The 144,179-nt window shown below is 39.2% G+C and overlaps 1 protein-coding gene across 1 annotated transcript; it reads left to right on the top strand.

Moving 5' to 3' along the window:
- The first annotated feature begins 37,025 nt into the window (after positions 1-37,025).
- On the top strand, positions 37,026-140,138 carry thsd7aa (thrombospondin, type I, domain containing 7Aa). The gene is made up of 28 exons (XM_042435695.1): positions 37,026-37,075; positions 42,310-43,546; positions 50,274-50,522; positions 55,733-55,914; positions 61,694-61,849; positions 66,951-67,154; positions 82,845-83,039; positions 88,039-88,279; positions 92,220-92,335; positions 94,859-94,991; positions 95,376-95,479; positions 100,131-100,325; positions 100,600-100,866; positions 105,329-105,507; positions 105,713-105,718; positions 106,009-106,142; positions 107,699-107,852; positions 108,586-108,727; positions 108,847-108,962; positions 109,042-109,159; positions 116,832-116,977; positions 117,848-118,022; positions 120,763-120,936; positions 121,476-121,571; positions 125,592-125,674; positions 136,317-136,530; positions 138,517-138,604; positions 139,729-140,138. Exons 2-28 carry the CDS (start codon positions 42,327-42,329, stop codon positions 140,030-140,032), a joined length of 5,391 nt encoding a protein of 1,796 aa, XP_042291629.1. The 5' UTR covers positions 37,026-37,075; positions 42,310-42,326; the 3' UTR covers positions 140,033-140,138.
- The last annotated feature ends 4,041 nt before the right edge of the window (positions 140,139-144,179 follow it).

The raw sequence follows: 144,179 nt of genomic DNA, 5'->3' as shown, positions 1-144,179 counted from the left end.
TAGTGGCAGTGTTGTCCAAATACTTGCCAAGACATCAATTAAGGGATTTCAGGTGATGTAATGTGTCCCGTGGAGGATACTGTAGATGTCAGAGAACACAGCTGATAACAGCTGGGTGCATTTCTAAATGTGAATCCCAGTATGGTATATTATATATGGCTAACGTGTAAGCTGGTTTTAGCTGGGGATGGATAATTCAGTCACCCTGGTAGAACCTTGAGCAGCCTGATCATTTCCCTGTCACAGTTTGTTAACATGATGTATCAACTTAGGGAGGGGGGGGGGGGAATTTGGAATAATTCCATAAAAAATAATTTAAAAATCATTTTGTTTACCAGTAATCTATCAAATTTGTTTCTGTTTTTGTAGCCATGGTAACAAAATGGCTGGCAACCCCAGTGCAAAAGAAAATATTGATATTTTACAGAAACTTAAATTATGTTGGTTTATTTCTGCAATATGTGCATGGTAACCATGGTATGGTGAAGGTGTTGGTAAGGTTAAGGAAAGATGATTATAGCAAATAAACTATGGTTAAAGCTGCACTTAACAATGAACAGTGTATAATGTGAAAGGGATCACTCATGACAAAAACACAGAGAATTATCGCCAACTCTGCAGTTGCCTTCAGCTCTACAGAGCTTTTCAGCCTCTCATTGTTCTTGTTTTCTGCTCTCAAATTTACTGTTTTTGGCTGAATCTCACTTCCACACCCTCACCTTCTGCCTCACTACATGAAGGGCAGCATACCTCCCGCATCGGCACTGAACATTAAATTGAATGTTGCAGAATTGTCCAATAACCTAGGTTTTATTATATTTTGGCCGGTCTTATTGTACTCTGTAGACTTTATGACATTATACCATGCATATCTTTGTAAAGGGGAAGTTGCTTAAATGACCTGTATAAGTGGCTTTAATCAGTTGTTGTCCAGGTAGCCTGTGTTTTGCCCAGGGGTAAAATAAATATTCCATCAGAGGAAGTGGATCAACAAACAGTAGCTGCACTGGGAGTGCTGCTGGTTCCTTACAAACCACTCTACAGCATGATGGCTTCTTTTAATGGTAACTATGGTATGTTTAAACTACAGGTGAAAGAGAACAAAACTGCTGATGTGCACGGATACTGTGTTAATGCACTCATTACTGGATGGATGCCGTATATAATAACATTACCTGTTGAATCAGTGTTAAAGAGGTCACATGGGTTCTTCCTTCTCTGGCTAGTGTTGTCTTTTTTATTATATTGTAACACTGGTGTAAGTTAGCATTAACTATTACATTGGAAACGGATTATAGTGATCATGTCTGTCCGGGTCAAATTGATGATGATTATTATAACCAATTTTTTTCTTTTTCTTTATTTCTCATGCAGATTAAAGTCTAATTGATATCTGTATATTTATTAGGTGAATATAAAGTAATGAAACGGGCAGCTTCACTATTTACTGAACTTTACTGACTGTTTCAAAATAAAGTACAGCTATTTCAAATGCTTGTTTCGCTGCTGCATCTCGTTGGCTTGTTTTTGGCAGTTTGTCATAGGCTTCAAGGAGACTATGTTTTTCATTGAGAGACTTTCTTTTTCCCATCATCATTTCAATGTGCACTGCACCAGCCTCAGGTAACCAGCTGGAAGCAGACAGGTTGTGTGTTTAGGCTGCGTGGGTGGGGGCCACAGCGGCCTGCAGCAAGAAAGTTGAACCAGAATCAACTTTTGGAAAAACACAACCCGTAACGCTGCGGTGGCCAATCACAGCCAGCGATCAGACTGATTAGAGCTGTAACCCTGCCATGAGGGTAGACAAAAACATTACTAGGAAGAGGGGAGGACATTTCTCTTCATTTAATAACAGTAAAAGTAAAGTTAGGCTTTTCTGTCGTCTTCTTGACTCATTTTAAAAAAGACAGGACAAAAAGAGAGCGAGCGAGAGAGAGAGAAGCAGTGGTCGAGTGAGCTAGAGAGTGGATAAGGAGAAAGAGCAGTGGTAGCAAGAAAGCTGGTGAATGAGAGAAATAAAATTTATTTTGTGGTTGTTGCACGGCGGTTACAAATAAACACACTCTGCACCTCCACACAACCCTGTGGAGGTGCACCGCAATGCCTGACAATGGTGCCGCAGCCACTAATTGCATATTATACATGTATCATAGGAGTAAGGTTAAAAAAAAATTAGTAGTTTAAAAATTTTTTTCCATATGTTTTCATACTTATTTAGATACTGCTTGAAGCTAAATCTGGCACAGTGCATCATTTATGTTAAAAACTGTACACTGTCCCAATAAATAAATACAATACAATTACTATAACTGAATTATTTAAACTGCATTTGTATAGGAATGATTCTATCCCGAGCTTTTTGAGCCATATAAGCGGTTGATCACTGTAACCATGATCACTATAAGTGGTTTCCACTGTACTTTGATTAAACCTGATTTCCGGTTGTGGGTAAGTAAAAGCAGAGGGACAGTTTCATCACAGGAATGTGTGTATTTTAATGTCTGTTGCAACCAGTAGGACCACAGAACACCGGCAACAAAAATTATACATCACTTCACTATACAGCGTATCACTCCGCCCAGTCTATACTATCCTAAACACTCCAGACAAGACGCATAATGTTATAGTTTACAGTTTACAGTGCATAAAAATATGAACGATATATATAATTATCAAATCTTGAACCATTAATCAAACCATGTTAAACATCACACCAATACCAAAGTAAGATAATCTACAAAACAAATTTTCACAAAAATAAATCTCATCTTACAATATCAACTTTTTGGGTTCAAATCCTGTAAATGTCCTCTAAATGTTTGTTAAATATGCCACACAGGTAATGTTCTTTTATCATCTAGCACATAGTAGCACACATAGCTTCATTTCTAAAAGACTAGCAGCTAGGATTTGTCCATCTGGTTTTTCTTTGGACCTCTCAATGGAGGGTTCTATAAAAAAAACTCAAATTAATAATTCCTCTATGATCTGTCTATGTAGTGAAAGATTTTTGCTGGAATCTTTTATTAACTGGAATAGAAAAGAAACAAAAATAAACTATGAAAATAAGACCCAAGTTGTAATAAACAAGTATAATTCCTTTAATTTGGGCAAACTTGAACCAAATAAACTCATAAGAACCAGCAACTGAAATTAGTTCAGCCAGATTAACTCTTTGCGTTGTAGAAGTATGTGAATTGTTTTGTCAAGTACTGTAAAATATTAAAGCTGCACTAATCAATATTTTTATCTGAACAATGGATCAAATTACTATGTGTCAGCTCATTGTTTTGGTTTTACAGCATGAAAATACAGCCGTTTTCAGTGAAAACACTCTGCTAAACCCACTGTACACTGCCTGCCCAGCACCAAACAGGAGGCAGACACAATTAGAAACTAGCTGGTGAACATGGTGGAGAATTTGGCAGCTAAAGAGACAGAAATTTCTCTCAGTAGCTGGTGGAGACCAAACCAGAGCTAAGAGGAGAATGAATATTGGACTTAGATTCATCAGGTGGACACAAACATGAGTCCAAATGAATGAGTTAACCATAACAGTTCTCTAAGGTGATGCTAAAAAGTGTGGGATGTTCAGTGTGATCTGGAGGTGTGATTAATGCTGCTTTTTGGATGGGCAGCAATCAACAATCAAGAAGCTGTAGAAACTAATAAAAGATGATCAATTTATTACTAAACTGTTTTAAAATTTAGGCCAGCTTATTGTTTTTTACAGTGTACCACCCCACCAATGTATTCCAGGCAGAAGCTCCTACTGCCTGCTCTCCTGTGAGTTTTGCTTCTCCTCCTTCAAACCACACTCTACCATGTTGTCAAAAATTGATGAAAAACAGCTTTTAGAGACATGCTGCTGCACTGATGCTTGGCATCTGTTATTTTATCCATCATGTACTCTTCTTTTTCCCCTCATGACTTTTTAACGCCAGAATCACTGCAAGTGTATCAGTGGCTCCTTTCTACCAGAACTGAGTATGAATCAAGTCAAGTCAATTTTATTTATATAGCACCAAATCATAACTGAAGTTATCTCAGGGCACTTTTCACAAAGAACAGATCTAGGGGCTGACAATCACAGATCCAGATTCTACAGCTCTGGAGGCAGAAATACCTGCAGAAAGCAATAGGAGGAGAAAGAAGAGACACAAGAAAGCAAAAAAACAGATGCTGATGCTGAGTTAGTAACATGAAATAATGGTACATGAATGCATACATATAGAGAGGGGGAGGAGGAGAGAGGAGCTCAGTGCATCATGGAAAGTCCCCCAGTAGTCTAGGCCTATAGCAGCATAACTAGGGGCTGGTCCAAGGCAAGCCTGGGCTGGCCCTAACTATAAGCTTTATCAAAAAGGAAAATTTTAAGCCTACTCTTAAATATAGCAAGGGTGTCTGCCCCCCGTACCAAAACTGGAAGATGGTTCCACAGGAAAGGAGCCTGATAGCTGAAGGCTCTGCCTCCCATTCTACTTTTGGAGACTGTAGGAACCACAAGTAAGCCTGCATTCTGGGAGCACAGTGTACTATTGTGGTAATCAGTAGCTAAATCAGTATGGTAAACACTGCTGCACAGTGTGACTCATATTAAGTTGTGTTCCAATTAGCAGCATTTGTCCATTCTCTGAACATGTTTTGTCATTGAACATCATAAGCTTTTGTTTTCTAGAGGTATATTTCCTCCTCTCCTGTTCAGATGGCTGTTGTCAGCATCCATCCCCCCCCTCTCTGCTTCTACACCAAACTCCACCGTGCAGCTCTCCCAGGAGCACTTATGGGCACTGTGGGTAATTTCATGCCACCAACATAATTAAATTCAGTGCTGAAAACAGAGAAGTGGTTGTGGTTGTGAAATAAACGTGCAGTCCCTCTGAATACTAAACATGGGAAGCTGTGTGACTGCAGCAGCTAAATGGAACTTTTTCCTGGAGTCATGTTAATATCCCGACCACTCAGGCATGAACACCATTATTAGCCAATTAACCATTGTCCCTTATTGCTGTTTTCAAAATGGAGGACTTATATGGGATCCATGAGTTATCAAAGGCTGAGCTAAACACCACCTTGCACTGCTGTGCAAGAATAAAAGAACCAATTAGTTATATATACACATAGTAATTGAAAATGAAAATCCTCAAAGCTTAAAGCCTGACTTAAATTAATTTGCATGATTTTTCTGCTGTAGCATGCATATCTGCTTTATAAATCTCATGTCCTGTGTTCTCTTTTCAGTAAAAAATCTGTACCCAAAAGGGAGGGATTTATATTTTATGGTTTCTGGTTTCACGGCGGTGTTCCCTGTCTGTTAATAATAATCAGATTTATAATCAGATAATTGTTTCTCTGTCAAAGACAAAGAACTTCTGTACATATAGCCTATCACATGGTTTTCTTTTTAAACTGTGAAAAGCATTAACGGCTAAAAAGCGGCAACAAAGACAAAATGGCCTATTCGCTCCCTAGCTAGATTTATAGAAAGTTTTCTTACACCTCCTTTTTATCAAGCATGGACACACGTCTGATGTCAGCTTGTTGAATGAACTACAAACGAACATCCCCTTGGCTAATGTCAGGTTGCTTAGTAGCTAATTAATTAGCTAGTCAGCTGTAGCAAATTGAGCAGCTTTAAGTCCCAGTGAAACAGCAGTAAGAGCGTCTTTAGCTTCCATACGGTGATGTTGTTTTCCAGTGAAATGGAATATGCCGGCATTTTCACAGGCATTTTCAAATCAAAGATCAAATTATTTCATTGGACTGCTAAAACACAGTTGTGACTTAGTGAGCACCAGTCTCTATACATCTATACATCTTGTGTTAGGAGGAGGAGGGTGTCAGAGGAGATAAATTAGACTTAAACCAAAATCTTTTGGAAATGTAAACAAAGTTTTTTCCTAATTACATCCAAAAGTGCACCTCTGACTCATGATATCGCTCCGCTGGCTACTATGACCATGAGCTAAGGGTCAAGTGGAGTTTTATATGATTAGTGAGGATAGATGTTCATGCAAAGTCACATGTCTCCAAGTGTAGGTTGAGTCATCAGAAATACTTTAACACTTTGCGGTGAGCAAAGAGAGAAGGATCTGGACATTCTTGAAATATATTTGACAGATACCTAGAGACACAGGGGACACAGTATAAGAACTTGAACACTGTATTTTTTTTTATTTCACTGGGTTTAAAAACTTCAACTGCAAATGTCAGCACACATGCTGTGGTCCTCAAATCTCAACAACACACTTTCTGTCCTTAGCTTGTAAGCTCAGCTGTCAATCAAACACATACCCGCCCATCCACTCAGAGTATAAAGACATTTTTTTCTTTCTTATTACAATAAAAACATATTAATGATACATTTGAAACAATGTATTTGCATAAAGCATTAATGTCACTGTTATGGGCTTCGATGTGTTGATAGACACAAAATGTTCCACAGACTGAACCATGTTAGCTTTCTAGATTTCTAGCAGGCTCTCTTCAGCATGAATTTGATAAATCAGGATGATGTTTTGATTTCAGTTTAATGTTAAAGTCCCCTTCCAGTCAGTTGAATGTTTGAGCTTCACTGTGCAGAATGATGTATGTGCAGAGTTTGTTTTCACATTCATCTGCTGAAGGAAGAAGGTTTCTCTGTGCTCACCTTAAATCTCAGTTTAACACATACACATGTAAGCATGATTTGTGACATCACAACTAGTTTGGAGTCAATCATCCTCCAGTATGCAACTTACACAAGTGTGATGTGGAAACTTGAAGCCTCCGGTGCACAAACACTGAGAATTGACTTTACAGTGAAGGAGACATCTTGTGTCCAGCAGGAAAACTTTTGGAAATTGGAATTACTTGGAAATAAATTATAAATTATTTGGAAATAAATCGATTTTGGATTTTTCAATGAGAGGGAAGGAGGAGATGTAATTTTAGGATTTCAATGAGGTAATTGGACTTTTTTGTGGAAAAACCATATTAGACACATATTATTATTCCAAGCAGATGCCATATGAGGTGTCTGTTCATAACATCCCTTACATGCTGATAATGCTGCGTATGTTTTAATTGGCTGCCCTCGTGCTGCGCAGATAAAACAGTTCAGTCATACAGGTGTAACATGTGATACAGCCTGTTTTAGCAAATGTTTTGCTCTCTGCTGAAGAAACAAAAGGTTGCAATAGAGTTATACATCTCACAAAAAATAAAAGGCTGTAAAACAGAGAGCGACAGTCTCTTGCTGTGAAAAGCAATTGGCTTAGTGGGGTGTGCATGCGATTGTGATTGACTGAATCACTGTTTTATACCATGGGTTTATCAGTAATTCTGCAGATATATGTTTTCTTGTGCATTGTATTTGTGATTAGTGTTGTATGTGTGTGTGTGTTTTTATAGAGTAGCAGACTCAGTTAGGATTAAGACGAGCACTCCTCCATGCTTAGCTTTTTACACGGCTCCTCTACGAGTCCTCAGCTTTCCATTATGCTTAGCCAGGTGAATATCACTGCAGGGCAAGGCAATCATTCCCCAGCCAGTGCATGAAATGATACTTTAACATTAAATATTAATGCTAGCTATTGTCTGACAATGGTGCCCCCCCCCCATAAGACTGATGTACTTGTGGAACCCAGATTTGTCATTTTATATTCTAGTTGTCAGCAGCAGCCAAGAATTGAAAATACACAGTGTTCAGAGCAGAACCAACCCTAACCATTTTAAACAGACTGGAACTGTAGAGGAGAGGCGATGTATAATATATACTGAACTTTTTGTTTTTTATTAAATCTTCTCTTCATATTTGGTAATACGTGTTCATTATTAGGATGCGGTCTCTCTTTAAATGCTCCCTGGAATTACAATCTGTTTGCTATTATGTTTTATCTTGGTTTGTACACGTTGCTATTAAAGTACGCCTCCATTCAATTACTGCTGAAACAATTAGTCCATGCCTCAATTAGTCAGTCAATAGAAAACTAATTAATTTTAATCATTAAGTCATTTATGAAGCAGAAGTACAAAATATCCTCTAGTTCTTGTCAGTCAAGTGTGAGGATTTGCTGCGTTTTCTCAATTTTGTAAACCGAATATCTTTGGAGAAAACAACTCATTTGAACTTGGGCTTTATGGGAAAGTTGTGGATTGTTGTCACTTGTTTCTCTCCCAAAAATGTTACTTATATACTGCTAATTTGGATATTGGAAAACTCAACACTGACTTGAAACCTGAGACACAAGCATCTAAACCTAACCATGTGACCATGTAGGACACAGCACTCAAAATCTGGTCTCCAGTGTAAAAAATCCTACAACCCTCCATTCCAACCTCCTTCCTAGGATTTGTGTGCACTAGACTGGACAACACATTCCTAGTGAACGTAATTCAAGCAGCAATTATGTATCCTATGAAAACTATTGACAAAACCATTACGCACTATATAAACATAATGTTTAGCAGACGGCTTTGGTCTGTGCACATCTGAACTCTTTCCAGTGCTGCACTTGAGCACTGTTGTGAAAGTCTGATTAACATAAATGATATCACTTCCTGTACACCAAAGGAGCAATCAGACACCTGATACTTGAAAACTTTCTATTATTGGCTAGTTTTCCTCACAATTCTGTAATGTCAATAAAAACATTCATTAGTTTCCATCCCAGTATTTTGTCCCACAGTAGGATGATTTTTCTTATTTTACTTTTTACTGGAAGGCGGAGGACTGTAATGTCTTTTAATTTGGCAGAGCAGTGCTCATCATCCTGTTGCCTGAAGGTGGTTCATCCTCACGCTCAGTACCGTCCAGGAGGAGGCTCCATGGTGAACAACTGTCAGTCAGGGCCAGCTGTATGAAATAACCACAGTGTGTTTGTAGAGCCTTAAAGGACACATGTGCTGAGGGGTCTATTGTTTGTTGCGGGTGATAAACCCCTTTGCTATAGCTTCCAGATGACAGATTATAAAATGTCAAGGTGGAAGTGGCAGAATTGAGAGAGTGAGCACACTGTAGCTACCACTTCTCTGAACTAAAAAAATGGGTTCATATTAAATTGCTCTTCAAGTTTTGGTGTCCGTATTATACCTAAATAGGTAATAACAGAATGAATTCCTCTACAACAAAAGGAGTGACTATTGGGGATGTACATAGATAAGAAAATTACTTCTGTGGGGTGTCAATAAGTCTGCATCATTTAAAAATGAAAAATACTATCTGCAAATAAAAACAGCTCAACCTTTCTATGTATCACTCCTGAAACTATTGTTATCCATAATGACCTTTATAGCTACTGCCAGAGGCTCGGTTGACACTAAATAAATAAATAAATAAAAGGGATAACAGGCACCCCTGTTCCATTTGACTGTGCTGTAGCCTTTTGTCTATTACTATACTACTCAGGGGGTGTAATGCAAAAATACAATCTGTATCTCTTTATGTCACAAAAATATACATTATATTTGTGATTTTGGATGGGCAGCAATTGTGTCTATATTTATTAATATGTGATGCCTACAATGGAAGTTCTTAGAAATCATCTACACTTTCTGTGTTAAATTGTTTTCTACTGTCATTCATACTCTGCAAATACAAAAATAAAACAAAATTGTAATTAATTCATATTCATTCACATGATTACCATGAGGTGCTGGGATCCTAACTGCTGTGTGTCTGTTAGCATCACCTGCTCCCTGCTCAGCACATCCACCTGCATGGCGTCAGCCCTGCAGACATCCCTGCTAATTTTCCACCTTCATTAGTCCACGCGCAACTGTGCACATTAATATTTCAATGAAGCCATATGCTAATTTGAATATATTAATATACAATAGTCAGCATGGCTTATTTGAAGATGCTCACAAGCCGTGCATGAGATGGAGGAGTGGATACTAGAGTAAAATCAATTAAGGAATGTATTTGACACAGTTTGTACTCCGTAGGAGTCATCTCTACATCTACATCCCCCCACTTATGGAGAGATATATCTCATATATATCTGGTTTGAAGCAGAACATCATCTCATCTGCAGGTCCTATTCAAACAAATCCACATTGCTGCTTTCATCTAATAATACACAGTGCCTGAAGAGTTCAAGACTGTACGATTTAATTGAAATCCCTGTTTTCAGTGACAGCAGCGCAGATTGGATCCTCTGAAAGCTTTTATGCATGGTAGCTGGTTTGCATGGTGAACACAGGAAAATGGATTACATTCTATGTATTAATGTATTTCTTAAAAAGGGAGAAAAATGGATTAAGCATCAACTCTGTGGATTGTCAAATAGCGTGGCGGCAGGTTTGTGCCAACTGAATGCATTAAACCAACTGAGGAAACTATCCACATCCCCCTCCACACACACACCCCACCCTGTTTCTATATGTGAGAAACGCTCCTGACTGGGAGTGATGAAGCTAAATATATCACTGGCAACATGTCGACAGCCGAGATCTCGGTGAATCTATGGTGGGCTAATCAACACCTCCTCCATCCATCCATCCATCCGTCAACCCCCACCTTCACCTCCATAAAGCCCTCCCTTAGGTGCCACTGTACCCCATCTGCTCTGTTTACTGCAATTAGCCTGAGCAGGAGGAGATGGTGCAGAAGCAGGGGGTCACTCGCTTATTTTCCCAGAGTGCCTTTCTCATTCTCTTTCATATTGTCTTTTATATGTTGAGTAGTTCATAGGATGCCCCGGCCGTCTTTGTTTTGTTGTGCTACAAAAGACATGTTGTAGATAGATAGATAGATTTATTTGACAAAATTTAAATACATGACAGGCTGATCACAAAGGAGACTGTAGATAATGGATAGGTAGATTCATTTTTGAGCTAAGCTAACTGTTGCATGGCAAACAAAAGCACATATAGTGAATAGTTGATAGATTCTAGGGGTTGCGCTGAGCAAAACTCAGGAGACTCAGCAGCACAAATTTTCCCATTCTCTATTTCTCGGTTTAGCATCGTCAGGTTAGGCTAACACATTGTTTCTAACCCCTTTCACTTTTCCAGCAGTTGGGGAAACAGTAACTTTTCTTGAATCTTGAGAAGCTGCAGCATTTATTAACTGACACACTGTAGCCTGTACTGTACATTTACTGCCAGATTGACAACTTACTGCTAACCTTTTCCTCTGCTCCGCTAGCATCCACCGTCACTTTTCTGCTGCTCTCTCAGCACTGCCCTATTCCTTAAAGAGTTTGCACAGAGGCTCCCAAACGCTACTGATATCCTGGCGGGGGATCTCATTGGCCTGGCAGCCTGCCAGACCTGTACAATTATAGGGGAAACACTGAGGTGTGTTGCCAAAAAGGCAAAACAATATGAACAAAGAGGCCATCACACTGAATATAGAGAATGCTCCCAGAAAAGATTTATTGAATAAAACGATTTTGTTTCCATATCATGTCTTGTGACCAAGAAGGTCCATACACAGATTTTACTTGTTGGGATTCACAAGTAAAATCTGTGTATGGACCTTCTCTGTTGAGCCCTACCATCAATTATGTCAACAAATCAAATTACTTACAATGTTTAGATATCAGTCATAAGAGGGTGCAATCAAATATTCAAATTAAAAAGGAAGGGATGAGAGGGATTATGCCCTTTAATCTGGTGGAAACATGGTGCTATTTGCTTTACAGCAATAGAAAAAAAACAGCAAAGTTCCAGCAACTGAGCATTTTTATTCAATAATTTTTATCAGTAAAGGGAAATGTATAGCGGCAGAGTAGTGAGTACAAAATGATTTTACTGATGGAATTAGTGCTGTGGGAATGTACACTATATTAAATGGAATGACGGGGGAAGTGTATCAGCAGCAAATTAAAACAGGAGCAGAGCAAGAACCAGGGAGGCTTGCTACTGTAATATGATAACATATACTTATCAAATGGGATAATGGGAGACCCTAATATAGGTCTGTTTCAAATAAAGGCCTTGTTCTCAATGTATTTGAGGTAAATATATGAATTTATGGTGTGCTATATTAAGATAATGGAAACTCAGGTGTGCAGGTTTTTACTCACTAGGAAATCTTTGTTTTGAAGTTTTGCTGGAATATGCTCCTTCCATTTACTCTCTGTCAATTGTTATTGACTGAAAATGAGCCAAAAAAACCTCTCTGTCTTCTTCATACAGTAAAGCATATGATATCACACAAAAACACACATGCTGAGGCTTAACCATTGCAAAGGATAAATCTCTTTTGCTATGGTTATTAATTTTTCTACTGTATTCAGATCAGATTCTCCTGAGCTGCTGGCCAACACGTGGAGAGTAAATGTTTTTTTTTTGTTTTTATTGCTGGAGGATTATATATGTGTAAAGAATGTGTGTGAAGATTGAGGCTGTGTGGCTTTTCTGGCATATTATTTAATGTTTTCTCTATATGGCATGCTACCACCTACAGAAATAAGTGGCTTTTGACATTATATAGAGTGATTCGATTCAATGTGAATATCAAAAATATTTTTTAGATGCAGCTTTTAAAATGGTGTTAAACTCTGCAAATAAAACTCAAGCAACTTTAACAGTCTGCTGCTGTTAACATTTTACAGCAGCTATTTTATGCATTGTTGAATTGTGCTGCATGTGTGTTCCTACTGAGCCTGTGTGTGTGTGTGTGTGTGTGTGGACTCCCATCCCCCACTTGTCAGAATGTAGCTTCTATTGAAGAACATGCCCCACAGGCTGGCTGGCAGACACAGACAGGAGATGACAGCTCATCCCAAAGATTGTGACACATGGTGACCAGTAATGTTTGTTTTGGTCTTTGGTCATGTACTGCATTGTGTATATACAGTATGTGTATACAGCATATGAGAGTTGTGTATATAGGAAATTATAAAATCATATGAATAAAAATCTGGTGATTAATAAAGTATATATTAATTGACTGACAAATATTTTTAATCTATATTTTTCTTAGTATTGTAATCAACTTGAAGGTTATTTGTATCAAGAAAACCTGCAGTTCAAGTGATAATTGCTACATTACTGGGACAGTCAACTACCTCATTATTCTCAAAAACAATTTTTACCTTTACAAGTGTCAGTGTCATTATATGAAGACAGCTATGTAGTTTTTCATGTATGGTACCCACATTCTTAAATGATGTTGTTGCAGCTTCACTTTAGTTGCTGAGCTAACGCTATATTAGCTAACATGATAATTTCACAGACAGAAACAATCTGCTGCTCATTGCTGAATGCTGCAGGGAACCTGTTAGGGCGATGAGCTCAAAATATTGTTTAACTAAGGGATTCCATTTATTGTTTACTATCTGCTAGCATTAGCTTCCATGCAGAAATCTGGAAAACTGCTACCTAGCTAAAATGTACACAGCTACAAAATCACATGCACAGTCGGCTAGGTTGCTCAGACTCACCACTCTCTCATTGCCTTTTAAACAGTAAAATACATAACTTTTTAAATATCAAAATGATACAGAATGGTGATTCTATTTTTAACAAACCAATTTTCGCCGAGCTTATGACATCAGACAAAAGCCAGTAGCTACAGTACATTTTGTAGTTTGGCTACCTCACAGAATTAGACTAACCTTAAAGATCGCCTCCAGACGTGTTTTAAGATGTATGTAAAATATGTAACTTTGAATAATAATTTCTGTCTGATATGGTTTTTCCACTAAAAAAGTTAAATTATTGTGTTAAAATCCTTAAAGTTACATCTACTCCTTCTACCTCATTAAAAATTCCAGAATTTCTGAATATGCAAATATTTTTTTTAATTTCTAAAGTTTTTCCTGCTGGAAACAAGATGTCTCCTACTTCACTGTTAAATCCATTCTCAGTGTTTCTGCACTGGAGGCTTCAAGTTTCCACATCACACTTGTGTAAGTTGAGTATTAGACAGTGATTGGCTTCCAAACTATTTGTGATGTCACAAATCATGCTTGTAGGCTCACCCATTAAAACTGGAATTTCAGTGAGCACAGAGAAACCTTATATTTTCAGCAGATGAATGTGAAAATGGCCTTCTAGTGTCAAACTCTGCTTAGTAAACAACAAGCTCCAGAAATGAGAGGCTAGCTAACAGCGTTGATTCTGCCCTTGATTTCATGGAGAAATGTAGGTACACCAAGGTCACAGTGACAGGACATTTTCCCATTTCTAATGACGTGGGTAGACTAAATATTAGCAACATATCCAATATAACACAGTGTAATTCAACAGCAACATGACCTGCATCCTCAAAAATGACAGTAAAGTGGAATCAACACGTCTCTGAAACAGTTTCAAAACAAAATGAACATTAACCTTCATGAAGGAAGGATTATTACAAGGCTTTTGTGCTAGAATGTATTCATTTTTTTTTATTTTGATGGGCTGGTTCATACAGATATAGACAGACAAAGATGCTGCATTGTGATGAATTAATTGCAGCTTCTGCATCTCTTCAGAAATCTTCTTGTATTTATTGATGGAAATTCAAGCACTTCTCTCCCCAAGGCCATACAGTAGCATGGAGCAAGGAGAGGTGGTGGTGGTGGTGGTGGTGGTGGGGGTGGGTCATCACTAAGCCAAGTCAATATAGCCTAAGCTTTCGTTTCTTAGCATGCATATTAGCATGCATATGCATATGCATGCTGTGTGCTTTAAACACGCCACACCTAATCCCGCTTACATTTCCACAGCACACACTGTGGTTAAATGATTCCCAGGCTCTTTCAACTGATAACTTAAACACCAAGTGTCATATTGCATTTCATTTGTGTTTGCCACCATCCAGGAACAACACAGCCTGATCCCTGCTTTGAATAATTCATCAGTTACAGTATGCTGCCAGACATTGACTGGAACAGGAGACAATTTTAGAGCGGAGGGACTACGCTGGCAGTGGCTGGGGGAGATGGCAACCAGGTTTCATGTCTGTCACATTATACTTCAAGGTGCCTTCAAGGTAGCTGCTCTCCAGCTAGGAGAGATATCATCAGTGGCTTTAACACAAACTGTTAAAATTACATTATTCACTCTTATCAAGGTTGTTGATAAGTAGCAGTAGATAATTTTGTGTTTGAAAGTCTTGCACAAGGTGTTAGATTTAACTAGTACAGTAAAAATGATAAAACATATCACTTTGTACAACTGTGTAGCTGGTACATCAGCTGTGAAATGCATGGTACTGTAACTGACATTAGTAGACTGATTTATATGCCAGTGTGTTTGTGTGTGCCCACTGACACAGTGGCCCTGATCCGCTGAGCTAATGCTATGAGGCAAGGCTGTGTGTGTGTGTGTGTGTGTGTGTGTGTGTGTGTGTGTGTGGGTGCACTGTGCTAATTTCGCTCCTGTCAGAGTGGAAAAGCCTCTGAAACTGAATTTGACCCAAATGACACTAACCCTCCACTTAAACCCTGAGCAATAATACTGCTAATGATACTAATACTACACTACTGCTGCTACCACTAGCTGCTGCTAACAGGCATTCAGCAGCAGAGGCCCCGCAGTATGATATGATGTTATTACTCGACTATGATTAGGACACATGCTTTCTTTTTCTTTCACATCATAGGTGATGATCGAGAGTTTTACAGGTAAAATGTGAGACCTGACATGTGGGCTGTTATACAAGTTTGGTCTGGGACACCTGCTCTGCTGGTGTGCTGGACTGTGGTAAAATTGTGTGGACACCCAAAGTAGTATAGTACTTCTCATATTTATAGGTAACAGTATGAACAAAAATATTATAATGCTGGCTATTTCTAAAGCACATAAAGAAAAATAAAGAAGCTGCGACTCAAATGTGATTTGGGAACATTTGGGTACAGTCAAACTTTTGCATGACATCCATATTGTTTATTGTTTGTCCTCCTGATTTATTTTTCTTATAACATACTGTAGCTTACAAATGAAACGCTAGTAGCAGATATCAGCTATCAGATATTCATGACTGATGATATATCTTTACAAAACAATAAAGGCCTCTGCAAGTTAATTTACATATTGTGGTGAAAGAACTGGAAACTAATGGCTGCCTGGAAACTAAATCTGATCTACAAGCTTTGACAGTAATATAATATATAGGGTGTAAAACCTTTAACTCAAAGCAAACAAACAAATAAGTAGGACCAAAATCATAAAGTCTATAGCGGAGGTAAAAAAAAATATCAGCATAAATATGAATCAATCCAATCTTAGTGTATGCTAAACACACACAGAAGACAATATCTGAGAACTAATGGACTCTGCAGGCAGCTGTGAAGAGGAGAGATGTGGGTTCATAAACTAGTATAGTCTCTGCAATTCACAAGAGGAAAGAATCATTTTTTCAATCAAATTATTCACACGTACAGCAAAAACAGCCCGAGGGAGCACTCCACTTAAGCAGAATAGAAACGTAAAAAATGATTTGCCTCCTCTCTTGTAAGGCAATAACCGAGAGCTTGTCAAACACAAACAATGAAATATTCATCCTTCAGGGCCCCTCAGCGTTCACCTTTTTCACACTTTCACTAATCACTGCAGTTCAAATAGAGTTAAAGGCTCCATCGGAGAGAGTGGAGCCTTACAAATCCTTTCTCATATTTAGCTCACTGATAAACTCAGATATAGGCATGGAAATTTAAAGCCATACTGAGTTCCTGAACAGCACTTTTTTTAATCCAGAGATGCTCCACACTGAAGAAATAGCTGTTGTGTTTGTCATTTCAGAGCCCCTGGGTGCTGCTGGTGTCTCCACCCATGCAGGGAATCCCCTCATATCATCATATCCTCCCCGCTGTGCTCACCGAGCCAAGCAGCCCTCACCTCGACCTCACAGGCGGACGAGGCAGCTCTGATGAATATTCAGAGCTTTTTTTTGAAGGAGGGACTTAATGTTGATTCAGAGCAAAGAAGGCACAGCGAGCTCATTTTTGTGACCTTGTCGTACAATCGCCGATCATTAGTATGCAAAGCACAGGAGATGGTCAGCTCTATCTGCCTCATTCTTGTCAGTTATCCATTTTTTTTCATTTATTAACCAAATCTGTACTAATCACTCCTTTCTTAATGCAAAATAAATATAATTACTTTTCATTTTACTCTTTACTCGCAGCAATTACACTCCTTAAACTGAAGGTTTCATCTCTCGCCTTTGTATATCAGGACAAGTCTATTTTCTTTACTGTTAATTATCAGGAAGCCAAACAGTGTAAAATATGTCCATCGAGAGACTCTTCTAACCTTGCTCATCATAGCAGTGGAATTATTCAGTCTCACAGAAACTTGACTTTTCTACAATTCCTCATTAGTGGAATTATTTCCCTAAAGACAATCCATCAAGATAAAGTCATCGTCTGTTCATTTGCATCAAATTAAAGAGGTGTTTGACTAGAAATTAGCAAAACATTTTGGTTATAAAATAGTTTTTTGAAAGGTCCAATTTCAGTCTCAGTTACAAAAAGATTTTACTGTAAATTCTCATATACTGGCATTTATTTACCTCAACCAAGTATGGTTATATTATAGACAGGGCTTTATTTAAAATTTTCTGTTGCATAATATATATATTTTTTAATTTTAGGGAGACTCCAGGTTCCCTGTCATGTCCATTTTTGAATCTACTGTTAATGCTTCCTGCTGTTAATTCAAACTCAAAACTTATTGTGTACATTTCATCAATGTACATTTCCATGGCACTAATTCCATTTCGCCGTTTTTTATCACTGTTGAGCTGCTGTCTTTTATTCTTCTTCTTCTTATTGTCTTCTATTTGAGCTATTCTGCAGTTATTTGAATACTGGCATTTATTTGTAAATCCAGTTATCTGCATCGCTAATGGTTGTTGGCTTCTCGTACGTCATTTAAAATTTTAACTAATTTTGACGATGAGCCTGGAATTATTAGTATAAGATCTTCTCTCTATTCTAAAAAAGTCATTTAGATATATTTTTGAACATCGTCTTGGATCCAGCTCATCGCTTCGCATCATCTTTGTTCCTCTCATGTCTCCCCGTAGACAACAGAATACCACGTGTATTGAAGAAAAGGATTAGGATTTGTATATTTCCTTCCAAGAATTGCATTAGAGGCAACATTCCAGAGATTTCCTCAACCCCAGGGAATCCCTGATCCCGTTCTTATCTTGTAGTGAGCTGTAATGAGATCTGTACTCATGACCTCTCTCAGACCCCTGGCTCGAGAGATTCAGGAGGAACTCCCACTGCTCTCAATTCACGTCTTCTTTAACATGTCTGCTAGTTGAATATCACTGAAAGTCAAGGCTCTGATGAATGACCGTGTGATGAATAGAATACTTGACAGATTTTTTGATCATCTACTTCTTAGCGTGTAGTATCAGGAATCTAAGTGATAGACATGAGCAGATCAGTTGCACGCAAGCTTGGCAACTCAACAAGTCGGAGGGTTAAGAGTTGACGACTTTGACTTCATTTCAGACTCAGTCAGACAAAAAGTTTCAGCTGTGGTGTAAAAAAATCTTGCCAGCTGGCAGACAGAAGCCACTGTAACACTATTTGTCAAAAAGGCACCATATGCCCTCTTGACAAGAGGGTTCATCTTGTTGATGTAATCTCCATCTTAAAGTTTAATCCTCATCCACATCCGATGTAGCGGTGCATATTATTAATCTGCTGCTGCTGATCCTACTGTCCAAACTTGAGTCTTGTTATTGTTATGAATCAGTCTTCATTAGCTTGTCTTTAGGTTATAATCAGTCCTTAAAAGGACATTTTCACCCTACTCTAAAAGAACAATGGAGAGGCCAACTCATGGTCATCAACAGATTAGAGTCAACATCACCCAGATCTGATTTACACTGATGTATAAAGACGTCTCTGTGGATCTCATCTTCCCTGCCTTCTGTCTCCACATTTCTCTAGATTTCATCTCATCTGTTCATGCCCTGTCTGCACTATCCCTATTGCTGTCGGCTGGTGCTGATACTCTAAACGTGTTTGCGCATTATCATCTTCTTGTATTCTGACTGGCAGCAGCAGTCATTTCCTGGGTAATGTACCCTGTGAGGAAGGAGGTAAAACTGACGTACAGGAATTAGGTTGAAGAGGAGTCAGAATCTGATAAAAGATGATGTGAAACCTGAACCCTGTCCCTTATTTAGATGTAACTGTGTTTTATGTCTTAATGGGATAAAGAATAAAATAAGTATCACGTTCTAGTAAAAAATAGATCTGGATTATGTTCAAGGTCAAAGTCTTCAGAAGACCCTATGGTCAAAAAGTTGGATTAACATTAAGATTAAGTATTTTTTCATTTACACTACTGTGACAATGTGTGACTGATTGAAGACATGCCTGAGTTCTCTGGAATCTGGGTTTAGAACACAGTTGCACAATTTAATACAAAATGTTCCATCGCTGTCTGAAATCACTGTAACACAAGATTGACTCTTAAGAAGAATAGTTCAACTTTTTGAGAAATACGCTACGCTTTCTTTCAGAGAGAGATGAGTTGATTGATATCAGTCTTACAGTATGTCTGTGTTAAGTACAGAGCTGGAGTCAAGACATGGTTAACCTATCTTAGCAGAAACAGAAATTTAAAAATGACAATATGTAGTTGTAGGGGGATTTACTGGAGGGGGCAAGCTAGAACAATCTCTTGACAAACAACATCCATCTGCCTTGTACTTCTGTGCTTCATCTCCAGGTACGACTTGGGAGGCTAGATTTGAAACAATTTCAACTCCCATGAAAAAGTCTTTGTGTCTGTTCATGCTGTCCTGTGCTTAATCCGTATTTCCATTGACTTTGTATGTAATCACGCGTCTAAAATTCACTTTGCGTTGTGTCTGAACACATAGTTAGAGGTGTTTGTATGTGTACTTTTCAATTGAAGCCTCCAGCTCCGTACTTAACACACATGAGACATGCAACTGATATCAATCAATCTCAATCTCAGAAAGACAGCAAATAAACGTATTTTCCAAAATGTTGAACTACCTAGATTATGATTCTAGCTTTCAACTTTTTCTAAATCACTATCTTACAAAGCTCCCAAATTCCAGAAAGATGAAGATAAAACATTTGTGTATGTGGTCATATGTTATGATAAAGATAAAAAGATATATCATCTGTCAGGACTTCGGGGGCTCTGTACTATCTAGATTATCAATCAGAATGACTCATACACAATACAAAATGCTAAATCAAATGTGTGCATTTTTTGTAAAATGAATATTGTCGTTCACAATACTCAATTTCCTGCTGATTGGATAAAAAATCAGTTTCTGTTTTCCTGTGGTGCCTTAAGTTATGTGTCTCTTAGTAAGCAGAAGCCCCCCACCTACCCATTCCACCCTCCTCCTATCCTTTGTCTCATCTCACCTCACTCCCAGTGACATTTAAGCAACCTGCCCACCCCCACCCCTCACCACCACCCTCCCTGCCACCCTTTGTTCCCCACCCGTCTGCAGAAGATCCCTTTTTCACATTGCACCTCTGTCTCCTGCACCCTCTCTCATACAGCTTTATGTTCCCTCTTTATTATTTCGCATTCCTGAACATTTAAAACTGGATTTAATAATCTGCCAATTTCATAATATGCCAGTTTATGTGATCAATGAGCTTTTTATTAAGCTTTTATTAAATTCAAAAGATGGTGGCATTGGCCTCCATACACTGAACCCTGATATTAATATTTTAATAAAGTGGCCCCCACTGCTGACCTAGAGTGATCATCATATGAGGATGTCTAAAGAGGAAGAAAAGGTCTTTCAAAATCCCTTCACACTCACACACACTCTATTCTACACTCTATTAGTATTCTTTATCAGTATCCTACTAATTCTTTTAATTTGGTCTTCCCCTTCTACATGCCTTTTTTGTTCTCAACAGCAGGCTCAGAAAAGCTAATTAGTTGAGCATGCTGATGGCATACATAACATGTACATGGTGATTAAAAATGGTTGCACTGTAGTTTTTATTAATCTTGGTAGCTATTTGCCATGTGAACCTATACACGCATGACAGAGTCGTGTTCAGTACGACGCGCTCTTTCAGTTTGATGATTTTTTTGCAGCTTTTAGACAATTATTGGGTTCAGGACAATCTTTCTATTCTTTTGCACTTCCCAGAGAATTCACGTTGATGAAACAGTGGGTCCAGAGCTGTGACATCCTGTTTGGATTTTCTAGTGATGAAATTTGAGCTTCTGTAGGTATATACATCTAAAAGTATCTCAGCCACACACACACACATCTCTTTTGGACCAGGTCTCTTTTTGTTTAACTAACACTAACATTACCAGTTGTTTTGGTTAATATTAGGGAATTTTCAAACCTATATTTCATTTGCTCTGGTACACAATCAGAGGATGCGCTGTTGAACTTGTCAAGTTTCATACCTTGGTTCAATTTCTTTTCATACAGAAAGAAATTCAAGAAAATGCATCGTTAAAAGCCACATGCATTGTTCAGTCTGCTAATTACCTAGATGTTTCTGGGGCAGCAGTGAGAATGGAAACACAAGAAGAAGGTCCTGTGTTCTGGGTTACTGTATACTTCTGTGAGAGAGCATCTCTCTCCTGTAAGTACCATTTGACATGGCACTCCTTCAGCCATTTTGAACATTTCGGTATTTTCATGTTTTGTGTCATTTGTAGAAGCAAGCAGATGCAGTCATTTGCCCTAATATCAAGAAGCCAACGTACTCTGGTGCTACTCCAGGTCGGACCTTGGCTAGCTGCTAGCAACTGCTAATTTTGCTTATCCACATCCCAGGATGCAAAGCACACCTGGCTTCAGGAGCCATTAGGGTCAAACTAGTAAACCCAGTAGTTGGGTTGGATCATGTTCCCGCCACAAACGAACTGGTCCAAAATTACTTTGTGGCAGAACTGAGACTGCTTCCTTTAAAGGGTCTCAGTGCCTTTTCTTGTCCATACTAGAGTACAAATAATGTGTTCAGATCTCCCCAAATAAAATCATAATGATGAGTAAAACTAACCTGAGTCCCATTCAACTGGACTAAACAACATAGGTTTGAAAGTGCCCTTAACCACTAACATTAACGATGCCGTAGTTGCCATGCATTGGCGTTGAATGTAGTCTGTGGTTTTGCAGAACCGTCTAATATCAACATTCTTGTCTGATGAGTTTTGCTGGTGTCATTCGGCCTGAAATACATGCCTACATACAGCCCGGCACTGGTCCTGGAGGTTTTTTTTTATCACATCCTACCTGAACTCCATTTTATATTGAGCTGCACTATGGAGAGTGCTTTTTACATGCAATTTGTATTATCATCAGGTGGGAAAGAGCAGGTAGAGCAGGGCATGGTCTGAAGCCACCGTTGGCTGTTACCAAGCAGAGTCTCATTATCAGATCAGGACAAGTGGATTAGTGCCAATCCTGACCGCAAAGCTGGCGACTCCAGCCTCAGCAGGCTGCGGGCCACCAAGCTTCTCCCAGATAAACACCCCCTGGCTCAAACTCTCTTCTCCTGTCCATCGTTTTTTTTTCTCCACCCCCATCCTTTCTCCCTCTTCCTCAGGGACTGTATTTCCCCATGTTTCACAGCCAAATCCAATCATGTTAGCCTCTCCACTCCCTCGTCCTGGCTGACTAATGCCTTTTCATCTAAAGGGCAGATTTTCGCGAGAGTCACTCTGCTATCTCCTCTCTGATGCCATTCGTCCTCTCCCTCTCGACCCAGTCGCTATGTGTCTCCTCCTTCTCTTCCTCCCTCAGGGCTGCTATTTCTCACTGTAAAGCCTTTTCAGATCAGCCTCAGTGCAGCCAGGCCCTCAGGTGCCTTGATAAGGTCAGTGGCCACTCAAATCATGATGGTTCTTCATATTTTCTTGCTTCTTGGAGATCATTCAGCACTGCAACACAATTTTCTATTCGTTCATTTTTTTTTGCTCAAATGTACCTAAAAACTACATGCTGGGGAGGGGAGACCATTAACAAGCATGCATTTCACCTTGAGGATATTTTTTATCAGCAGCTATTGTCATTTTTAGATTTCAACAGCATGCAGACTAATTAATATTTCACACTTCCTTGGTGTTGTTTCACATCATTTATTTCGGCAAGTGGCGGTTAAAGTGGCAGGTGAAAAATGTAGGTTAATTTAATTTCAGAGGAGGAACTCTCTGATACATTTCCAAAGCTAATGGATGCTTTTATTCACCGCATATCTCTCGGTCACAGTGCCTGCGTTTTCTGTTAACATTGTGATGAGAACAAACAGTCCCTGCCCACCCGCTTCAGTTGCACAGTGGATGCTTGCTGAAGTCAAGAACAAAGGAGAAATTCTTAACATCTGGGGGCTGACGGTTTTTAGGCTGGGTGTCTGTATTGGGGGAAGAGAAGGGGCTGGGTGGGGGGTGGGCTGGCAGTTGCTGTCATTAGGGGAAACAAACAGGGAGTCATTGTTTCCAGTGAAGCTCAAGCTGTCACAGCAGGCATGGTCGGTTGGTGTGTTAATGGTGAGCAGGGCTGCAGAGTAGGGTTAGAGTGATAGTTGTAGCCAGTAATGGGATGTTATTACATGTACCTATCACTGTGTAGCTATGTTTGTGTCTGAAAGGCTTGGCTGAACCTGAACCACTTGACATTTCATCTTGTTGAGGTATGATCAACATCATGTTACTATACCAACCCTCTGTACCTGTTTAAGAATAGCTCAGTCAGTGACACTTATATCAAGACATTGACCATTTATCGCCTTTATGATCCCACAGTTAGACTCTGATCCCTGAAGGGAGCTCTCAAATAATATGACTCACAAACAAGGAGGAGGTTGGCATGGTGGAGAGAGCTGCAGCAATAAACAGCATTGTCATGAGCTCAAGAGTTACAGAGGCTAACTGTACACCTGCATGGAAATGATAAGACATCATTAGTAAGCTGGTAGCCAAGCAGCTAATGAATATGTCAGTGATAGTGAAGCATGAATGGCACTAGTACTAACAAACTTCTCCACTGGCTCTGATTACCTTTTTACAGTATAATGTGAGTTAAGGGGCCAGTATACTCTGTTAGAACTGCTTGTCAGACAGTCAAATAGCTTCCCCTCACACCTTTCCAATGTAGGATTAGGGGAGGCTGTGCCCAGCCATTTCTGTAACTTTACCAAACCAACAATCCAACATTCACACCCACTGCGGAGGTGAGAAAGGAGCCAAGGTTTGAACTTATTTCTCAGCTTTCTTTTTCTATTCTTGACAGTTTCTGTCACTTTTTATGTGAATTACCAAGTGCAACACTATGAAAGATTGTCTGAGTATATGCACCGTTAATTAACATGCACTACATATTTAAACAATATTACATCTACCCCATTTCTATGACAACTAACTTTTCACTCCGCTTTTGAGTTGCCGTTCAGAACAAATATAAACTCTTTTGATTTCCAACATGGTTAGACAACACAAAACAAACTAGTCCTGGTGTGCTGTAGAGGCCCATTGGGAGTATTCCACATCACTTCCCCTGACCTGAGATGTGCCATGTTTGTTGATAAGTCCATCAACCATGTACTTATTTTACATATTGAAATCCAATCACAATGTGGGCAGAATTCAGATAACAAGAATGCTTTTTAATTATCATACTGATTTAATGCACAGTTTTAGTGTCTGGTGTTCATCTGATTGCTACTTCACAAGCTTTTCCTCCTTGACAAGAATCAAATATTTATAGGAAGCAAAATATCCTTTGGTGCTTTGCAAAATATTGAGTGGCAGAAAAATCTGTGCAAAAATAGTTATTGTTGATCAATACTGGTTGAAGCGTTTGGTAACACTATTTGGAGCGTGTCTTCTGATTTTTTGTCCTACATGAACAATGAAGCAAAGCACTATATCTTGCAGCAGTAACAGCAGAATGGTTAGCATGGCACAGAGAGGCCTCCTCTTTGGATTTAGCCCTACACTAACCCAGTCTATAAAATAAACAAGTCTTTAACATTGCCTTCATGTAATAGTATATTTGATTGCTTGCTGCATGAATACCAAGTAGTAATTATAACAGTGGTATGTGTGTGTTTTCCTGTATTGCTGGGAGTGCTGTGAGTGGGTGGCAGTGTGTAATTAATCCTTTTGAAAACACTTGAGATAAATGCTCTTATCTCTCCCCAGTCACTCTGGCATATTTAGTCAGATAACTATCATCTGTTTTCTGCTTGAGTAGTGCAGTAGCCTAAAAAAGCCTTCATGTGTTGGGGTGTATGTGCGCGCCTCCTCCGATGTGTTTTGTTTTTGGCTGTATAGCTAGCATACTGATGAGTCACAGTGAGCTGGAGAACACATTGCCCTTTGCTCATGTGATAAGGTCAGGGAGGCGTTATATCAGCAGATAGAGGGAGTCATTTTAAACGAACCATTCTTAAACCTGCAGTGCGGAACTTTGACATATAAATGAATGTTCATCACATTCAAGCCCTTGCCAAACGAGTTCACACAATGCTGATTAAGGCTATCACTGCCAGGTAAATCTCTCTGTATTTCACAGTATACAGAGTTTTTAAATCTGGTGTCGGGTTTGACATTCCAGCGCTGGCCGGATGAATGCATACTGAGAGACTTCTGCCAGTTGAGCAGCTAACTTCCGGTTAGCTCTCTGCTAAAGTGAATAGGAATAAATTAGTTTAATTGTGCGGCTCCTCTAGACTTTCCAAATGTCATCGAACCAAATGAATCAAATTCTGATAGTGAAACAAGTCATTTCACAGGGGTTGTCTGACGCTCAAGACAATTTATCCACTCTTTTATAGCTGCAACAGTAGCAATGGAGTCAGCTACGGTGGAGCCTATGATATAAGCACGTCAACAGTGTTTTTGTAATTGCTTTCAATGCCAGAAGGGGGAGCCAAAAGTCCTGCCCAACAAGCTTTAAACATATGAGACCGTTACAATCAAATCCAACTAAGTTTGAGATTGCTGTCAAAGTTATTGGACAGGCCCAATGCTCAGCTATGTGTATTAAAGGAATAGTTAAATATCTTTGGAAAGAGATTAGATCAATCTCATGTCTGTTTTTTAAAAACAATGTCAGGATGTGGTTAGCCTGGCTTAACATAAACACCGGAGGCAGGGGGAAACAGCTAGCCTGGCTCTGTCCAAAAGTAAAAATACACCTACCAACACTGCTAAAGCTCATCAATTAAAATGTTGTATTTCATTTGTTTGTTATGTATACAGACAGAAAGGAGCTATTTCTTGAAAGTTTAGTTTATCCATTCACCCAGCACTTCTCAGAAGCATATCCAACTATGGAGAGCCAAAGTGAAACCAGAATTTATCCAAAAGCATTGAGGAAAGAGCAGCAGGTGCTCTTGACCCAGTGCTTGAAAACATTTCACCTCCCATCCAAAGGGCTTCTTCAGTTCTTCCAGAACTCAATGCTTTTGGAACTTAAATGACCTGGACTACTTATAATCCTCACAGAAATCATTCAAATTCCCATTGACATCTGTAACAACACTAAAAATCCAGCCTTTCTCAACAGTAAGTGGTGTGGCTTGCTTTATGTCTAAAAAAGAATCTAACATTGTTTATTTAATTGATATTTAATTTTTAATTACATAAAAATTACTTTACAAGAGAATTTTGTTGAGATTTATGGATATGGATGAAACCAAGTTGCAATGACGTAAGTAGCTGCACAGCTACACCTGTAAATTTTCATGGGAGCTATAGGTATAGGCTTTGTTTTTTTCAGAAAGAATATTGCATTGAGTTACAGAAGCTAGTGGAACAGAGGCTAGCCCGGATGTGATGTCATGACTTTGACTCTCTATAATGCAGATTTACAGATCCATGAGCACAGGTTCTAGTACAGGTTTCTGTACAGACATAATTGGCGACAAGGTTGTTTATTGAGAAACTGATTTGGACGGACAGAGCCGCTATGTGCCATTAGTTTGGAAATTGTTCATGTTGTAGATAGAGGACAACAGTCATTCAACAAAAATAACACCAGTTACTTGTCAGCAAAATCAGCATGCAAGCAGTGAAAAATAAGAAATAGGCTACACAATTCATTTTTGTGACCTGTAAATTATATTTCAATGTATGTCAGTAGATAGCTGCAAATTTTCACTGTAATCAATTCAATAAAAATGACTATGTTGCCCAGTGAATAAATAACTCTCAGTGTTCCCTAAATTAATATTTATTTTTACAGAAGTATAGTCATTAGGCATAGAGTCTGACCATCGTTAGTGATACTACAGTATTATTTCTATAGCTGGTTGTATGTGTTTATTAGTAGCAAGACAACTTGCCCTTTACTCACATTAACAGAACCCCCCCCCCCCCCCCCCCCCCCCCCCCCCCGCCCCCCGCCCCCACTGAAATCGTTTGTTTATCAGTGTAGGGACCTATAAGCTACATATATCCAATTAAGGTATTGCACCAATCCCATGGAACACTGTAGCAGCAGGAGTTTAATTACTCCAGGGTCCATGCCAAGACAGCTTTTCTTCCATGACTGCATAAATGTTTGACTTTTCCAGGCTTGAAAACATCGATATATCAGTGCTCTATTGTGATTTATCATTGCAAAGCCAAAATTATCCTAGAGGTTTGTGCCACAGATGTAATTTTCAGTACATTTCAAGGCCCTATATGACTCCCATGCATGTTTCCATATACCTGCCTTGTGCTTTAAGTATTACCTATTTAATTACTCCCACAGTTCAACTTCCATCTCTCCTTCTTTCTCATTCATTATTACCAGTGCTCAAAGTGGGCTGGTACTCAACAGTACACAGTACTGGAACTTTTACATTTTATTCTTTGGTGTACTGTGACTTTTTCTTGTGCACACTTCTCACAAGCTGCCAGTACTCTTTTCTTTTTTTTAATAATGGCCCTAAATAAACAGCATTACCTAGGGGGCACTATGTGACGCACTAAGTAACGTTTCATTAACCTAACAATAATGTTTGCCTGGCTCCAAAAGGGCACAACGAGAACATGAACAGTCAGACAATGACACAACAGTGCTTTGAAAGTCAAATCCTACCCAACCACTATTAAATGCAGGCCAAGAGCAGCAAGCTAACGATAGCGCCACTCCTAGCAGCGAATAACCTGTTGATGTAATGTTTGCATCAGCAAAAACACCTGCAGCTACCGCCAACACAACCGCAGCCGGCTACTATGTTAACAATAACCTCAGTCATGATGAATGTCCTAACTGTTGGTCAAAGAATAAAATGATGTACTTTTGCTCCCAGAACAACTGGCTCATTGTCAAAGACAAAAAGCTTGGGTGCAAAGTATGTAGCAAAGTTACATCGCCTCCTGCTCAGAAAGAGCAGGGACTGAGGCTGTCAACTGAGTGGAGTGGGTGTTTAATTTCTGCCTTTGGTGCTGACAAGGCTAGACAACAACATTCATTGCGTAAGAAAATCAAGGAACACAGAGATTCCAGATCCCACTTAAAAGCAGCAGAGGTTGAAAAGATGGCATCACGCGATGAATTTCACAAGAAAATTCAAGACATGCACAGCGCTGAACATGATACAAGTTGCTGATACACACTTCAACATGTGAATAAGGGGAGTACTGGCACTTTTTTTCCACTCTAAGCATTGATTATTACTCTTTTTACCAATGACATTTTTAAAGGTCAGAGTATAAACCAATAAAGAATATAATCTTGGCAGGAAAAGGTGAAAAGGGACATAATAGGTGGGGTAGGATTACTTCTATGAGCTTCAATAACTTCTACGTTTATTTAAAACATATGGACACACTCAGGTGTGACACTAGTATTTTGCATGTAATGTTAAATTTCCAATTTTAGTTGTCATTTGCCGACAAACACATTAGCACAAAACAAAAAAGTATAGGGGACACTAAAACGGGTGGTCTGGGGTCCTCCCCAAGAAAAAAAATTTGCAATTTGAATCCAATTTCCTGCATTTCTACATATATTTAGGGACTACGGTAACCAATACAATATCTCAGAAATAATTAAGTTGGTCATCCTGCTAAAGTCTGCTAGAATAGTACTAAATATGTGTGAGAAAAAGCTGAGTTATTCAATTATGGATATACAGATTGGTGACAATTAAAGGAAAAACCAACATAAAGTGTCTTAGTAAGGTTTTGGGTCACCAAGTGCCACCAGAACAGCTTCAGTGCACCTTGGCATTGATTCTACAAGTCTCTGGAACTCTTCTGAAGGGATGAACACCATTCTTCCAAAAGATATTACCTCATTTGGGGGTTTGATGATGGTGGTGGAGAGCGCTGTCTAACATGACATTCCAAAATCTCCCATAGGTGTTCAATTGGGTTGAGATCTAGTGACTATGAAGGCCATAGCATATGATTCACATCATTTTCATACTCGTCTATTCAGTGACCCCTCGTGCCCTGTGAATTGGGCATTGTCATCCTGGAAGAGACCACTCCCATCAGGATAGAAATGTTGCATCATAGGATAAAGGTGATCACTCAGAACAATTTTATATTGATTTGCAGTGACCCCTCCCTCTAAGGGGACAAGTGGACCCAAACCATGTTAGCAAAATGCCCCCAAAAGCATAACAGAGCCACCAGATCCCCTCACTATAGGGGTTAAGCATTCAGACCTGCACCAGTTTTTCCTTTAATTTGTCAACCATCTGTTTATATTTTGAAGAATAGGACTGACAGATCTATGGTACATAATTGTGGCACTATCGATAGATAATAACTTCAGTCACAACAAACATACTAGCAAGAGTGTATCGATGTTGGCTCAGTCAACGTTAGCCTAACATCAACGGGTACACACAAAAAATATGATTATCCTGGGCTAAATTACTGAATAGCCTTCTAATCAACTAACTAACATTTCCTTTCTTTCTTTTCATCCCCCTCCAAAGAAAGACACTAAATTTAACTGCTGCTGTTGACATTTCATTTTTATGAACTAAAAAATTGCTCATTCAGTGAGCAATTTTTTTAAGTGCACAGGCGTGGAACACATCCACATCAGTTGCCAAAATGTACTATAGAACCATGCAGGCAGAATATCCGTGTCCACTACTCGTCGCTGGCAATTTTTTGGGGTATATCAGGGCTTTACGGGGGGGGGGGGGGGGGGGATGATTGAAATTACGCCCCAGAGACAAAGAAAAATTTGACCTAATAATGCCGCAAGATGAAAAGTGTCAAGAGACAACCAAAGGCAATACATCCTGAGTGCCATGAATGTTGGAAGAACATTTTATGGCAATCCACCCAATAGCTGATCCATCCTGACATAAAATTGAAGGAAACATTGAATACCTGCTTGGATCCATATGAATGTTTCCATAATAATTTATAAAATATATAAAAAGAGACGGCTGCTGGTTGTAAAAAATCCTTCTTGAAATTCTGACATGGGCAAATAAAAAAAAAAACAATCAAAAATGAATACAAGTCAGTACCATCTGTTCATGTTTTGCTTCAGGTCTGTGTTACAATATCCAGAGCCAAACACTGCATTTAACAAGCAGCACAGTCTGCTCTGTTCTGCTGTAGTGAAGCTGTTTTCCATGTAGCAGCACGACACCCCAAATGAGCCGTGTAATGTCCCTTCCTGAGAAGGGATGGCTTCGCTACTCTGACAAGCCTTATGAAAGATGCATGAACGCTGGTTTGTTTGAGCCTCTGGTATTTCTACATACCTTTATCTAATAAACCAGACAAATTATGCCTGTCTTATTATTCTCGCCATGCTCTTAAGGTTACAAACTAAACATTGTTGAAACACAGCGTATTGTCTTTGGATTAGTGTTCACTGCTTTTGTGGATACACTGTAATGCTTCTTATAGCCCTCACCATGTGAGGTCTGGGTCTTACAAATCGGCCAAATCCAGTCACATTGTGCAGCTGTGTTTGGACGACTAATACTGTGTGATCATGTAGAGACAGATCTATTTTCAAGCTATATCTTCCATCAAGCTGGCAGGGGGTCTTTGGTGACCCCGGGACAAACACAGACCACTGTCCTCTCATTTCCACACCAACTACTCTTTTGATCATGCTGTCTGCAGATCAAAGACCAGAGGCACTCAGCCAGAGTCGACCACAGCTAACCTGAAAGCAGTTCACCCTGAAACAAACAGGGAAGGTGGTGAAGATTGTAGCAGACAGACAATGAGCTGCTGTGAAATATGATGATTGGAAACACTGTTACATGCATGTCATGCCTGGTCTACAGTTAATGTACATACATTTAAAATAGTTTTCTGTTCTCATCTGTGTTTTCAGATGGATTTTTTAAAAGTTTGCTCCTCACTCTCACACTGAAACAACAGATAAAAGATCAAATATCTACTCCTTTTCTATTGTCCTGCAGCTATTTATTTTAATTGATTAACAGAAAATTGAGCTGGATTAGTCAATTAATGTATTAGTTGCCAACTATTGGCAGCTCCAACTTGTTAGAGTCATTCTTAAAGAAAAAAAACTCCAAATTCTCTGGTTCCAGTATCACAAATATGAAGCTTTTCTGGTTTCTATCATAGCAAACTGAATGTCTTTGGGTTGTGGACTATTGGTTGGGACAAAAGGAGATATTTGAGGACATCATCTTGGGCTCTCTGTCCTAATATCTCTCCTAATATCATGGGCTTGAGGGAAACAATGTTCGATAAAGGGAGCCAAAAACAGAATTACTAAATAAACAACCACAGTGCATCATGGTTTCATTCTAGTATCATTCCTCCAAGTTTTGTATTTTCATGGACATGTTGACATGTCTCAGTAGGAAAAGCACACAGGAGTAAATAAACTAAATGAAATATTTGAAAATGAAATGAATGACAGCTGAATTCCATTTAGCTGTTTCAGTTTTAGGGTCCCAGTATTGTGCATGCTGGTTAACTGTCATGGCGTACTGGGACACTTGAATAGAACAGAACCATTGTTAATGTTATTAGTAAGACCTGTGTTAATACCACAAGTCAAAATGTCTTCTGCCAAAAGGACCTATAGGTAGTGTATCTGTGATCAGTCAATGGACAACTTAAAACTTTTGTGCCTCTCTCTCACCAATCAGAGTAACAGATGCATTAAGATGCATCATCTCCCTGAGTTTCATCAAAATCAGATCAGCAGTGTCTGAGACACTGAGTCTGATGGACACAGTGAAACAGTGGTGATGAAATCAATAAAATGAGAGTGCAAGAAAAGTACAGCTGCACAAACATAAAGTTAAACTGAATGCATGAGAGTGGCAGAAAAAATGGTGAAGAATAACACAGAGACAGAGAGGCCAGAGAGAGATGATAAGTGAGTTAGCTAGTAAGTCTGCAGTGATATCAGTAATACATTGTTTTCCCTTGAGCCTGTGGGGCTTGGCAATTATAAAGTTGTGAAAGCTGCCAGGAAGAACTCTGTAATGCACACAGAGCATCACCACAGGCTGGTTTGAGACGATTTAGGAGCATTAGGGTCATTAGGTTGGTAAAGTCTGTGTTAGGAATCTGCTGCAGAATGGAGAGCCATGACCATGAGATGGTATAATCTGGATCTGTGCTGACATGGTGAATATGCCATGCTACATGTAGTGACATGACTAGTTTAACTACATATCCCCATGGCAACAATTTTCAGAATCATCTAACGTTTCTTATAGCACGATATTTTTTCCACCAAGTAGTGGGTTAGTTTGACCAAACGCTACATTGCTATATTTTATTTTCTATCCCTCAGAAGTGATTGCATTTGTTTATTATATTCTTGACAGTAGATATGCTCTGATATGAGATAGTTTCAATGTGTTAAGTTACTTCTTCTGAGTTGCTTGTTTCTACTTTCAAAAAAAGTATAGTGTTTCCATAGTCTACTTGAGATGAAGAGTACCTTGTAGCTTCACTAGTAACAGTTTTGAAATGGTTTCCCCAACATTGCTCACTATTGACTTTTATCAACATTCTATTGTGTATATATTATTATTTGAGAAATTTGTCTGTGAAACTACAAAGTCTTCACTTTGATGAAAACAGTGCAAAATTATGCATCAGTACTTACCTGAAGACGCTGACATTATTCTTATTCTTCTATGTGGTGTTTGAGTTACCAAACAACTTTTAGGTCATATTTTGAGGTTTAAAGTCTCAAAACTGTCCCTGCCATCAATATAATCTGTTTTGCTTTGTTAAATAAAAGTAACAAGAAATGCAATCATGCAATTATACTGTTTAGAATACACATTAGCTTCACCAGCTTCTGACATTTGCATTAGTCTTCACTGTGTCCCAGCTGTCCATCAGAACAATAGGCCACACTATGTTTGCTGTTGCCATTTGAAAAGTACGCTATGTTCATACTTATTCATATTTACAGCTTTTTTGTGTCTCTCAGTCAATAAAACCGCTGAGATTCTCCAGATTTATTAGAACGGCTCAGATGAGTCTACCAGCACTCCAAAATGATTCAGTTCTTTTAACCTGTAACCTCTTAGAATAGTAGATATTCTGCTCTGAACGTTGGTACTATGTAAAGACCTGGACTGAAACTGAGTAAGTAAACATAGGCTTATGATACAAAAATAGGAGAAAATTACCAAAAGAAGTACTTTATTTGTAATTTATTGTGATATAGGTGGAGAATTAGAAAAGAAAAGATGAAAACTCATTCTACATGTTATTGTGACAGACTTTCATGCAGTTTTGTAAATAAAAGATGCTATTTACATGTGTGATCCAAAGCAAGTTATTGGGTCAAGAACTCTATTGTACGAGGATTGTATGTAAATTAAACAAATTTTCAGTATAGGAAGACACCAGAAAATGGGAAAACATTACAACATGCATTCAGTCCTTTGTTGGCTGTTTATCTTTGTCGTAGTGCGTTATTATGGATTTAGAGGTGGAATAAGATTTCTTTATTTCACTGTGTTATGGAAATATTTGCACTGCACGAGGGCATCCAGTAGTTAATGGTAAATCCCTGACCTTTTCACAGTCCCTTTATCATAGACATGTGTTCAACATATGAATACAGATTGACTGCCTGCTGCTGCTCTCATTTTTCTTGCCTTTCTGTCCAAAAGCCACTGGTAGGATGCACATCTCACACTGGTTTCCATTATCCCAGTAAATGTCAATGCCAATCTTCTGTTTGGCACCATGGGAAAGTGGCAGGCAGACCAGGTGGGAGGTCTAGGTGTTGCAGGGTGCGGTGTGTCCAAAAAGAGCAATCCCATTATTGAGGATTTCACACAGATCTCAATTTTCTTGTGCTGGCCAGCTACAGAGGAGATAAGCCTGTTGAGAAACAACAAGGTAAGGCCTTTTCTCCTCCCCTGTGGCCTGACAGCTATTAAGTCGACTTATCTGAGAATAGTGGATATTAAAGATGTGTGTTGCAGGTTTGAAGACATCATTTACTTCCTTCAGAGATCGACCTTTTCTGCTCTATTGATTTATATTCATCTGCTGAGTGAAGAACTCAAATAAAATTAAAACCTTGAAAAAATAAATTGAATTTTTGTGTCAAAGTCAGGAGGTCAGTGTGTGAATTTTTATGACACGTAACTGTACAGGGCCTTTTTGGCGCTCCAACCATGATTTTATTTCAATCGAGATTGAGACACTTTTCTTGTCTTTTTTATAGCTAAAAACAAAAACACAAGACAAAAAGCTTAAGGAATGGACTAACCAATGTGTTTGTCTGCTCTAACATAAGCTGCAATCATTAGCATGCCTTCCTTATTACCATTCTACTTCTACCTACATTAGTAAGCTAGCAATGTTATTTTGTGGAGTTACAGGGTACATTAGAAAAAGCCATGTTTAAGGCTGACACGAGCTGTTTCCCCAAAAGTGTGGGAGCTGCACCTGGATACTACTGTATTAGATTTTAGCGGCTGTGTCCTGCTCTTTATTGAATTTGGGAAAGTTAACACTCCACTGAACTCCTAAACTATACCCTGTCCCTGTACCATATCCTTTACTATACCCTGTCCAAGCTACAGCCTTCCATTCTAAGAGCGCACAAATGCAGTGTACAATGATAATGGTGGCCAGTTTACCAAGCAAAATGTTTTGTCTATTTTTGGAGACAATGGATCCTTGATTTCAGGTGGAGGTAAGCAACATCTAATTTCTGAAATGCCAGCTGTCTCTAGCAGATTTTATTGGTTGTAGCTTGCTAGCTAATTAATGTTAGCTACCAGTTTTGTAAGTTGGTTGTCTGACTCACTCATTTTAAAACTAGAACCCTTTAAAGGGATCTTAAAATATGCATTTAATGGCTATACATGATATCATGCTAAAAGACTAATGCTAAAGCTGTTCACCAGGCAAAAAGTCAGCATCCTCAGCCTGAGCACTGGTAAAGAGTAAAGGGTCAATTGTCTAATCTGAGGAACCAACAACAAAAAAGTGGGCTTCAATTGAGGCAAGTGTGTAGTGGTGCCTGTACCAATCTCAGCAGAAGCCACTAGTACTTTAATGGTGTTGATGTTAGGAGGAGAGAAAAAGTCTATGGTTAGATGCTCACAATAGAGCCTTGGGGCTGAGGATCAGGACCAGTGGACTGTGAGTACAGGGCCAATTATGGGCCAGGCACAGGCCTTTCCCCCACCATATTCCCTTTTATCCGCACTGATCAACTCAGCCCATTCGTCTGCCTTCTGTCCCTCACTGTATGTTAACATCTTAGACTTTCATTCACCATTTGGGAAGTTACAGTTACTCTCATTGTTGATCCTCTCCTTTTCAAACACTGCTTGTTATCTGGAGTTTAATATTATATTCATATCCCACTTACACATACAATATGAATACAACTGGGAAAAAAAACTGTTAATGTCTGCCTCTATATGCTAATTAGGACAAATGGGTGTCTTTTTGTGGCCCTTCAGTGTGAATTTTACCAGATTTAATTAGTCATCACAGGGCATAGTACAAAAAAAATAGCAAATGAAGTTGTCACTCAGAAATAAGTATGTAACGGACGCGCTTCAGCTCTAGGCTTTCCTCAGCATGTCTGAGACATGTGGGCGTGACCCCTATTAAACAGCAGCCAGGGACCTTCAGGTGATTAACAACCAGCTGATGGAAATCATAAAAACAACAGCATCAAAAGACAAATACTAGTACAAAAAATAGTAGTACAAACAATAAGTCATGAGAAGAAATATATCACATTCTATTAGTGCAACAACCAGATAAGTGACCAATTGATTTACAGACTAACAATAAGGAAATGCGTGTATATACATAAACTCATCATGTGCAGAAACTCCATAGAAAATACAAATGCATAAACATCATAATACACATCTGTATTCATAAAAAACAAGACAACAAAAATTCGTCTTTTAAGCCCCCAGGATACTCAGTCTGTAAGTAATGTATCCAATAGGCCTCTCTTTGGAGAAGTTCTTTTCCCTGTCTCCTCCCTTCAACAGTAGCCTAACTGCCTCAATATCCATGAACAGTTGGTTAAAAGTGTTGTCAGAAAATGTTGGCATATTCTGTCTACTGACCCCATTGTTGACCAAGAGTTTGTTAACCCTCCCATATTTGTTACTACTAAGCGTAATTTGAGGAACAAGCTCATAAAGACAGATCTCTATGTCAGGCCTACACATTTTATTAGCTCTCTTTCCCCAGGAAATTTTCCTCGTTTGAACTGTGTGAATTGCAATGCCATGACAGTTTCCTTCTGCTATTGCAGACGGACTTCATTTGCTATTTTTGTGCCTTTTGGGTCAGCATTCATTACACTATGAAGACACTGAGTTGAGCACACGAGTTCTCTTGTTTACGTAGTACAAACAAACCCACTATAAACTTAAATGTCTGTCAGTCATTGTCAGTGAATGTATGTTAAAATGCTCCCTGAAAGTCAAAAGTCAGGGCATCAAACTGCTCTGAATGCCTTGTTTGCAAATTTACCTCTACTTCCTCCTTGTGATGATGTCTGATTGCTCGCACATGCCCACAAATGACCATTCATTCTGTAGTCTTTGTTGCTTAGGTTGTTCCACGGGTTGTTCACTTTGTCCATTCGCATATATTGGATCTGATTCAGGCTCAAAGATGTACTGATGTATTTAAAAATTTATAAAGAACAGGAAACAGAAATGATATCCTACTAATAGTCTACTGTTTGTTTATGTAGCCTCTGAAACGACCAAAATTCACGCCAAGGGTAAGCTTCCAGAAGGTACCTTGCCTGTAACCTAGCTCAGATTTGTGCACTAGTTGGGTTTTTCAATTAGTTTCCAATAGCAGTAATAGTCAGTAGCATGTTAGTAAAAATGTACCTATAGCCTGCTGGCTAGCTCACAAGCTAACAAAGCCAGGTTGATACCTGAGCTTACTGTTGTCCTCCTCAGAGCTAAAACTTTTCAGCTTAACCTTTATGGTACACTTAGCCTTTCCAAAATGCCAGCAGAATCATAAGAATGGGTGTACATTACTATGATTATTGATTATTATGATTGTTACCCCTGATGCTAGCCTTTTGGTCATATGAAATAAATAGCCTGAACTAGCTATTTTAGCTATAAATTTGTAGTGGTTAATTAACAAGTGAAATCAGATACAAACAAATACAAGCTCTTTTTTAATTGAATTGACTAAATTAGAGTTAATGTTGGATTTATATGCATGTAATTGCCTAAGATGGCGGCTTTGTATCACTTTAGCCACTGGATTGTTGACACGTCTTTAGTTGTTCTTGCCGAGTGAGAAATATTATCGCTGTTAGAATTTCTCCGACTCAGAATTACAACTGCAAAGCTGACTCAAGCGTTTTTTCCTACTCAGTTGTTCGTAATTACAGTCTTAAAGATATGATGTGAACATGGCATTAATCACCTCCATGAGATAACTAGATGTAGTGACTAGTGACTAGTTTTGTGACTAGGAAAAGCCTTTGTTCAAAAAACCAACATAACTAAAAAGGAAAAACCCAGCTCTTCATCATGTCTTTGTCTCTCATTGGTATAGTCGTGGTCAGACTGATGGGTGTTTGTAGTATAAGGATGAAGGGGGAGTGTGATTAGATGTGTGACATCCCTCCTGGAGTTGCAGTCTTGTTGGCACAGTGCCCTCCATGCCTCCTGGCTCTCAGTGGGTGATAGGAGATGTAAGCCAGCATGTGTACAGACACCCTCCTTTAGTTTTTACGCTCACCATTGGCCTGCAGATAACCGTGTCATTCAGTAGTATGTTCATAAATTATGGTGAACACCTGTGTGGAGCTGAGACAATGCTGCCTGCCAGGGAGCTAACACTTTATGGCTATGAACATGCTGGCCTCTTTAGAGGATTCACAATGTGGATGAAAACCTCAGCCCAGATGGCAATTTAGCCTGGCAGCATGTAGCCTTTTGTCTATATTCTTAATTACAAAATCAATTTACTGTTGTTTTTCATCAATGACCCCTGACACAGTATATGAAACATTAAATGGCTACATTAAATGAGCAGTGTGCCTCAGATATGCTATTCTTACTGTGGTGTATGTCTACATTTCCAGCCAAAAAGGATAATGGCAGCCAGTAAAAGATGCCAGATCTGTGACTGCAGCTGTCTCTTGTGTCTGGGGCAGTTTCTTGCTACCTCTATTGATTTGTATTGATCCCGACCATCTGCCTGCAGCTGTAGGCTAATTCAGCCTGCTGGTTCTTCTGTTGACATTTTCATTGCTGCATCTCAGCTTTATTGAGTGAAACCATAAAGCACTGTTTAATACAGCCTCTGACTACATACTCTGAGTACAATAAATTACTGTATTACTAAGTGATAGACAGTTGCAGATCAGACTTTTTTTCCATGGGTACTCTCACTGGGAGTTTTATGCAGACAGTCAGGTCATGAATCCTATTAATTCCTTGATTCATGATGAGGGTGACATTTTTTTGATTTTGAGGGAAATACCTAAACAGCCGTTGGATGGATTGCTATGAACTTTGGTACAGACATTCAAGATCTCCAAAGGCTGAATCCTAACGACTTTGGTCTTCCTTATATTTATTCTATTGCCTCCAGCGGGTCAAAACTTTCATTTATCCAGTGAAATATCTTGACATCTACTGCATGGATTTTCATAAAATTTGCTACATACATCCTGTCATGTCTGAATTGTGATGAATTGTAATAGTTGTGATGATCCCTTTAGTGTCCCTCTAGCGTCACCATCAGGTCAAAATTCCACTGAGCCCATTACTCTCCACCAAATACCTACAAAACTAATGTCATTCACATCACATATAATTATACCTTGCCTTTAGTGCTAACTCACTAAACTGAGATGATGAACATGGTAAACATTCTACCTGCTAAGTAGCAGCGTGTCAACATTGCCAATTGGAGGATATTAGCATGCTGACGTTAGCATTTAGCTCAAAGCACTGTTGTGCCTGATATCACATTCATGTCATATTGGAGTTACAGTAATAACTCATTTCCAACTTGTTTGTAGCCTTCAGAATTGTTAGGATCAAAAACCTGTCAGAACCATGAATGTCTTCAGGGTGGGGGATAGGGAGAGAGAGAGGTTATCACTGCAAAAAAACAGAACTCACCACTTGGTGAGAAATTGCACCCTGTTTCTTCACATCTAATCTTTCATACAGCAGAGCCGGGGGTGTTTCTTGTCTATAATAGATAACATCTTCAGGCAACACTGCATGAACTGGTTCCAGCTCTATCTGACATCATCATAGGCACACGAAATAGCACCAAATCAGCCCACAGTCATGATACATAGAAAACACCCTGCATATGTCCAGAGCAATCATATTATACTATATGCATTATTAACCGAAGATTAAGTTAGCTGCCAGCACACAATTAAACTACGGATGACGGGACATTTGAGTTAATTTTATTTTAGTTAGTTCTTGAAGGCTATCAGTTTTTCAAGACCACCCCAAACGTAGGGGAATTAAGATCTCTTTTAGGGACATAACATAATAACAAAAAAGTTGGCTTACATTCCAAATATATACAGTATGATCAACATTTTCTCCAGTTTTAAATGAATAAAAGTACAGTTCAGAAATCAGTTCTTTTCACTTTTATGATTTCATTGGCCATGAAAAAGGTAAAATTTCACTTCTTGGGTGTTGTGCAGTGCAGTCGAGGGTGAGGCTTAGAGTCAGTTCTCCAGAGCCCATGGTGTTTTCACTGCAAGGCCTGGTTGTTGCTGATGATGAAATGACCCATTTCTGCTCTGTGATGAGCATCCCTGCTATCAGCCAGGGTTTGCCTTTGCATACCACAGGCAGCGTGAAGAGCTTCACTATGGCTGACCCAGTGCAGCAACATGCTCTGTGTTTTTACCACAAGGCAATAGGCACAAACTTTCTTTCAACTTACTTTATGGGATGATTTGGAATTTCTTAAGTTTATGTGGCTAGAAATTACCAAATTTGTGTTATTGTACTGTTTTTTCTTTTCCTTTCTTTCATGATTTGTGTTTGATGCCTATTTCACTAGATTTTTCACTATTTTCACTAGACTGTGCCAGCAAATACTCTGATTTTGTCTTTAACTTTGTTTTTCAAACAGGATCATTGCTTGTTTTCTTCTTTTTATTGCGCAGACATTATTTTATAGTCTCAGTATAACAAGCTTTCCTTTCTCATGAACGTATAATACTTACAGTCGTTATTTTGTGATCACAGAAAAGCTAAGTTTGTTATATGGAGATCGCAACAAATTTGTTGCATGATCACAAGGATGCAAAGTATAAAAAATAGTTAATTCCAAGGCTTCCTCAAGTTTACATTTTCTGATGTTCAGATAACAACTGCTTATGTGTATTCTAAGCAAACATAAAAAACAAACTATTTGAGAAACCCATGTATTTTTCTTTGATAAACCTAGCAGATACTGGCTGTTTATAGCAGCAAGTGTAAAAAACAATCACCACTTTCAATCAAGCAATAGGTTGGAAGCAGCACGGTTTCATTTAGGGATAGAGAAAAAGAAAATTACAAAGCTGATATTACCTATTAGAGAGTTGTGAGTAATGCACACTTACATTTTTCAGTCTAACTTTAATTAAAATACCAATTAAATCTAATTCATAATTATACCTTTGACTATTAAAATAAAAATTCAGTTAAATTAGATTTTTTTGTCCTTTATCTAATTTAAAATCTCACAGGAATTTTTAACTTTTATTATCATCTCTGATCAGGCTTGTAAAAATTTCAGAGTGTGAGTGATGTTTTACTGAGTCTTGACCTGCGAAGGTTTCCAGCATTGTTGCACTATACAAAGTTAATGATATACAAGGCAGTGCCATTCCTCACATCAGCTATTTTTTATATTGCTGCTGTATTGATTGAGTTCTTCAGCTGCTCTGGTTCTGCATCTGCTGTGCTCCTAACAGGGGTTTTGTCCTGATGTCGAAATTTATCTAGACCAATAATTGCATTCTCATAAATCCAGTGGAAGTGCAATCACAGTATTGAAAGAGAGTGATTTAACAGTAAGTGTGTATTTGTCAGGACATTATTATTGCACTCGGAAGCACTTAGGTTTCAGATAGTCGGCATGTAAAGCCAAAAGTGTTGTCTGTAAGCACTTTAGGACCATAAATAATATCCTCTTTTGGTGGAATAATAAACCTTGTCTCTTTTTTGCCAACAACTGGTAATGACTGAGATTGAATAGTCTCCAGTGGAATGGTTAGTGAATACTTGACCATGAAACTTCAATATTTTTGAAAACTATTTCTTCATCAACACTTCAACATCATCAGACATGTTTTCAAATGCATCAACTCAAATTCAAATTTTCAGAAACACATTAGGAATGGTCAGAGAAGGTGCTCTTCTCAAAGGCTGCCAACAGTAGCATTGAAAAGAGAATTCTGGTTTATTACAAATTGGGTCCTATTTTTGAGGGTTTGGCCATTGTTTTCTAGAAGCTATGAGAACACTGCACTCACCAAAGTAGTTTCTTAAGTGGGAATATGACATTGGTAGTCAGATGATCAGACAGGTTTTAAACAAACAAACTGTTTATACAGTTTATCTAAACCACTTTATGTGGAGGTCAAACTGAGAGTGAGCTGTGGTGGATGTATACATGTGTGGCTAATGATTTTACTACTCCCCTTAGTTCTGGTGAAAACCTCTCTCATGGTCTGACTGCCCTTTTTTCTTGCCAATCAATCTGCTTTTTATTGATGTTGCTGTGTTCCCAGATCTCAGAAATTAACTTAATGAATAGAGTGTTGTTACTGTATTACTGATAGGAAGGATGGCCAAAACTGCATAAGTAAATCATTTGTGATAAACAGTAATTGAATCCTTTAAGAGAGGGTGAGAGCATTATTCTATTAATTCCCCCAATTGAAACTATTGTCATTGTGACTCTTCCCTGACCTCTGTTGTTCTCCATCTTTCTCCATCCTCACAGGTCCATGGGGTCGTTGTATGGGCAGTGAATGTGGTCCTGGTGGCAGCCAGAGCAGGGCAGTATGGTGCGCCCACTCTGACGGTTGGACTACCCTTCACACCAACTGTGACCAAGCAGAACGGCCGGACAACCAACAGAGCTGCTTCAGAGTGTGTGACTGGCACAAAGATCTGTACGACTGGCAGCTGGGCGCCTGGAACCAATGTGTCCCGGTGTCGATGCGCAGTGTTGGGGTGCAGCGCCCTGCTGTGTGCACCCGGGGGGAAGAGGGCATCCAGACACGAGAAGTGGGCTGTGTCCAGAAAGCGGATGGCGAGCCAGCAGAGGATGCAATCTGTGAATACTTTGAGCCTAAACCTCGCCTGGAGCAGGCATGTCTTATCCCCTGTCCTCGGGACTGTGTGGTGTCTGAGTTCACAGTGTGGACTCCTTGTTCTAAAACTTGTGGGATGGGCCTGCAGAACCGGATCCGCTTTGTTTTGGCTCCGCCACTGTTTGGCGGGGCAGCCTGCCCAAACCTAACCGAGTTTCAGACATGCCAACCAGGGCCCTGTGAGGGAGAGGAAAGCCTGTACAGCCTCAGGGTGGGACCCTGGGGACCCTGCTCTGTACCACTGCCAAGGCAAGCCAGACAAGCAGACAAACCACCCAGGGAGAGTGAGGGTGACAAACAGTCCAGAGAGGGCGAAAAACAGTCGAGGGAGGGGGGTGAAAAACAGTCCAGGGAGGGTGAAAAGCAGCCCAGAGAGGGTGACAAACAGTCCAGAGGGAGAGACAAGCAGTCGAGAGAAGGTGTCAAACAGTCTGGTGAGGGCGACAAACAGGCCAAAGGAGGGGACAAACAGACCAGAGAGGATGACAAACAACACAAAGAAGGAGACAAAAGGTCTAAAGAGGGTGATAAACCATCCAGAGATGGTGACAAACCATCCAGACCCAACAGAAAACTGGGCAGGCCAAACAGAAAACCTGACAGACCATCCCGACAGGCTGATAGACCCAAACGACAGAAAAAGGCTAAAAACAAAGAAAAAAGAGAGAAAATGAGGGAGAAGGTCAGGGAGAGGTTAAGGGAGAGGGGTAAGGTGAAGGATCCAGAGACCAGGGAACTCATCAAGAAGAAGAGGAACAGGAATCGTCAGAACCGCCCAGGAGGAAAGTTCTGGGACCTGCAAGTCGGTTACCAGACCAGAGAAGTGACCTGTGTCCATAAGAGTGGGGATGTTGAAGCTCTCAGGTAAGAATGACTCAAACAAATTTCTCATGTGTCAACTCACAGCATGTTCCTCGTTCCATCTGTAATGCTGTGTTAATACCTTTGTGTGTCTTTATGCTTTTGATTGTTTATTAATGTAAGCACCACTTAGATTTTTTGTAATTCTGGAGAGAACATTTTGAGTTACCTTCTGTCAGAGAAGCTAGTGTGGAAAATAATTTGATTTCAGCATTAAGACTAGAAAAGGCATTACATATACAGTATACCAAGATTAAGGGGTTTTAGCATTGGGACTTTTGGGTTTTGGGACAGCAACATCACTACAACAAACTCAGACAAACACAAGCAGTCAGATAATCAGACAAGCCAGCAGTTAATCCAGATTACTGAAACCACTTTCTTTGAAGGTTTAACCGAAAGTGAAGGGAAGATAACCAAAACTAAGAAAATAAGACCTAGTAAATCTGAACTACCCTTTCATTTAGCTACAGACACAGCAATACAACAGTATATGGGATGCACATGCTTGTGTTATGATTTACACATTGATACATTTGGGTGCATTTTATTGCCCATTAATTAGCTCTGTTGTTTAGCTTGTAGACATATTTTGACAAGGAGGAGTGTGGCTTGTTTGTTGTGCACTGTGAGAGTGATGCATGTTCCAACTGGATGCACTGACTATGGCTCTCAGTGACTTCAAGTGTCACAAGTCATAACACTCAGTCATACTTTATGGGTTGTGAATTCCTGCAAGCTTTCAGTTGTTTCTCTGTTGTCTCTGTTGTCTTGAATCTAATATTCAGTCCTAGCTAATTGGGAATATTTAAAATCATACATGAAGGCTTGTGTGCAATAAGTGACCATGTGTGGTTCTTTCATTGTCATAACATAATATAGACTTGTTAATGATATCTATGAATAATTTATAATGCCACAATGCGGGGCCTCAGTACTAATGCCAAAGGTTGTGAAGAAATTTGCTGTCTGTTTCAATTAGCGAATGTTCCACTTCATTTTTTTCAGTTCCACTTCTTCAGTGTACATATAGTAGCATAGCTGCTTCCCTCAATAACACCGGACACATTAGTTGAAGTTCCACTGTGAGAGCCATCCAAAGATGTACAGCCTCTATACATGTTTTTCTCCAGTGAGGTCAATATCCATGTGGTGTCTGAGAGCCATGTTCTTTGTTAGGAGATGAATGGCCTCATTCTGTCTCACTGTGCTCGCTCTGCTTTAATAGAGGCCACTGAGCAGCGTCCATTACATCCTGAGAAAATCAAGGCTCTTGTGATACATTTCCTTTTAATGCCTAAGAGAAGGTCAGAAGACATAAATCATTCAAACTTCAAGCAAATGCCACTTGTCATTTCCAGTGTTCGAGTAGAATATTATGTTTGCATGACATACAATTGGATTAATATTTACTTTGGAATATTTATCCAAAAGACAGGCACATATCCATACTCGTTTCTCAGCTACTCACTGAATGCACAGATGGCTGAAAGCTTCAAAGAGGCTTAGTTGATAGTGATGACCGTATTAATGCTGGCTGCAGCCCAGGATCAAGTTTATTTACAGTTGGAGCCATCCGTATGAATCTCTAATTTTATGTGTTGGCTTAAACTGCTAATTATCTCCAAGTGCACAGGCTTTAAAATGATGATGAACTACAAACTCCACTGGACCTTTATCAAGTGTTTAAAGGTGAAAAGAAAGACATGCTGTTTAAAATATTTTTCAATATATTTGCAGTAGAAAACATGAACAGTGAAACATTTTTATGTTAATATTGGAACAGCCAAACTCATTTCAGTGAACAAGTAGTTCAACACACTGCCAAGAGTATAACAATAACAATGTTTTTTATGAAAAAAATATGGAATAAAAGTCAGAGTCCTCATTTTGAAAGCTGAATTTTTGCTCTGCCAGGAGCATCTGTCCAACACTATGGTGGGATGCAAGATATCCTGACAGCTACAATACTAATCTCACAAGAAAAACAACAGCATTGGCCATTTCTTCAAACGCTTCAAATGCCCTACATGGTTTCCTGACATGGACGTCTTGTGGCCTTGTGGATTATGACTTGAGGGAGGAGGTCATGGTGGACAGTTGGGTCAACATAAAGTGTGACTTTGACATGGGAAATGTTTTCTACCAACAGTGCATGTTGGTTTTCATTAACGACCAGTCAGTGATTTTTCCTTAATCTTAACCAAATAATTTCATTTTAATTTTAGATAAAGAAGTTCTCATAAAAAAAACAACAAAATAACAGTAGTAAGTCAGGCGGTGCCCTTGAAAATGACTCAAGTTAGCATTCCAAAAATTATTCATGCAAACGTTTTCTGATCTACCTCCTTATGATTAAGGTTAAGTTTAGGCAACTAACTATTTGCTTAAAGTTAGGGAAACATGGTGGTCATGGTTACAGTAAACCAGCATTGACAGTTAGTTGGAGAGAAGATGTTTTGGGCACAAAACTCCTTCAAATTAAATGACGAAATATGCCATTGGTCCATGCCTTCCCGGCATGACATTCAGTATATAAGCATTTTCTGATCTGATGCCACTACCAACAGGGCCATTTTCTAACTGTACATTGCTCAGGTTGATGTTGGGTTCGTTTTTGGCACAGAACCAACTTAGGGTTAGGGAAAGATCATATTTTGTGTTAAATTACTACTTCCTTAAGGTTAGGGGAGCTTTGTCATCATGGTTACAATAATAACCACTTGGTTGTGGTAAAGGAACGACTGCAGCCATGGTTTAAAGAAACCAACCTTGACATTTTGTCGAACCATCCATCCACCCTGATATCCTCCTATTGCTTTGTGACTCGATAATAACGTCACACTACTTATTTCTTTGCTTACGACTTACAACAGTCATACTTACTATGGCTGACAGAGGGTCGCTGTCACTTGAGCGTAAACATGCCACTTTTGTGCGCTTGCTAAAATGACTGATATTCACGTTTTTCTAGTGAAGACAGTCAGGCTGCATCTGATTTGTTTTGTTACTGTGAAACCAACAATCCTACCTACCTTGCAGTGATTGGCTAGCTGTGTGGAGGTATAAAAGTAGGCAGGGTTTGTTGCTGTTGTTCATCTCTTTTTCAAACTATTACTTGTAAGTCTCAGGAGTATGATTTTTATTCTGCCCATGTTTACATATTGAGGGGTGTAGTCTCCACTGCAGCCTCTAGGGGCCACTATAGCAGTCTGCTTTGTAACCTTCTTTAACAGTAAATTTTTGCAGCTATCTGATAACTTTGTCTCAGCCTCTCTAGAGAAAATAATAGAAAAGATATGATGACAGCAACAGCTGGGGGAGAAATCTTTGTCAAAATTACATCAAAGTGCAAAGTGTTACATTCTGTATCTGTAAAGCTTCACATTGCCATACTCATGTCTAGACACATCTGTTCTGATGTTATCATAGCAGGGTGTTGAGAAAGAGCCTCAATGATACAAAGCTAAAAAACAAAAAAATAGACAGAAAAAAACCTAAAAGACCAGACAGTTCATACACAAAGCTGCAGAAAACCTCCAGAAGTTCATGGTAGTTGAGGAAAAATTAAACTGCTGAGACTAAAAGAGAAGAGAAGCAGTGTGTCATTATCCCAAATGGCCTATCAGCTTCCACAAAACACACAGAGGAAAACAAATGTCTTTCAACTCCACAGCAATCCCATCATCAAACAAAGCCATGGTGCTGTGAAGCAGACACTGAAAATATGGATAACAAATTGTTTGGGTTTGTAATGAACAACTTTCAAACCCAGTTTATCATACTGGCTGACAAAGAAAAGCTGTGGGATGAACAGCAGTATTTCACCACTCTTTTATATCTTTGTAATCCCTACACTCGCCTTATTTGCCTCTTACAAACCCTCTCTGTGAATAGAGAGGCATTTTAAGAAATATTGCTTTCTGTGGATCTAATAATGTCAAAGTGTCTTCTCAAAGGATGGCAGTGAATTCATATGTTTTAGTCATGTAATTTTCACAACTTTCATGCTTAATTTAGTTTTCTTGCTTTTTCTATTTCTGTTTAATATTCCCCATTGTTTTTTGTATATTTTCTAGGCTAAAATTGCATGATTTATAGGCATTCACAGTTATAAAGCTTAAGACTCTTACCATATAGAACCCAACTTTTGATACTTTTTATGTCCAGCATTATTTCAAGCTTTTATTGCCACTGGCAGAGCGGCCCTGTCCTGTATGGTATTCAAATGATGTGCCCATAAACAAGGGATTCACAGAAAGTGATGCATGTACGTACTGGACAAATGACAGCGAGTCCATGCATCACTGTGTCAGACAACAGTGCTTACTGTCTTCTTTTGTCTTCCTCAATAAAACAATGTAACACAATGAATCCTCTCAGCCCATCGTTTGTTGGGTTTCACTGTAAAAAGATAGTTGCTCTTCTTCTTCTTTTGCAATTCTGACAGAGTAGTTGCTCAAGGTGTGTTTGCTGACCCCAGTGGTAGATACAGGTGTCATTTTGTAACCCTCTTACCAGACAAAAATGCTGATACTGGACTATACAGCAAAACCACTTTTTAAAATCCCTTCTTTCCACAATATCTGTGCATGGCCAACAGTTTCTTGGGAGATTCAGGTGTGTTATGTTTCTGTCTTTCTAACTCTGCAGATTTTTTTTATTTTCACACTTATAGTCTTTAACCCTAACCAACACTGACTCAAGTGACATCGCTTGTCACACCTGGAAACTGGATGCTGATGTGTAAAATCAGTTCCCTTTTAAGATATGGTTCAGGTTTGCCTAACTAACTAAAACATTCGATTACAGTGCGGGAAAGGAACATTAATTGCAGGTCTGGGACAAAACGAGAACTTTGGTGTCCCACTTGAAATTGGGATGAAGTACTCACCCACACTATTTCTTGCATTACCACTAAACATTAGCATTTGGCTGGAATTGTTCAATAAACTCAGCTGCATTTTAAACTGAGCTCTGGGACCTGTATTATTAAAACGTAGGTCTGAATGTGTTGGAGTTCTCAAGTATTACAACACTGTATTTTAGATGTCCAACACTGTTCCTGTAACATCCTGCCAGGACTTTCTGTTGTGTTTGGACTCTGTGTTTTTGTTCTTTTGGGTTTTCTGTGTTACACTTCTGTTGCCTGGACATTTGGTTTAGATCATTTGTTATTTGACTTCTCTTTAAAAGACTTTCTGGCATTCTCAGTTAGACTGTAGTGATGTGTACTTGAGTTTTGTATTCTGGGACATTCTGACTTGGTGTTACTTTGGTTTTCTTTTATTGGCTGGTCTGTTCTCTGTCTTCCTAGTGTTTCCTCTGCCTCCCGTTCTGTGTGTGTGTGTGGTGTGTGCGTGCCTTTCCCTCCACACTTTCCTTTCTCACCTGCCCTGCATTACCCTCGTTAGCCCTGCCCTGCTCCTAGTATCTTCCCCAGTCTGCCCTTGTGTTGTGTCACCTGTTTCTTGTTGTTTGATCAATTTAGTCCCCGTTTTATTTTGAAATGTTTTCTCCTTGTGTTTTGTTACCTTTACTTCCTGTGTTTTCCCACCTTTGTTGATTGCCTCATGTGTTTCACTCACCTGTGTTCAGTTTGTAATCAGACCCTGTGTATTTATAGTCCAGTTTTCAGTTCAGTCTTGGTTGAGTTGTCTGTGTATCTGGTCAGTGTTCCTGTTCTCAGTGTCTCGTGTGTCTTTTGAGTATTCAATCAATAATTTCTGGATCTGATCCTGCCTGCAGTCTTCTGCGTTTGGGTCCATCTGCTGCATTCACTTCATGACAGTTCCATTCTTTAAAGACAGATCTTTCCATTTAAAATGTATAATATTGTTGCTGCTGTTTTGTATTAGCATTGGCTGCTTTTGGTGATAGTGTAGCCGGGGAAAGAGGTTCATTAAATGGCAACGCCACCTAAGAGAGAGCCTAGGACTCTTGTATGTCTGTCCTAACAGGGGTGAGCAGTAGAAATTACCCAAGACGGACTCGAATTGAATAATTTATTCACAAATTACTCAATAAATAAAGAATGCACAATGCAAGGTTATAAAACTATTACCCTAAAACCAAGGCATTGTGTAAAATGATAATAAAAAGATAGAAGTTCAATAGATATGGGATGAAAAGGAATTAAGTCTCTTATTAGTTATTAGTCTGTCATTAAGTGTTCAGTTTTACTGATGGCTATGGCCAAGTGGAAATTGAAACAAACCATACCCACTAAAATTCAAAACAATACATGCAAAAAAGTTAGAAAACCATAATAAACATATATAAATAATCATAACTAAACCCAAGACAAAATAAGCAAACATAGGTTATAATACATGCAACTCAAAACACATCAGCCCAAGTTATGACTGAAATAATAACAAATAAAGTCAATAACAGGCCACAACCTCACAATAGTATTTGCAATACTTAATCAGCATGGCACTGGTTGATTCTTCGGTATGAACAATAAACAACATACATTTAAAAAGTACATATCCAACTTAGATTAACACTCATATGCTCTGGTTAACTGTTTGTTTACTTATTATTGTGTGTTTTTTGTCTGTTTTTAACGGCTTTTCTGAGGCAAATTCCTGTCAACTGTGTTGACGTGGCAATAAAATATTGAATTGAACTCAATATTTTAATGCAAAATTGCAATAATAGTTAAAGAATCAACAGCTACTATATTAAATCTTCTGGTATTGTTTTTTGTCTTTATCATCTCCAGCCTGTGCTCTCAGGAGTCACTGCCTGTAACCTACCAGGCCTGCGTCATGACCAAAGACTGTGATGTGACTGACTGGTCTGAATGGTCGGCTTGCTCCAAGGAGTGCTACGATCCCAACGGGCCCAAGGGTGAGCGCACTCGCACCCGAAAAGTCAGCCAGTTCCCAATCAATGAAGGAGCAGAGTGTCCAGACCTGGAGGAGAAGGAGCCCTGCAGCCCCCAGGGAGACGCAGTGCCACCCTGCATTGTGTAAGTGTTGTTATCCATCTAATGTACACCTTTCCTTCAATATGTTTATCCTCTTCAGAAACAATGAACTGGTTACTCAGAATCCACACGCCAGGCTGTCAATAGCTATCACTAAGATATCTTTTCTACCAAGCAGAAGGATGTGATAAACGCTTGTTTCATTTAACTTTTCTAGGCATGATAATGACTGTATAACTGCAGCCTTGCTTTTATCACTGAACACGGAGCAAATGATATCCAACGCTGGGCTCACATGGATGATTTAGACATCTATGTTTGTGTCACTTTATGAGAAAACAAAATAAAGTAAAACGTTGATGTATTTTATCAGATGAGATATACAGCAAGTTAGTTAATTTATTGATGTAAATATCACTATACAAATATATAAAATAACTTTCCATGATCCAATCAAAAAATTAGGTGCAAACAATGTTTTAACAATTCTTTCATCACATTAATAAAAAATAAATAAAACACAACCTCAAACCTCCATTCCGGGTTGTCCTGCTCTCTTTGATCACACATGCTGTGTTTTAATTGAGCTGAATTCATATTATTCATATATTATTGTTCTCAAGTGCAAATTTTTCTGTGTCTGCTGTTAAGATATCTGGACAGTATGAAATCAAATTTCATACTGATCTGACAACAGTGACAGAAAAATAACTGACAACAACTATAATATGAATTGGGCTGGATTAAAACTCAAAATCACAGAGAGCAGGACTGGGTAGAAAGGAGGTTTAACAGGCTGCCTCAGCAGGTCAAAGTTGCTGTGTTTACTAATCTGTTCCCTCGGAATAGTAATCTGGTCACAGGGATTTCTGCACCAATATGGTTATTCTACCACATCTGTAGTTGACAGTAGAGAGATGACAGGAAGTGAGAGGGAAGGGACGAATGGGGAATGACATGCAACAGAGGTCTCTAGCTGGACTTAAACCAGGGATGTTGGAGGTCATGGTTGGTGCCTTAAAACCTTAAGTCCACCTGAGGGCCCCATGTTGACTAATATAGGAAACAATTGTTGAGCTTGTGTTGTTTGTCTTGTGAGTGGGAAATAAACAGCAATAACGCACAGACTGTATTTCCTATACAAATGGAGTTAACCACATGAGATGCGGTTGTAGGGCTGGATGTTTAGTAAATATAATTATGACAAATGTCACTGTGATTGTTAAATCAGCTTTTCATACTTCTAGTACCAAACCTGGAAGTTAAAGTTAAAGCTCTCTATGACCCATGTATATAATGCAAAAAGTCATCCTCATTTTATTGGTACGTTTTATGGGCAGAGTAAATCAGCCATAATGTGAAACAGTAAATCAATGCCCATCGACTGCTGCTGTCGTCTGTTTGACAGACAGCAGGAAGAGAGGCAGCAGCTCTGTCCATGGTGCTGAAGAATTGCTCTGTTTGAGTGTCCCCATCTGGGCAACTTAAAGCCCCAAGATGCAATGCTCTCCCAGGGGCCCCGTTGTCCCGCAGCAGTGCTGAGAGACAGAGAGACCTTGCTCATGAATATGGAGCCTTTCATTGGCGACCTCAAATGAATTCCATTATCAGCAGAGATGGAGGCAGGGTTTACATTTTCTGACCTCAGGGTGGGAACCACAATGCATTATTGCTGAAGCAGACTGCTGCCAATTCAGTAACCAGACACAAACCCTTCTATGAATAGCTGCTGCAATTAACAACCGCCTTTCAGCTTAAAAAATCTTGTCTTAGAGAGCTCTCGGTGGACACTCTGGTTAAATTGCAAATCCTGAGGCGTATTGTAAACAGAGTTCTAAGGTCAATAATGTAAAAGTCTTTCTAACAATGCTCGCCATCCCAGCTCAACCAGGCATAACCAATTTTTTTCATTGCCTGGAAAAAGCCATCCACACTGAGTTATGACAAAACATCGATAAAATGAGTTGTCTTTGGCTTCTCCATGACACAATCTCTTTTGGGATTATGTGTTTAATTATATTATAATTGACATAAAATATTGAAAAAAGATCAAGTCTTCTATACAAATACCCTTTAGTATAATTGGTCAATACAGAGCACAAGCTGGATGTGCTGTATTTGGTAAGTTATTCCTATTTATATCCAAGATGAGTCTAATAATGCAAACAGAAGCAAAGCAAATGACACATTTTTGAAGAGAAAATGTAGCTCAACAAAAGCGTCAGACTTCAAACTACAGAGAGAAGACAAATAAATAAGACAAGAAATACAGAGAGGAGAAAACAGACAGATTAATTGTCTAAGAGGATTTAGATGACAGATTGGTAGAATGACAAGGTGCAAAATGACACAGGAAAAAGACCACAAATAGAAGGTGGAGGTACAGGGATATGAGCATTGTGTGTAGAATTTATTAGCACAAGTGACAAATTTGTTGTATTTCCTCAGGCACCAGAAAGTCGAGGACATTGTTCAACTTTAACTGTGAAATGGGTCCTCTGGTGGCGAGGTCTGCTCAGAATGCCTCTGGTTATGCAAAATGAAGAGAATTATAAGCAGAGTTCCTTTCAGAATTGATTCTTGATTCAATAAAAAAGATGAGAGGACAGTATTTTAAGGCTTTACTCTACTGCACAGTGTGCTGAACCATTCAGTCATGTTTTTAGTCCAATGAGCAGTTAAGCTGACGGGTCCTGTAGTTAGCTTTTTTTTGAAAAAATGGAGCATAGTGTTAGTTCAGGCAGAGCCAATCATTTGAAAGCACACTGAAGTCGCGTTTGTTTCAGATGATTGGCATCAGCAGTGGAAGTAACTCAAGTACAGGACAATTTTGAGGTATTTGTACTTTACTTGAGTATTTCCATTGGATGCTACTTTCTTATTCATACTTTTGACAAAATGGATAATATAAGAAGCTTTTAAAATACATACTCATTGTTTCTAACCTTTTTGGCTTTTGACGTCTTACAAAAAGCAGTGTGTAGTCGGGGTCACACTTCAGATGTCTATGAGTTGTTAACAGCTCCACCAAATAGTGATCTTTCCCAATAAACTTCTCACATGCTTTCATTTCAATAAATGTTCAAATGATCCAATATTTCAGCAAAAATCAAAGATTAGAGAAAATGTCCAAAAACTGAAAACAGATTTTTGTATCAGAACTTTGTTTTTTCTCCTTTCCTCTCTCATTAATCATCTCATCTTGGAGGGGCCCGACCCCTTGGTTGGGAACCACTGGACAAAACTAGTTAACTGTATATAACGTAGTGTAAACTAGCTCCACCTCCAGCAGCTACAACAGTAACATGCTGCTCTAACACTGATGCTTCAATATTAATAATCTAATGATGTCATATATAATAATATATCAGTCAGAGGGACCAAACCATTAGTTTTACTGCAATACTTTAACTACATCAAGCTCATAATACTTTTACTAAGCTGGATTTTTCATGCAGGGCTTTTACTTGTAATGGTGTATTTTTTCATTGCTGTAATGGTACATTTACCTAAGTAAATGATCTGAGTACTTCTACCACCACTGGCCCCAGCTGTGTGGCTGGTAACATCCAATCATATCCATGCAGGTGTACAGGGCAGACATTTTAAGCTGACACTGTCACAGTTCACTCTACGGATTATGCTCCTGCCAGCGCAGTTTATTGCTGTAGCTCCCTCCAACACCCCGATTAACTAAGATTTTAACTAAGACTGAATGTTCATGCACGTTTATTAGGCGGATCAGCTCTCTAAGCTGAATACTTGTCACTGCTCAGATTCTTTGAGAGTTTCCTCAAATAGCAGAGCCTTTTCCACCAAATCTAACTGTGTAATCATTTGCCAGAAATGGTCAGTTCCTTGTCATAAGTGTCTCTGACTGAAATGCAATAATTTGGAAGCATGTTAGAATCTAATACTGTATGTATTGTTAAAAACTGGTCTGCATGTTCTGGAAAGAAAAAAAAAGTGTTCTGCTGTGCTGGTACTGATGCTATGTCCCTCACGGTTGAAAATACTGGACACTCTCCACTGCAACAGTACTGTGAAGGAATCCCATTGTTATCCACAACACTGTACAGCCACAGGTCTTACAATGAAACAGACCATGACCAAGTTATTTTCTACACCGATCTGAGTTGGCTGAAGTTCGGCAGTGTATGTGGCTAACTCATTGGTTACTGCTGGAGTGTTTGCTTTTGCCAGTGTTAGTCTCTGGGTGATGACATTTGAAATATTCATAAAATTATTTACCCTCCTCTTCCAAAGATAATTATTAAGTTATTAAATCTAAAATGCATCCAAACATTTCTTGCACCCTTCTTTAAAAAGATAATTCTAGTGTGTGTGTGGAATTCAGCCTCCTTAGTTCTGACAACATAATGTTATTAAAGATGGACAAAATATCAAGATGTTAATTGCAATTATTATCTGAATTAAGTCTTTGCTCTGCAAATGATAGCAGTACAACCTTACCTACACTTTTTTCATGATTTTGGTAATGTTTTATTATACTTTTTTCTCCATAGTTCCCTGGTAATTTCCTAGAAAGCAACTGATATGTAACTGTGCATTCTTAGGAAAATCCCTGGAAAGAACTATATAATTTGGTTTTACAAGGCAATAGCATTTCCCAACACTTGGTATAGTGAATTTTAACTTCTAACTAATTGCTAGTGTAACTTAGAGAGTTTTTTAGTCAGTGCACAGCAGGTCAGCTGAAAAAAAATGTAAAGTTTGTAAAGAGGGAAGCATACAATTCAACAAATATGGAGAGTTAAGCTTGCATTAATAAATGGATATTTACTTGAGTTTAAACAAACATCTGTCTGTTTAGCTAGTTATGACAATTTTAGCAGTTTTAAAGGAAATTCGTCTGGAAACATTGCCTCTGTTTTACTTATAATTAACACCAAATTACATAAAAAAAATTCTGTCATCATTTTGTGTTGGTAAAGCCAAATATACATGACATATATGGATGTTTGCCATCTAAAAGTAGCAAATCTGTCAAATGTAAATATATTTTTTGTTAAACTCATGGCATGTCCCAGGCAATGAAACTTAATAACCAGTGACCTTTCATCTGACTGCTCTAGCTTCATATTATACACCTGGTCAATATAAATAGAGTTTGGACCAGATCAATAGTCAATAGTCTGTATGGCAGCAACTCAACAGCACCTCAACAGCACAAAATGATAGATCTCCTTTCCTCTTAGACTAACTCTTCTTTTTTCCACCTCTGTCCTCAGTTACAGCTGGAAGACCACAGAGTGGACAGAGTGCAGGGTGGATGTGCTGCTCAGCCAGCAGGACCGTCGGCGTGGAAACCAAACAGGGTTGTGTGGAGGCGGGATTCAGACTCGGGAGGTTTACTGCGTCCAGACCAGCATGGATACACCATCCAACCTTGGCTCACTCAGGAGCAAAGAAGGTGACTTTCCCAGCATGCCTTTCTTCCATCTACTCTTCTCTTGTATTGCTATATTCCATCCAGTCTTCATCTGCCTTATGCACCATTTATTGGATTTTTAGTTTTACTTTGTCACTACTTTATCTACATACAAGTCATGTTAGACTCCACCAAGACTGACCTTTGTTGCCAGTTGTAACATCTAGTGACAAACATATGTACTATTAATCAGTACAGTATGGAGGTATTACAGGGACATTATAGGAGTTTTTGTTATGTTGCAAGTCCACAATATCAGCTATAATAATTAACTTTGTTCATTAACAACTTTTCTCAGAAGACTTAGATGCTGATTTCAAAACGCTTATATCATCTTTTGAAAAATGGGTTAGAAAAATATGCTCTATAGCTGTAGTATTATTATAGTTTAAAATACAAACAGTGATTCTGAGGCATTATTATGATTACTTTAAACAAAGACCTCAACCAAGAAGAGTGAACTATGAATGGATTTGGCAGGAAAACTGCTTTGCTCCACAAATATCGCTTTGTAGTAGAATACAGTTTTAAGGTAATCTGTGGCTAAATTCCAGTTCTGCAATAGAAACTGCAAAGTTTAATCTTCATGCAAGACAGAATTCATGCAGAGCTGTTATCAGCTCAAACACAAACAAACAAACAAATAAACACCAGGGAGGAGGAGGAGGAGGTGGAGGAGGAGGAGGAGGAGGAGGAGGAGGTGGTGAGTAGCAACATCTTCTTGGGTTTATGGAGGAAATTGACATTTTTAATAGCACGTTTTCAAACAGGATAGTTAAAAACAACCCCAAATCACATCTATAGCGGACAAAAAAAGTTGTTTATGAGCTTTTGAATCATCTGCTCAGGCTTGCATTTCACACACACACACACACACACACTAAAGTCATGTCATCTGTTCCAGCTCAGCACACAGTCACTGATATCCTCCCCTTGCTTTAGCAGCCACATGTGAACCAGAGAGGAGAATTAAAGCAGTTTCTCCTTCATATTAAATCTGGGACTGCGCTGTATGAATATGCTAATGTACGTGCAAAAGCCACACGCACGGAGAGGATGGGAGATGAAATATGAGCTTTCACCTAAATTGGTGGCATTACTGGATGCACAGAGGCTGGAATTGACCTGGTAGCACGCCCATGCTTATCCAGCACTGACACAATAAGTCTCAGTCCATCTGGCCAGGGAGGATGAACCGGCGTCTGCTGCTAGAAATTATTCAGATCAGCTGCTCACAACCAGCCACACACTTTCATCACTCAGTGTCGAGATTCCACAGTGCCAATTTTGTTAACAGCAGTGAGTCTCACACTTTCTACTATTTGCCTTTACTGTACATATATTGTCAGGAGGAGATAGGAAACTGTGGCTGCAGCTCCAAGCCAAGCCATCCTGCCTACGTGTTAACACAGTAATTGTTATGGAAAGTGTTTTTGGGTGGAAGCACGGTGACATTAATGAAGGTATTATGACAGGTGAAAAGTGACTCGATTTGGCTTCAAGGTGTCACTAACAAAGGATGGTGGCAGAAGGAGAAAAGCGAGAAAAAGGAAATGTTGAATCAATGTGATGAATGAGAAGCTCTACCAGCTCAGCTGCAGCACCACATCCTCCTCCTTCTTCTTTTCACCCTGCACCTGTCCTTACTCTCAGACAGGTTCTGTGCTATCATGTCATGTATAATTTCAGCTACCCACTAACTTAGCCACACCATGCTGTAAATTGGAGTCTTTATCTATCCCCCATATTCATGTGCACACTTTCTCACACTCTGCTTTTAGCCATTGCTTACAATTCTTTCACTGCAGTATTAACAGTAGAGGGCTTTTTGGTGGCCATTGATGCATCTGATTGACTCTGTGTTTGCATAATGTCAGGTGATTGGACAGAGGAAGGGAAATATCTGGTCCATTATCTCTCTCTAATCTTTCACACTAGCATATTAGCCACCAATTGTGCACAGAGTTTGCATCAAAGAGGGTGTAGAAAAAGGAAAATGTTCAGTTGTTGTTTGCGAACCAAAGTATGAAATAAGCTGAAATTGCAAAATAACACAATGTGCTAGTCAGTTACTGAAGCCAGAATATCCACATATGAGCAAAGAGGAGGAAGCCTGAGTGTAGCTGAGGAGGGATGAGCAAAGGCTTAGATATCTGTCAGTTAGGTTAAATGTTTCCTCAATGGAACAATGATTCTCAAAATTAGCCTTAAGATACATAAGAAGAAGTGGAAACTATTTAGACCGTGGGTGTGAAATTTCCTGCTTGACCTTAGAAATAATCATCACTTAATAATCGCATCAATCATCTTCACTTCATCAATCAAGGTCACCCTACTAGATCTTTTCTAAGCTTTCAATTTCACATTACGGTTATTTTGACTCCAACATGTGAAAAAAAAAAGCCACTGATTTCTATTTCAAGAGAGAAGTTGAGTGTTTTTTTTTTCTCATTCACTTCAGCATCGGCTTCAGCTCAGCTGTTGAATGTAATGTTCACGTGTGACTGTTCTTATCAAGACCACAGTAACTGTATCGTTTCCTAGTTCTCCTGTCATTGCATGCGGTGCCTGATTTTATTATGATGAGCCAAGTGGCTGAGAGAATCTGTGGAGAGAATCTGTAGCTCAATTAAGTTGATGTAATCTTATCATTTGCTTTTGAGGATGATTAGCAAATCCCAGAGTGACTGAGATAGAATAGTCTGGCAATAATATCTCTGAACATGTTATTCCCAGTTTGATTACTGGGAGCTACTCCTATCCCAGATCCCTGCTCGCTCTTAATTTGATTTACTCGCAGTTGGAAAGCAAAGGCTCAGTATACTAGTACTCAGTATGAATTTTGTCACAGTCATGCAAAGATTACTGCTGACAGCATCACTGTTTATTGCAATACTACATTCACAAGTAGAGTGTGTTTTTGATTGTCACAAGCAGCTTTTTATTTTTCCCTGATGGCATCTATTTCATTACTCATTTCCTTTTGAAGAAAACAAAATATTTCACTGTTAGTGTGCTCCAATATAAGTTGTATCAGTTGTTTTTCCTGTACTGGTACCGATCAATGCGAAACCCTATAGGGAACAAGCCATGACATGCTGTATAACAGCTGTGCCACTGTGATGCCATGAAACCTCAGCTAGAAAGGAACTGGGAGTCAGGTTATTGATGGCAGTCAGCACATGGCAGCGCAGGGTGGCAGCCTCTGAGGTCCCTATGCTGGCGGCTGGAAGGGCAGCACAGGGAAGCCTAGACCATCTGGCACAGAGTTACCTGAGCAAGGTCAGTCTGCGTAGAGATGTCCATTAATCAGCCTTTGTTATGCTTGTGGAGAGCTGCTCAGACTGGACAAGGAGGGAGGAGAACAAAGAGGCTATTGTCCTCCAAATGAACCACATGGTTGCAAAGCTTAAATAAGAAATGGGATTTCTGATTGTTCAGTTAGCATGACAACACATGGATGTGTTGGAATTAACGTCATCAACAGGTCATTTGGATGCTATAATTGAGCACCTGTTAGCGCAGTGGCATATTTGCTAATCTTCTGTTTAATACCTCCCAGTGGTAAGTTATGGCCCGTTCCAGTGACAGGGCATTTTCACAGCCAGTACTGGCAATTTGGTTTGAATAGCTGATATTTTCTGCCAATATAATCAGAATTGCCCATATTTGGCAGGGTGGCTTTAGAGATGGCAGTGTTGGCCAGTCAGTCCAGACTGAAATATCACAACAGCTAACTGGATGTATTACCATGAAATTCTTTTACAGACGTTCATGGTGAATCCGAATGACTCCCTGACACCATCAGGTTGACAGTTTTGGTTCAGATCAAAATGTCTCAACAACTGTAGGATGGCCAACATAACAAAGAGTAAGATATGTATTTATACACCAAATTAGTTACATCATGCTGAAGTCATTATTTGTACAATTTATGGCAGAAATTGACACAATCAAGATCAAATACATTATCAGCATCTGACAAAAATCACAAAGAACAGTCACACTTTCCACAAAATATATACAAATAATATATCTTAATAATTGTTAATGTTGCTCCTTTAAGTCACAATAAAGTTTGGGGGAGTTAAAATCTAGTGTGTGACACACTGCTTTGTTCTTTCATTGAATCTTTTGTCCTGCACCTGTCCTAAATATAGGATGGGATGTGTTGTTAATACCTGCAAAACTAATGACATTCATTTGTGTCAAATGTTAGCATGCTAACTAAGATGGTGAACATAGTAAACATTACCTGCTAAACATCAGCGTGGTAGCACTGTCATTGTGAGCATGTTAGCATGTTGCATTGGTATTTAGCCCAAAGTACCATTGTGCTTACATGTAAGTACAGCCTCACAGAGCTGCTAGCATTACTGGACTGTTATGTTATACAAATATGTTATTCGGCAAAGCTCAAATAGTGGGTTTTTTATTAACATTTATTTTGTACAAATATTTTTTAAATTATTTGGTTTTGGGAAGAAAAAAAAGACCATCAAATACCAGCACACCAGGTTGGTTACATCACTATCTCAGTCTCTCTCCTCTGTTCCGCTGTTACGGCTCAACTAGGGGAGTCACATCCACCTGCTACATGACACACATTTCCTTATTTGGGCATCACTCCCAGAGTTGGGGGTGTTTGCCAGAGATAAAGCTGAGCTACTGACACAAGTGAAGTGCTCCCAAGGGACTCTCCATAACCTGTTGTTCCCCTTCTCCTTTCTACAAAGTTACATTGTAAAAAATAGGCAATAAATGAAAAGCACAAGCAAGAATCTCCTTTTGAAGTTCTTCTCTACATGTTACACAGTGTGCTGTCTCTATGATATGGGTATATTTATTTATATTACTTTGTAACGCATTACACCCAAAACTGACTATAACACATCAAACTATATCAAAGAATTAGAAAATATTTGATATTTATTTAATGAAATAGCACCTAATCACATTTTACCATTTGACATTTCACTGACTCCTGTGTTACATGGGCACTCAAGGGCATGCCACATGTATGCACATTAAAGCGACACTGTTAAAGGATGCACCTTCGGCCAAGCAAAGGCAATTTGCATGTGAATGAGGCTGAGTCCTGTTGTGGCACAACCAGAATGATTCATCAACCTGATGACCTTGCAGAGAGTCACCTACAGCTGTTTATAGCTGAGGTCCGCCGAGAATCAGGCCAAATGGATGACTGGCCTGCTGTGCTGGGAAAATAATAAAAGCTTTGTAGATTCAAAGTTGTCTGGTTTTGGGGGTCCGTGGAATGAAAGAGTAGCGTGTTTGCATTTTTTGGTCTTTGATTTTTCAGCTGAAAGGTTTTTTTTTCTGTGGGGATATGGGATTCTGAAGACAGTGCTATCTGAGATCTAAAGACCAACTTCTGTCTTTTTTCTTTTGAAATTTTTTTTCACATCTATGTGGTTTGTTCTGTTAATCCATACACATTTCACATAGCATTCAAGACTGGCGTTGAAATACTGTAGTTATTGCACAGCATATATACATGGCTCTCTGTACACAGCTTTGAAAATGAATGTAAGGTTACCTTATACCTTATGTGTAAGCTAGAAATTCTGTATTTATTTCTGGGGGTGCAGAGGAAACAACTCACCCACCACCTCAGGATCCCACGTTCAGCTTGGCTTGGAACCTGGCATCATCATTCTTACAGGGTATCAGTGTGTCCCATAGTTACCTCTTAAGTGAATATTCCTTGGTGTAATATTGATATATATTTGTGTCTCTATAGCATTGCGACCAGTGGACAGTGATCTGTGTTTGGGCATCCCCCCAAACACCACCCAGCTCTGCCATATAAGCTGTCCTGTTGAGTGTGAGGTGTCTTTGTGGAGCGCCTGGGGACCCTGCACCTATGAGAACTGCCAGGACCAGACTGCCAAGAAAGGTAAGAGCTCACTGCAATCATTATAATGCTGTTGTGCTGTACAGTAGGAAATTGTGTTCTATTGGGATTGCAGGCTTAGGACCCTACTGTCCTGAAACTGGACGCAGAAACAAGCACAATTTCATGCTAAAATGAACACTAAAATTGCACTGTGTTACCTTAGCAGCATGAACACAAAGTTAGCTGTGCCAATCTACCCACAGTGGCGCAAGCAGGTGTTCTTAGAGCCAAGAAATCACCAAACAAGTGCAAAAAACTGGACCACCACATGATAAAAATGATAATGGCTTTTTCCCACTGACTTTGTGCCAACATGAAAATAGGGCTCCTAATGTGCTATTGAAGGCTAAAGCCTGTATTGAATTGTATTAATTTTATCTGTTTGTCCAGTATAAAGGTTTTCAAAGTCTGACACTGTTGGCCCCTTCATACCAAACTGAGACAACTGGGCCCCATCAAAACACCCACCATCTGAAATTTCAAATTGTGATAATTGAGTTTTTAGACAGTAATGTTTGTCCAGTGGTTTTCAAGACATGGCACATTATATATTATATATTAGTAACGTCATAAAAATACCGAGTGAAACCTGAAAACAATCATATTGATGGATCTGTTTTTATTCTATGTTCCTTGTCTTACTTCGACTTGGGGCATAATCATGCTCTCAGTGTTGAAGATAATACGCTAATAGCTTAGTGCAAGGCCTATAACATAAAACCTGCTAACATAAGTAGTTAGCAGACAGACTGCTAAACTAAGTGGGTAACTGGTTAGCAAACTGGTTTCATCAAGCAAATAAGGATCTATACAATTCAAAAATGATAAACATTCATAAGAATGTGTAAATATGAAACCTTGTTCTGAAATATTGCTGGATATGTTTTCCAGTTTCTCTGGTATCATTTTAGCATTCATTATTTAGATATTAAAGTTAGTATTGGTATCAAAGTCAGAGCCCTGGCCTTGTGACAGCACTAGAGGAGGGCATAAGTTTGAAGTGAGAGCCAAACCGTCACCATTTCCTCCGTGTATTTGTTGGCTGTTATGGCAGGTTGTGCTAGTCCATCTGCAGGTTTGACGCAGTCGTTACTTCAGCCCTTAATTATCCCTGGAACAGCGGCGTCTGCCATGACTAATGCATGTTGACTCTGCCTTAATGAAGCGCCTCATATGAAAGGCGATGGCTGGAAATTCTCCTCCATGCATCTTAATGATGGATCCGCTTGTACTCGCTCATTTGCTCGCTCCGCCATTTCTGCTCTCGCGCTGTCGTCTACTGTACATTGTGTAAAAGTGAATACGAACACACAGACACACACACATCCTCAAGTGTGTGTACCCTGGCTCTCATTATCCAGAAAGATATGGACTCAAAATGGATCTTCCAGAATTTATATCTTTTTATCCCTCTGACACTACACATGGGATCAGTCGGCTGTGATTTCAGTGCATCAGTGTGATGACTGTTAGTTTATATTGTATGATCTATATGCAGAGGACTTCACACCTTCCTAGTATTTGACTAATATGCCGTTAACAACAGCTAGAGCTGAACGATTGAGGAAAATATCAAATTACCTTTTCTCTGACCAATATTGCGATTGAGATTTACATTGCATTATTTTCTTATTATTTCAACTCCACACAGGTATCGGTGACCTGTATAGAATTAAACAAAATAGGTTAGTATCAAGCATGAACACACATCTTGTTTTTATCTGAAAAGAACCAGATAAAATGATGCAGTTTCTTGTTATTGTCCTCCCAGGATTCTAGAAAAAAATATTTTCATTGTTTAAGATTATATAGGTGATGTATTTGGCACAACTCAATCATTTTAAATAATAATGTATAGTATTAAAAGGTTCTATATGCAAGACTTGTAAAAGTCTGGGAAATTTACATGTATCAATCGTTTTTTATTGCCAATGGGTTATAATGTAACGTAAAAAAATGAGACCTTCCCTGACTTCCTCAGTTGTCTGTAACACCCTGTGGACTGATTTCTATGTGAAGGACCTGGGACGGATTTTCCATTAAAATCCAAAGGATGTGATGTTTTTTGCGCGCTCCAGAATGCCTTCCCTCTCTCCCGCTTACATCAACAAACGACCGGCATAAAGACACAACAACACAACAAAAAACGGTGCTATCTGAGTAGAAACACCCTGTAGATATTAGCTCTTTAGCTAATGAGACACCACATTTCACAACAAAACACCCCTGCAATGCCAAGTCGTCCACTCCCAAGCACACACACACAACTAAAACAACATTATTTTCTCAACAAAGGGGCAGAAAACAAGCTCCATAGCGATAGCAGAACATAGCTTACCCCTTTTACTTTTTGTGTTGGTTGTCCAAAGGTCTTAATAAGCACACATTTCACAACAAAACCACAGCGCGTTGCTCCCCGGCCACAGCGCGTTTATCACCCCGCGTATAGCGCATTGATCCCTGGCCATGGCATGTTGCTTCCCTCCCACAGCTCACTAAGCTGGTTTGTGGGTCGGGTCAGGTTCGGGTGTTTGATTAATGCATATTTTTGCAGGTTGGGCAGTGCAGATTGGCTGTCACCGACCAGCGGCCACAGCACAACAAGAGTGTGTGTTTGTATGTGACAATCCCAAATTATATTGTTGATAGTTCTACACTGTAGCTGGTCAAGCTAATGTGTAGCTTTAGATTAGCTTATGTTATTTTATGGTGGTAGATACACAAATAAATGTTTTTATATTAACAATCAATCAAATGTTTAGCAATAATGCCAACTCTGTAGTGTCATTTTAGGCTCCTTCAGCTAATTGTTTTTGTTTTGGTTTATTATCATCAAATGTATGACTTTTTCTCCAGCAAAAGTAACACAGTGGTTCTTTTTACAGCTAAATCCATACCTGTGTGTAAACCGGCAGTGTAATGTAACTCTGTGGAACAGATTCCCCATAATGTAAAAAAAAACAAACAAAAAACAAATGATGTCACCAAATGTATTGATATCTTGATGACTGATACAGAACAATTATAATCAGCAAAACAATCAAAGTGATCAAATCTGTGATAATGGGTTATTTCTGTATTTTGTTTGTTTGGCACTAACAGAACATTATTGAGGTTCAGAATGTCCCATCAACATCTTATATCCCTGGAGCCCTGACGGTCTCATCTATCCATTCATATATGGATATGTGTCCTGTACCGAAAGCTTCTGGATGTAAAAACAAGGGATTACAACATTTCAATTTACATTTTTAGTTTTTTCCCTTCACAAGATTCTGCCAGAGAATGCAAAATGATGGCATCTCTAAATAGCTTAACTTGTTCTGAAAAAACAAACAAAAAAACAATATACGATATGCCTGGGTGACACATATAGTGACACTGACATAAGCCTATAAGTGAAGGAAATTAAAAATGAGCAAAACTGCCATAGGGTTCAAAGGGTCAAACTACATGCATGATTGAAAACTGGACCAGCTGTTGGCACAGCTTCACTTTCAGTGGATTTGATGACTGTTGACCTGATACATCTAAGCAGGCATGGGCTGAATAGCCTTTTGACATTGGGTCTGGCTCTGGCTCTGACCCCTGGCGCAAGGTAATCTACTTATCATAATGATATCAGAGTAGCTCTCCTCAAATGCAGGACTTCTATCATCAACATGCGATTTAACTGTATTGCCGTCATCTGGTCCTTTTTGTGGCACGAAAATGAGTTATCTCAAATTTGTGTTGAGGTAACAGGGTATCTGCAGGACTTAAAAAGTCTTAAATTTCATTAACAGAGGTGTGAATTTGGTCTCTTTCCTGCTGTAGACAGTAACATTTGTTATAAGGGGTTTTTTTTTGTATGTGGCTGCAGCTGTCCAACTCTGTCTCCTAGAAATTACATTCATATCACTTTATATAAAGCAAGAAATCTCTGTCTGTCTGTAAGTCTGTCCTGCCTGGAGAACTGTTCATCTACTTCATACCTGGCAGGAATATGTGTGAAGTTGTTTGGATGAGTGGTTCTCGAGAAATATATAAAAATACCTCATAAATAACAAAAAGAGTGGAAGAATTATGACCATAAAATGGCATAAAAAAAAAATCCAGGTCCAGGCACTCAAGGTGGGTTTGAAAAATAAAAGTCCTTTATTTCAGTGGGCTAGAGTCATTAAAAAACACGACAAATAAAGGCCTTTTTATTCACTTTTCCCTGAGAATCACTGCGCAGCCTTGCTATCCTGAGCTGATGTCATGTCCACGATGGGTCATCACATATGATTGTTTCCATGTATGTATGTCTTCAGTCAAAATGAAGCCTCCAGCTCTGACAGCAGCTGCCTGTGCTGCTGCCTTGCTATCTTGCAGCCGAGCCATTCATAATACACCCTGCAGATAGCAAGTGAGTGATGCCTGATAGAATTGAATTCCCCGCACCCCAAGTCTCATCTTCCTCCATGCCCCCCCTCCACCACCCCCCCCGATAAAACCCCATCAATGGGTCTAGACACATGACAGTACATGTTCAGCTGACCTGCCTGATTAAATAAAGGTTTTTGAGGGGAAAAGAGAGACAAAAATGAAATAGAATAGAGGAGATTCTGCTGCTTCCACCTGAGTCCCGCAGGCACTCCAAGGCTCTGCCGTCTTATCGGGCTGGAGCAGGAGTGTGGATTAGAGGGTGTGTGACCTTGGCTGGGGTGGAGTTAACACCGCCCCCCCCATGGAATCATGGAATCCCATGCCCTTGAGCAGAGGAAACGACACATACATGAGAACAAACCCCAGCTGAATGAATGGCTTCCATGCATTAGTCACTTTGGATAAAAGCTAACGTAATGAGAAATAAACATTTTATGAAGTTTGTCTTGGAATTTCAGTCGACTTCAGGCTTAATGGACTGTCATGTTACATGCATTATTATGGTTATCATCAAAGACACACTGTGACCACAGGGTGAAGTTAATGTGCTTACAGTTGCACAGATTCTGTCAAACTGCGGCAAGTTTTTGCTCAGCAGATGACAGAGGGGTGGGGGATTGGCGGCTGTGGTTGATTAGCGGGTCTGGGTTGTGTTCATTGACTTCATTGGGATCCTGTTGTTCTTCGACAGGGTTCAAACTGAGGAAGAGGAAGATCGTCAATGAACCAACGGGTGGGACTGGGAACTGCCCCCATCTGGTGGAGGCAATACCATGCGAAGATCCAAGCTGCTACGACTGGCTGGTGGTTAAACTGGAGGAGTGCATCCCTGATAATGAGAAGGAGTGTGGACCGGGAACACAGATCCCTCAAGTGCAGTGTGTTAACAGTGATGGTGAGTAGATACATGAAACGTTTTACTTTAAAGCAGCTCTTTGTGTCTGGGAGTAACAGGCACCTAAAGCACTTTTTTAACTGATCTTCTCTTTTGGTTTTAAGCAATAATTACTGTACAGGGACCAGTCTAGTGTCACATCATTTGATGTTCATCAGTTGACGCCTGTAGCACCCACTGGGCACATCACCCAGACATGCGTGAGATTAAAAATTGCTGCTTTTCTGAAGAGCTGACACATCTTGTTGAGAGGAAGTTGGACAGTAGCATATCTCAATGCGCTAACACAGATCAACTTGTGATGACGCATATCAAGTAAAAGCTGGCTCACATAGAGAACAATGGGTGCAGGTGTGTATGACATACATCATACACCACTAGTGTGTGTTGCCTCCAACAGTGTGGGCAGCACTGTTGATGAAGCCTCAGTTTCTTTGTCGCTTTCTTTTCATGCTCTGTTAAAAAATAATGTCCAACTACCAGCTGTTTATCTGTTTATTCTAAGCAACCTCAAACACCTACAGTATCAGACAAGCCCATATAATCATATACATGACATTATATAAATTTATCAGCTGTATACTGTGGCACTGTAGCTCTCACATTAACATCTGTGTATTAGATCACTGTGGGAATGTTGGAAATCAATGAGCAGACCTGGTCATACTGTTTTTTTTATATGATTTCTGCATCAATGTGATGAAGCCAAAAACAGACATTACTATCTCATCCATAAATACTCTCAATTGATTTTTCAGGAAATTTACCATATTGCAATCGATATTGTGAAGCCTTCAGTGCACATACACTGAGAATCGAATTCAGTGAAGTAGGAGACATCTCGTGTCTGGCAGTTAACCTTCTGAAATGAAACGTATTTGCATGGAGAAGAAGATGTCATTTTAAGAATTTTTAACTAGGTAATTATTTGTGGAAAAACTGCATCAGACCAAGCGGCAACTACCACAGCTTGAGGCTAAAGCCAATATGGAAGCTAACAGCTGCTGGCTGCTCCAACTGACTCCCATTCAAAAAGCCTAAACCCTAAGTCAATAATATTGTCATTATGGCGAGGCAATGCAAGTTTATTTATAAAGCGCATTTCAGCAACATGGCAATTCAAGGTGCTTTACATAAAACATTAAATACATCAAGATAAAGTGCAAAAGAAACACACCATAAAAGAACATTTAAATACAATCAAAAACAGTCATTAAAAAATAAATAAAGAGCTAAGAGAATAGAAAATAAAAGCAAGCTAAAATAGTATAAGGCAGGTATAAAACACAAGAATAAATGTTACAATGCAGTGTAAGAAATGAATGAATATTTGATTCAATAAAAGGCAGTGACAAACAGAAAAGTTTCCAGCCCTGATTTGAAAGAACTGAGAGTTGCAGCAGACCTGCAGTTCTCTGGGAGTTTGTTCCAGATATGTGGAGCATAAAAACTGAACGCTGTTTCTCCATGTTTAGTTTTGACTCTGGGGACAGAAAGCAGACCTGGCAATACAGATTATAAACAGCAGTTCAGAATAGTCATCAAAAAAGGTCGCACAGTATTTAGGTGGCCTGTAGATATTTAGGAACATAGCTCAAGAAGATGCATTCAACTGAAGAGCCTCATATTCAAAAGAGGTAAAAGCGTATCTGTGACGATTGTGTCAAAACTGGTAGAGGTGAATGCCAAGGAGAAAATGGGAGTGGGGCAGGGGAAGGTGTGGGGGGGTAAGTTTGGTCCCAGCAGTGACCAGCTCTTTCATCTGGTCAGTTAACTCCAAGAGGGGGTAGGAGGGTGACCTGGATGGGATTTAGGGGGGGTGAAGAACCTGAATCCTCACAGGCAGTTGTTGGTGAGAGGGGTGGAGACTCCTCTTCCTCTTGGCTCTGATAAGTCTCATGTTTAAAGCTCTCTTCAGGTGGGGGCTGCGGTGGCTCTCTTTCAAGGTTTCTGTCACACTGTGTTAGGTCTTCCTCCTGTTCTGATTCCTCTTGTCTCTTGTCCTTGGCAGAGGGAACAGATGGGTGATGCAGGAAGTAAAATAGGTTAGAGGTGAACAATTTTACTCCTGACTTGTTGAGACAAAGTCCATCTGCCTTAAAAAGATGTCTGTGGTCCCAAAAAAAAGTTGAGAGCCATGTGTTCAGTGCCAACAATCTGCTGAATCTTTCAACTCCTCTTCTGACTGGCGGTAGAGGACCATTGATAAACACCTCAGCATTCAAAGAGCTGACTGTGTTTAACAGATCAATAAAGTCTTGTTTCAATACTTCAGACTGGTGTTTCACTACATCACTGGTCCATATGTGCAATATGATGGTTTTCACAGTTGGATGTGCAGGTTTCTTTCTATCATGTCACAGACCATATCCTTGGGAAAACAGAGTATTTTGGTGTTTTTACTGCACATGTTTCTTACATCTTTTAGAGCAAAGTCACCCACAATCAGACTCTGAGGCTCAGTCGTTAGCTTTTCTAACCTTTTACTTTCTGATTTACTCCCAGTCCTTACCCTGCTGTTTGAAGATGAGAGGTTATCCAGGTTTTCAGACAGAGATCCAGAGTCCAGCAACAGGGGGTAAATCTGTTCTCCAGTTGCACACTTGGTTGTTGGGGAGGTTTGTTGCTAGTTCTCCCCTTTGCAGCTGTCTATAGCTGTGTGGGGGTTTAACAGTTTCATCATTAATTTCACAGCACTTGGCTCTGTCTGTTAGGCCATATTCAGGTCAAATGAGGTGGTGCGGCGAAAACGCCAGTCCTCCCATCGATCTGAATGGGGGTAGTGCATTTTGGCTGAGGCCATTTTGGCCGAAAGAAGAAACGCAACCCAACGTCATTGCGGCTGAAGGCTGCAGTGGCCAATCACAGCCAGAGATCAGACTGATCAGTACTGTAAACTCTGCCATGAGAGAGCACAAAGACATTACTAGGAGGAGGGGAGGACATTTCTCTTCGTTTGATAACATTAAAAGTAAAGTTAGACTTTGCTGTCGGATTCCCAACTCATTTTAAAAAAGACGAGAGAAAAAGAGAGAGAGAGCTGAGAGCACCAGCGAGAGAGAGAGAACAGCAGTACTCGTCCTCCCATTTCCCTGAGAAATGATTTACTCTTAGGTTTTGCACCAAGAGAGTTCCAGGGAGGACTACCACTTGTAGATTTATTACCCGGTACACAGCCCTCTTGTTTCTTGATCTGATCTGATTTTCAGATCTAATTTAAAACTCCTCCCAACTAGGTTTAGCTTGAGCAAGATAGGCAGCTTGTTCCATTGACATGAGGCTGTATATAAAAATGTATTCTTCCCAAAACATGTTTTAAATCTCGTAGGAATAAAATTTGTTAGACTGTCTCGAGTGTTGTGGGAGTGGTTGTTTTTAGATTAAAATGGTTGGAAAGGTAGGGAGGTGCAGATTTGTACACAGTCTTGTGGGAAATATCATCTTAATTTGCACCACACTTTTATCCAAAGGGAGAAGATTCAATTTTGTAAAATGAACTCCATCGAGATGTGTGCAGGGGGATAGCTCTAAAACAACTCCTATTAACTTATTGTGTGCAGTCTGTAATTGTTTTTAAGAGACTGCAAGGAGCTACTGTACCAAAAGGTGGCAGCATAATCAAAATGGCATAACACCAATGCTCCAGAGTTTTTAAGGTTGGTATATCCAACAATTCGGCTTTTCTAGCCAGGAATTTTGTTTTATTGATACTTTTGTTAAGAGCTAAAGCCATGTCTTCCCCTGATAAAAGATTATCCAGAACACATCCATGGTAATTTACTGAAGATTTTGAAGATATTGATGTCTGACCAATCTTTACTATGAAATTAGATGAATTTCTCAATTTAATTCTTGACCAATAGAGGATGGCCTCTGTCTTTCCTACATGAAGGGAAAATTTGTTATCCAAGAGCCACCTCACAACTTTTTGAATCTCTGTGCTCAAGGTATCTTCCACAACTACTTTTTCTTTGTGGGATACAAATAATGCAGCATCATCAGCGTATATAAATATATCACAAGAACAGGCCAATTTAAGGTCATTGATATATAATAAAAACATTAATGGCCCTAAAACACTCCCCTTAAGGACACCACAAGTAATGGGTATTGGACTGGATAACATCCCATTGATATCAACCCTTTGATATCTATCTGTAAGACAGGATTTAATCCACCTAATGGCCATATCATTAAAACCCAGAACTTTTAATTTGTAAATTAAAATGCAGTGATCTACCATGTGGAATGCCTTTTGCAGGTCTAACATAACAATTCCACACACTTTAACTGAGTCAATTTCCTTTCTGATTTTGTCTGTCAGAAACAACAGGCAGGATTCGGTAAAGCAAGATTTTCTAAATCCTGACTGAAAGTGAAATAAAATATTATTGTTTTGAATGTACTCCTCAATCTGTTCATGAATTATTTTTTCCATTATTTTTGACACTACACATAAAATAGAAACTAGTCTATAGTTCCCCCAATCTATCTTACAACCAGTCTTATAGAAGGGGAGAACTCGAGCACTCTTGAGCTCTGTTGCAACCTTATTCTGTTCAATTGACATATTTATTATATTGGTAACAGATGGAGCAATAATATCTGCTGCATCTCTAATAAACCTGGCTTGAATTTTATCCAGACCTGCAGCTTTACTAGTGCTGAGTTCCTGAAGTCTCTTCAGGACCTTACCATCACTGTAGAGTGCCTCTATACCTACTCCTCATTGAATACATCCGAGTGATCAGGGAGCTTATCTACAAGATTCTTAGCAACTGTAGTAAAATAGGTATTTAAATAGTCAGCCACTTAAGTTTTGTCTTAGGTGACTTTACCTTTGACCTCCAAGCTGAGCCTAGCAGCTTTTTTTTAATCACCCAAATCCTTGAGAGCCTTTCAAAAGCTTTTTGGGATCCTTTTTATGTTCAATTATTTTTTCTTTGAAGAAGGATTTTTTGGCATTATTGATCAACCTTTGTGCTTCATTGTGTAAGCTCTTATACTGGATAAAACTAGTATCATCCTGGTTATTCTTAAATTCTTTAAAAACTGAATTTCTTAATTTAATGACCTTTTAAAATATCATCTGTCATCCAAGGCTCAGTTCTCTGCTTTATTCTGACAGTCTTAAATGGTGCTATTTTATTCACAACTTGTAGAAATTTTGATATAAATAAATCCCAGGCTTTATCAACATCATCACAATTCAGATAGACTATAATTTTTAAGGGATCTCATTGTTACTGTATACTGACATTTAAAAACATTTCTTTGAATTTTTCGAGTAGCATAGATAAGAAAATGATCACTCAGACAGCATTCAATTACAGTTTTACAGATGTTCAACAGATTGGACAAACAATAAGATCAATAATTGTTTGGGTAGTAGATGTAACCCTAGTAGGATCAGAAATGAACTGATGTAAGCTAAACAGCTGACAGAAATTTCTAAAGCTTTTATAAATATTAGTGTTCTTTTTGAAAATGTCCATATTCAAGTGATGCTGACCTCTGATTTTGTAAAATAAACACAGTTATTGCATGTTTCCTCCAGCAGCTCAAAAAATGATGCTCGTCCGGTGACCGATCGCCCCGATTAAGATGGGTTTGGATTTCAGAAGTAAAACATCCAACCATACATCAATTAGGTCATTGTTCAAATCGGATCTAACATTAAAAGCTAATTCTGATCTGGTATACACACATATTCCTCCTTCTTTTCTATTTCTATTTCTTCTCATCACTCCATAATTTTCTATTTCAATTTTTGAATCACAAACAGAGTCATCCAATCATGTTTTGGAGAAATTACCACTCTACTCTGATGGCAGAGAATTTCCTGTATCTTTGGAATGAGACTGAATATTAAGATGCAGCAGGTGAAGTCTCCTCCGCGCAAACACAGAATTAAAGTCACTGAGTTCGTTTTTGTGAGTCTCTGTGGCGCCGGACTGACGTTAAGCACTAGCATTCCTTTTCCTTGCTGGTATTGTGATCCCATCCACTTCTCCCATTCCTGGCACTTGGATCTGGTGTAAAAATCCAATCCTGGATGACTGGAACAGTATAGGCCTTGTCCATTCCTCCACTATCCAGCTCCACCCTTCCACGGCCGACAATTGCCCTGATTGAGCTCCTGTGGGAATATCCTCCAGGAACAGATCACCACAGGTAAACACAGTGTTCATCCCATTTCTTTCTCTGGGATTGGTTGGAAGCTAATGTCCAGGGCCGGGGCCCACTTGTTTTTACTTTCACCGGGTTTTCTTTTATGTCTCAGAGTTTGCAGCATCCAGGCGTGGGAAATGAAAGCATCGTGTATGGCGTTTTTGCATAGCCAAAATGTTTGCCCTCAAAAGTTTTCACCTCACCTCAAGTCTCAGCAGCGGTAGTGCTGGTAAACTTGCTCACTGAGGGAGTTTTGCTATTAAAAACAGTTTGTCAAATAGAGTAAATGATAAGAGTGATCAGGACGCCACTCTTGCCTGACACTCAGCTTGACGCCATCTTTGTTCACACTCATTTCATGTCTATTGACACTCATTTCGGGTGATGTCATACCCTCTGGCTACGTCCATCTTTATGTACAGGCTATGCATCAGACACACATTATTATTCCATGCAGAATACTTTTACATTTCTTAAAACATATCTGGAGGGGACCTTTAAGTTCAAATGTTAAGTAAAGAAGAAATTTCCACATTCAGAGACATTATATGTTTTACACAGCCAGGCGCAGGTGTTTGGAACAGCAAATGTAACAGCATTGATGAAGTGGCTCTGTTGAGCCTATAAGCTAATTACCAGATAAGTGTAGATGTTTCTGTGTTGTTTGGAGCTTGTGTTCAGTGCGTTGTGGGTCAGTTTACTCAGCTCTGATTGCTGCGGAGACGCTTGGCCTCACTTTGAACCAACACTCTGTAGGCCTTATAGCCTTGGCCCGCTGCCCAACATTGTAATTGCTGTATTTGTTGTAGGGAGATATTCCTTTATTGTTTGTGCTATTCTAAGCAAGTTCATTGTGTTCCTGTGTGTGTGTGTGTGTAGCTGCTTTCCCCTCGGCTCCAGCACAGGCGACCAGCCAAAATTGTGCTGGAAGAGAATGTGAGGCACCAGGAGATCAGTCCTGGCACTGCCTGAGGGAGTTCTCTCTCTCTCTCTCTCACACACACACACAAACGTACACACACATATACACACTTTCTGACCTGAGGACGAAGCAACTGCTTTCTTGTTCATCCGTTACTATACCAGAGAAACAGCAGGTAGTCATGGTGGTGTCTGTAACGCTGTTTAGCATCGAAAAGAGCAGTTCTTTTCACATACCGCTCTTTGTCTCTCTGGCACAGAGGCAGCTTCCCTCACTTGTCTTTCCAAGTCATGCACACCTACTCACAGTGTTGGTGTAGCTGCTTTGAAAGTCTCACAAGCTCTCAATTTCTTCACATGGGAAGCAGCTGAACAACAGAAGAGCTTCCCTGAAGAGAAACAAGAGTTAAAACCGACTCTCTACATCTGAAGTTAAAGAGAAAAAGTAGTTCAAGATGCTACATCTGACTTACGACGTCACATGTCAGCAAAAAGTAACAGCAATAACAAAAGTGTCTGACATTAGATATGAAGTCCAAAGGTTCTGACTGTGTTTCTAAAGGCCATACTTCTACTGCCGCAAAGTAGAGTGAAACTTTATTTCTGTGTAGCTGCATGTTAAAGTTGAACTTTTTGCTGGGTGTTGAATGTCAACATCTATCACATATATGACATTTGACTCTATATGTTAAACAAAAGTCTACAGTTTTTTTCTGATTTAAACATTTAGGTTTGTCTGTTAATTGTTGTATACCTACCTGTGACTCTTTATGTGCTATGCATTATTTCTCTTGGGTTAGAACTATTGCTGTTATAGTCCTGGACAGCCCCATGAGACTGTGGATGTAACATTATGCAAATAAACTTGAATTTTGGCGTATAAAATGGAAATGAAGGAGATGAAGCCAGTGACACAACAAAAAATTCATGGAACCTTTATAAGGTCAGTGTTACTGAAAACTATTTATAACATTGTGTGTGTCATAGTAAATCATTTTCAAGTAAGACAACAGATCTACCAGAAATAAATTCATGGAGCAGTATGTGCCAGCCTCTCCACTGTGTTTTACATCATGTGCCAGTGGGTCCAATTAGAATGAAATTCTGCTGGACTTTTATACTTCTAGCATGAATGCAGCTCGAACTTTCAGAGCAGCTGCTAACAGCAGTGAAAGGAATAATATAGCATTGAAAAATAACTGGATATGTTTTTCTTGTCTTCAGGGAAGGGTGGGACCAATTGGGAATGTGGGAAATATTTCACATCTTTGATTTCTGTTCATTGTTGTTAATCGGAGTCTAACTTGCCTGAATCAAAGAGATGCTAAAAGCCATCATTCTTTGCAGATTCTCTGAGGCTTTCTGAGGAAAAGTAAACATTTATTTTGGTGAAGCAGCGTACCTTGAGAGAATTGTTCCAATGCATTTTTAATTGAGTTTTGTGTGTGTGTGTGTGTGGGGGGGGGGATGTAAGGATCAGACGATGTAGCCTGCTGGGGAAATGTTGTATCATTCAGTTAATGAAGGGTCAGAGAAAAGCTGAGTCATTTGCTAACTATGAGGGGGGAAAAAAAGACAAAAAAGCTGAGACAGTTTGGCCTGAAAAGTCAATGATAATGAAGATGTAGCTGCTATAATACACAGATTAGTTATAGATGACAGTGAATGATGTGTATGGATTTGTATCTCTATCATTCCATAAGTTGGTGAACTGAAAAATGTTGGAACTCAGTCTGCATTAATGAATCAATTATGACCTGAATATTGTAATTTCATCCAAACTTTTTTGTTCTTTTTTTCCTATCAAAATGGTGTGTGCATATGCATATGTGTGTGAGTGTTTGTGTGTGTATGTGTGTGTGTGTGTGTGTGTGTGTGTGTAGGAATAGGGCAATTATGAGTAGATTCCTGAACCATCACACAGTAGCTGCTAATGAGAGCTCTGGGGAGAACGAGAGAGAGACAGAGAGAGAGAGAGAGAGATGGGGGTTGTTCATCAGTTTCCATATTATACTCATAATCAAGGTCCCCATTCACAGGCTGCAGTGTGCCATGTTGTTGCAGTGGCAGTGATTACCATCTTCCTCATCCTAAAATGACTTCTTTTCTACTACTAATTATCTTTTCTCTCTTTCGCTTGAAAAATTAAAAGAATATTGTCCTTGAAAGGTCATTTATTATGAAGTAGTAGAACATACCAACACTGTGAAGGGGTTCAGTTCAGAGTAGACGTGCTGAACCTGCCATTTGCTAGAATTTATCCCCATGGTGTTCATATTAGTTAAGAACAAAATACAAATTGTAGAGTATTATAGCCGCAGGCAATAATATCGCAGCAGCAGCTATTGTAGCCATTTAATTATGAGGGAAAAAAGGAATGAACATTCTTAGAATAAGTGGTTTCTCATATTTCACATGATAAAAGTGAAATATTCATGACACATTTACTCAGGCCATATTCATTATCTTACAGAATGGTGTAGGTTTACCATGTTTCACGTTCAATGTGATGAATTTGGGCTTACTTCAGCAAACCAAAATGCTTAAAAGGAAAAAAAAGGTAGAATTTGAATGATGTCGCAACTTTTGCTAAATAACAGTAAATTCTATGGAGCTCCTGAAAGGCAATTATGAGAAAAGGTTTTTTTGGAACTACTTTTGCGTTCCCTGGCATTAAGCATTGCATTTCCTCAGAAGACTTTTGTGCTACCTTTCAATAGTTTTTGTCATTCCTCTGATCTACAGCATATTTCCACCAAAGCTCAACCACTGGCTGTGACTGCTGCCTATGCCTGGCTGTGCTTTATGACTATGGCTAGAGCTATGGCTGAGGCTGTGAATCTGGCTATGGCTATGTTTATTTCAAAGGCTAGGACTGTAACTGTGGCTGTGGCAACATACTTTTTACAACACCTATAAAGACTTGTCTTCACAGGAGTCATTTCAACCACGTTTTTTGTATCTGTCTCACATGTGTCTGATGGACCAAATATGCCTCTATTTACATCAGTCCAGCTGTCTACACATGCCATAGCATGTAACATAATTACACATGTAACCACAACCCAAAGTGTATTTTAAAGCTTCAAGTCTATGCTATGCATGTAGCCACAGTGACTGTGTATTGGGTCCTGGGCACTGACCTACAATGTGCCTGAACACATCCTGTGTAAATACTGGCAGAGGCTTACTGGCTTACTCACTACACACCCATGTAGACATACAGTAAGAAAGTAATATTAGCCAAAAGGACAGTGTAAAGCCTTTCACCAGAACCCTGTGCTTCTATCTGATGTGATGTGTTATCATATACTACAGGAGTTCAGGAATGGCTTCACTATGAAGCTCAGCCAACACAACCACGTGAATTCATACACAGATGCAACCCTTGCATGTAGTTAGGTACACCCATTAAAGCCTTGGCAACCATAGTTATAATCACAGCTACAGGCAGGGCCATACCGTTGCCCCAGTCTGTCCCATCCATACATTAAACCTAACCCTAACAGAGGACAGGTACAGAGAACTTGCCTTCCACTATTTATATTCACATTAGCTGCAATAACACGGACTGAGTAGCCTACTATTACATTAGCAAAAAGCAGCCAGAGCAGGGGAGCACCCACTTTGCTATGGTCACAGCCAGTGATTGTGGCTGCTTTGGTAGTTTTGGCTTATTCTGGGAATGCAAAAAGTATTGTGAAATAGTAAAAGTAATAAAAAAAAATCCACTGTGACCTTTCAATTCTCCATAGACTTTCAATAGGTGTCAGTTTATGAAATATTAGGCCCACAATTATGACAAACTTGCAAAGTCATAGCATGTATGATGGATTTTTACAAGATTTGTTTTTTCCAGTCATTGTGGTATCTCCATAAGAAAATGGAGCCATGTATGTACCAGACAACTGTGCAAAATCTTGTTTTTGTTGTTCATTGGAAAGCGGAAGAAATCTGAAGAAATAATGCCATCAAAAATAAATACAATTTTTTCAATTAGTATCAGTCCAGGCTCTGAAGTGGACGCATTCAAGATCAAGAAGAAATATCCTAAAGTATCACTTATCTCCATCTTTTGCCTCTTCCATAATCCTAGAGTGTTCTTTATTATCAGGATCCATTTAAATGCAGTTTCAGCCCCAGTGATAAAAGGAAAAACAGCTCAAGGTGACCTCATCTTCATCTTTCTTTCTTTCTTTCCTTCCATCTTCTGAGAGGCTCTCAGCTAAAGAGCAGTGGGCTTCCTTTTATGGCACCCTGTTGAATCAGACTTATTGCTAAATTAGATTAGCACAGCCTGCTCCACACAGTCAGCTTGGATTTAGTCTGCCTTTCTTCCCCATTACCTCTGACTGCATGAGAGGCAATCTCCCCCGGATGTTGCAGAATTGAATAGAGGAGATGTCAACCTCCGTCTGGTACATTTCTATCAACAGAGGTTCAGACAGAGGTTTGACTTGTCTGATGTGTGTAATGTTAAAAAGAAAATTGTCCCTTTGATCGCTTCAATTGCTTGCTGAGCTCAGGGTGAACTGATATCACTTCAGCTTCTCAGATCTGTGAGTTTAGGGGAATGATTTTGAACACCATGAGGAACAGCAGAGGAGAAAGGTGCTTTATCTCAAACACTTCCTTCCTGCTATGCTACAAGGCCTCTTTTGATATGACATTCATTTATGCTGAAAATCATTTGTTTCTGTAAAGGTGACATTTTTTGTTACTCGGCAATCCAGTCTATTCCTGGAAGGCATTTTAGCTGTGGATGTAATACTGTAGCTTCATGCTTCAGGAATGGGTGCTCATTGGATAATCTTGTGGGAAAACCAACCAAAATCAACGCCTTCCAACCCATATAATAAAACAGATTGTTTGTCATTGCCCTTCAAGAAAACAGTATGAGTGTTTTCTGATCTTGTGCCCCTTTCATCAGGACAATATCTATCGTCATCTCCTTCCAGAACAACTCATATGACCCTCACAAAAAATGTCTGATCTTCCGCTGTTTTAAGGTTTGGTTAAAGATCGGCAACTAAAACTTCAACAACAAATACTGTAAATAGGTAAACCATGGTCATGGTTACAAAGAATCACTTGATTAATGTTAAGAAAAGATCGTGGCCATGGTTGAAAGAATTGATGAAAAAACAGTAACACCTGCACATGGACTCCAAATCCAAAATTTTTCTAAATGAATAAGGTTTGATTCCAGTTGGATCTTCATCAGATCAAAAATAACCAAACTTTACTATTTTGACCTGATGAAGATCCACTGTAGATCCACAGTCCTAGTCAGGTCTTTATCTGAAATCAGTTTAAATACAATAGAAATAGATTTGAGTACATTTAAAGGATAAAGCTAGTGATTTTCTATATTTTTCCTATTGTCAACAAATCTCATATGCAGAGTCAAACTAACAATCAATTCTTCCTATACACCATTGCACTGGGTGACATGTTACTTCTCCCCAAAGGCAATGGTTATGTTGGTGTGTTTAGAAACTGCTCCAAAGACATTGTAGCGCCTTATATGACACCACTGCACATGCACAGGAACACGGCTCTGTTTATAGAGCTTTGCTAGCTTACATGCTACATATCACAACCTTTTGACTTTGTGCAACGTTGTAAATTTCTCAAAGAGGTACACAGTACAAAGTCAGGACGGTTAAATTTGTATATAGGTTGTTTACAGATGGAACATTTTTCCTGATGGTGTTATTAAAGGGTCATTGTCACAAGAAACATCAGGATTGATCCTCTGGGCACCAGTAGTATTCACCAAATTTAATGACAAACAGATCGGTAGTTGTTGGGATATCTCAATCTGTACTTAAGAGTTGAATGGATTTAAATATAATCTCAAAGATGAGCATGTTAAAAACATGTACAGTGTGTACTGTTAATGGTCTCTGGAAGTCTGACTCTGCTCATTGTTGGTATATGGGCCAGGGTAAACTGGCACAGGTGTGTTAAATTATCAAGTCCCTAGTGGCAATGCTGCCACTAAGAAAAGACATCATGAAACCCATCAGTGTCATACTGACACTTTAATGATTTCCTCCTGCACCTATCACATGGAAGTTTTCTATTACCCCTGTCGGGGCTCCATACATCCCCCATCTCCAACGCCACCCTACCCCCACAGCCATGTGGCATCCCTCAGAGTTTCTCTTGACTGGCCTCTTATTGATGTCTTGTTGTCTCCTTCTGATGAAAATGGATCTGTTTTTTCCCCGGGGTCCCAGACATGTCATTCGACTCACTGGTCGCCATTCTTCCTTCCCTTCACAATGAGATTTTCACAGATATGGTCCTCAGGACAGGATGGGATGGAATGGAATAGGATGAGGGGAGTAAGGAGAGTGAGGACAGCCTGCAGATCTCGATCAATATAGGCCGCATTAGCAACTCAGCACCCCCACTCGTCCAAAAACAAATCCACCAAACGACCTCAAATGTAAACCAATATACCTTCTCAGACATCCATTTCCCTTAAGCCATTTAGGACAATCTGTATTTAAGAACGTAATCGTCCTGCAACTCAAGCTTAACCTCCAAGGCTCCAGTGACAGACCTGAGCTGTTCTGTAAAGAAATTAAAACTTTGACATTAATTCAGCCAACACCTCTAAATTAATTAACACTTTGTATCCATTTTGTTTCTTCGCAAAGTGTATGAGCACAACTTCCCAAAGTCTTGTCATCACAGTGATGTTTCCAGTTGAATCTGAAAACCTGGATGAACAAGTCCCCTAAACTAATCAACAAAATATGTCCTCAGCATTTATTGATCTTGGGCCTCAATCGACAGGATTATATAGGTACGATTAGGTAAGATTCATGCCCTCCATTACTTACAAATCATTGGTACAAAAATGATTTATTTGACTGTTTCTGATTTGCCACCACTACACCCAAGATTTGCTTAGATTTAGGCAATATAAAATGCATTAAAATTATTCATAAGGTACTTGACTGTATAATTTATTTATTGAAGTGATTGAAAAATTATGCAAACACATTAAGGATTAGACTGCTTACAGTATGTTCTGTATGTACGTATGTGTCAAAGATTGTTATATTTTGGGCTCTTTTGGGCTTTTCTACCCATACAAATGTACAAAATATGTGTGTCCATTTTTTTTTTATAAATGCAAGAAAATTATCCTCTTTTGAAATGAAGATTCATGATGTATCATTTCACTGTCACATGGAAAGAGCCCAATGGAAGATATATTGCCCTACATACTCCCCACAGACACATGTGATTTTGAAATGAGCATGTTTCTGTGCATGCAGCTTGTATGGTTACTAATCAAGGCATTATTTTAATATGCACAACTTCATTGTTGAAAAAGCTGGTATTCATTCATAAGGACATGAATATTTCCTTTTGGTTTGTCTATTGTGTGTGCACAAGAAGCAATGCTCCTATCCTTTTTTCATTGATTTTGTTCTTCTTTGGGGGTGAAATAGAACTAGGAGTAAAGGTGTCTTTTGGAACCTTCCAAAACAGACAATCATGGCCACCTCACACAGTGATTGATCAAATCACTGCATACTACTTTTACATCTCCACACAAAAGTATGCAGGATTCAATGCTGAACACTCTCCTTCATGGAGTGTTCAGCATTATCCCCATTTATTATATATGATTCATCATTTCCCCCCCTTCCTCTCTGTGAGATCAGGCTTTTTGACCCACAGCCATAGACTCTTTTACCTTTCAATTTGGTCAAATGACACCTTTTACAAACTATTTTGTGTCAAGCATGCCTTAACTTTTCCTGTTGGATCTCTGCTACTATGTAATATATACTAAGTTTTTCAAACTAAACAACAAAATATATGTTTCCTATTTACAAATGACCCACATTAGGATTTTCTAACCTTATCAGTGCTTTTTCAAAATGTATACAGTCAGCCTTATGGTTAGGGTTTGGTTAGGTTTAGGCACACAAAAACTCCTTGGTAAGGGTTAGGCAAAGATGGTGGTTTAGTTTAAAAACTCGGTCAGGGTTAGGGAGAGGTTGTAGTCATGGTTAAAAGAAACTGACATTGACGATGGTGAGAAATGGGAAACAAACAATCTCTCATGTCAAAGTTGCATGCTTTGTTGACCATCCATCCACCCATCTATCTTGACCTCCTACTGACAAGGTTTTGCATTGCTGCAACAATTTCTTGCTACTTCCACCTTTGCTCCTTGATAGACAGTAGTCATGATTCACACAGCTACTCGAGGTCTTTGTCAGTAAAATGTAATATTTAGACATTTGAACAAATGACTGATGGCTTTCATTTTGCTTGTCTTGCGAGTAACATGCAATATGCTTCATTTGCACTTAATTTACTATGGCACAGCTATATGGGTGAGACTGTCCTCCCAAGAAAAACAACACAATAGGTCGTAATGTCAGTTGCCCAAAAATGACCTGTTTAATTTGGAAGACTTGCAACTTTGCAACCATTTTTTGAGTTAATATTGGGAATATGAAGCACATTTAACCTTTCAACACTTTTTCTCATAGTTTTACTTGGATTACCCAAAAAGCCTGACACTTTTTAGTACTCAACATGTGCCTTTTTTGCATCCAGGTGAATATGTGGAGAGGCAGCTCTGCCGTGATGCCATCCTGCCCATGCCAGCCATCTGTGAGGTGCCTTGCCCAAAGGACTGTGCCCTGAGCCCCTGGACTCCCTGGTCTCTCTGCTCTCACACCTGCTCTGGAAAAAACACAGAGGGCAAGCAGACCAGAGCTCGCTCGATCCTGGCCTATAACGCAGGAGAAGGTAGGAACTGCTAGGTCCTGCACTAAGAGAACAAAGCAGCATGGGACACACTGGTAGAGTTAGAAAGATTTATCTCTGTAGGACAGATTCTTTAATTAATTAGGAATCAGCCAGCTATCCAAAAAGATCAGTATTTATCGTCACAAACCTATGGTCTAATAGCTCAGAGTGGTTCTTGTACCACTGTTAAAATCCCAGTCCCCGCTGTATTTCTCATTTGCCTCTCCCCCTTATATACTGCAAGAGAAATGTCAAAGTGAAATGAATTATTCTGTGTGTTCCTCTGCAGCGACTGCAAAAGTTGTGGCGTGGGTTACTGTGATGCAGGGTAAGAAGTGACTGGAGGGATAACAAGCCCACAGCACTGCTGCAAGACTAAAGCTCAGTGTTTATATTCACATTGTCAAACTTTATTGTATAATATGTTCCTGCCTTTAAAAATTCACAAGGGTTCTGCATTTACCTCTCTTCAAGGTCCTTCCCTGCTGTCATTGGTCCGTCCAATCTTTGGTACATTCATTTTTGATGTTGTAAGATGACGGTTGTCACCCGAGTGATTTTTGCTGATGTACAGTAGTGCATAGTCTCCATATGTTTAATTAGAAGGGAATAGAAATGTGGCTACCTTGATGTTATCTCTTTCCCCAGATCTGCAGGCCCAGCAAAATCCCTGTGCTTTTAGAATAGAAAAAAGCTCTTACACCCTAGTCGTAGTAATGACTATTGCTTAGTATTAAATGTTTCAAACCCCAAGGTGTGTAGTGGGTATCTAAATGGTGCTGGCATGATACAGAAGTGAGTGCCTCTGGGTTAAAGCCCAACCCTCCGAACTGCCAATCCCACTGTGAGAATCAAGCCATTCTCACCAAACCTCGTTATGAGAAAAAACGGGAGGCTGCACAGATGGTTAGTGTCTGGCTTGGCAGAGCATCCTAATTTTATCTTTTATGGCCCCGCTATCATTTTAACAGCTCTTGTCGTCTCACTTCTGGACCACATTGAGTGACATGCTGTCTTTGGCATATTCACAACAACACAGCATCCATACTGGAGTAAGGAGATACCTCATACATAATGGATTTCAGTGTGAATGGATACTCCCACCCCATCAACCATGCTGGGCTTCACGAGGAAGTCCGTGCCAGAACACGATGCAGGCCGCATGCTGTGCCTTGTTTATTAGCTTTCCTAGTATTTAGGAGGCAGACAGTGCTGCAGTGTTAGATGGATGACAAGCACACAGACAGAGCATGGAGCCAGACAGGTTGATGTTGTGTGTACTGAATGAAGCGTCAAGTCACATAGACCTTTCCCGGCCATCAGCTATAGTACACTGAGACAGGATGGAAAGGGCCTCAGTATTCAGTATGGGTCACAAAGTAGAGTAGGGAGTAGTGGAGTAATTAAAGAGGATTAAAGTACAAGATGCTCCCTTTACAAGATTTAAATCTGTCTTCAGCTGAGATTTGGAGTTAGCTGCCTTAAAGCTGCTCTATGTAAGAGTTTTAATAAAGTCCAGCTTTCTTATACACTTTGAGGAGATAGGATATGTTCATTTAGAACCTTTCTCAATGAAGATGATTTTTTTTTTACACGTAACAGTGCTATGAAGTTATTTTCTTGAGATGATGTTTAATTCAAAATCTTTTAAAAACCTGGGTCATAGTTTTTGACCAGCATTCCTATCAGTTATGATAATATTTTATCTTATCAACTTAAATTTTGAGATCTATTTTTGCAAGTCCATGGGGCTCCCCAGACACAGACAGGTTAAATCAGTCAGGTTACCAGTAAACCATTTATTTGAACTACTAATTTGTAATAGAAAATAAAGCTCAGTTATTTGTCTTCTGATTACAAGTCTCACCAGACAGCAGGTATTTTATTTATATAAATGTGCCACAGCCCAGTTTACTCCAGTGGACATCCAATTTGTGCTATTTGTCTTCCTAGTCCATGGAGACTGTAACCACTTGAGTATAATTTCTATTGACTGAAACATTGCGGCCGATGAACTTTGGACTGACCCAGGGTAGCTTTCGCCAACCGTAACTCCCCCTCAAACCACACATTTATGTTTTTTATATTTCTGTTGGTTATGCATTAAATAAATAAAATACCATGCGTTCATTTGTGAGCTTTAGAGATATAGGCACAGCTAGCTGTTTAATCACCTGCCAGCTTCAGCTCCGTACCTCATGCACAGACATGGCAGTGGTATCTAACTCTTAGAAGAAAGCAAATAGATGTATTTTCCAAAATTGAATTACAGTATTTCTTTAAGATTATATGTAAGTCTTCTAGGGAAAAATGTAGATGTTTAAGCAGAATAGTAAAAGAATAGTTAAGTAAAAGATACAGACTGCAATGAACCATTAGCTGTACAATCACGCTGACACAGTCACACTGAACACTAATGTAAGTACCTAGGTAGCGTGTTGGTACAAGCTAATTATTCAGGTCAAGATAAACATTGAGAATGACAGGAGGGATTATGGCCTGACAAGATAGAGTTGAGTAAATAACTTAATTATCCACACAGAAAATGTGAAGGCAATGATGACGATAGAGTGTAGACTGTTAAAGAATTGTCTAATATATAGACAAGACAGCAAATGTGACATAGCTAATCTGCCGCTGTTTGAGCTGTGCATTTTTCTAATAAGTGTTGAGTTTAATTGGTAGCACTTAAATATTTATCAGCTCACTATTTAATTAGCCAATGAAGCAATAATGATGTGTCCTTCTAGGTATTAATGAGCTCTGAGTCTGATAAATGACTGGCCCTGATGAAATCCAATAATATCTTTTATAAATGACCCTGTGAAGGACATTACATAGAGGTCAGCCTGTCTGAGGCTTTCTCATGTCCAATTCAGAGGCTCTATCACTGACTGGAAGACGTCGTTCAATGACTTCTGAGGCGCTAATGACTGACCTTCTCCTCAGGGGTTCTCTTTTCCCAAGGTGATGGTGGCTGCTAATGACAAGGTTTTGTGGTGAACAGGTCACATGGTGTGCACACCCCACCTGGGTCCATATCCGGGCTTCTGACTCTGTATAGACATTCTGCCCCCTGGGCCATCTCATCTCTGTCAATCCTGCCGACTGGCCGGGCCCCTAGAGACCCCATGGTTTATCTCTCATGCTGCCTCAGCTTTGTTTGTTTGCCAACAAGTCATGGGAAAATCAAAGCTAAAAGCTAATCTATAGCTCTGCACAGTTCCCATTATCTCTGATTGAGATGCTGTAGGTTGCTCCTGTTTATCCAAACACACTGCACTTTGATGTGGTGTTGGGTTTATATATTTGTTCTCTCATAAAAAGAGAGAAATGGAACCTGATAAATGTGCAAATTGTCATGCAATAATGCAATTTTAAGTGGCAATGTACAAATTCCTCTTTTAATTTTTGTTTCCATCCTTGGTCAGCTACACTGCAGACATCAGTATAAAGTCAGGCATTATGCTCCATTATTATTATTTCCTTGCATTTTCTATTGATGAAGCCTGATTTTTTGCATATGGTTCTCTTGGCTTTGTCCAGACAAGTTGGCGCTCACTCTTACTAACTGCCCAGTTATTTGTCTACTGATTCCAAGCAAAAGTCCCACCAGACAGCAGGTGTTTTATTTAATATGAATGTACTACAGCCCAGTTTACTGCTTACAAAGTGAACATCCAATTTGTGCTCTTTGTCTTCCTAGTCTATAAAGACTGCAACCACTTAAAATTTATATTGACTGAAAGATTTATATTTATAACACTGTAAGGTGTTTATGTATACACCTCATAGTGCACACATAAATCTTAATATATTAGTAATAGTAAGTGTGATGGACTCGAAGTCCCTCTATTTAGCATTTAAAAGCAGTGTATAAAAAGTTAATAAATAGTTTATAACATACTAATGTAGTCAGAAGCAGATATAGGCGTTTATTAATGTAGTGTATTTGTCAACAACTATAACTTCTGTGGGCACTCACAAGTGGATGCTGCTGTATAAACAGATAAGGAATGACTATAATTAAACACAGTTGTAATAATATAAAATATGTCATTGTAGAAGTTATAACTGCTAATAAATACTGAACATTAATAAATACTTAAAATGTTTTATTTAATATTTATATGATGCTTACAAATTCTAAATAGGGGAAGTTAAAGTAAAGTGTTACCCAAAATAAATATTTACAGAGAGGCACAAGTTATAAACAAGATTAAACAAATATGCCCTTAAAAGTTCCCACATTTTCCTTTGATTGGAGATAGACATATCATGAAGACAGGCCATTAGAGCTCTATATATACAGAGCAAACTTTAAAATCAATTCTAAAAGACACTGGAAGCCAGTGCAGCCTGGCTAGAGTGCACATGCCAACTGGTATGTTGGCATTTCCTGGTATCCATTGCGCTTAAAGTTCTTGGCGAACCCTCAGACTAGTGCAGCCTGTGGAGTGAGACTCTTTACTTGACTGTTAGTGTGTGCTCCTCATCATGTCCAGCTATTAAAGGCAAGCATCCTTGTACAGTAATATTGCTACGTATTATCAGCTCAGTATGCTAGTTTCTATCTACCTTTATCACCAATTCTAGTCAACTTTAGAAAACTACAGCAAATGATTTCTTTCTTCTTTTTTTGGTCTTCTTGTTTTGGTCTCATATAAACATTAGAGAAACATTATCACTTTAGCAATGGTACTAATTTCCAGTTGGCATTGGTTGATGTATTTTGCACAAGTTTACTCTCCTCTTGGCAAAACAATCGACTAAAAGCCAAGAGTCAAGACCGAGTCTAAATGGAGCCATGACCGAGAACTCATCCAAGATAATAGACTTCTAACAGACTTTTTGAGTCACTTGGATCTTAGACCAGACTACCCATTTGTATCCAAAAGCTCTAATGAAGTTTCCTATGTCAGTGTTGAGGTAAGGGTTGAGTTTTTGTCAGTATTACAGCTACAACATTGACACTGGTTTGTGTGCCAATATTTCTCAGGTGGAATCCAATGTCCCAACATAAGTGCCCTGCAGGAGGTGAGGAGCTGCAACGACCATCCCTGCACTGTCTACCACTGGCAGACTGGCCCATGGGGGCAGTGCATAGAGGACTCCTCCATCCCAGCCACCAACACGTCTGTGGGCCGAACACGTGGTGATGATGCCTCCTGCTCAGTGGGGATGCAAACCCGTAAAGTCATCTGTGTCCGGGTCAATGTGGGCCAGGTTCCTCCCAAAAAGTAAGATTCCCCATAATTACACATTTTAGAGTTTAAGCGGGATCTCATCTCTGTTACGTATACTGTAAAACAGGATTATTCAATTGATGTCCATGTTATTACTACCATATACTTTATGCTCACAGTTATGGTGGAAAGCAAAATCTCCCTTCCAAGGCTCAGATTACATGAAACTCTGTTGGTTAAATCATTAATACAAAAGAGCAACTGTGTTAAAAAGAATAAGAATTAATTGATTAAACATCAATGGTTAAAGAAGAGAGGTTAACCATGACTTCTGAGGAGCACTTCAAGAGAAAAATATCAAATCACTGAGCTTAAAACTTCTTTGTCATTACATGAGCTCCTGCTGTTTCTCTGAAGCTAAAGATTACACTTGGTAGAAACCTGACAAAACATTCAGCAGTTTAAAATTTCATTTTCAGTATCTGGGTCAATTTTGGATGAATTTGCCAATTGTGGCAACATGCTTTGTTCCCAATTCCAACAGGTTTTGAATTTGCTACTGCTCTGCTTCATGACTGACTGGCTTCTTCTCTACTGGCAACAGTGAATTAGGTTCATGGGTATTGTAGAGGCATCAACCATACCAAATTGATGGAGAAAATAAACTTTTTGTGAGGTCTCCTTAACAATCATTTGTCTTTTTAACTTATAATGATGAAAAAAAATAATAATGAAAAAATGGGTGAAAGCACATTTTCAAATAAATGAATAATTGACTTTTTATCACATATTCTGATTCTACACATATGTGCGTTAAGATATGGTTTGTGTCTTGTGATTCAAAAGTCTATCTTGAGTAAAAGTAAAGGATTCTATAAATGAAGTAAAACAAAATAGCAAGGTTAGCATGTGGAATGTTAGCCTGGTTCAAGAGCCTTGTATCACCACCCACGTCTCCTAGTCGAGTAAAGCTTTAATGTCCCAGAGGGGTAGTTTGGCTCAGAGGCAGCAGTCAGTAAGAATAAATGCAGAGAAATACCACAACAGAAAAAAACAAAAATCAATACAAAGAAAAACACAAGCACACAAACTTAATGCCACTGTTACTGTTGTCATTCTCACATGTCACTAAAACCATCCAGAGAAAGCAGCGAGAAAAAGGAAACTGAGGGACACCCTGTCACATCCACAGCTGGTAACAGGATTAAGAATGGGGACGTCATCCTCCTACATAGTGAGCTTCCTGGTTACATCCATTAAAAATAGCAATAGGAGAAATTACCATAAAAATGGTGAAAAGCGAGATTGACATAGTTGTACCAGTTGTTGTACAACTATGTATGAATTAACAACGCTTGAATCTACATATTACCTTGATTGTTGGACACAATGTCAGACAGAAAGAAAGAAGTGACATGAAATGGCGGTTCTTTATTATCGGGGTTGGCTGAAAAATTAATATTGCTGAAGTTTAACCCTTATGCAGATGTAAGAGTAGTCTTTACAAACTCAGTCAAATCTGCACAGCATGACGGTATAGTTGTTCTACACCCTTACTGATAACTCCTCAGGTGGTGACATAATTAACAGTGCTTCAGGACTAACACTTTCATTTGTATAACTGAAAGACAGCCTTTGTTATTGGTTGCAGACTTTGTTTGCACATGGCACATTGTGCCGTTTAGTCTCCTGGTTAGTCTGTTGTTGCTTGTGTCTGGCAGAGGTGTTAGCTGATGAGCTGCTGGCCAACTGTTTTAAGCATCTGGGTCTGTTTCCCCCCTGAAGGCATCTGCTGGGAACATGAATTATCTATTTATTTATTCAACAGAGTGGGAGCATTATTCTGGCAGCAGAGCAGCACTACGCAGGCAAACCCCGCTAGCCCCCATGCTGTGTATGGAAATTAATCTCACTTTTTATTCCTGCACTTACTCCTAAACCTACTGTTACATGCTGAGCAGTGAGCCTTCTGCCTTGGGACACACTTTCACATCAATGGAGAGATGGGCACCCGGTTTCACCAGCAGCACCAGCTGTGACCAGGATGTGAAGACTGCTGCCAGTACACACAAAGTGGCAATAGGGCATTCTAATGCATTAGCATGATAGCATAAATGAAAGATACATTAGGCTATTAATTAGGTATGTATGTCTTGCTTTGTAAAAGACACCTTGTTGACCAGTATGTGTGCATATCAGGTGTTTGGTATTTTCTTGCAAAAATGTATCTTGCAATGGGAATTCTCAGCAAAGCTAATTTTGGGGTTGATTCTTTGAAAACAATGCTACTAGTCTATAGGGAAGTGATTTTCATGATTTGGAGGAGGGTTATGGTTGATAAAAGTAACCCTGTCAACACACAAGAAAAATGATAAACCCCAGAGTAAGTACAGTGTGTACAGTAAGGTTAAGGAAGGTTAGTGATTACAGTTAACAAAAAAATTAACATTAATGCCAGGTCTGTGACAGATCACAATCCCCAGTCTCCTGCATGAAAGTCTGACATTCTTCATGTCAATCCACCACCCAGACCTTCACACCTTTACTTTTTGCTACACTATTTTCTACATCGGCACTGAACATTGGCACTTGATGTAAATCTTGAGGACAGTTGGAGATGTGATGCATAGCATTTTCAACATAATTTTATCATTGTGACTGCGACATGTGGAAAATTACCATAAACAACTCATATTTTTTCTTCTCACAAAATATTTTTATGCTTGTGTTTCTCTCCTTGGGCATCTTTTTTGTCATTTTTCATCAGCTTTTTCTCTCCTTCTACTCATTCCACTCCAACCACTGCAGGATGTTGACAGTTTTAGCTCCATGTGCAAAGAAAAAATTGCACTAACTGCCATGATGCAATGTCAAATCAAATCATAACCATCTATAATACAACCTGGAGACTACAGACTACCTGTCTTCTGCACTGTGTTGGATACAGCACATATTCTGACACGTATACCTCAAAATGAATGTCATTGATTTATTGATGATAAAAACACAGTGAGCGCAGTTGATATTGGGATATTTTGTTTTGGCTCTGTATTACAGCACATCACATTTTATAACAAACACAGACTATGAGGTTAGACTGCTTACAGGAAAAACAGCTTTAATTTGAAGGTATTTAACATTCAAATTGGCTGAATCATGTAGAAATTGTCCTTTTTGCAGAAATACATATATAATGTATTGTGATATCCTAACACTGTTAATATTTTAATTGAATTAATTTACAGACCCAGTGAAATAAAAACAAAATTATCCCAAGTTCATAACATGTAACCCTGGGAAAATTGTTAACAAAAATTCCTCTCCAGTAAAATGGGAGCTAACCCATCACATTATATAAAACTGGCCCTGGAGTGTGTCTCATAGCCAAGCAGTGTCAACACAGTTGAAGTAGTCACTATTATGAGAGGGGAGAGAAGGCAAGAAAAGAGACAGTCAGCATAGGCGAAGTGGTGAAGAAAACGGATGAGGTAGGGTAGGGTTAGGGTCAAATCCAGAAAGCAATAGTAGATTTGGTCAATGATGTGGCAGAAGTATCCGGTAAACCGAGGGTTAAGGTTAGGAAGCTGTACGGGGATAAGGTTGAAGTGACGACTGACGAGGGTTGACAACGACAGCAAAGCATGTATCCAGGAAAAATTAGGGTTAGGGTTAGATTGTGGTCATGTGTCCACTCCAACCTCCGCTCTACTTTGTTCCAGACAGAGAGGAGTCATAATTCAGTTGAACAAATGACTAATACTGTTCTTTTTCTGTAAAAGAACAGAAATCTTTCCCCCACTGCAGCAGTACACACACACACACACACATATAGCCGCAGTCTCACAAAAAGATTCAGTGCTTGAATCAGGCACATTGGGGAGCCTCCAAGCGAACTCCCAGCATGGCTCCTTTTGGCTCTGATCCAACACATCTCTATCAGATTTTCAAGGGTACTCTGTGTGTGTGTCTGAGCATGTCAATGATGTACTTTCAGATGTCCGGAGAGTCTGCGCCCAGACACCGTCAGGCCCTGCTTACTGCCATGCAAGAGAGATTGTATGGTCACCCCGTACAGCGACTGGAGCACCTGCCCATCAACATGTCAAGCAGGTATCTCCGACTCTTTATTGGCTTCAGTACAAAGAGTGAGGCTTTACAGGGTGCCACATAGGCCAAATGCAGCAGTATCAAGAGAGAAAATTCATTAAAGCTGGTGTATGACTGTGTTTCTCAGTTAATGAAGCATGCCAAATATGCTCATCATTATTTTAGCACCAGCAGCCAAATAATAAAATCATCATGCACACTGAGACGGAATAACAAAAATTCCAGTTCTATTTGAGATGTGACATGTTTAATAGATGTTATGGAAATGCAATGTTTCCAACATAAAATGCTTCAGTGATCAGGGTTTCCCTGAGGACACTGGCTAGTGGAGGTGGAAGGCATCATGGGGAAAGGACTGACAGACATTTTATGCTTTTCTAAGGTATTACTTTGTAAAAGGGTAGACAATTACAGTGATGTTAGTAGAGGCCGTTGCCAATCCAGTGGGGGCTGCCCACAAAACTGCTGCAGGAAATCCTGATAGTGTTTGATAACTTGGAACCCATTTGCCGAACAAAAAAACATGTTAAGAGAGCTCCAAAACATTTCTCAGTTTAATTGATTGACATTTGTGTGACTGTGTTTGAGTTTTGCTATACATTTTGCCATAGTTATTTCCCAGAGGCATCTGCTGAACAAATCCTTAAATCTTTCTTTTATCCTCGATTTATATTGTATCTATTATCTTCTATTTATATTGTATCTACTGTATATACCGTATATCATCTGTTATGTAGAAGTTCATTTAAAGTAATATACAAATTATAAGTTGGATGATGACTTACACTTTCCAAGTTTCCCATCAGCCATAATTAAACCTTCTTTTTAAAAGTGTAGTTGTCACTTTAAAAATTATATGCAAATCTATTCTAATACCTGTTAGCACAGAACTTGAAGGAACAAGCGCACTGCTTGTATTAAACATTGGCAAGAACAAGTCATAAACACTAGCTCTAAACACAACCCTACAAAGCTAGACATGGTTAGTGGCTTGGTTGATTCCTACTGTCATCTTGAATTGTCCTGTAGGCTCATGATGTACAGTACTTTTTTATAACTCAGTCAAATTTGAACATATAGATGTTATACAGATGCTGCTGGAATCACTGTGACTTAGTCCTTCCTGTAATCCAATAATATTTGTCTGTACATTCATGGTTAGGGTACAAACTGGAACAGCTTGTAGCTTATGCAGCAGAAGGACTCACCAAAATTCACCAAAATGTAAAGAAATATAGGCTAAAAACCTGGGGCTAAGCTAACTGTCATCACCACCAGTAATAAGGCTAAAATGTGTCCCATCAATATGAACCCTGACACTCCCCTTTATCCATTCATACGTAGATATTTTACATATAATACATACAGGAAATAAATCTGTCCCAGAACATTGTCACTGACATGCCAGTTAATGGCATTTCTGACTACCATAACCTAATTTGAAAATAATTAAACTAGATAAGACATGTAGTGACTATGTCAAACATCTGTAAATAAAGGGAGTAAAGAACAAGCAAAAACAGCTAAGGGTTCAATGGGTTTAAAAGTATATCAACTGAAGGGAAGATGCTGGGGTTTCTTGCAATTTTGCACAATTTTGCACAACGTAAACGTAACTAAACATGATAACACCCAAGTAGGTTATTCTACTATTAATGTTAAGAGCAGCAAGGACAGTTAAGCTATATTTGTTTCTCTTCCAAATTTCCTTCATTGTTGTTTGGTTTAGTCAGAGTCCGCTGCAGACCTTACTTCACATCGTGATTTACTGTCCCTACCTATATATCATGAGATTTACCTGTGATATTCTGGGGACTTGTCCAGGGTGCACTTTGGGATAGGCTGTAGCCCCGACAACCTTGAACAGGATAAACAATTTCCTGATTTCCTGACTTGTAAATACATTGTGAGAGTATAGCCATCCATATTTCTGTCCCCTTTCCACCTGAAAGCTCTTTATTTTTGTATAATGTGCATTCTGTAAACCATCACAATTCTTCACAAATTAGTCTCCAACATGAATCACCAGTACACTGGCATTGTGAGAGCTGTAATGTGATCAGATAGTCCTGTTGATAGTCCTAGGCGTGGACTTCCTGTAAAGTCAATAACCTCACCACCAGTGGAAGTATATTGGATACCACAGAGAAAATGATAGAGGTGCTATTCAATATTCTACTTGATTGTATTAGCCTCCCCTTGAAGTGGCCACTTCCAGCGGAGGCTGAGCAGATAGACACAGTATATTACAGAAAAATGGAGATCAACTGGGCCTCATTACGTTCTCTCTACATCGACACGTTTAATGAAATAAAGCATCCAAAAAAACACCTATTTCTAAAGTTCAAAGATCTGGGATGTGCTGGTGCTGGTGTGACTTACAGTTTCTTCTTTTGTATTTAATTGAGTTTACTCTGCTGCATTTTGCATTTTGCATTTATATTCAGTTACCATTATGAGGTGCTTGCTAAAACTAGGTACTAAAACTGATGTTTCGAAAATGTGTTTTCATGTGGCTTCCCTTAGGTGGTAACACTAAGAAGAAGCAGTACAGGAAACGTATTGTCATCCAGCTACCGGCCAATGGGGGACAGGATTGTCCTGAGGTGCTGAACCAAGAGAGAGAGTGTGAGGCTCCATCTGTATGTCAAGGATACAGGTACCTGGTCATTTGTATCATAAACATCTACAAAAATGACTCCTCCTTGTAATTACAAGAAAGAGTTATGGGGACAAAGAATTACAGAAGGGTCTGGAAGATGTACCACAATAAAGAATAGGTAATTTAGGATACCTATTTAAATAATTGAATTAATATCATAAACATCGATGACTAGTAGACTAATGGCTTAACTAACAACTACAAGTCAAAAATCTTTGGTCGTGGACTGCCCTATCAGTATGTCATTTGTTTCATCAAACACATATATGGGGTGTGATGAACAGTGCATCTTGTAGGGAGTGCCAACAGGGTCAGGAATTTAAACTAGCATCTTTTCACTCTTTCTACCTTTTATTCTGTCTTGTTCCTCTTCTTCTATAGATGGAAAACCCACAAGTGGCGGAGATGCCAGCTGGTTCCATGGTCGGTTCGTCAGGACAGCCCTGGAGCTCAGGAAACCTGTGGGCCAGGCCTGCAGGTTCGGGGTGAGGACAGCTACACACACACACACAAACACACACACACACACACAAACAATACACACATATTCACATCTTATTTTCCTCTCTCTGTGAACACATTAGTTAAACAGAGCAGGGAGAACAGTGTAACTATGAGCAGTCATCAGGAAAAGATTTACACTCAGCTGTGAAGTGATTCCAGTGTATGGGTTGAAATGCTGTCTTGATATAAATGCTGCAAATCATGCAGCACTGCTATTATTTGCATAAATTCTTTTGCGTGGAAGTGAAGTTGTTGGTTGCTCAGTGGATGTGTGTGTGTTTCTCTAGTTTTTCAAAAGTATAGATTTGTTGCTTTTCTCTCTTTTATGTAATTTACGTGATTTTATATCACTTCTGGATGAAGGAAATTGTAATGTGCATTCAGACTTAAAACTGCACTAATCAATATTTTTATAATATTCATATGTTAGCAATGGATCAAATTACTGTGTAATGTAAAAGAGGACATTAGTATTGACAGATTCGGAGAGAATTATTACCCTCTCTCTAGTTTCCCCCCAGAGCTCTTTAATGTCTTTCAGCTCAATGTTTTGGTTTTCCAAACCACACATTTACTCTTTGGTTCAGTCTCATCACTCTCACCAATTTAATTTCTAGCAGCAGCAGCAGGCAGCTGTTTACTGTGAAAAAACTCTGATAATCCCACTGTACATTATCTGCCCAACACCAAACAGAAGACAGAGACAGTTATGGACTAGCTGGTGAACATAGTAGGGATGTGCAGAGAGCCCAATATTTGTATTTGTGTCTGTATTTGTTGAGGCAGCAAAAATATTTATATTTGTATTTGAATAAAAGTGGAAATAGGTGTAAAGATACAGTTTTTGTTTTTATTACACTTTTAATTCTAGGATATTAAAGTGTTAAAATAAGTGTTTATGAATAAACTATCTTACAAAGGAGGTCCCTTGAACTCAAGTCTCATAGACTCATAGACGACTGCGCTGACTACTGAGCTGAAACATAGTGCATCGCAAATGTGCAGATAGACACACATAACACAGAGACAGCACAGCATGTAACATGTAGAGAAGAACTTCAAATGCGATTATTGCTTTGCACTTTTCATTTATTACCTATTTTTTACAATGTAACTTTGTGGAAAGTAGAAGGGGAACAACAGGTTTTGGAGACTCCCTTGAGAGCACTTCTCTTGTATTAGTAGCTCAGCTTTATCTCTGGGGAACACCCCAATGCCAGTAGTGATGTCCAAATAAGGAATTGTGCGTCATGTAGCAGGTGGATGTGACTCCCTTTGTTGAGAATTGCTGATAGACATAACAGAGAGACTGAGATAGTGATGTAACCAACCTGTGCGCTGGTATTTAAAATGTTTTTTTTTCTTCCCCAAAACAAATAATTTTTCATATTTTCATATTTGTATTCGGGCACACCCCTAGAATATAGTGGAGCCTTTGGCTGCTAAGGAGACAGATATTTTTCTCAGGAGTTGGTGGAGACCAAACCAGAGCTGAGTGAGAGTGCGTATTGTACTTACATTCACCAGGTGGACACAGAAATTACTTCAAATGGATGCTAATGTTGCTATGTGTCTGGAAGTGTTTGTTAACACATTTGCCATATCAACTTTATATTGTGATAATACAGTATGTTGGATGGAGTGTTTCAGACTTCATCTGTCTCCCCCAAGTGGCCAAAAAAATCAATTAAAACTGCCTTAAATGTAGTATTAGTACTGGTTTTGCATGTTTCAGCCCTCTTACTACAAATCACATCTAGTTTAAATCACAGGTATGTATTTCACAAATATGTTTCCTACTAGTCCTTGTATGGTATAAAATCCATACACTTTAAATAAATCTGCACTTCAACTGCATTACCATACAATAGTAATGTAACATGAACCAAAAGCAACACACACTTGATGTTAATTGTGATGGATTACACATCTCGAGCAAGTTTCAAGGATCTGCTAATTGATCTTTATACTTTACAGAAATACATTCAAAAACAATGGCTGTCTAAAATGGTTATAAAACACATCCAGAATTCTAAATCTGTATCGAGCCATAGGACTGTCAGTGGTTATAGTAACCACAAAGTAGTTAAAATACCAATAGAGATGCATGTTTACATCAGCTCTGTTGAGTTGATTTATATTTCAAATGACTTGTCATGATGATAATTTTAGTTCCCATGTTTTGATCAGTTAACACCCATAGGACAAAAAAAAAAAAATCATGGATTACTGCTTTAATAAGATGACTTGCTGGGTGTAGCACTGATGCCTGTGCAAGTTGACTTGTTATCAGCACACACATCCAGATTCCTATTAAAGTCTCAGACAGAGGCCATTATCTGATTCCAATGATGAGCATCCTGCTCCTCCATCTTGGGAGGCTCTCGTCATTATGTACCATTACCTGTAATAGTATACTCTGAGCTGGAGAGAGACAATTCAATACAGGCCTCTTACTTTTCACCCACTCACTCAATACAACGCGCGGAAGGCAATAGCCATTTTACAGCCCTTACATCTAGTATTTCCCATGGATGTGTGTGTGTGTGTGCGTGCATGTGTTTGGATGTTCAGTAAATGATGTGGGTAGAGAGGAAGACTGAGGGGTATCCTGAAATAACGACTGCTGGTGCTGATATTGGTGTTTTTATTGTTAAGGTATTGACACCGATGTTTTCTCTATCCACTAAGGCCACAACGACAACAATGTGGTATTCACCACACCTATTAAGGTTCTGTAATGATGTCACCATCTTAGCCCCATGCTCCACATTGAGGGGCAGAAGCAATACATCGACTCTGTGAATAACAATACCTAATTCATTGTTTTTTTTGTGAGTTTTGCTATTAAATGTGGCTGCTGTCCACCATCTTCAGAGATTCAGAGCTACAAAGATTCTGTGGTAAAATAAGGGAAGTACACATATATAGGCCTATACGATGCTATACTGTCTTTGCACAGGTATTTGTCTAAAAACGTCCACATGCAACCTCAGCTCAATTTAGTGATAGCTGGATCTACAAACCTGGTAAACAAGCATGCTAAAATACTGCAGAGGAAATTTTCAAAATATATAACAAGCAGCAACTGTGTCCATCTTTCGTTCAACTTATCGCGTTTAGGTTCATCAAGGAGTCCCGTCTGTTTCTTATTTAGCTAATAAAAATAATGTTACAGCATACATCATATCCTGCTGCAGGCTTCACATGAGTATAACATGGCCTAAGAGACAAAGATACGGTTAATCACGCTGTTCAGAATCACACTTGAATAATTTAACTGATTCTACATAATGTGTGAACTAAAGCATGATTAGCCAACACTTCCTGACTCTGTACTTCTCTGTCTTTAACAAATCTAAATACTGTTTCTCAAAAAATGTCTACAGTTAACTTTTAAAAATATGAATGTCACCATTTACAACATGATCACTCCAAAACCTTGAGAACTCTGCAGGCTCCAAATTTAAGTGATACAATGGCCTGTTTCTCTATAGTTTTCTGCTGATATCCATAAATCTCTGTGAGGCGTATTGAAAGTAATATGGTGAAATTTAACTGGGTTTGACAGTTTTTCTGTTCATACAGTTTTTGTGTAGAATATGTTGACATTTTCTTTGATAAGAATGTCATGTTAAACTAGCTGCCTCAGTACACATTTAAACTAGGACGCATGTTTTCTGCTGAAAAGTATGGTGGCTCTGATGTCAACTGCAGTTGTGTGGACAGAGCCTGCAGCAAAAGCTAGATAGCAAAATGTTAGCCTGGCTATAGATACTCTTTGGCTGATAAAAACATAGACAGTAAAAGCTGTGTCCCCATTAATTGCGTGGCTATGCCATTTATTGCTAACACTTAAGCTTACATTACAGTATGCTGAGCAAAAGTAGAGCACTAGTATCATCTCAAAAGTGAAAAAAGACTATTTTTAGCAACAATTTCAATTTCTAAAGTAATTTCAAATGCTGTCTGTCTGATGTTCAAATTTGCACACATGAAAAAGGACTGTTTTCCCAGAGCTTGTAAGAACTCATGGGACAACCCATTTGTGACTCTTGATACTGATGAAAAAAACTGACTGAATTGCGGAACAGCTTTCTATATGATCAAAGTCTTTGCTAGATGATTAGCTCTTTGTGGTGTTTTATTAGCAGCAACCTTGTCAGAGTACATTTTTTCAAAAAAAGTATAAAAAAAAAAATGCAAATTAAAATTCTATTGCAATCTTTTACTTTTTGAGCAATTGCATCAGAACATACAAAAAAAAAAAAAAGAAAGGCAGTACTAATGGTCACTTCATACAATGCACAGCACACTGCATTCTACATACTGAATGAATCTATGCATGATGTATAATGTATGTACAAATATGTTTTATTAGAAAATTGATGAATCAGACCATATTAGCCAAATTCAACTCTTTTTTTATGGCAATGTTTGCATAGTGTAAGTCACTTACTGTATCTCAGCACAGTGAATCTTGGAGTGCCAGTATGGAACATCAGACCCAACAATTTACCATGGAGTCATGGATGACTTCCACACTGTCATCATTTACACTGAAGTTGATCACAATCCCCCAAAAAAGTCTCCTCTTTCTCATAAGACTCCATCACTCCTTTCTCCCTGTAGCTGTTTCGTGCCGGAAACAGGATGGTGGGCAGGCAGACGTTGAAGCTTGTCTGAAGTTTGCCAGCTCCATGCCGCCTCTCACCCAGCTCTGCCAGCTGCCCTGCCAGGAAGACTGTCAACTCAGCAGCTGGTCCAAGTTCTCCTCCTGCACGGCTGACTGCGTGGGCGTGAGGACCCGCAAAAGGATGCTAGTGGGTGAGTGACACATTTTAACTTCAAGCTGACTTCCAGATTACATCAACCTTGAGCGTAAGATCAAAGTTGAATGTGTTAAGATGACTGAGGGCTCCAAACCTTCCTGTACGTCTCTATATTTAGATTCCCACACTACCTCAGGGAACTGCTCAATTCAGCAGCCTTCCACTGACAGCCAGTGAGCAGCCCCAGTATAGCAGTTGGGTGTTTAATGCCTTGTTTAACTGCTAATACTCATCAATCAAGTATGTTAATTGTTAATATGTTTTTGCAGGGAAGAGCAAAAAGCGAGACCAATGTAAAAACCACCAGGTGTATCCCCTGAGCGAGACCCAGTATTGCCCATGTAATAAATACAATGCTCAGCCTGTGGGCAACTGGTCGGACTGTATCCTGCCTGAGGGTGGCCGCATGGAGGGCCAACTGGGCATGAAGGTCCAAGGTGACATCAAGGAGTGCGGTCAAGGACACCGCTACCAGGCCATGGTGTGCTATGACCAGGACAACCGCATAGTGGAGACGTCTCGCTGCAACAGCCATGGTGAGTTTCACATGTTCAAATAAGCCTCTAACCCTAACTCCTCTCAATTTTTAAAAAAATACCAGATCTAATCACATTTCAATTTAAAAATCGATATTGTTGAGCTGTGTCCAAGCATCTCCTCACCACATGAGACAATATACAGAGGTTTACAACATCATTGCAAGCTCCCACCCTTGCCTTATCAAAACTCACAATGCCCCCAGGTGCACTTCTTAATTGCTACAGTCTGAAATATATTCAATTCAATTCAAATTTTATTGCATAGCACCAAAGTGCTTTACATGAAAAGAAAAGAAAATGGCAAAAATGTTCTTATAAAGAGAAACATCCATGCATACATACACATACAGTATATACACACATACATACAAACATAAATGAAACTACTAAATGAATATGGTGTGTTCATTTAAGAAAATGCTTGATTGAAAAGGAAAGTCTTTATTTTGTTTTTAAAAGAACAGCGTTGGAGTCTAAGTTCAGTTGGCAAACTGTTCCATTCTTTAGGTGCATAAATGCTGAATGCCATCTCACCAGACTCTGAAAACGCTCTAGGCACATAGAGGAGATTTCCACCTCGTGACCAGAGAGATCTGCTGGGATTGTAAATCGACAGCATGTCTGAAATATACTGTGGTGCCAGACCATTAATTGCTTTGTAAACAAAGAGGAGGATGTTGAATTGTATTATGAGTTTGGCCTGAGGAAATCTGCCTCAAATTGTTGACAATATGTTAAACCCAGGGATAAACTTAGGTAAGTTTACAAGTTGCAGTGTTTTCCTATCAAATAATGCACTAGTTAAATGCTCCATATAACTTACATTTCTCAGTCATAAATGATTGTAACAACCTGCAACTAAGTTGGAGTTCATGCCTTATATCCATAATTTACAATATGTCCTGCAGTGGCTTTTTCATTTGTTATGTGTGTGTTTAGCAGTGATTAATGACCTGAATGCAAATACCACTCAGTCTAACCCAGCTTACTGACTGAAAGTGAGATCATGTAAAAATTACAATTCTTTATGAAATGATCTTTATGAAGAGATAACTCTCTTAATATGATAATTCTTCCTTTTACAAATAAAAAATTGAATCCATAGAGAATAATACAAACCATTTCCCAATTCAGTGAAGTAAAGAAGAACTGTTCATGGTCTGGTATGAACTTTTTTTTAAATAATGCTTTATTGAACAATAAAATTATAAACAAAAAGGCAAGTCATATACATTTATAGTTCTATAAATGGTAAATAATACAGCATAAGCAATACAGTCTGGTGCAGATAATCTTGACCCATATCTTAAACACATATTTTTAACCAAACCTTTTTAACGAGCATGATTCCAGTTTTGTGGAAAAGTGCCTCAGTAGTACCCTTACACAAAAGTGATGATGTCTCCGATCTCAAAAACTACCATCCAATATCTAGACTTCCTTTCATAGCAAAAATCTTTGAATCATTAGTCAATTACGCTACAGCTACGCACCTTTATCAATTCACTAAACTTACTAAAGCCACAGCAGTCTGGTTTTCACCCAAGTCACAGCACAATAACATCAGCAGTTTCAGTCACTGATAACATTGTCTCCATTCCTGGATAAAAAACAATTTTGTGCCACTCTCTTCATTAACCTCTCAAAAGCATTTGACACCATCGATCATATAATCCCTCTCCACTAACTACAGTCTATAGGTCTAGATGAAGCCACACTTAGTTACCTTCGTACTCATCGTTGTTCTCTGTATCACACGGTTGGATGGACTTCCTTACAGTCATGAAGAAAAAACCATCTCATGTTATATAAAGTTCTACTGTTGAAGCTTCCAAACCACCTCATCTCTTCTCTCATTTAAATCTAGTAACTACAGCACACAATCCAGTAACTACTTAACCTTGGATATCCCTCATGTACGCGCCAATGCTAGCATAACTGCTTTTAGGTGCTATGCACTTTTTAAATGGAATGAATGGTAAATTGCCCTCAAACTTGAGGGCAATTGGTATTCCCCTTGGACATTTTAAGGCCTTATTATCTGATGTTTTTTTTATGATTCTTGTAACTGTTTTTATTAATTCCTTGTTTATTGTGTAGTTGTGTTGTTTTTGTCTGCTGACTGTGTTCTTGTCTTATAAATGTTTTTTTGCTCTCAGGTCTCTCTTGGAAAAGAGATCTTAATCTCAGTGAGACTGTCTGATTTAAATAAAGATCAAAAAAAAAAAAAAAAAATCATTATGTCATAATTGGCTGTCTTCTTACAGCAGCAAAGCTTACCAACTTATCAGCCGTGACCACGATCTTTCCCAAACTTAAATGGATTAGTTTTAGTCACTATCATCAGAAAACACTCATATGAACCTAGCTATTTTGTCATTTACGTGGATGTGTTTGATGTATCTGATCTTTAAATGTAGACTTCACTTCCTAACATGCATGGGTCACAGCTGGAGACTACCTATTGTCTCCACCATCATCTTATTTTTAGTCACACTGGCAGTTCCGTGCAGAATAGAACAACTTTAAATGTCTAACTGATTATCACTGTGGCCTTTTATCAAGCCTCCAGTACAAATTTAACAATCAATCAGGGGAACTTGAGGCCATATCCACCAGCAGCCCAAATCTGTCAGGCCACTCGGAGCTGTATTAGCATACCACTCCAGCAAAGCGAGTAAAGGGAATTAAGAATCATGCTGTCGTATTCTGCATCTTAGCCCTGGGAAAATACAGAGCACATCAAAGCACTCGGGGGAATGAGTGTGTCTGTGTTTGTTCAGTAAGAAACCCATAGAACCCATCTCGTTTGTGAGTCAAAGCTTTCCTCCCAGTATGGGGCTGCTTGATGGTAACTGGATGTAACTGTAATAAGATACTGTGCTCAAAGTCGTTACTGCTGCTTGCCTTCTCTCTGATTTAGGAGTCTTTGTTTGGCTCTTACATGTCACAGAGTATTGTGTGAGTAACATGGTAATACCTGCTCCTTCCAACTGTTATTTGCCCTCAGGCTACAGCTGGAGATCAGTGATGCTAGGTTTGTTTATGGCAGGAGTCAGCGAAAGGGCTGCATGTGGGAACCTGAAGGAACAGCAAGAATGCTTTCAGGCCTGAGAAGATGAGGAAGGCAGCAGGGCTGGGGGTCTCACTTGGAGTTTTGTTTTTGATAGGAAAGTCAGACCTTTAAAATAGAGGATCCCATCCCCCTTACATCTCCTCACGACAGCGTAACTCACTCTATGCACTCAACATGTCAAAAATCCTACCTCTGATTCACGTACACAGTGATGCTGGATACATTACATAGTTGCTTATAAATTCACTTTTCTGGTGTGCTTACTTTTTTTGGCATTTCTACTTCAGTGAGTGATTTCTTCTCTGAACATTTCCTTGAATGTTTATTGACAACCTTAAGAGAACAGCTGTAAACTTTTGCATTCAATCAAAGACGGGTCTATAGACAGGTATAAAAAGCTAACTTGTGTGTAGATGCTTTCCAGCCACATCCTCCAGCTCTTCCTGGGGGATCTCAAGATGTTCCCAGGCCAGATGGGATATGTAATCTTTCCACTGTCTTCTAGATCTGCCCTTACCAGCCTTCCCAGTTGAACTTACCCTGAAAACTCCCAACAAGAGGCATTCAATGGGCATTCTTATCAGATGCCTGAACCACCTTAATTGACTTCTTTTTACTTTAACATGAATGCTTGGATGCTTGAGCTGGTCATTGTGTCCCAGCCACCAATTGTATCCATGATCTTGTTATCATTACTCAAAGTAAAATGACCATAGGTAGAGGTTGGGACACAAGGCTGTCTTGCATTAGATTTTAGAAGTGACTGTAACACCTCACTGTTCTCGTGGAAAACAATGAGCAGTTAATCCCCTGTATATATTTCTGAATTTTTATCTTTTCTCATATTCACAGACAAAAGCACTTTTTTTTTTTTTTTACACCTTTCAAGGTTTATTCTTTGATCCAAGAGCCAGACTGAGGAATAAAAGAGTGTGTATTTGCTCTTTGAGCGCCAAAACTCTGAATAGGTCACCAAAATGCTCAACTAACTATGTGCATTCTTTTGAGAATCTATTGAATAGGCTGGTAAAAATGTAAGTATATTACAGTTGAGTACTAATTGAGAAGTTCAATCTAAAAATGATCCATAGATGATGGTAAAATGTTAGATATTTAATTCATGCTCAGTTTATGAGAACTACTTTTGTCTGGTCTTTCAACCACATCTTCTCTTGTTGTCCCAACCACCAATAATGTCTGTCTACTGATTTCTGTCTTTCCAAGAGTGGGATAAGAAAATTGACATCAAACTCGGTCTGTGCTTTAAGTTCAGAGCTGGAGTCAGGACGTGGCTAACTCTCTAAACACCTCTAAAGCAGATCTCAGCATGTCTGTAGAGGATCATAGCCCTTTACTGAAGCCTATATGTTTTTTTGGTTGCAGGGTATATAGAGGAAGCTTGCATCATTCCCTGTCCGTCTGACTGCAAGCTGAGCGAGTGGTCAAACTGGTCACGCTGCAGCAAGTCCTGTGGCAGTGGGGTCAAAGTTCGCTCCAAGTGGCTCAGAGAAAAACCTTACAATGGCGGGAGACCGTGTCCTAAACTGGACCATGTCAACCAGGTGAGGGAGGTCTCACTTTACACAGTGTGATTAATGTTTAAACAAAAGATCATAATTTAATAATTGCCATTGTAGGGTTGAATGTGTTTCATTTTTATAATATGAATTTAGATCTTGTGTTTAATGTATATCTCTGTTTAATTCCTAAGTACAACAATGAATGACCTTTTTTTTCTCTTCTTTGTTGAATGGATTCCATCCACAGGCTCAGGTAAGCACATTGTTGCTTCTTTTTCTGCGTAATTAAAATGTTTTCTTTTATATATCATCATTTTTTAAATTTAGCTTTTTCTGAACTATTTTATTTTTTCATGACTTTGCTTTCAGCCACTGTCATAGGGAACGTTCAATAAGTAATAGTCTAATTTAGATTATTGACTTGCATGATGATTTGAATCTGCTGTTAAAATGCTGGTCACTGTTTTATTTATACCTTTCCACTGCATACGATCCATTTCTTTGCACAAGATCAGACAGATAACTGTGGTGTTTGTACGTCAGGTGTATGAGGTGGTGCCTTGCCTCAGTGACTGTGGACAGTATGTCTGGGTGGCAGAGCCCTGGAGTGTGTGGAAGGTCAGCAACGTGGACCTGAAGGATAACTGTGGGGAAGGCGTTCAGACCAGGAAAGTCCGGTAAGACACCGGAAACCAATACATGTCTACAGAGAGACACATTACATGCTATATATATACATATATATATATATATATATATATATATATATATATATATATATATTTGCCGTGTGTACACATTTTGTGATGTATGACTTGTATTCCCTTATTTTCCACTTGTGTTGTTATTTTCTCAGCTGTGTCCGTTTGCTATTGCAGTGCCAATGACCCAGTTTCCTCAAATGGATCATTAAACTTTCATCTTGTGTTTTTGCTACATGATAAGATCTTTTACCTTTCACAGTGTGTACAATGATCACAGTCTACTATTATTCAAATCTGATTTGACTTGTTTTCAAATGACAGTCTTGAACAATCCTTAGAAAGTGAACATGAGGCTGTAATGTCTCTCACCTTCTTAATATTTACCTTCTAATGAGATGTGTTGGAATTCAAATATAATGACAGCTTTAAAAAAAACAAAAAAAACCCAAACTACCATAAGAAGCATTTTTACCATATCAGACATAGACTGTAAAAAACATGGATATAATGACAGTAAACACAGCTTTCTAAAGGGACACTTTGTCAGCTTTGTCAGGTACTGGAGCTAGTTTGAGTTTTGTTTGAGTTTGCATGGACCTGAAATCAGTCAAATAGGCAGAAACTGCTATGGCTGACTGTGATAGGGTGAGACACCTGTCAATGAGGCAACTTAATCTCAAATCCATTGGTCTTCTTTTCAGAGGTATAAGTCAAATTAAAACACTTCTTTTCAGAGGTATGAGTCAAATTAAAACACTTCTTTTCAGAGGTATGAGTCAAATTAAAACACTTCTTTTCAGAGGTATGAGTCAAATTAAAACACTTCTTTTCAGAGGTATGAGTCAAATTAAAACACATAGACGTCATGCACACACTGCAAAAATCAGCATTCTGGTGATATTGTTATCTAGTAGTATCTGATGTACATTGAGGTTAAACAACCATAAATCTACTTCATATGAATTATATAGGCTCTCTTTATGACTTCAGATCCTCATAATCATCATGTTTCGACATTTTCTTCAGTATCAAAATTAATGCAAATGATGGTACATCCATGGTTATGGTGCAAACAGGAACTACCAGTACTACCATTTTTTAAAAAAAGCAATGTTTTTAGTTTTTTGTTTTTGTTTTTTTTCATAGAAACCATCCCAGCACATGTATAATACCCACTGCAAAACGCAAATTAGTTGCATTCCTGAGTACCCTTACTCATCCTGAAAATAACAATATATGGCATAGCTAAGACGTGTAGTGAATATGCCACACACCTGTAAATAAAGGGAGTATAAACCAAGCAAAAACTGCAGTTCAAGTTGTAATGGAACAATGATTTTCAAAATCACCACCCAGACATGCTAGGAAAGGTAAAATTGACAGCTGAAACCCTGAATTACGGCTTTCAATTTTTGCTTTTTCTTCTGTTAATTGTTTTAGCCAAAAAAGAAAGAAAAGTCATTTCAGCTAAAAAAAAAAAAAAAAGCCTGGAAACAGACAAACTCTTTTTCAAACCCCTCTGTGTCCAGGTGTATGCTGAACACTATAGATGGGCCCTCCGAGCAGGTGGAGGACTACCTGTGTGACCCCGAGGAGATGCCTCTGGGGGCCCGTAACAGCCGGCTGCCCTGCCCAGAGGACTGTGTGTTATCAGACTGGGAAGCCTGGAGCCCATGTCCACTGGTAAGAATGTCCTGTTATCTACTCTGTCATGGCACTGATTCCTCAGTGCTTTATGTTTATGGAAGAGCTGAATAGTCTTGACAGTGTCACTGCCATTTGTACTCTGTACCCTCTGAATATGTTTCTACATCTTTTTATTTGTGGGAAGTGTTATCAAACTGAAGCAAGCCATACATCATCTGTTACTTATTGCCTTCTCTGGGCCAAATGTCCAGTTCACTGGAGAACAAAGAAACATCAACTGTGAGCTAATGTCAAAACAACCCATCCAACCTTCTGTTTTGCAAAGTGAAATGAACCAAACAAAAACCAGAGATGATTTTTAAATCTGCTCCTAGTTCATACAACTCAAGGAAAATGACAAATGTGCGAGTGAGTGAGTGAATTACATGTGCGGTCACTTTATTATACTATCTATTGATCCTGGTCCCATTTTATCATTGCAACAGAAGTTATTTTCCTTTTTCCAAAGAAAATCTAATATTTCCGTCCACTTGACCCCCCCGAAAATCTGTAAAAAAAACTATGATCTATCTCCGCCCCCAAAATAAGAGATGACATCATGTTCACCCCCAACACCCCCACCAATGTTTGAGTATTTTTTCAGATGACAAAGTAACCATTTAGATTTTGATTATGTGGTCCATTTATCCAAATAATGCCTGTTTGCTTTCGGTATATGCAAATCACAGTATGAATGAGTAAAGTTAGTATCCTCTCCTCTGCTCCTCAGCCATGCAGTGGGAACAGTTCTCGGGAAAGGAGTGCTTACCCACTCCGCCAACCTGGAGAGAGGAAGGAGTGTCCTCCGACTACAGAGACAGAGCCCTGCAGACTCAACAGTAACTGCTTCCACTACTCCTACAACATCACAGGTGAGACTCCGACAGCATGGATGAATCCCGTTCATTTAAAAGCAGCCAGGTTGACAGTTGGGTTACATGAACCGGGTTATGACTATGAGAATAGTTTTGATGAGACATGTTCCCTGCAGATTGGAGTACCTGTCAGCTGAGTGACAGAGCTGTGTGTGGAAACGGCATCAAAACCCGCATGCTGGACTGTGTGCGCAGCGACAGCAAATCTGTTGACCTGAAGTTCTGCAAAGAGGTGAGTTGGGTGCTACTCTCTGCTTTCTAAGCCTCTTTAGCGTTTCTGAATGAGTTAATAAAACAACTTTCTGTTGCAGCTTGGGCTGGAGAGGAAGTGGCAGATGAATGCTTCTTGTGTTGTGGAGTGCCCTGTCAATTGCCAGCTATCTGATTGGTCAGCATGGTCTGAGTGCACCCACACGTGCGGGCTCCAAGGTATGTGTGTAGCTCTGTCCGTGGCAGTATTTCCACGCTGAAGTAACCCAGAATTTCATCATTTCATCAGTCTCCCACAGCCCAACTTTTACTCCATCATCTGAAAATGTGAATTTCAGTTTGCATCGCATTTCTTTTAGATGAATGCAATATGAGCAACCACAAAGTGATGTAACATGAGCATGTGACACTATACAAATTCAACTAGTCCATTCCATCTCTTCATCATGTTGTGGTACAGGACACGTCATCCCCCTCCTCCTTCTGCCTTTCTACACACAGTGAATATACAAAGATTATGTTTTGTTATTGATCAAGGTAACTAAACTGCTGTTGTCAACAAACAGGAAAGAAAATCCCCCTCATACCCCACCTCTAACATGATGGTTCCAATAGTAAAAATATATAGTGCTTGTTGAATGTTTGTTGACCATACAAGAACCCTTATTATAACCTTAATGTATTAGTCTACGCTAACAAGAAAAAGAAAGGAAAACAAAAATCAATTTGTAAATCTGACAAAATCTTAATTAAAGGTACACCTATATTTCCTTCCAGGGCTTTCAACTGCATCTCATGGTCTTCATCAACAATTGAAGTGTGCTCAGTTATCATGGAGTTGACACCATAACAACTCAGTATATGTAGAATAACTCATATCTATTCAGTATAACAAACCTCATTCTCTGATGAAGACTGTAAGATGGGGTCAAAAGCTGCAGAAAAAGTAAGCTAATGAGTAGACCTTTAGTGAAGATGACTTTTTAGACATGGCAGCTTCTTCACACAGTAGCTGCGATAACACAGTAATGTTAGCTGTGAGTGATGATCCATCACTGCTGCAGGTCGACAGTGCTCAACTCTCAACTGTGTGGTAAAGGAAGTCAGCCTCTCTTACGGTAATGGTGGAAACCAGAAACGCTTTATGACGTGAGAAACGATTGTGTTATAGCCCTGAACCAACTGAGAGAGGGATAATAATGTCCTTGCATGTAATTCCATAGGATCAGCTCATTGATTGGTGGTCCATTATGAGTGTGTGCTCTGGGGCTCAGGGAGCACTCTGCTCTCCATGAGTCCTTGAGAAGAGCAGGAGCCAGAAGCAACAAGAGCAAATAGTAGATATGAAACCAATACAGGCCTTAGCTATTGTGGTAACCTTAATCTGTCCCCAGGCGAGAAGGATTTTTTCTTGGTATGGAGAAACAGCAGGAAGGCGACGAGAAGAGAGGGCCTCCTCGCTTTCCTTCCTGTGTTTCTTTTTATCTCCAGGCTGGCTGCGGGGACATACATCCCTGGAGGAACTAATTTCTGTTCCTGAGCCAGGAATAGCAATGAGCTGGATTGGTTTTTTCAAGCAAATGAACATACCTGGAATCAGTAAGGCTCTGTTATCAATCAGGCGGTGTAAAAACAGAGCTATTTTCCTGGATGTGTCCAACCTGTGTGCATAGATAATCATGGCATTGTGTGTTCTCCAGCCAAACACTGATAGTGACAGCTGGCACACTCCTTTTTTTACCCAGCAGCCCTCCCTGCCACCCGCAGCTCAACCTCAAACTCTGCCATGACCGCCCGCAGGGAGACCACTGAGGCATGAGAATCGTAATGGAGGGTGATGACTGGTTTCTATGGGCATAAGGAGCAACCAGTGAACAAAGCAACACCCACACATGATGGTGAACTTTGATTAGAAATCTATGGCCCAGATTCACTTGGGGTCTGTGCAAGAAAGTAATGGGCCCTACAATACAAAGGGGTGAGGGAGGCATTTAGCTTGCAAATCTTTTTTTCTTTCAAGGCCACACCTTCCACTATTGATGTGTTCACTTCATCATACTATGTTATTTAAAGCTACAGTGATCAATATTTACTAGTTTGACAATGGATCAAATGACTGTGTGTAATTTGAAAGGTGTCGTTCCTCATGATGAACCCACAGAATTTTCCCCAACTCTACAGTTTCTCTCAGCTTTGTGCAGCTTTTAAGCCTATTCTAGCTTATTGTTTTGATTTTACAGCATATTTACAGTATGGTTCACTTGCTGCTCTAATGAAGCTCAGTTCCAGCAGCAATAGGATATATAGGGTGTATCTTGTCACCAACAAGAAATGAAAACAACAAGCAAGGGTTTTCCAGTCTAAACTTTCAGACCAGATAATAGTTAAAAAGTGATTTAAAGCCCAAGGGTATCAGCACTGGTAGATAATTTCAAGAGTTAGGTCCTGCTGTATGAAATTGGCAGACATGGTATCAGAGGACCCGAGACAAGTAGAAGATATTACTACAGCGGTCAATACTGTGTCAATGGTAAGCAGTATAATGACAGAAATAAAGAAGGAATGGTTTAACATGAATTGAGAGGCTAAAAACATCTTGCTATGGAAACTGTCAACAACTTAGAAGCGGGGCAGTCAAGTTGATGTGACAGTCATGGAGATGGACGCCAAAATACATTTCGCTGTAGGTGATGTTACATTGTTGGGTCCAATGGAGGATGTTCCTCTGGATGGAGACTTGCATAAAGATTTTGAGCCAGCTGTTGAAGTGTGGCAATTTTCCTAGCAACTACTGATTTCTATGAATTGTGATGCGAAAATCCTTATGCCAATAAAATCTAAAAGAATACAAGGTTTCTAACCTCTTAGTTAAGATACACAGCCCAATGATACGGCATCTGTATATGACACATATAATAGGCCTGGACTACTCGACAGTTTGTTCATGGCCAACAGAAAATTCTAAATAATGGTTAAATTAGCGAAGTTAGTTCTCTTATGTCACTTATACATGCCTCTTAAGAAATGCTTCTTGCGTAGGGCTCATTGTTTTACAGCGAAGATCCCTCTGTGGTTCATGTAATTCTGGTGGGTTTTGCTTGAAGATGAACTGGCAGCTGGTGAGACCTGCTGCTGGGGAAACATCACTCAGGGATTTGTTCCTGATGGTGTTCAACATTAAGAGGAGTGTTACAGTGCTTGGCAAAACAACACTGGAGACTGAATCAATTAATCCTATATGCATTTTATGAATGGCAGTTAATGGTCTTTGTGAGAAGCACTGGACCTCTGAAAATAATCTCTTGGAAGTAGATCAAACCTTACAATGGCATTTATATCAATTTTCTCCTTAACAAGCACACTTTAAACATGTTTTATATCAGAACTATTGCTCAAATGAACTTGCAACGTTCTGTGATTTTTTGAGACCCACTTTGTATTCTGTGCCACTGGTAAAGTAGTATAGCTGAATGTATTATTTGTTTTAGGTGGTATAGTCGACAAAAAACACATACCACATTTCCTTTGAGACGGCAACTAATTGAGAGTTTTCTCACATCCCTCCCCCGGGGCTCTTTGTTAAAATGCAGAGTGAATTTGTTAAAGGGCACTTTTTCCCTCTTTCTCACCTCATATCCTCCAACCTAAGATAGCTGCTGGTTTCATTTGAACACAACAAAGAAATATGAATATTCAAAATGGCTGCAGGGAGTGTGATGAAGGCCCAGAATTGCACCATAGATGAAGTCAGTAGAAAAAGAATAGAACACTCTAGATTATTGCAATGAGACATAGGAAAAGGAAAAGGAATTCATAGTTTATTCCTTGGAAAAAGATGTTACTTGAGAAATTAGGGAAAAAAAATAGATTTTTCAGGTGTCACACCATGCACAGTTCTGTCTAATTAACAGAGACCTGAAGTCATTCATTCAAATGGATGGTGGATTCTGGACAGTAATGAACTAATTGGGTGGCTGTGGCTCAGGAGGTAGAGTGGGTCGTCCACTAATTGGAGGATTGGTGGTTCGATGCCTGGCTCCTTCAGTCTGCATGTCGAAGTGTCCTTAGGCAAGATATTGAACCCCAACTTGCTCCTGATGGCTGTACCATCAGTGTATGAATGTGTGTGAATGGTTAGTTCCCTCTGATTGGCAGGTTGGGACCTTGTATGGTAGCCCCAATACCCATTCAGCATATGAATGTGTGTGAATGGGTGAATGTGACACGTAGTCTAAAAGCGCTTTGAGTGGTTGGAAGACTAGAAAGACGCTATACAAGTACAGTCCATTTACCATTTAGTTCCCCTTTGCGGTGTTGGATCTGCTGATCATCAGATCATTGATAGAATGGATGTTCCCAAAGTCTCGACAGCCAGAAGCCATTTGGCTATTTTAGACAAAAGAAAACTGATTTTCACAGCAAAAAAAATTATATTATTATTATATATTATTATATTATTATGTAACATTGCCTTATCTTCCAAAATGCATCATCACTAGTTATAAAAACTTGATATTTGCTATTGTCGGACCATTTCACTAATCATGGCATCCAAGCTACGTAAACCTAGCTCCACATTTTGCTCATGGTGCCTGTCTGCTGCTGGGTCATGATAGCAGGGATACTCGAATACAGTGAGGACTAGGCTTTCTTCCTTGTTGTTCCAATTTGGCCAAGCAAAGAGTTCCTCCAGTGGTGGAAGAAGTAATCTGATCTTTTATTTAAATAAAAGTAACAATACTACAGTGTAGAAATACTCTGTTTCAAGTATAAGTCATCAATTCAAATATTTGCACCAAGTATACTTAAAGTAAAAAAACAAACAAAAACTTAAAGTATTCATTATGCAGAATGGTTAATGTATAAGCATCATTTTAATGTTGCAGCTGGGAAAGATGGGGCTAATTTTAACTACTTTATATACTGCTGCATAGCTTATTCTACATATATGCATTATATTTGTGTTGATTATATTTTGTATTCATAATCTGAATCTGCAAAGTAACGAGTGACTAAAGCTGTGAAATGTAGTGAAGTATTTACAATAACAGTACAATATTTGCCTTTTGAATGTAGTGGCGTAGAAGTATGAAATAGCATACAATTACTCAAGTAAAGTAAAGCCTCCAGTCTTTGAGTCTGTATGTGTGAATGGGCAACCCGTTCTCATTCCCAGGTCATCAAATACTGATGCTTTGTCATGCCCCATGGCGTCTCATACAGACACACGAGGTACCCTTTGATGTCTGTATGAGATGCTTCGGGCTTTCAGCTAGCTCCGATATAAACCCACCCAAGGCAATTATAGATGCTCAGAGCAACTGCTCTGGCCGTCCATTGACTCCCATGTTAACCCACCCGTGGCACTATAAGACGCTTTGAGTGGGATACAGAGCTGCTGCCTGTATTTTCCCCACTGTCAATTCTCATGTTAAGGTTTTCTTTTAATGATATGATATCCTCAACATTCCTCAACACAAAAACACAAAAGTGTCCTAATTCAGCAATACACTAGATTCATGTTATAGTCATCAGTTTGAATTATTTCTCCTTCAATTCTGAGAAATCAAGTTTTTTTTTTGTCAGTTTTCGAGAGCGGAAGGCTACATTACCCATGACTCTCAGCCACCTTTGCTATGAAGAAGAAGCCAGTCCATTTTGTGTTACCCGTTACAAAACTGTAATTACAGAATTTATTACAAACTGATTAAGATTTTGCATAAAATCTTGTTCCATGGCCATATAAACAGGATGAAGATGGGCTTATCAAACTGGACTTTAAAATTCACATCCCTCATTTAATCCCTGCACTTGTCACTTTCATATATTTCATCAAACTGGACTTTACATTGTGCATTGCATTTAACCTCCAATGTTACATAATATAATTATTATGCATGTCACATTTAATTGTTGCTCTTGTCACCTTCATATATTTCATACATTTTATTTCTTTGTCCATGCACAGTCACTATTTCCTTTCTACGGTCAATATTTCATTTCAAGTTATATATCCCATTTCAAAACTATTACTATTCCATTCTGTAAATAGATTTTAAATGTTAAATTACTTTGTTTATTTCATTATTATTATTACTTTGCTTTTGTCTATTTTTATTTTTCTGTGTTGCATTTGTGTTGCACAAACGCCAAGACACATTCCTTCTATGCTTGCATTGGCTAATAAAACAGATTCTGATTGAATTGACTATATCATGCTGACAGAAAATCCCCAAACCAAACCATCCCCAGTACAAAAAATCTCCACGATTGTGTAAATAGTAGTCTATGCATTCTGTCAGAGGCCTGCTGGAGATGCTTATATGCCTAGGCGTCCTTGCAGCCTGGTTTCTACCCTTAATGATAATTAAAGTGGTCATAATACCTCATATGCTGATACTGATGTTTCTAATTTGATAACATAGCTTATGGCACTTTGTTGACAAGTGGCCATGGTATAAGTAAAGCGGGATAATAAAGTTCATAATAATAAATAATAAAAGTAAAGTTCATGCATAAATCATTCAGTCATACTGCTTGCTTTTGTTTATTTGCACACAATCATCAATTACACAAAGAGACAAATCATATATAAATATAATACCTGTGGATCCTCATGTGTTGTAGGATTACAGATAAAATGTAGTATGTTGCTTATGGAACAAGATGTATGAAGTACATTTGTATCTTACAATAATTGCACATATTGTGTTCTAGATGTTTAAAAAATGGTAGCATCACAACTAAATACCTCAGCCAATAAAGTGATGGCAGCTAGTTAAGTTGTTTGTAATTTGTTGTTTATAGCCTGTGTTCTCTGTGAGGTCACCAGAGCCAGAGGGTCAAAAGGGCTCCCAAGTTTGCAGTATCCTGACATAACCAGAAAATAGATAGATAGATACTTTACATAAATAAGACCCCTCCTGTCTCAGACACAAAAATGACATTTCATAATAGGATAACTGAATGTCTTCATCCCGTTTATGTGGTGGATTTGATGCTTTTATCAGGACGGCTTTGGCTCAGGAGGTAGAGTTAGTTGTCCACTAACTGCAGGGTTGGCGCTTTGATCCCCAGCTCCTCCTGTCCATGTGTCGAAGTCTCCTTGAGTAAGACACTGAACCCCAAGTTGTTCCTGATGGTCAGGCCAGTGCCTTACATGGCAGCTCCAACGCCATGGTGTGTGTGTGTGAATGGGTGAATGAGAGGCAAAACTTGTAAAGCACTTTGTCCGTTAAGGTAGAAAGGTGCTATGTAAGTGCAGTCCACCATTTATCATTTTAGTGTAAAGGCAGGCTAGGGTAAGGGTTAAGGAAGTCAAGCCTCTGTCAGCACTGGTCCTGGTGTAAGAGTGGCTGCTAGTAATACAGCAAAAGCTACCAATGAGGGACAAAGTATGACAATTTCAATAATGACAAAGTAAATCATGTCCAATTTGAAACTGAGAATTGCAAGTGTGTACAATTTGCAGATATATGGTAATATAACTTTACAAAAAAATCACAAATTAATACAACTTTGAGTAAGTTTACAAAATTCATAGTTGGACAAACTAGGAAATTCCGTTTAAAAAGTAATTGTCTAATTTGAGATTTTGTTGAATTAGAATTTTCACTTAACATTTAGAATTTTACAGTGTGATGAATATGACACGATGGGGGTGTACATCATACATCAGTGTTTTTAGTGCCTGGCCTCCTTGGCCATTATTTGACTTCCAGCTTTGATTTGAGAATTAATTGTAGCTCCACAGCTGTTTCCAGCTGCTCTGACCTGACTGTCTTCCTGATCTTAACAAGGCTTGGACATATGTAGAGGTCATAATTCAGCATTCCACTCAACGCCTCATGAATTAATAATATTTTTTTTTTCTCTTCTTCTTGTTCTGCAGGCAAGCTATGGAGAAGGCGGACAGTGATCCAGGCTCCCCAGGGTGATGGGAGGCCGTGTCCCTCCCAGATGGAGCAGTGGAAGCCCTGCCTGGTGAAGCCCTGCTACAGCTGGAGATACAGCGCCTGGTCTGAGTGCAAGTCTGAGGTCAGTCAGCCTTCAGCTTTCTGTCTGTCAGACAACTAGATAGAGTTTGACATTTTACCAGAGCAATTTCACTAGAAAGTTACATTTTTCCATCATCACAATATTTAAAATTGTTTAAAGAGGGACATATTCTGCACATTTCCAGGTCTATATTTATATTCTGGGGCTCTACTGGAATATCTTTGAATGATTTACAGTTAAAATTCCTTCTTTATCTTGTACTGACCCTTTATGCAGCCCCTCAGTTCAGCCTCTGTCTGAAACAGGTGGTTTTAGCTCCTATCTCTTTAAGGCCCCGCCTCCCGATGAGCCCACTCTCAACTGAATTTTGATGACTTAAGTTTCTGTTTATAGAAACAATCCAGGTGAAAATTGTTGCACTATTCATTCAACAATCTTGACATTGAGTCCATGATGGAGGAAGCATATTATTCACATTATTATTATAATCATATTACTCATCTCGCATCAACCGCAAATAGTCTCCATGTCACCAAGACTCCAGCAGGAGGATGTTCTGAAAGCTTGGAGAGTACCATGCAGTTCCTCTTCTCAATCCCTCCCCTTTCCTTCTTTCTCTGACGTGTTCTTCATTTTGTTCTTTCTGTGTCCCTCCCCCACCCCCCCATCATTTTTCATTTTTCTTCGCTTGAAGCATTACATTGACATGCTGCTGGACTTCAGAGGAAAGATATGTTGTGGTACTTTGTTCTTTTGAAAAAAAAAAAACTTTTAAAAACTTAAAAAAAAAAAAAAAAAAAAGCTTTGAAGCTGGATTTTGTGTAAACAGCCAACTAGTGCTTCATGACTGCATGTGCTGCATGAGATGAAGACATTATGTATAGAGACATGTCTGATGGATACATACAGGGGGCGAGGTGTGGAGAGGGCCTGCGCTTCAGGAACGTGTCATGCTTCGTGTCGGATGGCTCAGGTCTGCAGGACAGCAGCCTGGTGGATGATGAGCTGTGTGGAGACCTGGAGCCTTCTGTGGACGGAGATACACACATCATACTACAGGAACCCTGCACTGTACCCTGTCCAGGTAAGAAGACACAGTAATACAGGTTCCAACAGAGAGAGAGGATATACAGTACATAGGTACTCTACTATATTTATACCAGGTTTTAAATCTGTAACCCAGTCTGCAAGATTTGTGAAATGACTAGAGAAATCAAATTTACAAGTACAATCCCTGCAATACTTAGTTCTGGCAGTTGTTCCTATCAGTAACAAAAAACTTGCATTGATAGAGATAATAGCTAAGATCCAGGAATGCGGCAACATCCCTAAAAAGAACTACACCCAGAAAATCAATTGAACCATTTCTGAGCCCCAGAAAACCACAGGACCAAATAGAAATCCAATTGGATTGGTCTGTAAAAAAGCAAAGATCTAGTGGGAATTGGAAACAATATACTGTATACTGCAGTTAGCCTATAAACACACTGAATGCAATTGATTCGCTGGAATATCTCACTCTTTTCCAGGAAAAACAAGATTTCTCGTCATAAATAAAGTTTGATTTTAAACACAGAACTAAGTTAACTGAATTTAAACAGGATTAACTGTAAAGTGGTGTTTAATCTATTTCTCTAAAATGACCTTGAATGAACAACAAACCTTCAAGCTTGGTTCAATTTTCAGATTTTTTTATTTTCTTAATTTTCTTCTTTCATGTGTTCATACAACTGTACAGAATTGAATAATTCCTCATCTTTTATCATTTCCTCTTACAAAATTTCATACATCTGACTGTTTATAGGTGACTTTCTTTAGAGCTGACCTGAGGTTATACTCTGCAGAGAGGGAACATACAGCCATCTCAGCTTATTGTTTGGTGGTTTGAGGCGCAGAAGTACTGTTTTTAGATGTTTAGTTGTAACATTGAAACATTCAAGTCTAACCACTTGAATGTTGTCTAGGGGCACCATAAAAATATGACAGTGTGTTGATCCATAGCACTAACAGTAATACTAGTCCAATAACAACAAAGAAGTGGCTGTGGCAGCACTTAGTACTGAGTATGCTTGATTGTAGGAGCTACTAGAGCTCCAGAGTGCACCACACAATGCACAACACTCTGATGTTAACAGGTGGGAGGAGGGAAGCTGAGGACAATGTAGAAAGCTTTTACAGCTGAAAATGGATGCTGGAGACAGTCAGGTTTTTTTTGTACCTCAGTGAAAGCCTTCAAAGCTTGCTGCTGCAGTCATTTCAAGTCTTCCATTGACATGAGGAGAGGATACTGTGGTTGTAGTTACAGCAGCTACAGTGCGTGTACAGCATTTATACAAGTGTGTGTGTGCATATGTACTCTTACACGAACTATGGTGTGTGGGCGTAATCAGCCCATAATCAAGTTAATTGGCTTAATGGGGGCCACAAGGGTCACAGAGGACTCAGTGAGACCTGTTTGTGTCTGTTCTGACACGTGAAAACAAAACCATTCACTCTCAATACACGTGAGACAGACATACAAATGTGATTTTGCACTACAGTCTTAATTACCTCATCTTCTTTTTGTTCATGTATCCTCATTATTTATTAAACATGTAGAAATGTGCTCATATCGGCCATTCTCTGTTGAACCTATTCAACAGAGAATCTTCTCTTTGCTGGGAATATCATACTTCTGGGCAGATGCTAATTTGGTAATTTTGGTGGGGAAATATCTGAGATTAGGTTTAAATTTGATATCACTTTGGTGTGTGTTCTTGCTAAATTCTTTATTTACCTCAACTGCTAACTGCAGAGACACCCAGATCTTTATTTGAAACAGCCTTATTTATAAGACAGGCATTTATTCCTAATTTCTCCCGTTTTTCAGTGTACTTCATTATATTGTATTTTGGAGTCTGCCTGTTTTCTGATCTACTCCTGTTTTAATTTGCTGTTGATGCAAACCCAACACATCCTCCTTGTCTACGTGTTGTCTTAATAAATTCAGTATGATGTGTATATCCACACAGCACTAACTGCATCAGTACAACAGTGTCGTCATGTCCTGTTACACTCACTGTTCTGCTGCTCATTTCTCATTTTAACAGAAATATTGTTTTCATGCACAATTTTTTTTCCAGTGGCTTCTTCTTTTCCATTTGTCTGTTAAGCTACCTTCAGTGAAACTCAACACTTCCAGCCCAGATGTTTCACACTAAAAGCCCTCTAGTAGCATTAAACTTTCTTTCCTAGTAGGCTTTTATTGCATGGCTTTTTGCACTTCGTCTTTATTGGACAGTAACAAGGGGAAAGAGAGGGCGATGACTGGCTTGAAAGGAACAAGGGAAGTTGCAGATACAGTATGTGGAGTGTGATTCCGTTACTGATGGTACTGTATCTTATCAGCGATTAAAATTGAACAACTAGAGCTAGTAGAATAAAACGTACAAGCCATAGGAAACATTAGAAAATGAAAACAGTATTTCCATTAGAGAAAAGAGTATGACATGACTCTGTCTCTGTACTGATGGATTTAGTGTTGTGGAAATGAACATTATACTGTATGAACTATGTGAGCTACAGAAAATTCCACTCCTCCCAATGTATATTATATTATTACCTGATGTTTATCAGGTAAAAATAGCAGCTTTTATTTGTTCCATGATTTGGTCATCAGTTGAATGTTGGCCATTATTTGAGGATTTACAGTATGCGTCACTGAAAGCTATTTTCAATTCAAAAAGAGTGGGGGCAAAGATGCTTCATGCCAGAACTCCTTAATTATGACTCCACTAAATGCACATTTAGAGTTTTAGTTGCTGAACTCTCTATATGTTCTGTAGGAGAGTGCTACCTGACAGACTGGACAGTTTGGAGTCCGTGCCAGCTGAGCTGTGTTAGCGGAGATGACTTGGGTTTCGGCTCAGTCCAGGTCCGATCCCGAGCTGTGGTGGCGCAGGACCCAGAGAACCTGCTGCAGTGTCCAGAACAGGAGTTGGAGGCCCGGCCTTGTACAGGTCAGTCTGACCAGAGTCCTGCTGGGACTCAAAATGAGCGGGTTGTCCACTAATCGGAAAATTGGTGGTTCGATTCCTGGCTCATCCAGTCCGCATGTCGAAGTGTCCTTGGGCAAGATATTGAACCCCAAATTGCTCCTAATGGCTGTGTCATCTGTGTGTGAATGGAATGGTTCCTCTGATGGGCCCTTGCATGGTAGCCCATTGTATGAATATGTGTGTGAATGAGTGGATGTGGCTCGTAGTGCTAAAGCGCTTTGAGTGGTCAGAAGACTAGAACGGCGCTATACAAGTACAGTCCATTACCATTTACCATTTAAAGTGATTCACCAAGGAAACTAACAGGAGTAGAGGGAGTACTGGGACCAGGAGATCATTGCATTGCATCATAAATTAATTAGCATCCAATTATAATTGCTTTATGGTCAAACTGGGATAAGAACTTTCACCTCCTTTATACAGTTTCTGTTGAATCTACAGTATTAGCTGAATTGTTATTAAAAGCTTTTAATGAAGTCATGACCATGCTCTTCCTACAGAGGGCCAGTGTTTTGAATACAAGTGGAATACTGGACCATGGAGAGGCTCATCTCGCCAAGTCTGGTGTCAGCGCTCAGATGGACTAAATGTCACAGGTAAGCATAATGAACTCTGCCTGAGCCTTTGAGTGATACTGTGGATAGCTAATGAACTGGAATAAGAGCCTTGTTACATAAATATACAGTATATTAGAAAGGTCAAAAGTTAGGAGACCTTTTCTCATTCAAGTGAAGGGGAAGGTGTGTCCGAACTTTTGACAGGTACTGTGCGTATATACAATAGCAATGAACAATTATATGAATAAAACATTACAAATAAACATTCACAAATGGAAGAAAAAAATTAAAAAGACATTGGGAAATTGGGAATTTTGTTTTATCCTTTATATACAAGGATAAAACAAAACAAATGACAAAGACAATACAGAAGATTCATGACCGATATATTGGTTCATCGAGCTGTGAGACAGTAGTGTTACATACAACACAGAAATACAAACCACTGTATATTTGAGATGAACCAATTAGTCAGTTAACCCATCAGTCCATCAAGCTTGTTTTATATGACAGATTAAGTAATTACCATTAGGCCCTGTAATCAATGAAATAACCCAGGATGTTCTGAATACCCAGACAGCATGTGTGGATCAGTCTGTAGTCTCTACTCTGACAGTGTGGATGTAAATGTGACCTAAATTAGCTCTTAAGCTTCCACAGCTCTGACACGTGAGGTCTGGTGATACACATGGCAAGGTGATAATGTGGAAGACGTTACTTAAAACTGTCTCGTTCAGAGTGTCAGAAGCTATCTAAGCATTTCTTGACAGCGAATTCCAGGAAACTGTAAGCAGATGAGGCTTTTAATCCCCAGCAGTGCCACAGTCAAAGTTTAATCCCATTGTCCATCGCATGTCAGGGTAAAGCTCAGCACCAATAGCATTGTTCTCCAACTCCACAAAGCATCACTTATCCACTGGTATGCCACTCGATGAGGGTGTATGTAGAAGAATGTATTTCTTTCATGAAGGCATCTGCTTTTACTTACAGCTCCTGCTTCCTACAGGCCTGGAGCCATGTAGTATTTGTTGGTTAGGTGAGCGTACAACACTCAGCTCTTAGTTTAAGTGAACGATGAATGTCAGTGCTCCCAGTACTCCAGATGGCGTGCCTATCTCCGGCTGCTCTTATTGGCACACTGCATCTTTTTCCTTCTTGCAAATGTTTCCTCACAAGCAGTGGCGTTCCCCTCATGAATATGCATACTGAGCTCTCTCCTCCAGCATGCTGCCTAATAAATATTCAAGAAGCTCTGATAGATTACCGTGTTTTTGCAGACATGTGTTTTATCTGAATGTCTGGTGGTTGGATCAATGTCAGTTGTACTGTCTGTCTACATTATCCTGCTTATTTTATCCTCAGTGGGAATACATACTCTTTACTCTACACAGTCTGCAACTCAGCAAAACCCTGGATGAACCTGATTACCAAGTGACTGAATGATAACTCCAACTCTGCTTCTGACAAAATTAAATTCAGTCAGCAGTTGATTGAGATAAAAAAAAAAAATGTAGGTCCCTCTCTACTGTAAATAGTATCTTCCCTCTTGTATATTTGTCAGTGAGTATTGATTTAGGTCCAGAGTAGTGGAAATAATACCTTTTCCTTTGCCTCCAGGCACTCCATTCCATCGCTGTGAGAGGACAATAGGATTCTCCCAAAGGATGTCTTGCAGTTCATTCCAGTAGTAAAGTGCATAGTACTGGAAGCTAGTACTCCCCTACTGTAGTTCAGAGTTGTTATGAGGAAGTTAGGAAACTACCTTGTCCTGTGTTATTGTATCATGATTGTTCACTCTGAACTGTGCTATCTCAGCAACTTCTACAAAAAGGCCTTATGACTGAAAAGATGTCAGTTGTGACTTTTTCCTATAACTCACATCGGTGAGATCATGAGAGCAATAGCTGTCTCAAATGGTTCCCTGGCAAAGGGTGCACAGTGGTTTAAAGGCGTGAGTACCTTTAAAGGTATACTATGCAGGATTTGTCGGTTAGTGTTTGTAAACACACAGCATTCAAAGTTGGCCATCCCTCCCTCCCTCAATGAGAGAGAGAGACAGAGAGAGAGAGAAAGAGAGCAGTGGTGGTTGAGCAAGCTAGAGAGTAAATGAAGAGAGCAAGCAGCACCGGCGAGAATGAAGTCAAGAATCAGAGTAATAAAATGCTATTTTCTGATTGTTTCAAAGCGGTTACATTCTAAAGCACTCACTCTCGGTTCTGCATGTGTGTGAGTTGGTGAAACAGACACACCGACAGCAGAGGAGTGGCACACAGCAGCACTCTGCACACAACGAAGGAGGGAAGTGGAGAAGCACTGAATCAAATAAATACCTGGACGCTACGCTTCAAGTCCCAGCTTCACACCCTGCACGCTGTTATTGGCTGAACACCCACTGCCCAAAGGTTGTCCAAAGTGTCTCGAACATGACCAAATAATAAGAAAATAATAATTTACAGGCAGAGGGCATACCCAAGCCTTAAGGGTAGTGGCAGCAGCAAGCCAAACCAAATCAAACCAAACTATAATAGTGACTATAATGGTATTTATAATATTTGTTGCTGCAGACTCTCACAGCAGGATGTGTGTGTATGTGTTTGTAGTTTGTTCATTTCTTTTCAGCTGCTGTTGTCTGCAAACAAACTGCCTTTTCTATCAGATACATTTCTCCATTTCTTACATTTTCTACCTGCTTTTTTGGGGGGAAGTGTTTTTTTTTCACGTCGTTGTTCTTGTGGAGGTGAAGCTCAAAGAGGAATTAAAAGAAAGCTAGACTCGAAGAAGAAGAAGCAAACAAATATTAAAAAGACAAATACATCTGATTGACAGGAGCTGTGACACTGTTTACATTAAAGTTTTTCAAGTAAAGACATGGACTGCCTGTCCGCTTCAAAGTGTAATTATCAGTCTTTACAGCTTGAGCAAGTGGTGTGGAAGTTAGTATGCACACAGACTATCTCAGTGGGCTTTTCAGTGCACTGAAGTCCACCGAAGGCATGGATTCGAATAGGAACATCAAAGATCCATGCTCTTGTAAAATGCATCCTTCTTGTGTTTTTTGGTGTTAGAATAAGCTTTTAATTAAGTTGTCTGGAGGTTTGGAGATCATCAAATTTGGACTTTAAAGACCTGAGAAGGCATGCTTTGCAGCAGAGTCCGTGGCATAGAAGATGGTATCATTAGCATAAAATGAACAAACAAAATCTTGCTATCGACAATCAAAAGCCTTGGACAGATTTACAAAGAATGTTGTTTTTGATCAAGCAAGGTAACAGTGTCATAACAGCAGTTACAGCAGTTATGTACTAAGAGCAGACTGTTGTGGCTGATGGATGATATGGTCCTCAGGGAAGGCACGTAGTTGTGAACTGATCAGTGATTCTAAATTTTAGACAGGCAGCCTGGATAGAGGCTAATACTTGTTTAAGTCACAAGTGTCACCACATTCTGTATGGTATTACCTTGTTGAGTAAAAACAGCCCAAGATCAAGACTTCACTTCATCTTGGAAAGGGCCAATGTGTAGATAGTGTAGTGTGTGTTGTGTAGACCGTTATAATGCAGTAAATCACCACATAAAGGGGCAAAGACATAATCTGCCACGGGTATTAAATCTCCCCTGGATGCATATATACTCTCAGCATTGCTACAGTGTATCTGCCAAAGCACGGATTTCAAAACAAGTGCCCAAATCAGTCTCTGGATTTGAGTAAAATCTTTTTAGTGCTTTTCAAACTGGGCTAATTATCAAATTATTCCAGCATAACAAGGCATGGTAAGTATCATTGTAATGAGCTGAATCTTAGTGAGTGTTGTTTTCAGAGAGACAGGAACAGAGACGGCTGTGGCTGCTGTAATACTCACTGCCTCCAGCTCAACAAAAAAGTGTTGGAGTTAGGAATCTGGGCCACATTTGTACTGTTCATGGATTTTTTGGAAAGTCTGTAATACTGCTATTGAGTGACTACCAGCAAAGGTCATTATACTGTTTCGTACAACTCACAATAATAGAAACACTCGCAGTAAACCTCTGATGTTTGACCTTATGGCCTTTTCTCTGCAGGTGGATGCCCAGGGACAGCCAAGCCAATGGCTGACCGATCCTGTGACCCACCCTGCACCAAGCCACGTTCCCTGTGCACAGAGGTGAGTTTGATGACAAATATTGCATACATTTGCAATCAGATCCAGTCTTCAGCATTCACAATAGTACGGCTGCTTTGCTGTGTTGAATGGTATTTTCTGTGGATCTGCTTGATCGATTGTGTAAGATCCCACATGAAGTACAGTATATCTACTTGGGAACCCTTGACACAGGTTCCACATCCTTGAGAGATGTAAGCAGTTTGTTCAGAGTAATTTTCCTTTCTCAGAATTAATTCCATTGAAGAGGCCTGAAGAAGTGAAAATATGAAGTATTTGCCTAGAAAAAGAAATGATTTAGGGAAAGTCATGAAAAATAAATATAATTTTGAGTAACTGATTTTTTTTTTCTTTTACATCTTGTAACCCCTAAGGTTTATCTCGAAAATTCTTTAGGGTTCCCCGACCCCCAAGCTGGGAACTATTGCTTTAGGCCTTTAAGTATCAATGTATCAATTAGCATAGAAAAAAATTAGTTGTGTTGTGGATGTCAGTTTTGTCCAGGGTTGTGCTTGGCAAAACTCAGTGTTAGGCTACTGCAGGGAATTGGCAAACATGGCTTACCTACAACCTTAGAGCTCTGTCTATTACAATATTGCAAATTTAACATGAGGATTCTGTCCTAGGTCCTGTCTGTCCCTTGTTAGTGTGTTCTGTTTCTCCTCATCAGAACTGCTTGTCAGATGGTTGAACAGCTTCCGAAGGACTATACTATACTCAGGACTATACATCCTGATAGGTCTTTTCTGACATTGGTCAACCTCCTCCTCTTTAATGTTGGCAAGTCAGGTCCTATTTTATTGGTGAAAAGACGGATGGCAAGGTTTCAAATCATTACACAGTCCAAAACACCAAATCAAAGAGTCCATTGTTGCATGATTACCTAAACGTAGTGCCACTCAAAATAACTACTTTTCCTCTGCTGATGTTTCTCAGTGTCCTTTGGCATTTATTGGCATCTCTTGGTGTCATTTGGTGTCCTTCTGCATTTTTAGGTCTCTTCTGGTGTCTCCTGCCATCTTTTGTTTCTTGTTTTGTTTCTTGGCATCTTCAGGTGCCATTGGCATCTCCTGATGTTTCTTGGCATTTCCTAATGTTTCTTGGTGTCTCCCAATCTTTCTGGGCGTCTCCTGGTGTCCCTTTGAACCCTCTGGTGTCTCTTGGTGTATTGTATTAGTCCATAATAATGAGCCAGACCTGTCCTCTCATGTGTGACTTCAGTGCTTACCCTTCAATCTTTTCCTATACACACCCTAATGTACTAAACAAAAACACTCATCTTAAGACTGACCAAGCAGATTTATCTTCAAATGTTAACTTAATGTGACATGTTCTGTCTTTTGCCCAAGTATCTACACCAGCTCAGGAACCTAAACAAACAGATTTTGGCTTTGGTTGCTGGCTGTCCCAGGGATTTAACAAAGCAACTGATGTTGATTCTAGCATACAGCTAATAGCCACATGCTACTGTAGCTACTACAGTACAAGATACATTAGATAATTTCACATTGAAAACGTAAGACAGAAATGTTTATCAAACTTATTTCAGCCATGTTAGAAATGAATCAGCAGCCCAAGAGCCGTGTCTGTAACCCCGAATATGGCTGAGCCCCAGAGCCCCTGTTGGGATGAAAGCAGTCCATCTGGGTAGTTTAAGGAAGCAGAAAAAAGGGAATAGAAAAGAGAAAAAATGAGAGGGAAAAAACCCACAATAATCTGACTCACTTGGTGTTGCCACCTGTTGTTAAGCTTTTCCTATTATCCTCTCTGAACACACCTGGACTGAAGCACTACAGGGTAAAGAACAGCTGCTAATGTTTTTCACGAACACACAACTAAGCAAATACACTAGGAGAACCTGCTTTTAAGCTTGCAAATGAAATAGCTCAGAATACACTGACATGAAAAAATCTGTACAGAGCATATCCAAAATATCACAATGCTATTGCAGTTGAAAATAGCCATTATATAATATGTTGGTATGTGATGTGCTGTACTGTCAAACTGCTATCACTGGTTTTGAAGTGATTCTACGGCAGCCTGTGAAAACAGTTGTGTTCTGTGGCTCTGTTGGAGCATTGTCAAGTCAAAAATAACCCTGTTGACTTCATCAGCATTTAGCTCAAAGCACCGCTGTGCTTAATGCTGCATTCATGCTCTGTTGGATGGATGGGAGGATCGGAAAGATTCCCTCTTGTGAGCGTCACATCATCTAACAACTCAGGAGGGTTATATGTTAACTGAGTTGGTCGTATGAGGGTTTAAAATACTGTGCACTGACAAAATTACATTCTATCCATTAAAGTTGGGTTTAATTACATTGAATGACAGACTTTGGCTGATGTGAGGCAACCATGTTTGCTTGGTTTCCAGGTACTTTGTATTATTAAGTGGCAAGTCTGGTATGTTGGAGCTTTCAGAAAGATCCTTGTTTCCCAGTTGTAATTACGTCTTGGAGGTTGACATTAACAATTATTATAAAAATTATTATTATGATAACGATTATTTACAAGTTGGAAAGTCGTGATTACAGTAACTCTGATATGACATGAACATGGCATAAGTACCGCATCTCAAAGGTGCTAGCATAACTCTAGACTCTTAGGACTTTTTTTTCATGGAGTCACAACAACCAGCACAAGCAGCGTTATGATAGTTTGGTATTTTTCTGACCTTGAAATTTGCTTTGCCTGTTCTTTTGGTATCTTGTGCACAGGTGGGAGGAGAAGTGGAAGTAGGTAGGAGATTCATTCAAATGAGGCAGCGCAAAGTGAGTTGTTGATACATGGAAATTGGGTCTTTGACATTGAGCTGAGAATAAATGTTTCTGGTGTAATGTCAATTACTGACACATTTGACCTGCAGTAAATGGCACTCTCCCACCAGTAGGTGATTTAAATTGGCATCAAAAATAACGTTTAATGTTATTAATGCAAGAACGGCAGTAAATCAGTGTACATTGATCTATAAATTAATATACCCATATTAATGAATGTTTTGCAGTATCTGTGTGCAACGCTGTATGAAAACCTCCTTCTATTTATCATACTCCTTCATCAGGACAGATATGTTGACAAATCTGGAGCCTCCAATAAGAGAAGAGCTGTGCCAGAGCACAGTGCCATTACGCATGGCTGGTCACTGTTTACACCTTGATTAAATCATATGAAATTTACACCAGGCTACTACAAAATGACCACATACAACTCTACACACATCAGACTGGTTGGTTATAACTGGGTACTCTGCCTGTTTAAATGGGCCTTGTGGAGTTTTCTTGTAAACAAACAAATGTTGGTCTAATAAATGTTTCATGCATTTCCTTCCTCATAAAACATTTGCAAAGCTCTCTGCCCCCTACATTGTTTACATCTGTTTTCTAGCTTGCTGTGCCATTTCTGGCACATTGCTGTGTTTCTTGGTGCATTACAGCCACCTGTAGATGATTGGAGTGTTGGTACCATTGGTAGGACTGTGCATGGCGTCACCTGCGTGCATGTGAGTCCTTGTGCATGGACCTTTAAGTGAGACATGTTGGATTACCAGGGCTCATTTTCCTGTGCATCATGTCCTCCTTTCCAACTTTTTAAAAGTAGAAGTGCTATCTCATATTTTATTCTCGAAATGCACTACAACGCAAACATCCAACCAATTACTAAACTATGTGACCACTTACAATGTGAGATACCGTAGAATAATGGCTGAAATAGTGCCGTTCCAATGCAATCATACAAACAGCTTCATCTCATGTGTTTAATTATCTATTTCTATTGCCCCCCCCCCCTTCACACACCATCTGCCTCTGGCTGCAGATTTGTGGAACTCTTGTTGTCATGCTTCCCTGTGACTGGCACAGCTGTTTCAGAGCTGTGAGAGTAGTGATGTGACTGGGTGACAGTGTATTTATTAATCACCACAACCTCTGATCTATATTTACCTTCATCCTCTAGCACGTTGTGCTGCTGCACATACATGAACCAAAATAGAAGGTGCACCTGGAGACACCCACACAGTCAGTGATTACATTAAAACTGTTTTCCTAACTTATTCTATTAAAGGGACAGATTAATCTCATGGTTTCATTTTGAAACACTGAAGCATTTTGAGATTTGAGCTCAACACTGTTATGGGCATGTCTGAGGCAAATAAGAGTAGTTCAAAAACTATTAAATATAATGACACTGATACTGTTTCATGCACATTTAATCTGATACAAAGTTTAAAATTTGTGATGCCATTTGTGTGAAAATGGAATAATGGAAAGTAATGGAATATGTCTGCAAACTTTAGATCACCCAACAGCTGCATTTTCAAGTTCAGAATGAGTGATCATTTTGCTACTTTTATTTAATATCATATGGCTCATTGATTTTAGAAACTAAATGATTTAAGTATATTCTCTGTCAAATTAAATTAACTGTCTTAGACCACAAGCAGTTTAATTTTCCTTTAAGCTTTGTTTCTATCTTTAATTAACCATGCACTCTCAAGCAGCATTTGATGCTAAAGGAATATTTAATTCTTATGAGAGGATGTTTCCTCTCACCAGATATCCATGACATTGGATTTGATGCTTTTTTTCATCCTTAGTTTTTCATGTCAGGCCATTTGTTTTGAGACTAAATTTCCTGTGAATACCGAGGGAGAATTTAAAGTGGTACTGAGGGAGAAGAGGACAATAATCAATTGTGTTTTGCTCAGACAGTTGTCAGGCTCTCCACTGTGTACTGTCTGTACACAGGAATCTGCTGCTGATTAGAGTGACATGAAAAAAAACAGCAACACTTTTGTTTGAAGTAAAGATATTTTTCATATATAGATATAGACCATTTAGAAAAAATCAATGGTTTCAGTGTTTGTTCTTGTCAAAAAATCTTTAGAACAGTAATTGGACCTGAAACCAAACACCATGTCTTTCCTAGGATATTAATATTACCACTGTCTTTTTCTGCAACAAATAAATATAGCATCAAACACCCAAACTGCAATTACTCATCAGGAGGAGTACTACCCAGCCTGTGAAAACAGGGTCATTTCATGAGTCATTTCTTCAAGGAAAAAATGCCAAACTCATCTGGTTCCAGCATCTTTAATGTGAATATCTTCTGGTTTCTTTAGTTCTCTATGACAGTAAACAGAATATTTTTGGGTTATGGACTGTTGGTCGGGACAAAACAACATTTGAGGACATCACTTTGGGCTTTGGAAAACAGTGATCAACATTTTTGACGATTTTCTGACATTTTACAGACCAAACAGCTAATCGATTTATCAAGATAATAATCGACAGATTAACCTGAGTGATGATGAAAATAATCATTAGTTGCAACTCTAGTTTGTTCATCTGAGACTAGCCAGGATGTTGTCTGAGCAGAGCAAGGTATGTTACATCATCCTGTTGTATAGATTCAAGATGGTAGATCACAGCGGCTCTGTAGTTTTGGGGATTTAATGTGCTCCCTGGTAATACTTCATTCATTTTGTTTTGGGGGATTACGTCTCTCAGCAGAATCCTCGCCACTGTTCAGATTCTTTAAAACTCCCTCAAATAGCAGAATCATTTCTGCCAAATCTTACTGTATAAACATTTGCTACAAATGGTCATTCCCTGATATAACTGTCTCTGACTGAAATAAAGATTGTTCAGGCAGAGCACTGAAGTTGTATTGGCTGATTGGCATCAGCTGTTTATACTACACGTCACTATCATTGGCTCATTCACAGCTGTTTGGCTGGTAACATCCAATCATTTTCATTCAGATATACAGTACAGACATTATAACCTGACACTATCACTGTTACTCCCAGCTTCCTCCACCATCCCAACTTCCTGCTTATGTGGTATTTTTCATATTGTTCATTGAACAAAGATTGACTGTTCATGTATGTTTATAAAGGGGATAAGCTCTCTTAGCAGAATCCTCGTCACTGCTCAGACTCTTTGGGAGCTCCCTCACACAGTAGTCTTTTCCCGCCAAATCTAACTGTAACTATTTGCTATACTGTAAATGGTCAATTCCAGTGTGGTTATGACCTGTTGCAGTTGGTTTACTCCATTTTTGTATGTTTATGAACTAGAAGATCTGTAATCTTCATACTTTCTGAGTACCACAATGCATCTGTAGTATTAAGTATTGAAATGTGTAAGGTATTGTAACCTGGTAGTGACTGCTTGGTCTGATTCTTGAAATCCTAACTTTGCCAAGTTCATACAATTTTATGGTTCTTGTATGGCTACTTGTGCTGAGAGATCAGTAAACCTTGATGCACTGAGCTTGGCTAGAGTATTAGAAAATGATCATTTTGACAGAACCTCATATATCATATTGGCACCTATATCAAAAAATCTTATATGGTACCCAGCCCTACTTTGAGGATGACAGTTTTACAGTGCAAATATACACCACGAGGCACTATCCACCACAGACCAGAAGAGGAATTGTATTTGTTTAAGTATGTGGTTGTATGAGTCAAAGATGTGGTTGCTAGAAGGACACCAGAGATGTCTGAAGAATGAGAGGAGAGCGCGTAAGTTTACATCATATATGAACGTTACAGCAGTACCCTCCAGAGACAGAACCCAGATATATATAAAATGATAATACAACGCTGAACCACACTTCCTTTCTTTTGTTTGCCACTAAGGAGATGTAAATGATCCCTCCTTTCCTGCTCTGTCTGCTGTTGGATGTACGCAGCTACTGTTTGCACGATGGGGATTTCTGAGGCCGATTATCCTCCAGAGATTGTCAGGGAGCTGGGGACCCCCTGCAGGGTGATGAATATAGTGAGGGATGAGAAAGAGGGAGAGAGAGAGAGAGAGAGAGAGATGTGGAGGAGGGGTGGCTCCCCTGCACACACACACACACACACACACACACCATCCAACATAATCAAACACACACCCTGTCTGCCAAAACAGACAGCGGTATCAGACAGCAGCACTGTAACAGAGCTGATTAAAATGAGATTGTACAGCTAAATTATAGCTAAATTGGAGGTGCTCTATGATTTGTTAACTATGCTTTTTGTATTTCATTCCAACTTTAGTGCAAACAGCCTCTACACTGCATTGTACATTGCTTGCCAGCAGATCAGCCCCTTCTTTCAAAACAAAATACCAATCAGTCCTAGAGGATGAGAGTGTTTTCTAAGTGTGATTCCAAAAACCCTCACAAAAGATGGCTTATAAAACCTATAGGTGCAAATTATACCATGTATTGCATGTCCCAGACTAATATTTCAGATCTGAGACAAAATCTTTGAGTCAGCACGGAATCCATGCTCATGCCCATCAAGTCAAGGTCTTTTTTCAGTGGAATTCAATGGAAAATGTGGTCAACCCAAAAAGACCCAGATAAATGGGAAACAACGCTTTTTCATGTCCTTTGTAGTTCACACTCCCCATCCTCCTCAGAAAGCACATTTTTGTGGTCAACCGTATGAACAGAGCTGATAGAGAGTCTGCTTGGATCCATTTAGGTATTAGACATATTGACATTCAGTCAGTAGCCTGGGGCAATACAATTAACCTGACGCGCCAGATGGTTTGTTACACAGAACCATCTGAGAATTTGTCCTTGGAAACTTTTTGGAAAAGGGCAGGCACTTGAATCCTCATAGGATGCTGATTGGTCCGAACCACCATGGGTTCGGTCACAGACACATAACTTGAAGCCCTACAAGATGGATTCTCACGTGATCTTGTGATGTCGTGATCTCGCCAATCCAGCTGCTTCACAAGGTAACAAGACAATGGGATTCTAACTGATTATTTGACTGAATGTAAATGTGGACCCTCTAGTCAGGTATCAGTTACTTAAAATCAAAAGGATCCTTAAAGGCCTCTACCATCAACCAATTTGAATGGATCTTGACCACTTCTTGAGATGTCCCAGTTTTCAGATGTGCTTGGAGTTGAAACATCTCTGTCAGTAGTCTGTATTTGTTGAATATTGTGATCATTTGCTCCAGTCACAGATCTGTCCAACAAAAAACTTTTTTTTGTAATATATAAACTTCATATAATATCAGTGTAGTTTGTAACCCTGCATGTCAACAGTCCTGTCTCCTAGAAATTACGTTTATATACGACGAAATTGCAACAGCAAATTTCATTCATATTTTCAAGGAACCATAATGCCACCTGAATAATGTTTTCTGTCAGCATAATGAGGTAATGTTATTAATTAACATATCTGCAAAACCATAAAAATTTATTGAATATATCAGTAAAATGTTTAGTGACAACAAATGTCTTTTTTTTGCCCAAATATCCGATCTTTGCTGGTAGTGACTTCAGCGCTTTTTTATGGTTGTGTTTAGACACTGGAAGCACTCGGTTAAGGTTAGAGAAAGGTCATCATCTTTGTTTGAGATTCCCAGTCTCTGGTGTCAATGTCCAGTATTTTGTATGCCAACCACCCACCCTGACCTCCTCTCTATGACATCATGGTGGTACATACACATAAATGTTGCCTGTCTGAAATCCAGACAAACCATTGACGTTTGTAAATGCAACATAACTGAGAAAACAATTTAGTGTTATATAAATAATTTTAAGGAGACAGAGTTGGTGAAATGCTTAAGAAACATGGCCAGTCACACGATCAGTTGTAATAAACTGTGTTTTTGCCTTAAAAAGTGTATTGAAATTGCTGTCAGTGGTAAAGACGGCTTTAAAGATTGCAACAATATGCTTAGAATAGTCACACTTTACCTCACGTGCTTTCAAATATATCCTAAAGACAGATACTCCATCTCTGTTGGATTTCATATAGCCCAATACACAATGTTACAAGGTGAAAATGTAAGAAAGCTAATTTAGCTTGCTTTTAATCAGTGTGACTGTTGCTCGAGGTGGATATTGCCATCACACACAAATGAAGAACCAGCATCAAACCCGCAGTGACAGCTTCATGCAGGCATTTGTCACACTGTCATCAACCTAATACTCCTGCATGAGGTCCATCATCAACTGCACATTGAGACAACAACACACTCCAGAACAAAGAACAGAACAAAGACGGGAATGTCATGGAAACTAGAGACAAAAAAGAAGATGGAAGAAAAGATCAGGTTAATATTGTGTCAAATCAGCCCAGCTTGTTTACTAGATACACACGGACAAATAATCCAGAGCAGATTTGTGAGAGTGTCAACAAGTTACTTAAGATTTCCTTCTTAATCCCCCCCCCCCATGGTTCTCCCTCACCCATTCTTGTTTATTCAGCCTGTGCACAGATTTGTCTTCATTTGTTGACAGTTTATGCTTGTAGTTTTCACAGATAATCCCTGGTGTTGCATGAAATTCAACTTTTATTTACAGAGTACGAGTGGTTATAATACATCTCTACTATATCTACTATAAGTGTTTCTGAGGTATAATCCATTGATTTCCAACCTGGGATTGGGACCCCCCACATGGTTGGAAGATAAATATGAGAGGTTGTGAAATTATTAGTACAAATGGAAAGGAGATACAAGAAGAAAAATTCTGCTACACAAGTCATGTTTTCTCAGACTTTTCTCTAAGGTTTGCCAGCATAGCAGTGTGGGTCGGTCAGTCGTTTTGTCCACCTCTCTGGTCCAGACTCAATTATCTCAACTATTGGATGGATTGCCAAGATATTATGTTCAGTCATGTGTCAGTCATGGTCCCCAGAGGATGAATCCTGTTTGCTTTGTTGATCCCCTGACTTTTCTTCTAGCACCACCATGAGGTTGAAATTTTTGGTTTTGAACGAAATGTCAACTACTATTACATGGATTGCCATGGAATCTGTTACATATCTATAGTTCCCAGAGAATAAATCCCAATGATCTAATGATCATTTTCTTTGACTTTTCATATAATACCACCAGTAGGTTGATATTTTTGGTTCACAGTCAAATATCTCAATAACTATTGGATAGATTCCCCATGAACTTTGGTGCAAATATTTATGCTCACCTTCTATTGATTTTGGTGATCCCAAAATTTCAATCTGTCCAATACTTTGGTTTATGACCAAATACCTGCAACAATATTGGCATTCCTACCAGCCTCAACTGAACTTTGTGTTTAGTGCTTATTATCAAATGTTAGCATGCTAACACTCCAAACTCAAATGGTGAACATGGTAAACATTATACCTGCTAAACAACATTGTCATTGTAAACATGTTAGCATGCTGACATTAGAATTTAGCTCAAAGCACTTCTGTAGCTACATGCAGCCTCACAAAACAGCTGGCATGGCTGTAGACTTTTTGTCTTGTTTATTATGAAACATGGAATTTAAATGAAATAATCCAAGTGAGGGGCACTCACTCAGCTGCTCTCAACTTGAAGACAAACCCAACCTGTGTCAAGCGAGTAGACATTGCCTTGTGAGTCACCAGCCGAAAAGGTTTAATTAAAATATTTTAACAGCACACAATTGTAAATAGATGTGTACTGTATGTGAGACTTTATAGTTATCAATAGGAAACATATTTGGCTGCTGGACAATTTTACAGCACAAAACAGGCAGGTGCTGTTTTTCACCAACATAGCGAAATTTTTCAGTTTCTGGTGACTGCAAATGTGTAAGAAGTAATGTACTGTAATGGTCTCCACTACTAGTCCATGTCAACGTGTTAACCCTACCTGCTCCCTGTGTCAGGCGGGTGTGTGTGGCTGCGAGGAAGGCTACACTGAAGTGATGACGTCTGATGGCCTGCTGGACCAGTGTACCGTCATCCCTGTGCTGGAGATCCCCACCGGCGGCGACAACAAAGCAGATGTCAAGACTATCCGAGCCTTCAACCCCACCCAGCCTGCGGCCAGCACACCTGGCAGGGCAGGACGCACCTGGTTTCTGCAGCCCTTTGGTCCAGGTATAACACACCTCCACACAGTCTGTGACATCTGATCGGTCTCATGTTGAATGGCATGATGACTGTGAAACTGGAGACTTTAAAGCTCAAGTGAAGAATAAAACTGAATAGATAAGAATAGGATAAATCATAAGTCATCATCACATTCACAGAGACATCAGCAGATTATACTGAGACGATGAAAAGTGTGCAGCAATGCAGACAATATTCAATATTCTGAAAGTGTGTATGATTGCTGAGAGAACAAAATTATTGCTTGCTAAGCTATATGAGGAGTGGAAAGAGAGGTTTTAATAGGAAGAGGAACAGAAGGAGGAGATGACAAAAGAATTGAAGAGAGAAAGGAAGGGCAGATGAGACAAAGAGAAGAAAACAAGAAGAAAAGAAAAGGGAAGAAAGAAAGGACAAGAAAGGAATGAAGGGAAACAGGAAGAAAGGCAAGATTAAAGGAAGAGGGAAGAATAAAAGGAGGAGTAAGGGATGAAGGAGGAAAAGGGGAAGAAAAACAGGAATAATGAAAAATGGAAGGAGGAACTGAGTAAGAAGGAATGAGGGGGAAAGGAAGATAAACAAAAAAGGAAGAGAACATAGAAAAGAACACAGGAAGAAGGATTTAATAGAGAAAACAGAAGGAAAATAAGAGTTAGGGAAAAGGGGGAGAAAGAAACAAAGAATGAGTGAAGGTGGATGAACATGAAGGGGGAGTAGAAAGAAAGAATGAAAACAGAAAGGAAGATAAGATATGAAGAGGATTGGTGGAGCAAAGGTTGAAAGAGAGAATAATGGGGAAAGGAAAGAAATGCTGATAGAAGAAATAGAGAAAATAAAGCAGATAATAGAAAAGGGGGAGAAGAAAATGGAAGGAAGAAAAGAGAATGAAGGGATGAATGGTGAAAGGAAGAAAGGAAAAGGGAAGGGAGTGAAGAGGAAAAAGGACTGAAGTGGGGAAAAGGGAAGAACAAAAACAGCAGCGAGGAACTAGGAAAAGGAAGAAAAACAGGAAATGAGGAAAAAAAGAAGGAAGAGAGAATGAAAAGTGCAAAAAGGAGAAAACTGAATGGAAAAAGGAAAGAAAAAGAAAAGTAAGAAATGAAAGGAAAGGGGAAGAAAAGCATGAATAAAGAAATGTGAAGTGGAAAGTGGAAAAGCAAGAAAAACAAGACAAATAGAAAAGGGAAAGCAAAAGATAAAGAAGAAATTAAGGTAGAAAAAATGAAGAAAAGCAAGAATAAAGAACATGGGAAGTAAGGAAGGAGGAAAAAGGAATAGGGAGAAGAAGAAAAATAGATATGAAGAAAAAAGTTAATAAAGAATGGAGGAAGAACAAATGAAGACAAATAGGGAATATTAAGCAAAGCAAGAGAAAGAAGTGTATAGATATAATAGAAAGCAAAAAACAAAGAAAAAAGTAAAGCAGAGATGAAAAATGGAAAGACAAACACAGGATTAATGAGAAAAAAAGTTAAGAAATCACAGTACAGTATATAACATATAGACTAATATGTAAACAGTGCAGAGCTCTTACAGTTTTTAAGCTTATAGTGATTGTGTCATCTCATCACAGAATTGAATAGAATGGAAATAACTGGCTGCTTCTATAATTAAAACTCCAGAAGGAGGATCAGTACATAAATGTGATAGTGTGAGAGGAACATGTATATTTTTGTCTGTTAACACTGATTTATCAGAGCATATTCATCGCTGGAGATGTTGCAGTAAATCTCTCTCTTGCTCCATACTGCACTGAACACTGGTGTTGAACTGTTTGTATCATTGATGCATGTGACTTTGTGTTACATTTATGATTCAGTGACCGACAGTTATTTCCACACTGAAGTGTAGGAAAACATGAGGACAGGTTCCTCAGTGTGTTCTGTGTATAACTCTACTGCCCCCCACTGCTCAAGGAAATGAAGTGTCACGCAGTATTTAACCATACAAGTGTGTTAACTCTCAGTGTGTGTGTGTGTGTGATTCTCTGTGCAGATGGGAAGCTGAAGACATGGGTGTACGGAGTAGCAGCAGGAGCCTTTGTTCTGCTAGTCTTCATAATCTCCATGACTTACTTAGCATGGTAATGTACTAACACTTCAATGTTACTGCTGTGTGTCTCTGCTGCCACTATCATCACATTAATGGCCATTGATGCATCATTCACCTCTTTAAGTGATGTAATGGAGATTAAAAAAAAAACCAAACACATCTGTGCAAATTAAATGTGGTAAAGGTTAACAAAGACATTCATTCTTGCCTTCCTAATAAAGTTTAAGGCTGGTTTCCTAGACAACAATTTAGCCTGCCCCTAACCTAAACAAATTTGCAGTGGATTCTATTTATATTTATAAAATAAAAGGATCCAAAAAAAGAAAAAGAAAAACGTGCTAGAAATATAATAAAATGCACCAATATTTTAAATTATTTGATAAAGACATGAATGATTCTACTGAAACTGGCTTAATTATATAATTAATCTGTGTAATAGACTTCACCCATTGCTGTGTCCAAATACCATAATTCTGAGCAGGTTGGCGGTGTATGGCTCTAGAAAAATGACCAAATTAAGTATGAGTCAGTGTGCATATTAAAAACCCTTGGAGGGTCTTTGAGTGTGTTGTTGATTGCACAAAGGAAACAAAAAGTTCAATAAATTACAGGTGGTGAGACAGGTATAGAAAGAAGAATTAAATCTTTGGAGAAAGAGAGGTTTTCTTTATTCAAATTGGAAATGACAACCCAAAGTCAGTTTTATTTACACTTGTCTGTGCTCAGTGAAAAATGCCCATCATAAGTTCCAATAGCCCAACATAGCGTCCTGAAATGTCTTGTTTTGTCCAACGAACAGTCTAAAACATAAAGATATTCAATTATATTACATATCGCAGGTTAAGAAAACCATCATCATGTAGGCTGTTGTACACTAACAGTATACTGTCACAATTAGTATTAAGTACACACACAGTTACTATGCAGTATGAATTGGGACACAGCACTTGTCTGGAGTTCGTCAAGGTGTGTTGACAGAGCTAACGGGTGTAAATCTCCATTACATCACTGCCCATGTTCATTCATTCATTCGTTCATTCATTCATTTATTCATTCATTCATTCATTCATTTATTTCACTTTGAGTTCCCTCATCATTTGTCCCTTCATTTCTTGTCTTTCTTTCTCCATCTCCACCCTCACACTCTCTGCTCAGTTATTGTGGTTGTCGCTTTTGCTGCAAGTCGAGCTCCAAGTCCCCCTCAGACAGGGTTTACTGGATGGACCCAAACAGCTACACAGTGCCTTACACTTGTCCTGCCTGCCAGAAACTAGAGCAAGACGAGTTACATCGGCACAGCCAACTCCAACTCCTAAAACAACAACAACAACAAGAGCAGCAGCAGCAGCAACATGAGACAGAGCTTCAACAGCCAACTCCATCACCACAACAACAGCAGCAGCAGCAGCAGCAATCACTGCCACCCCCACCACCTCACTTTGAAACTCTCATCACTTAGTCAGGGCTTCACCTCACCTCCCCATGTTACTCGCTCCACCTGACATTCATTTGTGCCCCAACACCTCCAGTGCCTGTTAGTCATTTCCATGGATCACTTCCTGGAGGTGAGCAGTCCAGCTTCCACCATCCACACCACATGAGTGCAGTGTTTACTGCAAATACAAACTGTACTTTCTAGGCTCGCTATATACTTTCTATGTAGGTATTAGCAGTTGAGTCTTAAAATTTCTCTTGACCAATATAGGTTTAAAAGGAATACTTCAACATTTTGGGAAACATGCTTAATTTACGATTGTGAGATGTTCAGATATTAATCTCATTATTAGTATGTTGAGTACAGATCTGCAGTCAAGATATGGATAGCCTAGCGTAGCACAAAGACTGGAAGCAGGGGGAAATGTGGAAATCCATGCTTGCTGCTACTACAACAACTACCACTGCTGCTTCTACTATTGTTCTACCACTGCTTTTGCTATGTGGTGGTGAGCTGCCAAAATTATGGAAATTTTCTACTATCTCTCTTTCCTTTGTTGGTTATTGCACACTGTTGGGCCTCAACACTGCTCAGTTTACTTCCAAAATATGTATTTAGAGTCAACAGTTTCTTTTAGCTAGTGGTTGCAGAGCTGTATCCAGGATTTATGAAACACTAACACTAACACCACCTCTTTCCCCCATCAGAAGATACCAAAAGCTAAATATTTTTTAAATAATATATGGCTTTTCCATATTTTTTCCAGCTCTTTCCTACACTGCCAACAGTAGAATTATAGTGAGGAAACAGTTTATTATTATGATTATTATTATTATCATTTGTATGCTTGAAAGTAGTCAAATGTAAATATAAAAAAAGAGTCTTCAAAAATTGGAACTGAATACCAACCACATCCCTCCAGGTTACTAAAACTCCCAAATTCCCAGAAAAGAGCACAAAGGACATGAAGTGTCCTTGATGATACCTGCAGCCTGTGTGGTCATCATGTCTTCAACCATCAGGATACTGTAGCAGTCACCCATTTGTGGGACTTGCTATCATTTCCCTGTCTCCCCGTTCTGAATTCGGATAGTTGCATGTCTAGGTTGATTGGAGGGTTATGCAGATCACCTGTGTGCAGAGTGTGGGGACTGGCTCCCAGGTGGTGATTGAGAGCAGCCGGTTGCATTCCCCTCTCGGCCAATCGGGGTGTGACGACGCCCTTTTTCTGAGATTTAAGAGGGGAGAGAAACTGCACACCATGGTCACTCTGTTGTTTCCTCCACTGGTTGCAGACCTCATTTGAAAAGATTGTCAGACAGAAACGCTGGCCTGTTCAGGTCCTTTTATGTCCTCTTTCTGGTCTCTTTCTTTCTGATGTGAGGGTACTTTTGAGGGAATACCATGACATAATCCAAGTGTCCTGCATTGGTTTCTCAGTGGCCATAGTGCAAGATGTGCCCATCGTGCTTGCCCCACAATAGCCTAAACACCTGCAGGCTTTACTTTTTATACACATTAAAGAGGAATTTGTTTAGCCTTATCAAAGAGGCATTTTTTCGTTAGTATTACTGAAGAGGCATTATTTCATTATAATTATTAAAGAGGCATTATTTCATTAAGGGGACGTTTCCCATTGTGCAACACCTTGTGAGGTTCTCCAAGTGAATATTATTTGGGTTTTTTTTTTATTTCTTTATGTGGCTGGGAGCTGGTTTTCCGACTTCTTACAGAACATCTGTGTAGAAGGGGAATCAATACCGCCACAATACAAAAGGCTTTAAGGGGCAAAAACAACCTCTGGATACACCTAAAAACCTGTACGTCATACTGTATCATCTTCCCATTGCTGCCATCTTGTGGTCATCTATCTACATTGCATGTAGGCATGCAGACGTTAAAAATAATATATAAAAATAATGCCATTTGTTTATGTGGAGATGTTTTGAGTTTGTGGTGTAACTGTGCAGTGTTTGTGTTTATCATGCTGTAGTTGCCATTTAGGTGAGTGGGAATGACTTGAGGCTTTGAAGCCGATGTCTACAATATATATTCAGTGTGTCAGAACAAGAGCTAAAACCAGAATTTCTGAGTTGTGTTGCAGTGTCCTTAAAAGTAAAGAAGTAAACCTTGTATTGCCCCTCTACACTGGCAACTAAGTGCATGCCACATGACATTACAGTGAAGCAGGGCACTTCTAAAGGTCATCTAGTTTGGAGGAAATTGTATCAATGACACGTAAATGATATATTGGAGTTAAGTCAGTGGTATGGTCCTTAATTTATGGGCTAAATAGTCCAGATACGAGTCAGGAATGTGGAAACATCCTGACTCAGCTTTAACAGCATTATGCCTTTCACAGTGAAGGCTGAGTCTTTAAAGCTCGGGGTGAACAGTTTTAATATGATTCCCTAAATCTTCTTGTTGTTTGTTTGTGCTGCAGCAAAAAGCCAAAGAAACCGCAGCGACGGCAGATGAACAACAGACTGAAGCCGCTGACTCTGGCCTACGACGGAGACGCCGACATGTAGAGGTCTTCCTGCTTACCACGCTGACCTACAGACATTCGTCCTATAGCAGGACACATGGGGTTGCTATGGAAACCCCCCTTCATGTCAGGGCTGCCGCTGGACATTGTTCAACCAACAACGCAGACACCCTCGGAAGATGATTCTGACAGATAGAGAAACCTCAAAGATCAAGACACTGAATCCATGTCCATTAGCAGCCTTGATGTTCCCGTCCTCTTTTTTTTTTAATTTACATTTTGATACTTTCTTTCACAAGAGCCTTCATGAATTCTTTATCTTCTTCTGGAAGTCTGCCTTTGCTTCTTTGCCATCTACTACTGCCAGTAAAATCCAAACCACACTTGTTGGAGAAAGTTAAACAAAGATTTTGCTGGAAAAGCACAAATCTTCATTCATCTTTTTGTTGATTTTGTCACAGCTGAGTGGCATCACCTCTGTAGGACACTTGACATTCTTTGTCCCATTAAGAACAGTCAACTCCCTCTGTGTTGTTGTGGCCTGGGTTCATTCTGCAAGAAAAGATGAAACTAGAGAATAAAAGCGTAATGAACCTCAGAGCCACCATCACTTCTGCCTGCCTCTCCCTTCTCCGTTTTTCAGGCATAATTTTGCACTATATTAGTGCAGCATGATATGTACTTATGTCTAGCTTTGCCATAGGAAACTGCCTCTCTCAATACAAGATGGTGTACAGTCTTGTGCTAGAAATGTAAAAAAGTAGACTTTTTTTGCAAACAGAACTCACCAATGTTTGTTAATATTTTTCTTCTATTACCTCTTATATGTGATACGATGGGACTCAGTGTAAATAGGATTTTTTCTGTGATCTCAACTTTACCTTTCTAGTATGTACAGCTACATGTCCCAAACTCTGCCTGAGTTCCTTTATTCTCTGATGATTTTTTTTGACTGTGGCTTAAGATCATGATTTTTACTTTTGTAAATTATTGATACATGACACTATCATCGATTCAGACAGCAAGAGATACATAGAAACCCCTTACATTATGGAAATCCTTTAGCCGTGACATGGGAAGCAGGAAAGAGCAAACAAAACCTGAACATGGAGGATAAACTGACCTCAGGTATTCAGGTGTATGAAGTTGATTAGGGCCTTTGATATTTGAAGATTAATCTTAGAAGCCAGTTCAAATAAATCAGAATTCTGAGTTCAAAGTTTTTCCGAGGACTGTTTGTGCAGTCCATGTTGATTCATCCTAAACGTCCAGTGTACCAACTGTTAGCTGTAAGCAAGCTCGAAACGGACAAACCAACCATGTGTGTGAGTTTGTGTCTGTGCAAGTGTTTGTGATCAGCTCAACCTCTGACTGAACTCAAAACTCACCAGAAACTCCAGTTGTCTGTCATTCTTCCCCAGTCTCCCTCTTTTTCCTCTCGTCTTTAGATTCATAAGTAGATTTTTAAAGCTGCAGGAGACATTCAAGTTGAGACATTCAACCTGCGGTCACATCTTTTTTTTTTTTTTTTTTTTAAACATTTTTTATTGAAAGTGGAGTCCTTTATGCACAAATCATTAATGAATATCCAAATATAAGTATTAGTGAATATACAAATCTGATACAGACACCATTCTCCTTTTAAGACTTGCAGCCTACACACCCAAAACAAAACCAAAGGAT

Source organism: Thunnus maccoyii, chromosome 15 (assembly GCF_910596095.1).
Source record: "Thunnus maccoyii chromosome 15, fThuMac1.1, whole genome shotgun sequence".
Lineage (NCBI taxonomy): Eukaryota > Metazoa > Chordata > Actinopteri > Scombriformes > Scombridae > Thunnus > Thunnus maccoyii.
This window is presented reverse-complemented; position numbering and strand designations above follow the sequence as displayed.

What these genes read in the sequence shown, in the direction of transcription:
- thsd7aa (XM_042435695.1), top strand. Translation starts at nt 42,327, where the DNA reads ATGGGCAGTGAATGTGGTCCTGGTGGCAGCCAGAGCAGGGCAGTATGG. An exon ending in GTTCAGACCAGGAAAGTCCG is followed by an intron (nt 106,143 to 107,698) that starts GTAAGACACCGG and finishes CTCTGTGTCCAG; the next exon opens with GTGTATGCTGAACACTATAG. An exon ending in CTACTCCTACAACATCACAG is followed by an intron (nt 108,728 to 108,846) that starts GTGAGACTCCGA and finishes TGTTCCCTGCAG; the next exon opens with ATTGGAGTACCTGTCAGCTG.